The 132,905-nt window shown below is 57.6% G+C and overlaps 3 protein-coding genes across 8 annotated transcripts; 2 read left to right on the top strand and 1 right to left on the bottom strand.

The window, feature by feature from the left end:
* Nucleotides 1-44,308: 44,308 nt before the first annotated feature.
* On the top strand, nucleotides 44,309-92,077 carry PEMT (phosphatidylethanolamine N-methyltransferase). 6 transcript variants are annotated; one of them, XM_079726404.1, is made up of 8 exons: nucleotides 44,309-44,499; nucleotides 52,920-53,027; nucleotides 82,507-82,622; nucleotides 86,629-86,774; nucleotides 87,385-87,444; nucleotides 88,562-88,673; nucleotides 91,442-91,516; nucleotides 91,817-92,077. In XM_079726404.1, exons 1-8 carry the CDS (start codon nucleotides 44,341-44,343, stop codon nucleotides 91,872-91,874), a joined length of 834 nt encoding a protein of 277 aa, XP_079582530.1. In that variant the 5' UTR covers nucleotides 44,309-44,340; the 3' UTR covers nucleotides 91,875-92,077. The 6 variants fall into 6 exon arrangements, with proteins under 6 accessions (XP_079582530.1, XP_079582529.1, XP_079582531.1 ...); XM_079726403.1 differs by lacking the exon at nucleotides 82,507-82,622 and having other exon boundaries at nucleotides 87,257-87,444; XM_079726405.1 differs by lacking the exon at nucleotides 87,385-87,444.
* A 3,334-nt stretch (nucleotides 92,078-95,411) lies between these two features.
* Nucleotides 95,412-96,462, top strand: RASD1 (ras related dexamethasone induced 1; the record flags this gene model as incomplete). The annotated part of the gene is made up of 2 exons (XM_079725342.1): nucleotides 95,412-95,697; nucleotides 95,918-96,462. 2 exons carry the CDS (start codon nucleotides 95,412-95,414, stop codon nucleotides 96,460-96,462), a joined length of 831 nt encoding a protein of 276 aa, XP_079581468.1.
* Nucleotides 96,463-99,610: 3,148 nt separating this feature from the next.
* On the bottom strand, nucleotides 99,611-105,363 carry MED9 (mediator complex subunit 9; the record flags this gene model as incomplete). The annotated part of the gene is made up of 2 exons (XM_079725060.1): nucleotides 99,611-99,900; nucleotides 105,143-105,363. The coding sequence occupies 2 exons, from the start codon at nucleotides 105,361-105,363 to the stop codon at nucleotides 99,684-99,686; spliced, it is 438 nt and encodes a 145-aa protein (XP_079581186.1). The 3' UTR covers nucleotides 99,611-99,683.
* Nucleotides 105,364-132,905: the final 27,542 nt, after the last annotated feature.

Raw genomic sequence — 132,905 nt, 5'->3', positions numbered from 1 at the left:
GCTGCCCCACCCCCAGCAGGGGGACCAGACCACCCCTGGGGCACAGAGGCTCACCTGGGAGGGGCAGGGATGGATGTCAGGGAGGGTGGGAGAGGGAGGTGTCGGGCCTCGGAGAGGTGACATGGACTGCCCACCGGGCGCCTGGCATGTAGTGAGCGACCACCGTTGTTACTGTGGGTGCCAGAGGGTGAGGCCAGATCACAGGCAGCAGCCGGTCCCGCAGGGCCTTGAACGCCAAGCCGGAGCTGGCCGGGCGCTGGAAGGGCGGGCGGGTGGGCAGTGAATCAATTACATGAACCCACACGCAGCCTGAGCCCACCTTGGTCCAGCCCACCCCCCAGCCTCCTCCCCCCACGCACCTTCCGGGTAATGAAGGCCACGCAGGCCAGCAACCGGACAGGAGCAATTAAACCCGCGCTCGAGGCCACGAAGCATTAATGAAGCTCATTAGCAGAAGAACGAGAAGACCCTCCAAGGGCCACGGGACCCCAGGGCTGCCAGGACCTGAGTCCCAAGAGAAGCCCCACCTACGGGGGTCCCGCCTGGGACGGGGTGGGGGGTGGGGACCAGTCCAGGTCCCAAGACTAGGTCTTTGGACAGTGAGGGACGAGGTCCAACGGGGACGGCAGGTGTCTCTCTCCCAAAGAAACACCTGGGGAAACAAGCCTGGAGGTGCGTGTGCCACACAGGGTCCCCAGCAAGGGAGCTGGAACCCAGGTCTCAGCCTGCAGTTGGCTCGTTAATTCAACACAAGAGCAGCAGCCAGCACTGAAGCCAGTTCTAAGCACTTAACAATTCTCTCATTTAATCTCTTCTGTGACTCCAGGAGCTCGTGGGCCCTTACTGTGTGACCCCCACTTGACAGAGAAGGAAACTGAGGCTTGGACAGGGACTTGCTTTACAGGGCGGTCTGACTCTTGAGGCTGGGCTCGTGACCGGGAAGCTGCATCACCACGGGCAACATAGCCAGGACACCAGGGAGGCATGGGGGACTGTGGCTAGGAGGAGGCGTGCCACCCCACCCCACCTGGGTGTCAGGCTGTAGGAGGGCCACCAAGCGTGGTCTTGAGGGAAGCAGACCGCAATAATCCAGGTGAGCTGGAAGCTGGAAGCTGGAATTGGACGTGACATCTCCCAAGGACTGCTGCCTGGCGACTCATTTGCTTTTTTCCTCCCCAAACACTGGTGGGCCTTCAAGGTGGGTCTGGGGGCCAGATGTGGCAGGACGACAACCAGTGTGGCACCTGGTCTAATGCACAGCACAGTGCCCGGCAATTAAAGGCGTCCAGGGGCTTCCCGGGTGGTGCAGTGGTTAGGAATCCGCCTGCCAATGCAGGGGACACGGGTTCGAGCCCTGGTCCGGGAGGATCCCAACATGCCGTGGAGCGACTAAGCCGGTGCGCCACAGCTACTGAGCCCGTGAGCCACAACTGCTGAAGCCCGCACGCTTAGAGCCCGTGCTCCTCAACAAGAGAAGCCACCGCAATGAGAAGCCCACACACCGCAACGAAGAGTAGCCCCTGCTTGCCGCAACTAGAGAAAGCGCGCGCACAGCAACAAAGACCCAACGCAGCCAAAAATAAAAATAATAAATAAAATTTCAAAAATAAAAAAATAAAGGCATCCAGGACACACCCATGGGCAGGTGAATCAATGAACAGACACCTCCCTCTGCTGCAGAGGGGCTGGGCCTGATGCTCTGGCTTCATCTCTTCCCAGCTTCTTTCAGCCCAGGGGCAGCCTCTGTAGAGCAAAAGGAGGTGGGGCCTGAGGGCAGGCTCCCAGGGTCCCCTGGGGCAGTGCCTCTGGCATTCCCAAGTCAAGGCTGTAGCTTACTATGTCTTGAGGGCCCTGGCGGGGAGGGCAAAGAGCACTGGGAGAGGAGACACCGGCTGCCTGAGTTCCAATCAGAGGTGATGGAGCCGTAAGGGAACTTCGAGCCCCTAGGGAGCCCAGAGAAGGTGGGCAGTGGCCTGGGGCCACACAGCAAGGGTCTCGGTCCCCTGCCTCATTCAAGTCCTAGCTGAGCCTTTCAGGGGCCGGCCCAGCCCAGCCTAGGCACAGGACGCCTGCTCTGTTAGAGAAACTCTGCAAGTTTGGCCCATGCCTCTGTCTTGGCTTGTGACAAAAGCGCATCCCCACACGGGAAAGTGTAACGATGCAAACAACTTACTTGATTACTGTCTTTCCTGCTTTGGCCACAGCCCCCCAAGGGAAGGGCTTATGAACAGTCAGATCACGGACGATTTTAGCCCCGGCCCACAGTAGCCCTGCAAACACATCTACCGGCCAGATGAAGTATTGTTACTATAAATGGTGGCGGCGCCAAAGAAAAATGTGGCCGGTGTGGGCTTTCCTGCCTCCCCAAAGCCTTCGGGCACCCCCTGCCCCCAAGCAGTAGGCTCAGGGGCCTGGACGGACCTCAATGCCCTCATGGCTGGGGCTGAAGGCAGGAAAGGGGCTTGCCCCCTCCCGAGCCTGACCCTGAGGCCGGCCCATCCTCTCAGCTGCCGGCTGGCCTGCAAAGGTATCATGGGTCCCGGGGGGCCCGCGGCAGCCTCATTAGGAAAGTAGTGACAGACGCGTTAGCTGCTGAGGTGGGGGAAGCTGAGGGCTGTCACGAGGCTGAGGAAAACCAAATGCCACTGGGCCGCGTCTGGGCCGGGAGCTGCAGCTAGGGAAGGTACAGAGACGACGCCTCGGTGCAGAGTCGCCCCCAGAGCTGGGACTTGCAGCCCAGAGCCGGGTCTCCCCATCATTCCTTGTTGTTCTTGCTGCCTGCCTCCAGGCTGGACTCGACTTGCCGAGCGACCTCCGACGAACCCCTGCCTGCTCTGTGCCTTGGCCTCTGTGCGAGAGAAGCATGGCTGGGAGCCAAGCCCCCACGCACAGAAGAGGAAGCTGAAGCCTGGCAGGAGGTGGGGGGTGCTGCCGGAGCCATGCCCGGAATTAGGGGCTGCCATGGCCACCACAGGCTGTGTGCCCTTGGACCTCGGTTTCCCCATCCGTCAAACGTGGGCCCAGACCACCTTGACCCTGGAGTTCCCTCTGGTCTCTGAGTCACAGGGCAGGGAAGGCCCAGTTCTGCTGGAAGAGGCCCAAGGGCGTCAGCCTCCCTTGAGTCCCCAAGGCCAGTCCTTCCTGGAGCCTGAGGCCCAGCCACACAGGGGTCACAGAACACAGGTGTGCCAGGCATCAATCCCTCCCAGTGCCCAGGGCTGTAAGTGGATGCTCCACAACCCAGCCGGCGGCCACTGCCTCTGCCTTTTTTTTGCGGTACGCAGGCCTCTCACTGCTGTGGCCTCTCCCGCTGCGGAGCACAGGCTCCGGACGTGCAGGCTCAGCGGCCATGGCTCACGGGCCCAGCCGCTCCGCGGCATGTGGGATCTTCCCAGACCGGGGCACGAACCCATGTCCCCTGCACCGGCAGGCGGACTCTCAACCACTGCGTCACCAGGGAAGCCCTGCCTCTGCCTTTCATGTACAGTCCTGCACCACACTGCACGTGCAGACAGAAACAGGACGCACGTACACATGACAGACTCAGCCACACATGGGGCCCCACTCACAAATGCAGACACGCAGAGGAGCACGTGTGTCCCCCCCCATGTCGTGGACACCACCGCACACGTAAGCACCCAAGACACGCTCACAAAACCTGTCCCCTTAACTCGTTTCCCAACCGAGACACACACGAACAGACACAGACACCCCACTGTACACACACACACCACACATACGAGCTCACTCTGAGCAATCTGACACACACAGACTCACACACATGCCTGGATGCAGCAACCACTCGAGAATCATCACCCTCCGTGTACAGAGCCCCCCAAAGACTGACAGACACACGCCACATACACACAGCCCCCAAGCCCAGGAACACACACAGACACACACCCATCTTGCCACTTGGTTAAATTCCACATGGCAGGCGGTGCCCAGCCCAGAAGAGCAGCTCCAGATAAGCAAACCGCTCAGAGCATCAATCTCAGCCCCAACCCGGCCACCTCCTTGCTACAGGTGAAGTGAAGCAGGCCTTACATATTTTATACATGAATACACTTGCTAAAAGAATACAATTTACAGGGCCATTGGTTGCAGGCTCCCAACATCCCTCCCGCATCTTTTCACTTCGGAGAGCACACGGCAGTGACGGCAGGTGGTGGCCAGTGGGGCATGCTGTCTGGTACCCCACCCGCCGCCCCTCTGCCTAGGGTGTTATTCCAGGGAAAGGAGCGTTCTGTGATTTTCCATCCACTAAATCCTGCTGCTGCTCAGGGACAGGGCCCTGTGCTCTCTTGCCTCTTCGGCTTTTCCCCCCAACCCTTGGATGCCTTTTAAATGCCAATCCATTCTTGGCAACTCTGATTTTTCCAAGGTCTGTTTCACACAGGGCTGGGATGTGTTAGAATCGAACTGTTGAGGAATGGGGAAGAGAAGGCCTGGCAGGAGGGACGGATGGGGGCAAGGGCAGCTTGTAGCTCGAGAGGCACCTGGGCAGAGGGAGGCTGTGCCTGGTGCCAGGCCCGCACACCCCCGGGGAGAGGCTAAGGAGCCCAGGGCAGCAGAAACCTGCTCCTAGGAGGTAGAGAGGGAACAGAAGGTGGGCCACAGGACCAACAAGGGATCTTTGAGTCCGAGTGTGCTGGGCAAAGGAGGCCCCGGATGAGGCTGAGGTCTGGGACCTCGGTGTGGTCTTGCAGCTGGAGCCTGGGTCTCAGCGAGGGCCACAAGTCTTCAACATACCTGTTCAGGCTGGGTGGGCCCTGCCCAAGCTGCCGATCAGAGTGAGTGGCTGTGGGGAAGGGCCCCTGGGGTCGGCAGATGCGGAGAGGGTGAACTAAGTCAGGAAGCAGCCCCCCAGCCCGACTCTTGGCTGAAGCTCTCCCAAGACCTGGTTGCAGTTCCCTCCAGACTCAATAAAAAGGAGCAGGTCCCACAACAGGAGGGGAGAAAAGCAGGATGTCACATGGTACATAGGTAAGAAGTGGCGGCATACTTAAACAGAGACCCCGTGAACGGGGTTGGGGGGTGGGGGGCGAAGAAAAGTCAAATGCAGCTGCCTTTGGAGACTGGGAGTTTGGGTGAACTGCTTTTCTTTTAACTTGCCTTATTTTCCAGAAGTCTACAATAAGCCTGTCCTCCTTGTATAGTGATTTTAAAAAAGGTATTAAACCACCAAGTGCCTTACAAAACCAAATATATAGCATGACTCCACATCTTATATTTATTACATTTATCATATGTTGTTTATCACATGCCTAGAGAAAAAATGTTGACTATAGTGTGTCCTGCGGGTAGAATTATAGGGAATTTTTACTTGTCTTACGGTATTTTTAGGTTTTTCTAAAATCAACATGTTTATAACCTGGTGGTTTTATTAACAAAATGCTCAGGCCTCAGAAGTTCTTTTCCACATCAAGTCCCTCCCGCAGCTGCTGAAGCCCATTCTCACCCTCCCGGTGCGCGTGCCCCGGGCGAGGCTCGGGGAAAGGCCAAGGACGACGGCCCCCGCCCAGAGCCCCCCTTCCTTCCAAGGCCCAAGGCTGCACCACGTCCAGCGGCCTGCCCAAGCCAGGTGGGGGCGGGCAGAGCTCAGAGAGTGCCCCGGGAGAGAAGGCAGCCCGGGAGTGACTAGCGGGCCACCGAAGGGGCGCCAAGCAGAAGCGGCGCCTGGCGGGGGAGGGGCAGAGCTAACCCCAGGCCCGCCCCGCAGGGCAGCGCAGGACGCACAGCCGCAGCTCCCCGGCAACCGGCACCGGACGCGGGAGCAGAACCCGGCCGAAGCCAGACCGCCCGGAGGCCCCGCCCCGCGCCCCGGTTCCCGGAAGCCGCGGGGTATGGGGGGCGGGGCCTGGAAGCCCCGCCCCCAGCCCGGGTTCCCGGAAGCCGCGGGTTGGCGAGGTGAGAGGCAGGGACTGGAAGCCCCGCCCCGCGGCCGCGCGGGGCACGCCGGGAGGGGCGCTGCCATGGCGACGCAACGGCCGCCCCGCCCTCCCCGTGTCGCGGTCTCGGCCCCAGCGGGGCTCATCCTCTCGGACGCGCGGAGGCTCTGGCGCGGCCGCGGTGGGGGCGCCGCTGGGAGCGAAGGGAGGCCAGAAAGCGCGGGCGTTTGCCCTCCCGAGGTCAGGGAGGAGAGGACATGGCCCCGGAGGCGATAATGCAGCTGCCTGCGTGTCTGGCCTGCCCGCTCTGGCCATGCCCTCCCCCAGGCGGAGCTGCGCGCTCCTGGACAGGCGGGCCAGCCCCGCTAGGATCCAGGGTTTGGCCCCGAGATGGCGCCTCCACCACAGTGCAGACGTTCCGCGCCAGGGCCTGGGGCCCGAGATGCTGGCCTCTGCCCACCCACACACCAGGCATCTGCTGCTGGACAGTGCAAACTCCTCTGCTCGGCTGCCGTCCAGGCCCCCGCAGTGCCCTCCCAGGAGACCCAGCCAAGCTGGCAGCCTGCCAGGCAGACCCTGACCCCTTCTTGGCCTGCATCCCCATAGGGTGGGGGCTCACACGACAGGCCAGGCCAGTCGGGCCGGATGACTTATCTCCCCAGTCCTGTGTGAGTGGCTCTGCCCGGGTAGGTGGGCAAACAAGCCCAGATTTGTTAAGGAGTGAAGTGGCAGGGCTGGGACTCGGCCAGGCTGACTCCAGACGCCTGTCCACACACAGTGGCACTCCCTGCTCCGTGGCCACCCAGCCTGGGCTGGTCCAGCCACCTATCTGCCCAGAGCACTGGCCTGGCCTGCGGTCCCCTCCTCCCCCTCCCTCTCCCCCTCCCACCAGCCGGCTTCCCTTCTGAGCCGCCAATCTACAACCACACAAAGCCCTGTTTGTTTGCTTTCTCTGCTGCTCCCCCTGGATCCGATGTCTTTCTCTGCTACCTGCCGGCCTGGCTTCCTCTCCAAGCTGCCTTCCCAGCCTGCTGAAGGGAAGGAGGGGCCGACCATACAGCAAGCCCTGCCTCGTGGCCACCCCATCGTTCCTAGAATCCACCTCCTTAGTGCTGGAGGCTGGGGACCAGCCAGGGCGATCTGACTGAAAATGGCTTTGCAGCCCCCTCACTGCCTCTCAGAATGTAGGGTGTCTTCTGGGTGGAGCAAGAGAGATGCCTGCAGCCAGGGGCTGGGACAGGGGGAGGGGAGCCAGAGCGGTCCGGCCAACCTCCCCTCTCCTTTTGTGAGCAAGGCCTGTTTTGTTTGTCAATCAGGAAGGCTGCCCCTGACTTCCCAGCAACCCAAGGGGGCTGCCAGAGATAAGGAGATGAATGGGACCAGGAAGGCCAAATTCGAGGAGGCAGAGGGACGCCCCAGTTTCCTGGTCTTCACCCACCCTCACTCTTTCTGGGGGTCCACAGGCTGCAACTGGGAGCCTGGCTTGGTAGGTGCCCCCTCAGTGCCCACCCTAGGCAGGCACCTGGGCAGACCCCTCAGCATGGCAAGCACCCTCTGCAGTGTCTTGGGAAGCCCTATCGGCCTGAGCTGAAACAAGGCTTTCACAGGCAAAGAAAAATAAACACCCGCATTCCACACCACCTTTTCTACCTGCAGAGTGGGGCTGCCCTCTCTCCCGGTTCAAATAAAGAAACCCAACACCGATACTGCACAGAGATACCACAATCTCGCCTGGTTCCTTCTACCCAGGGCTCTTTTATTGCGCCCTGCCACACTGGGTGGCCCAGGGCAGGTCCTAACCTCCCTGGGCCTCCCTCTTCCCCTTCCTGTCCCCTTCCATGCAGAGTTTAACCCTTACAGCAACTCCAGGATAAAGGTGCGGTTATGCCCGCTTGATAGATGAAAGGAGGCTCCAATTTCCAGAGACTAAAACTGCTCCGGTCAGAATTCAAGCCCACTTCTGACTCTAAAAACTCCCCACCAGGTCACAGTACTATTTCACAGTCAGAGATTATCTGCTGACTGGATGAGTGACCACCATGAGGAAGTGAGCGAGGAGCAGGCAGGGCCTGGCTTTGGCGCCCACGAGATGTGGTTTCCAATCTCAGCTCTGCATTTGGTCGCTGTGTGACCTCATGCAGGTCACTTAACCTCTCTGAGCTTCAGTTTCCTTGATAATCTGTATGAGGCGGTTAATAAGGCTTAGAGAGGACCACCCAGTGCCAAGCACAAAAGCAGGCACTCATTAAATGATGGCTTTGCTCCATGATCCCTCTCAGCAGCCAAAGAGCCAGGCATACACTTATTAGAGGAACCAGGCCTCTCGCACCTCTGCTTTCCCCCATCTGGCCCCGCTGCCGGGCATGCCCCTGGTCACCATCTCTGGCCCTCTGGAACGCTCAAGCTGAGCTCCCCAGGCTCCTGTCCTGTCCAGGAGACCAGGGCCTCTCTGTTTAATCTGCCAGGGAGGGGGCCCCAGGGGTCAATGTCACCCCAAGGGAACAAAGCCAGCTCCGTCCACATCCTGCTGGACTCGACAAGACAGAGTCACTCAGTTAACTCTGATCTGGCAAAACGTCTGTTTTTAGTGCTATTTTGGGCCATGGTGGGGATTTTCTGTGCTCCTCTCAAAGGTACCCTAAACCGAATTCCTTCCCATCTCCCCCATCCCTATCTGTGTTTGAAATGAAAGTATTGTTCTTCCTCTTCTTTTTTTCCTGCTTCTCTTTCCCACCTATCAGATGGATGCAAATGAGGGAAGGGGCAGAGCTGGGACCCCTCGGAGGGCAGCACTCCCCGTCCCCCCAACCAGTCCCCCAGAGCACAGCATGCTAGGAGACGAAGCTGCCTCAAACCAGGCAAAGCAGAGAAGTCCTCGGCCTTCCGGTTCTGGAAGCCCTGAGGCCCGGTCATTGTCTGCTGCTGCCCCAGACACACACCAGGCGTCTGCCCCTCCCACCACACACCTTTGCCTTTCTGCTTCTCTGCCTTTGCTTGGGCTGCACCCGTGCCCCCGGCCTGGAAGCCCTCCCCCAAGGCCTCCCCTGCAAGGAGCGCCTTCTTAGCTGCAACACGATCACAACTGAATCCACATCTATGAATCATGTCTTTCAGGTCTGCTCACCCTCCAGACTGTGGGCTTCAAAACGGCAGGGGCGGCCGCCATGTAGTCACCCGTTTCTCCAGGGCAAGGCTGCTCAAACCCCATCAGCACTGTTGACATTTGGGGCCAGGTAATTTGTTGGTGTGGGGGGGGGGTGTTCCCGGCCTTGACCCACTAGATGCCAGCATCCCCCCCCAGTGAAGACAACCAAAAATGTCTTCAGACAGCGCTTAACGTCCCCTGAGGGATAAAATCACCCACAACTGAGAACCACTGCTCTGAGGCCTGGCACCCCGCCCCCCAAAATGAGTGCATGCACGACTCTCCCTTCCTCCCCCAATAGAACAGGTGATTTTTTATTTTTACCTCTTTTCCTCCTATCATAATCATGTACAAATTTCATTTTCCCTATCAGACCAGAAGCTTCCAGAATACAGGCCCATTTGACCTCAGCTGTGTATCAGTGCTGATCACCAGTTACCATTTTGCTGCAGGAATAACTCTCAAGGCAGCAGAGAGCACCCGACTAAAACCCAGCTCTGCTGCCCCTTCCACACCCTGCCCTGGGTTCCTGTGTGACTTTGCTTCAGCAGCTAAGCTTGTCGGGACCTCAAGAGTCTCTGCATCATTGTAACAATTCTTTGTCCTATTAGCTAGTGGGAGGGTTACAACTTCACACTTCTAAGGAGCTGTAGTGCCCAAGAAGAAATCTTTCAGATGGTTTTTAATTTACATTTTCTGAGAATTATTATTACTAACAGGCAACATCATTAAGCACTGTGCTATGTGCCAAGTACAGCTGAGTGCTTTACAGGCCTCATCTCATTCAATCCTCTTAAAAGGGAAACGATGATGTCGGTACTATTGTTTCTGCTGTCTATAAATGAGGAAAGAGAGGCCCAGGGAGCTGGAGGAACGTGCCTGAAGACATCCAGAGGTGGTCTGCTGGCCTCTGGCAACTGAGGATGTCAATCAGAAAACCTGTTCAGCTTCCACCCTTGATACTGAAATTACTTTTCGAAGTCTGAAGCCCACCTGGTGCAGGCAGAGTTAGACCTTCCCAGGTGGACAGGCCTCACCCACTGGGCCCCTGCTGCAGATACCTGGCCCCAGGGCCGCACGGAAGGTCTGACTGGAGAGGTACCTGGCGCAGTGGCCTGCCTGGGCCGGGGCTTGGGGGCGGGGCTCGGAGGGCTGCCACCCCCTTCCCGGGTGTCATCCCTCTCCGGAAGGCCCTGGCTGGACTGCCTTCCCTCAGTGCCGAGCGGGTGCTGAGATTCTTCAGGGCAGGAATAAAAAAGAATCATCCTCGAGCACCTTCTGTGTACTTCTATGTATTAAAACAGGCTCTGTCTTAAGAATTTTATCTGCATCAACTCACTAATTCTCCCAACAACCCTATGAGGCAAGCGCTGCCATTTCCCCCATTTTACAGATGAGTAAAGCAAATAAGTAACGTGTCTTGAGTTTGCAAGCGGCAGAGCCAGAATGCGAACCCAGGCAGCTCAACTCTGAAAGGTGTTCACGGCCAAAAAGTCTGTGTTTACGGCTGTGTTCCCAGCACCCTGGTGTGCGGGAGATACTCAGTATGTGATTTATGAATGAGTGCACAAAGAAATGAATGAGTTTGTGGTTACACTGCCGCCCAAGTCCACCTACAGCACCGGGGCAAAGCCTCTTTGCAAACCGAAACTCTGGCCGGAAAACGAATTCTCACCTGCCCCACCGGGTGACAGAGACACGCAATTCATCCACCTCAGCCTGGCTGGGGAAGGAACAGGCACCAAACTCCTGGGTTTGGCCAACGTCACCGCAGGGAAGGCTAGGGGAGGAGTGCTAACAGCAACCTCTTCCCCCAAAGTCCTTCAGCAGAAAGAGTACTGGTCCCTGCCGAGTCTACGGGCCAGCAGCCAGTGACTCGGGACCTGTGACTGTGCCCGTTTCAAAGGTGGGGAGACGGAGCCCCTGAAAGGACGGTGGCACCTGGATGTGAACCCGGGCTGGCCTGTGTTTCTGACCCCATGCTTTCCAGATCACAGAGCACACTGAATGCAGCAGTTACCGCCCCCTCTCGGACAGGAGGGGAAATGTGCTGGGGCGGTGGGGGGCGGGGGACGGGGTCGGGGGGTACGGAGACGGCGTGACTTTCCTGAAGCAGCAGCTGGAACTCAAACCCTGTCCTGATTCCAAACCCAGGGCCGCTCCCCTGCTCAGCCGTGCTGCCCAGACTGGACTGAGGCATGTCTCCAGGGAGGGGATGGGAGAGGGGGCCAAATGCGGCGTAGTCTGCGCCAGCTCCCTTGGGACCCCCAGCCTGGGGCCCGTCCTCACCCTGAGGGGCCCCAGCCCCTCCACTGGGCCTCTACACCTCCTGACAGCTCCCCTCCGGGCTTGCGGGACCCCTTCCCCCTGAGGCTGATCACCATGCAGAAACTGGACGCCTGCTGTCCACTGGCCCCGAGCATCTCATCTCCGGGGCCGGCGAGCCCACGGCCAAGGGGAAGAAACGTGGCGGGGAGGGGGTGTCTGCTGGGTGAGCGACGATCGGCTGGTCACAGCAGAGCCCTGGTGCTCCTGGCCCGTCCTTCTGTCCTTCCTGACTAGGCGTCCTTCCCACGTCGCCCTCTCCTCCTCCCCACCCGCCCCACCGGTGTCCCACCACCACACACACTATCCACACAGATTCGAGAACCAGTAGAGCAAAAGCTCTCCTTTGGCAGCCGAGCCCCATCTGCACCTCCAGCTGCTGGCCCCCCCCCTGGTGTCACATTCCAGTCTCGGATCCCGGTGACCCACCCAGGCACGGGGCACGGCTCTGCCTCAATCCCGGGAAACAGGACGAGCCAGTTTCTCCTCAGCCCCCCAGAAGGAGCAGGGGCCCCTCTCTGGCCTTGCCGGTCTCCCCTGAGGGTGATGAATAGAATCCCCTGACTGGCGCCCCAAGAATCCCCAAGATCCCACAGGGGCCCCCGAAACAATGCTGGGCTCCCCCGCCCCACCTCGCCCGGCCCTTCCTGCCGGGAAGACTTCTGAGCGCCCTGCGCCCCCGGCCTCACCCTTGGAGCTGGGGCCGCACAGAGGAGGCGGCCGAGCTCTGGGCCTGGATGCCCTGGCCTCCTGGGGAGGACAGACACCGACAGAATTACCGATAATTCTGTGATAAACGCTGTGCCTCAGCCATAGACAAAGGCAGATGACTCAGTTCCGCCGTGGAGGTCAGAGGAGGAGGGGACAGGACGTCTGTTTGGGTCTCGGGACGCAGGGAGGAAGGTGAAGAGCAGCCCAGGTGGAAGGAACAGCTTGGGCCAACGTTCAGAGGCAGTAACGCCAGGGCTGCATCCTGGGAGGGGGCTCGGCTGTGGCAGGAGGGGACGGGGCTTGAGTGGGACCAGAGCAGGCGAGGACCAGAAAGGCCCGCACGGTGTGGGAGGGACTCCAGAGCAGACCCTGATTCAGAGGGCAGCAGGAGCCCCGGGGGGTCACTGCCGTGGTTGAGAAAGGTCACTAGGCAGTGCGGCCCACGCTGGGAGGGGGCAGGATGGAGGCAGGGAGGCCAGTGGGGAGGCCGCGGCAACAGCTAGCCTTTCCCACCACGTTCTTTCTGAGCCAAGTCCTCCCTCCTGGCCACAGGACACCGGCCATGTCCACTGCAGCTGCCGAAGAATCATTGGTGTGTTCCCTTTGCCAGGAACACCCCCTCATCACCTACCTGTGCTCCAAACACCTGCTCCAAGCCCCCTCTGCCATGAAGCCCCACCTCCACAAAGCCCCAACTCTGGTCAAGTTGGGACATCTTCACCCCTGGATCCTAAAGCTCAGGCTACCTGCTCACCATCCTGGAACTGGTTTCCATGGTCCCCTCTGCCCCTCGCCGCGTGACCAAGGCCTGCCAAAGACACCGACCCACTCCTTCCCTCGTTGTCCCCAGAGCACCTGCCAGTGCTTCCATGCGAGGCCCTGCTTCCTGCCAAGACCTGGCACGAGCTCCCACTTGTCCCCTTGGGTACCATCTGGTTCCCACCCCTGGGCTGTGACCTTGGACGCAGGTGCATTAAGCACAGAACTTTGAAACGGTGGGCCCTTGGAAAATAGCTGGTGGGCCAGTAAGCCCAGGTGCCTCTCCCGAAGGAAAGCTGCCCGGCGTGCAGGGCCCCGCCTGGTCCTGCCTGCGGAGCCACACGTCGCTGGGGGGACATCCATGCCCAGCCACAGGCGCTATTAAAGCAATGAAGTGTAAACGTGTATGGCCATGGGAAGACAGTGGTGATAATAATGGTGACAGTGGCAGCTAACATTTATTGGGACAAGTACTGTTCTCAGCTTCACAGGTTGACGTGGACTAGCTCACTTATGAAAGCTTCACCACAGCCCTGTGAGGCTGGTACTGTTATTACCCCCGTTGCACAGATGGGGACACAGGCACAGAGAGGTGAACTCATTCAGGACGTGGTGGAGCCAGGAGTCACCCAAAGCCTTGCCCTAGAGCAGCCCCCCTGTGACCCCGCCAAGACAACAGGAAGGAAAAGGGAGCTGACCACTAAGTGCCTGAGGGGCGGTCCCGTTTGGGGTAAGAGAAAACTATGTATTTGTGTATACGATACATGTATGCATAAGAGAACAGCAAACCATATTCAAGGTGTTAACTGGGGTTACCTGGGGGGCACTTTTACTCTGTGTACTTCTGGGTTATTTGCATTGTTCACAAATGAGAACAAATCCATATCTTACCTGAGTAATTCAAAAAGAAGAAATTGAGAGAAACTGTCAGGGCCTCAATTAATGTTTGTTGAATGAATAGAAGATAGACTCATTTTCTAGGCCTGTTTTTTCAAACTCTGGGTAGGACCCGTTAGTGGATCGCGAAATCAATTTAGTGGGTCACAGAAAGCAATTAAAAAAAAAAAAAAACAAATAGACTAGGACAGAAAGTATCAGACCAGGGTACATAACAGAGTAAAGAGCTATTTCACCAAACTTTTTTTTCCAGTTACACACAGTGGGCGTGAATGGAATTGTGACCTAAAATGCATTTCTTACTATAGGTCACAGCTGAGGGTTTGGAAGCCACAGTCCAGACTAAAGAGTCTAAGGAGGAATAAGCAGGGTCCCTGCCTGCAGGGGCCTCCTGGTCCACAGGGAGAGAAAGACCGTTGCGGAGCGGGTGACCCCCCCTCTGTTTAGGAAGCTACAGAAGCTTCTGGCTGTTGGGTAAGGTCACACTCAGCCCACTCCACACTCGGCTTCTGGGGCCTGGATCACCCCCTGGACACATTCTCCTTCTTTCCAAGCCTCTTGCCTGTGAGAGCCTTTGCCACAGTTTTGGGGCTGAGCCTTCCCCAAACCAGAATGTCTGTGTCCACTTCTCTGTGTTACCCAGAAGGCCACTTTTCCTAAGGACTCCCTTCTGGACACTCCTGAGGCCCTCACTGTCAAGGGGGAGGGGTGGGAAACTAGAAGATTCCTTTCTAGCTTCCAGATCCTGAGGCCACGTCCCAGGGAAGCCTCTGGAAATGCAGCTGTGTGGTCAGTCGGGAGGGGCCTCCACTGAGTCTGCAGCGAGGGCTGCCCCCACCCAGGGTGCGCCTGACCCCAGGCAGAGCCAGGTCTGAATGGAGGATGCGGTGTGGGGAGAGGCAGAGCCCCCAGCCTGGGGCTCCCACGGCGCTGGCGCCTCCACATCAGAACTCGCCTAACCCACCCCGCCTCCCCTCCCCGGGCAGCAGACAACTAAAAAAAGATAAAATAAAAAGAAGTAATTCCCCTGCTCTGACGTCAGCGCGAGGTCTTAACAGCCCAACAGCGGCATGAAACCGGATTGCAACCAGATGTAATGCCCTTGAATCCTCAACACGCCGCTGCGTTGGAAGACAAATGGAGGGGGGGCCACTCTGGGTGGAGGGAACCGTGAGGGTCCCGCATGGGTCCCGGATCGGAGCCTGCGGAAACCCTGGGAAGCCCGGGGCCCGGGTCGCCATTCAGGCGCGCTGCCTCCCCTCCCCCAGCCCCCCAGTAGCGCATTGTTACTCTCGGCAGCCGTCTCCATTCAGGCCCTGAGCCCCAGCGCCGCGCCCGTCGGGGGCTCCCCGAACCAGGGCACAGCTCGGGCCGCACTCCGGCCCCTGGCGTGGATTTGAGGCCGACCCAGAGCCCAAGAAGGGAAACAGCTCGCTGGGAAAGCGGGCGCCCCAGGAAGCTGGGGCCGCCGCGGCCTCGGGCCTGTCTGGTGTTTCGCTTCCCCTCCGCCCCTCTCCGGCCGCCCCCGGCGACCAAGGCTCCAAATGTCAACCCCGCGTCCTGCAACCCCCCCCCCCCGCTGCGCTCGGCGACACTGCCTTGCGCCTGGTCCCCGCGTCCTCCTCCCGGGTCCCCTGCCTCTCAGGCGCGGAGGTGCGGGGCCAGGAACACGGCCGGTGCGCAGCCGTCCGTCCGGGAACACCGGACTCGCGTGGCCGGAGCCCCCACCGTGACGTCACCCCGAAAGGCCCGCGCGCCCCGGGCCTGCCCGCGTCGGAGCTCCCCGGCCTCCGGGGCCGCTTCCTGCCGGGTCGCGCGGCCTGCGCACAGGCCCGGGCGCCGCCGCCCGCGAGGGGGCACCGCCGCGGGTTCCGCTGAGAGCCCCGCGCGCCACCCCTCCCCACCACAGCCCTCGCCGTCCCTCGAGGCCCTGGCTCCCACGCCGTGGCCCCACCAGGCCCCGAGTCCCCCCGGATAAGTCGGCTCCCCGCCCCCCACCCGGACGCACTCACAAAGCTCGCCTCCGGCGCCGCGCGAACGCCCCCGGTCCCCACCCGCACTCGGCTGACCCCCGGCGCCACCGCGCGGACAGCCCCCGCACCCGCGACCCTCGCTCCTCGCGCCCGCACCCCGCAGCTCCCCGGACGGCCATCCGGTGACCTCGCGCCCCCCGCACACAAAGCACTTCCCCGCGGCCCCCCGCGCCTCCGCCCCGGCGCTCGGTGCTCACCTCAGCGCGCGCTCACTCGGGGGCCCGGGGTCTGGCGCTGCGACTTCGCTGCCCGGAGACCCGGGAGGCCATGGGGGTCGGCGCGCGGCGGCCCGGCCGGCCAGCAGCCAGGCAGGAACGAGGGTGGGCCTCGGCGCCCCCTCCTCGAGCCGGCGCTCGGGCGGCGGGTTGGGCGGCCTGCTCGGCGCGCTCTCGCTCCGGCCGCGCCTCGCTCCGCACCTCGCCTTCCGAGCGCAGCCGCGGGCAGGGGCGGCGCCCGGGGCGCGGGGACCGGGCCCTGGCTGCGCACCGCCGGGCCTGCTGGCGTCGCAGGGCCGCGGGGAAATGCGGTCCCCTCCGCGCAGGAAGAGCCGGCGGCGGGCGGCGCGCGGGGGGAGAAGGCGGCGAGAGCGCGAGGAGAAAAGTTCCCGGCCGCCTGGCTGCGCTCGCTCGCCGCCCGGGAGCCAGGTGGGCCGCGCGCCCCGACAGCACCCCCTGGCGGCCCTCACCCGCCGCGGGCCTGGGGGGAGGGGGCTTGGCGGGGGGACTCGGGGGGGGGCCCTCAAGGACTCGCGGGCCGGGGTCGGGGTCGGGGTCGGGGCCGGAACCTCGGGCGGAGGACGTGGACCGGCACCGGTCTTCAGATGCTCCCAGGCTCTGGCCGGGTCGCTGGGCCAGGCTCCCGCCCTCACCCACCACAGCCCTCCTGTGACCTCCCCTTCACAGTCTGGGTGGGAAACGTTCCGACCTCTAAGCTCAGTAGGCCGCCGAGCATGGATTTCTTCACTTACTGGCACCTCGCTGGACGCAGAATCAGCAGAGACAAGTGGTCCTGTCGTCATGGGGCTGGCACCCTGGTGGGCAGAGACAGACAGCAAACAAATGCTTCCACACGTGAGGAAGATCGTTCCAGGGAGTAATGAGCGCTAGTCATTAGTGAAGTGAAGAACAGGGGCTACTTAGCCGCGTGTGAGCAGGGAACTGACCGTTCCTGGCAGGGGGAGGAGCAAGTGCAAAAGCCCTGAGGCAGGAGAGAGCAGGGGGACAGGCAGAGCCGTAGGGAGGACCCGGGTCTTCAGGGCTACCAGGGCCTGGTGGGGACCTTGGATGCAATTCTAGTGACATCGGCAGAGCTTGGGCAGAGGAATGCTGAATGAATGGGTGAGTGAACCTATTATGAGCTTACAGACTCCCTGACTTCCTGCCCCAAAGCCGCCTCGACTCGCCACAGCTGAGGCAGAAGGCCTCCTGCTCCCACCCAGCCTCTGGGGTCTGTTGGTCCCACGGGCAGGGGAGGGTTGTCAAGGAGTCGGGGTCCCGGGAACTAAAGCCTCCTCACCTGTAGGTAAGGCCAGGTGGTGGGTACGGTGCTCTTACTCTGTGACAGAGGACTGTCCCCCTGTCTACACGTCCTCTCATCTGATCCTGACACCCACGGCCCCCCACCCCCCAGGAGGCAAGCCCACCACTTTTGTTCACGAGGAAACTGAGGCACAGAGCAGTGAAGTCATCGGTCCAGGGTCTCAAGCTAAGGTGACAAGCAAGACCCAAGACCTGCACCCAACTCAGCCACCACCCCCAAGGGCGAGCTTGAGAGCCGGGCAGAAGTGGGATAAGAAGGTGCACAGCGTGGCTTTAAGCACAGGTTCTGGGGGAGACAGACCTCGTCTCTAAGTCTGGCTTCTCTGGGCCCACCTGGGAGGCTTTGGAAAAACCAGTTGACGTGCTGAGTTGCGGTTTCCTCATCTGTAAAATGGGGGTAAGAGTAGCACCTACTTCCCAGGGTTCCTGAGGACTAAAGGAAGTGGGAGTGTGGAGCGTGGAGCCCGGAGCCTAGAGGCCGTGAACACTGTTAGTGCTTTAGGTCACAAGCTAGAGGAGGGGGAACGGGGCTTCCATACATCCAGGGGCTTCTACCCCCTGCTGTGTCCAGCCTCCTGCCCTCCCTGCCCTCCCCTGCTCTGGGAACAACCCAGGGAAGGCCTGGCACCAGGGACCTCAGTGGGCGGTGAGAAGAGGGGGTGTCCCGGGGGGAGGAGGAGATGGTGTGGTCTAGGCACTAACCACTGCCATTCTGAGGGCTCGTGCACCAGATGCTTTCCGTGGGTGTGAGTTTCCTAGGGCTGCTGCGACAAATGACCACACATATAGTGGCTTAAAACAACCCAACTTTATTCTCTACAGTTCTGGAGGGCAGATGTCCGAAATCAGCATCAACAGGAGAGTCCGTTCCCTGCCTTTTCTAGCTTCTGGAGGCCACGTGCATGTCATGGCTCGTGCCCCCTTGGTGACCTCCAGGAACCAGAAAAGGCAGGAAATAATTGCTTCTGTTGTCACAGCTCCTGCTTCCTCCCTTGACCTTCTTGCCTCCTCTTATAAGACCCTTGCGATTCCATTCGGGCCACCTGGATAATCCAGGAGACTCTCCCATCTCAAGACCCTAATTTAAGCACACCTACAAGGACCCTCCACCCCCTGTTTTTTTGCCACATAAGGGAACATTCACAGGATACGGGGATCGGGACCCAGATATCTTTGTGAGCCGTTATTCAGCCTCACACACTCCATGCATCCTCTCAGTGCTCCCTCATCACAACTCATTTTACAGATGAAAGAATTGAGGCTCAGAGAGGTCAGTCCCTCATCCAAGGTCACACAGCAGGTGAGCTTATTCGCCTCTCCCATGCATATTAATTGAGTGCCCACCGTGGGTCAGACACTGGGTTAGGTTCTGGGTTGCCATGTTAGAGCTACCTGTGAAAAACGTGCTGTGAAGCCCAGGCACGAAGTGTCGTGATCTGGTCCTGTTGAGGAATTCAGGGAAGGCTTCCTGGAGGAGGTGACCTGTGAGCTGAGCTCTGGAGGGTGATCCTTAGGCCTCTTCAGAAGGCTGGGTAGCCCAATTTAGGGAGAGGAGCCTTCTGAGCAGGAGAGTGCTCAGTCTGCTGTGGGCACCATCAGGGGTCGGTCAGCAGAGCCAGCCCCCGGGAGATTTCTGCTGAGAAGCTACTTGTCACCTTTCGTGGGATGCGGTGGGAGGTAAGGTGGGAGTGGGCCCGCTGCCCAACACAGACACCCAGTAAAGACAGTCTTGCTACAAAGATGTCGAACTTGCAGCCTCGAGGTGGGGTCCAGGCTGCGGGCTTGTTTTGTTTTGTTTTGTTTTGTTTTTTTGTGCGGTACGCGGGCCTCTCACTGTTGTGGCCTCTCCCGTTGCGGAGCACAGGCTCCAGACGCGCAGGCTCAGTGGCCATGGCTCACGGGCCTAGCTGCTCCGCGGCATGTGGGATCTTCCTGGACCGGGGCACAAACCCATGTCCCCTGCATCGGCAGGCGGACTCTCAACCACTGCGCCACCAGGGAAGCCCTGCGGGCTTGTTTTGACTGGAGAGAAAAGTGTCTAAAGATTTTGGAGTTGAAATACCTTTAAGGAATCTAAATTCTTGCGGCCCTACCACTACCCACACCCACATTTAAATCACCGACTGCCCCCAAAGGCACTGGATTTGAGATATCCTCCCCCCTCCCCAGGGGTCTTAAGACTCAGTTTTGCATCTGTGCCTTGGCCTGGAACTCCCCCTCAGTTTTCTCCTAGGCCAAAAGGAGACAATGACTCCCGGCTGAGGGAGAGAGGTCCCCGGGGCTGGAAGACAGGGAAGGGGGATCCACCTCCGGACAGACTCCCGTACCCTGAGGGACTGGCTTACTGGTGGCTCGCCTCCGTGGGGACGTCCCCAGTTCAGGAGCCCCCCCTTTGTCACACGGAAGACCAAGCACAAGGAGGGGAAGCACCTGGAGTGGGGCATGCGGAGTGGGCTGCAGGTGCGTCTGAGGGCCCAGCTTGAGCTCTGGGCAGCCAGCCTGCCTACCTGAGGAAGCTACATTAGGGAGGGATAAAGTCCTACCTTGTCTCAGCTGTTGTGGATCTCTGTGACAGAAAACCTTTGTCCCAGCTCACATACCTGTCTCTTGGTGGTTGATTTGTCTCTTGATTTCCTGGGGGAACATTCCTTCCCACTCTCTGCCCATGTGGTTCAGCCTGGGCTGACACTACCTCCGGTACACAGAGATGTTCATAGGATTCAGGTTTAACCAATCAAAGTGCCCCATTTCCCTGGCTACAGTGGCTGGTTCAGGGATGGCCACATGACCCAAGGCCGCTGGCAGTTTTGCAGGAAGCACTGAGCTTTGCTGGAACCTCCAGGAGGTGTTAAGCTCATGGCTGTGGGCCTGAGAATAAAGCCAGTATGTAGGAGAGCAGTGTCAAAACACACGTACAGACACCAGCTGGGCACCTGGATCCAGCTACACCTGAAGCTCAATTACACGCAAGCCAATAAGTTTACCTGTTTACCTAAACCAGCCTAAGTTTGTTTTCTGTCGCTTGTCTCAAAGAGAACTAAGGCTGCTTTACCTGGAGAAGAAAAATGAGGGTGAGGAGGGCAGGGGACTGACTTCTTCAAAGATCTGAAGGGCTGCCCTGGCCTTGTGTACTCACATGCAGGTTGTGGGTTTCCAGTGAATGGAAAGACCTGGAGCAGCATTTTGACTCTTTATGAGGCAGAACTTTCCCACAATAAGAACTGTTCAGAGGAGACCATGCACTGCCTCAGGACAGAGGAAGTTCCCTCCTTGGGGCTGTGCAAACAGGCAGGATGTGGTGGAGGGGACTCAGGCTGGCTGCAAGGACAGCGGTCCTGTCATCAGATGGATATGAGCTGGGACCTCAGACCAGCTTTAGTGGACAGCTGGGGATCATCAGTGACACCCAATGTTTAATTGTAAAATATTTAAGATAGTCAAGAAGGTACAAGAAATATTCAGTGATCACCCCTGCATCCACCATTGTCAGCTAGAGAAAACCTCATCGATACAGCTGAGCTCCTGGTCATAGACCCCCTCCAACTTTAAGCTGTTACTACGTGTGCACCATCTTAAGGGTTGTGCAGGTCACAGGTCTTTCTTAAACAGAGGTTTGAATTGCCATACTTTCAGGCTGTACAGATTTTCTTCTTATTACCAGTGGTGAAAATAAAGCACTTAGGTACTAATAAAACATGAATATTTTTCTTCCTTCCTTCCTCCCTTCCTCTCTCCCTCCCTCGCTCCATCCCTTCCTTCTTTCTTTACTTCTTTCTTGTAATAAAAACCTATTACAGAAGCAGTCCCCAAACCATTTCTTACCTAGTTTATATGAAAGCTATTCCGCCCTTCCCCTCCCAGCCCCTACGCCCCACCCCCTCACCCCCCTGCTCTGTGTCTGGGCTCAGTCTCCCCTCTGCACACCGTGGACGATCGCAATTCCAGGGCTGTGAGGATTGAGGCTGAGATGAGGCACATCCAGCCCTAGGCACGTCCCCTGGCGTGTGTGTGGTGAGGGCCAGGTTCTGGCGCTAGTTAGGAGGATGGTTGTCCAGGCCAAGTGCCCCAAGCTCTCTGGCGCCTCCCCTGCTCACCTGCCTAGTCCAGGCTGTCCTGAAATCCTGTTAGTTCTACGCTCTGCGCCCTCCTTGGTTGTGGCCTCTGTAACTTGTCTCCTCGCCCTGTTTCAACACCCCCATCCACCCTCTTCACGGTGGCCCTGTTCTGTTCCGTGGTGTCCCTCCCTGGCCGGCACTCCCCACACACACACCCCAGGGCTGGCCTGGCCCGTGCACATCCTTCCGGCTCTTCCCTGCAGGATGCCTTACAGGTCCCTCAGTTGCTTCAGCTCCTATCTTCTGTGTCTCTGCCTGAGACACCCTTCCCTCTTTGCCCCGTCTGGCAGCTCCCTCTACACCTTTCCAGGCTCAAATGAAGAGTGGGCTCCTAGGACTTCCCTGGTGGCGCAGTGGTTAAGAATCCGCCTGCCAATGCAGGGGACACAGGGATCGATCCCTGGTCCGGGAAGATCCCACATGCCGCAGAGCAACTAAGCCCGTGCGCCACAGCTACTGAGCCTGCGCTCTAGATCCTGTGAGCCACAACTAATGAAGTCCACGTGCCGCAACTACTGAAGCCCACACGCCTAGAGCCCGTGCTCTGCAACAAGAGAAGCCACCGCCATGAGAAGCCCGTGCACACCAGCGAAGAGTAGCCCCCGCTCAACGCAACTAGAGAAAGCCCGTGCGCAGCAACAAAGACCCAACGCAGCCATAAATAAATAAATAAATAAATAAATAAAAATCTTTTAAAAAAAAAAAGCGTGGGCTCCTCCAGGAAGCCCTCTCAGACCTCCCCCGTTCACCTGAGGTCCTCCTGTCACATTCTCAGTGATCACTATTCTTTGCAAGTCTCTCTGGCTCCAGGTCATGAGTTAGTTCCTTGAGGGCAGGAGTGCTGTCCTCTTTAGGGCAGACCAGTTTTTTGCACAGTCATTTTAAAAACAATACTTCTCAGTTTTCTAAGCTCTTTGCACTGTCAACTCAGGTCAGCCTCCCAAGAGCCCAGGGAGGGGGCACTGCATCAGCCCATTTTACAGATGCGGAGGCACCAAGGGGGCATCTCCCGTGGCTGCCATGACCACTGCCGCTGACCTACTGCTTTAAGGCCACAGTCCTGGAGGTCAGGAGTCCAGCTCAGCATCCCTGCAGCTCCAGGCGACAGTGGTGTCTCGCCCTTTTCAGATTCCAGGGACCGCCTGCGCCCCTCGGCTCGTGGCCCCTTCCTTGTGTCTCTGCTTGCATCGTCACCTCTCCTCGCCTGTGTCAGTTCTCCCCTGCTTCTCTCCTGAAAGGACACTTGTGATGACATTTAAGGCCCACCTGCATAAGGCGGGACCATCCCTGCATCTCAGGATCTTTAATCACACCTGCAGAGTCCCTTCTGACACCTGAGGTCACACTCACAGTTTCTGGGGATTGGGGTGTGGATATCTCTGGGGCCATTATTCAGCAGCCACAGAAGTGTCCCCAAGCGGCAGAGGTGAGACACGCCCAGTGGTCTGGCTCCAGTCTCTGTGCTATACGTAGTGCCTCCCATCCTGGAGGTTTGTGGCCTGGCTGACCACGTGGGGCAGAGCACTCGAGGCAGAACGCGACCCCAGCCTGCAGGCAGGAAGAAAATCCACACAGCTCTGTGGCGTGGAGGGAGAGTACAGGTTACGTGGGCCCCATGAGGCATCACTGTCCACGGCGGGCCACAAGGAGGCCGTGGCCAGGGAGCCTCGGTGGAGGGTGGGGCACAGCTGTCCCTCCCACCTCCTCCCACCCCCACAGCAGGGCCTGGACGATGGTCCTTCCAGAGAATGCACCGTTTAGAATGTGCCAGGCAGAGGGCCAGACGGTTTTTCCTCTCTCATTTAGACTCGACAACCATAATCTCTCGTGTACCCATTCTGCAGATGTGCAGATCGAGGCTTATCTACAGTGGCTGGCGTTTCTTGACCACAGCCAAGCCCTGTGCTCCCTGCCTTTACAGGTCCAGTCTCCCAGGGTGCCCATAGTGCCCTATAGGGAGGAATTGTTCCCCGTCTGATTGTACAGAGGGGAAACTGAGCTGAATGATCAGAGAATTGTCACAGACAGGGAGGACAGTGCCTGGCAGAGGGATGAGGCCCAAGCTGGCCTCCAGAGCTGCTTTGGTGTGGAAGCAGAGGGCCCCAAGGTCACGTTTGGGTGGGCTGAGGGGCCCCGAGGCCGCTCCCTCTCAGGCCCACAAAATGGCAATGCTGCAGCCACCAGGCAGCAGGGTGGGAGCTGTGGGGAGGGGACAAGGGGAGTGGGGGCACCAGGGGAGGGAGTGGAGGAGGGGGAGGGGAGGGAGTGGGGAGGTCCAGGAGGGTCACCATAGTAACGGAGCCAGCTCTGCTCTCAGGCCCGGCTGCCCCTGGGGAAGGAGATAAAACGTTTTCTATCGATTTCTGTCTGAAAAGTCATCGGTGATAAGCTCCTCCGGCCAAGATGGGGCTGGAGGCCTGGCTGGTGGGAGCGTGCGTGGTGACTGCACACTCCCGGGCTGCGGAGTCGGATTGGGAGGTGACCAAGCCAGCAGGGGCAGGCTGGGCAGGGAGCCACATCCTGGGCTTCAACCTCCCGCCTCGGTCTCCCCTTCCACTCGATGGAGCAGCTGCACCCGGGCTGCCTGCGTCCCTCCCGGCTGTGATGTGTCAGGGCTGAATGACAGGAGGAGGAGAGGGGCTGGGGCCCGGCGGGCGTGGTGGACCGCGGTGCTGTTCACCTGTACCGTCTCCACGGCTGTCCACCTGCATCTGCGGCTTCCTGTAGTCCACAGCCGGTAGGGTCTGCCTTGTGCCAGGTGTGGGACTGGGCAGGGAGCAATGGTGACGAAAGCAGACACAAATTCATGTCCTCGTGGAGCTGACATTCTGGGGGGTGGGGGGAGACAGACAAACACATAGATAAGTAAATACACAGGCTAGTTGTGAGAAACTGGCTCTGAATTACTTAAGTAGGAAGTCGTGGAGAGCTGGAGAGGGGTGCCTGCCCTGCCACGGGAACAGCAGGTGCAAAGGCCCTGAGGCCGGAGTGAGGGGGACGGGAGGAGGCCTGTGGGCCAGAGATGGTCAGGACGGGCATGGGTGGCCACGGAGAGACCTCTGGCTATGACACTGAGTGAGGGGAACACCTGTCCAGTTGGGCAACCACAGGGACTGGCCAGGGTGTGGGCCATGGGTTGTGAAAGTTCTAATCCCAGATATATTCTGAAGGTAAAATTGACAGGGTCAGAAGGAGAGGAGTCCAGGGCACTTGGGGGCTTTGGCCTGAGCGACTGTCCTCATGCTTGCCTTAGGCAAGGGGCCTGCTCTTTGTGAGGTCCGCAGGCCCAGGTGAGTGAGGGTGGGGTCGTGTGCCTGCACATGCGGCTGTGGGCATGTGCCCTCGGAGTCCAGGGCAGGGGTCTCACCCCTTCCTCCACCCCTCCTGCTTTCCCAGGTAGGGCACCAGCCCCAGCCAAGCAAATCCCTGCCCACCTCCTCTCTGCAGCCCCCAGGGCCTGGGGGCTGGGAGCTGGCAACAGGCAGAGGGAACGGGCCGGGAGGGGCCGCGACAGGCCCTCAAGAAACACTCGTGGGGTGAACGTGGGCACTGTGGATCCAATCCCCTCGGGGGTTGCTGGGGCCCCGAAAGGAGGAATCTGCCCCACGAGCCCTCACACCCCGGGCCCCTCCCTCCGGAAGTCAGGAAGCATCCATGGGTCCGTTCAGCTCTCAGACTTCCTCCACTCCCCTCCTCCTCCCCACTTCCTGCCCAGCCTCCAAGACCAGCTCAAAGCCTGGCTCGGGCAGCCTGAAGAGACACCAAGAGCGAGGGGGCCTGGGTCACCAGAGGGGCCCACTGCTGCCACCTGTTGCCGTGTGTCCTGGGGCGGGTCTACCTTGCGTCCACCTCTCTGGGCCTGGAGCTGCGGCGCCTGTCCCGTGGGCTGGTCCTGCCAGTTTCTAACCTGTCAAGGGGGTTTCAGGAAGGTAGGAGGCGGCCCAGGTGCCCTCCCCATGCTCAATCCCCCAACCGCCAGCCCCGGCCCCATTGCCCCCATGCCCTTCATTCTGGGGGTCCCCCCAGGCAGGGACCGCAGGCCCCTGAGGCCCGTGACGTTGGTACCACACAGGATCCGGGGTCTGTCGCTGTACCTGGCCCCCCTCGGTCATGCACTGGTCACTGCCAGAGCCAGCTTCAGGAGCGGGCACAGCTCAGACCCTGCGTGGCTCTCTGTGGCCCACTGAAAACGGCCCCCAAAGACACCCACGCCCCAACCCCTGGGACCTGGATGTCACTTATATAAACAGCAAAAGGAGTCTTTGAGGGCGTGATTGAGTTGAGGACCTTGAGGTGGGGAGATCGTCCTGGATCATCTACGTGGCCCTAAATGCCACACAAGTGTCCTCTGAGAGAGGCCGAAGGGATGTGATCCGCCGGGGAGGAGGCCATGGGGCCACAGAGGCAGAGACGGGGGCAGGGCTACAGCCACGGGCCTAGGAAGCCACGGAAGCTGGTAGAGGAGGGAGTGTGCCCGACAGCACCTTGATTCGGCCCAGCGATACTAGTTCTGGACTTCCGGCCTCCAGAACCGAGAGAGAATAAATGTCCGTGCTTTAAGCCACCCCGTTTGTGGGGCTCTGTTACAGGGGCCACAGGAAGCGAATCCACTTACATTTTAGGACTTCTCGGCTACCACCCTGAGACCCCTCCCTGCCCACTGCTCACTCAGAGCTGGGAGGTGAGTGTGTAGGGTAGGGGGTGGTCACTCACTCCTGCAGACCCCCAGGGGCAGCTAGAGGGGAGGGAGGTGGCCGGGGCCCAGAGCTGCTGGACCCTGAGCTCAGGCCTGGGCTCCTGGGGATGCCTGACCTCTGCCCAGCTCCTGGGGCTCAGGGTGCAGCTGGGGTCACCCTGGAGAAGGTGGCAGGGCTCCTCCTGGCCTGGGACCAGAGGGCACAGGATGTCATTACCCCCAGCCCTTGCTGGGAGCCCGGCAGGAGGAAGCCCACAGAGCAGGGCTGTGTCCACACCTGCGTGTGTGTGTGTGTGAGTGTGTGCATGCTGGGGTGTGGGGCACAGATGGGCAGCGCTCCCACACCGGTAGGGAGTAGGTGTGTGTACCTGGTACAGACCCAGCTGAAAATGCAGGTGTGCCACAAGCAGCCTGCTTCCTTCCTGTCTTTAGATCAGTTTAAATCCTGTGCTAAGCCCGCCTCCAGCTGGCTGCTGGGAAACTAGATCTCAGCCGTTATTGGAGCTCCTGTCCCCTTCAGTGACGCAAAGGTACTCAGGCCACTCAGAGTCTGGCCATCTTATCTGGCAGGGCTGTGGGTCAGGACAGGTGACGGCCTCTTTCTGGCCGAGAGAGAGACACCAGCAAAACTCCCTTGGAGAGGAAATGCCGGGGCCACCTGCCTGGTGGAGCGGGGGAAGGGCGGGTAACTAGCAGACAGAACAAAACCAAGATGAAAACCCACGTTCGATCGACCGTCTGGAGCCCTGGAGGTGGCTGCTCATAGAGGTGTCAGTAGCCACGTGGGGCTGTCTGAATTTCCACTCATTAAAGGAGATAAAAAAATGTTTTCTGTGGTTTCTCGGTCACACCACCCACAGCTCAGGTTTTTGAAGCCACGTGTGGCTACCTCGGGGGACATCACGGAAAGCAGGTGGTCCAGCATGACACGAGAGCCGTGCTTTTGAGTGGAGAGGCCTGCTCATTTTACAGACGGGAAGACTGGGACCAGACCCAATTCTCAGCCGCTGGAAACTTCGACTCCTCCAGGCTCCATCCCATAGTAACCCCAGGGCGGCCTGGCAGAGTGAGCGTCGGTGCTGTCCTCTGCACCCCTGGGCAGACGAGGGCTTCAGGATAGCACTCCTGCCCCTGCGGGAGGTGGAGCCCCCCGAGCCCGGCATGTTGAGTGGCCCTGTGGCTCCAGCCCTGCCTTGGGCTGGCCACCTCACTTCTCTGTGACTCAGTTTCCCTTCCAGGAGATAGGGACTGTGACAGACTCACAGGGCTGCCATGCGGTTTCTATAGGTTAATATCTGTAAAGTGCTCAAGTCAAGACACAGCCTGGTGTGCAGCAAATGCCATGTCCACTCTCTGACATTTCAGAGACGATGGTGTTCCATGCAGAGGAACAGGCCCTGTGCTGTGTCCGAGTGACCATGGGTGCCGGGCTCCTCTCCCAGAGGCTGGGCTGGGACTCGACTGGACTCAAACCCCTACCTTATCTGTGCTTTAGCATTCACTTGACAAACGTTTACTGAGCTTTCTCTTGGGGGGCGCTAAGCTCATATGATATAAACCTGGAGCTCTGGGGGTCATGCAGGCCAGGGAAAGCTGATGAGAATAAAGTAAACCAGCAGAAAAGGAAACCCAGAGGAAGGCTCCTGATGATGTCTGAGAGCTGGATCCAGCTTTATCTGAAGCTAGTTTCTTTCCAGTTACATTTACCAAATAATTTTTTTGTCCTTTGCAACTCAAGGACTAATGGGAGGCCAGCTCATCCAACCCCTTGCCCCTGAAGCCAGGTCCTTTTCCGTAAAAACTCTGACAGCTTCTGTTTGAATGCCACTCATGAGGGGGATCTCACTACCTTCCAAAGGATGGCCAGACTGCTTGCTGCTGGAGAAACCATGCTGCTGAGATGGAGCCCAGGGCAGTGGTCCAGCTTTCAGCCCTGCTGGCTACCTGCTGGGTGACCCTGAGCAAGAGACTTTCCCTCTCTGAGCCTCAGTTTGCCACCTGTGGAATGGGTTCCCTGGCAGCGCTCATCTGGAGGACACTGAGGACCCAGGGAGAAAACGTGTGTGAAGTGCTGGGCCCACGCCGCACCTGGCACAGACCCTGGGGAGCTGGAGCCTCATCCCCGAGGTGGATGAGGAAGTACAGGTTCCACACACGTCTGATAGGTCAGCTCGCGGCCAGGAAGGGCTGGCACCAGGGGTCTGCGGGGAGCCCAGGAGCATCGCCACAGCCGTGATGCACATGGTTTGAATCCTTCCTGGCCACTGTGCACAGCCTGAGCTGGCGCTGTCCGTTGTCATAGTGATGGAGGCCCGTTGGGGTCCTGGGCTGTCAGTCACCTGGGCCTGTGCTGTGGGACGCGGGCATGAGTGGTTTGTGCGCCCGTGTGTGTGGGTGCGCCAGTGGAACACCTGTGCGCAAAGCTGCACGAATCTATACGTGGTGACATGTGGGCAGCGTGTGTGCATCGTGTGTCTCTGGCCTGAGGCCGGGTGGGTGAGGGGTGGCCCAAGTGTCTGACTGCGGCCCTCGTGGGCACCCCTTCTGAGCCACAGTTTCCTCCTCTGTGGACACAGCAGGTTGTGAAAGGCAATTGCACCTGATATTTCACATAATCTTCACGTGAGTCCAGGGACAGCAAAGTTATTCATTCAACATGTCTTTATGGAGGGCTGACTGTGTGTCAGGCCCTGTGGACACAGCGATCAAAGTCCCTTCCCTTGGGAATCTTCAGCCTGAAGGGAGATGGAGAGCACGCAAGTCAGCCAATAAGGACAGTGTGTGATAGGTGGTCAGGGGGCAGGCCTGTGAGCAGAGGCCAGAGGAAGGAGGGACATGCAAGCAGAGGGAACAGCAAGTGCAAAGGCCCTGAGGTTCAGGTGCTGTGGGGCCGATGTGCTGGAGCAGCGAGGGGCCTGTCAGATCACTGGCAGTGATAGGAGGGAACAGAGGGACCAGGGCTGTCCACAGGGCCGGGCAGGCCGGGGCTTGGATGCCAGGCCTGGGGAAGGGGTTTAGTTAAGGCCGAGGAAGCCTGGACAACTCTTCGCCTTGGAAAGGCCCAGTGAGCCTGGGGACTGGTGTGGAAGACGCATGGGGGTCCCAAGTGGTGGGTGACAAAGCTGTCTGCTGGTGGCAGACAGCTCCCCTCCCGTCTTGCCCGGAGTGACTCTGCTCCGGTCCCTCTGCAAGCTCTGCCCGGCAAAACAAGCCCAGAACCTTCACAACTCGGTAAGAGGACAAACAACACAATCAAGGTGAGCAAAAGACCCGAGTAGACACTTCCCCACAGAAGAGGTACAGAGGGGCGGTGAGCACAGGGGACGATGCCCACCACAGCCACCAGGTCGGCTACAAGGGAAAAACGGGTAACACAAGTTCTGGTGAGGCTCCGGGACACGGGACCAGGGGAGCGCTCACACATGGCTGTGGGAATGTGAAACGCACAGTCTCTTTGGAGAACAGTCTGGCAGTTTCTTATACGGTTAAATATACACTTGCCATACAATCTAGCCTTTCCACTCCTAGGTGTTTACCCAAGAGAAGTGAAAACATATGTCTGCACAGATGCTTGTGGCAGTTTTATTCATAATTGTCCCAAACTGAAAACAACGCAAATGTTCATCAACTGATGAATGAATATGCAAAACGTGACACATCCCTACAGTGAAATATTATTCAGCAATAAAAAGGAATGCACTACGGGATAGGCAGAGCCATCTGTGAATCTCACATGCGGTTCGCTGCACGGAAGGAGCCGGATCGCGAGGCCACAAACTGTGATTCTGTTTACGTGACATTCTGGGAGCATGGAAATGACAGGGGCAGAAAATGGACTGGTGGCTGCCAGGGCCTGGGGGTGGGGGGAAGGTCAACCCAGGGGGCACCCAGGAACGTTCTGGGGGTAAGGTAAGTGTTCCATGTCGTGACAGTGGTGGTGGTTACATGGGTTTACATATTTGTCAAAACTCATAGAAGTGTACACTACAAACCGGTCAGTTTAACTGTATGTCATTACACTGTACTGATCCAGCCGCAAAGCCTGGGGCTCATGACTTCCCACCCTTCCCTAGAGCCACGGAGGGACCTCTCAACCCCGTTCCGTTCGGCCGCCTGGGCCTTAATGGCTGTGAGAGCAGAATCAAACCTTCTCAGTGAATGTTTGATTGATTGACTGCTTTGGAAATGATTCCCTCCCCAAACTGAGGGCCCTTGTTTTCAGCAGCTGAGGAACAGCCGGGCCAGAATGTCAGGGGGTGCGGGGGAGGTGGGTGTGAGTGTGTTGTGTGCATGAGGCAGGGCTCCGTGTGGTCCCCTGTAGAATGTGATGTCTGTGACCGCCACAGGCGCTCTGGATCCCCTCCTGTCACCAGGCAAGGTGGCATGGACGGCCCCGCTCGCTTTGAAGCCAGGGCGGCAGGTGACTTGCTCCGGCCAATGAAATCGTGCTCCGGGAAGCAGCTTCAAGAGATGGATTGCAGTTCTTCCCTTTCCCTTTGCCCAGACCTGCCCACCCTCACCAAAACAGAGCCTCGGCAGCCTGGGTGACGCTGACGTGTGGTGTCTCCCTGCCCGTTGGGTCAGATGTTCAGCGTGAGCGAGAAATCACTTCTTTCTTTTCCGTCCTTTCCGCCCTTCTCATCCTCTTGACAGTGTCTTTCACAGAGCAGAGGTTTTAAATTTTAATGAGGCCCAACTCATCGATTCGTTCTCTGATGGATCGCGACTTGGTGTTGTATCTAAAAAGTCATTGCTCAGCCTTTGTTCTTTTAAGGCTTAAAGGCCGCTGAGATTTCGGGGCTGCTTGCTACGGCAGCATAACCTCATGTGTCCTAACTAATGCAGCAATTAGAATAGAACTGTCGCTTGGCCTGCAGAGTCAGGCTCCAGAGCAGACCATCCAGCTCTGCTACAATCCAGACAGTGGGGAACCGGGGACCCCCCGCCCCCTGCCAAAGCTGGGCCAGGATGCCGCCACCACCACAGCAGCCCCCCAGCATTGGATCCTGGAGCCAACACCCCACCCCCAGGCAGGGAGGAGCCCCTCCCTCCCTCTCCTTCCTGGTCTGGGGATCAGCACATTGAACGGCCAGAGCAGTTTCGAATCCAGAACCTAGCTGCGGGGAATCGGGTACAGGAACTCAGCTTTCTGGCCTCACTGTCCAGGGGGGGCGGAGAAGGAGGTGGGGATGGGTGCTGAGGGCCACTTGGCTGTGGCCCACAGTGGGGGTGGGAAGGGGGCACTGTTGCCAACAGAAGAGGCTAGGGGTGGAAGGTGGGAGGGGAGAGGGGCTGAATGGGCAGGTGGCAAAAGTATGAGGGCGCTTGGGGGGAGGGCAGGGTGAAGCTTGGCCCTGGAGAGGGCAGGAAGGTTGGGGAGGGGTGGGAGGGGGTCCAGAGATGGATTACTGATTGATCCCGGCTGTGGTCCCGGAGAGCATTCCCCCCAAAGTCATGTCCACCTAGCAGTGCTGGTCATGACCCCGCGGTCCACCAGGTGGCGCTACTCCCCTGGCAATGACTCCCGCACCCTTTTAAAAAAATTAATTTATTTGTTTACTTATTTATGGTTGCGTTGGGACTTCGTTGTTGCTGCGCTTGGGCTTTCTCTAGTTGCGGCGAGCAGGGGCTACTCTTTGTTGCGGTGCACGGGCTTCTCATGGCGGTGGCTTCTGTTGTTGCAGAGCACCGGCTCTAGGCATGTGGGCTCAGTAGTTGTGGCTCGTGGGCTCAGTAGTTGTGGCTCGTAGGCTCTAGAGCGCAGGCTCAGTAGCTGTGGCGCATGGGCTTAGTTGCTCCGCGGCATGTGGGATCTTCCCGGACCACGGCTCGAGCCCGGGTCCCTTGAATTGGCAGGTGGATTCTTAACCACTGCACCACCAGGGAAGTCCCTTCCACACTTTCTAAAGGGCCAGAGACACCAGGGCTCCACCTGCAGCCCCGCTCAGGTGACAGCCCTGCAGGGCCACCTCTTCCTTCACACCTGCTCCCGGTCTCCACCCCACCGAAAACCAGTCTTCTGGGAAAATCCATGCTCCCCTCCCCTCACGGCTTGCCTTCCCTACCTGTCTTGTTGATAAAATAGAGGGTCCTGAATCCCTCAATGGCGGGGACTGTGGGCTTCCCGGCCCCAAGTCCACGGCAAGTGCAGGGGACTCGGTGTGGAGCCCCCATTGGGAGGAGACCCTCAGATGAAGAAGAGCTGGAAGCGGGGGAAGCGGAATCAGAGGCAGAGAGAGTACCTGCTCCCGCTGGAACTCACGGACACAAACAACAGAAACGTATTCTCTCCAGCTCTGGGGGCCAGAAGCCTGCAACCAGTACTGCGGGGCCAAGATCCGGGTGTGGGCAGGGCTGCCTGCCCCCAGGCTCCAGGGGAGGGTCCCCTCCAGGAGACCTGCTCCAGCTTCGGCGCCTGACCCCCCCTTGGCCGTGGTATCTGCCCCCCCAGTCTTCAAGGTCAGCATCTCACCCCCCTCTGCCCTGCCTCCCTCCTCTAAGGAAACAGGGGACAGCAGGCAGGGCCCCGCCGACCCAGGACAACTCCCATCTCAAGATCCTCTACTTACTCACACCTGGGAACCTCTATTTTTTATTTTTTATTTATTCTTTTTGCCGTAAAAGGGAACATTCACAGGCTCCGGGGATTAGGACATGGACGTGTCTGGGGCCGTGTTTCAGCTGCAGCAAGTGTCCAGGGTGGAGGTGCTGTCTCAGGTAGGGGATGTTGAAGCAGAGGGCTGAAGGTGGCGGGTGAGGGCATCCAGCAGGTCCCAGCCTGGCCCGTGGTAGTCACCCAGTTGGCCGGTTCACCATTCAATCAATAAAGGAACAGCAGTCTGCCACTCAGTCCTGAGCACGTAAGTGTGGCTGCAGCTCCACACTGAATCTGATGCAGGTCCCAGCAGCAGGGACATGCAGCTGCTTGTATCTTCTGGCAAAGCCGAGCGTCAGAACGGGATCAGCCACAGCTCGGGGCCCCTTCCCACCACTGTGGGCCCCCCAGTGCACCTGCCCATGGAGGCAAGGGCGAGGATGGAGACCAGGCTGCAGGCTGGCTTCTGTCCTCTGAGTGGCACGGCACAGCCTCTTCCCCGTCACTTAGTGCAGACCCCTCCCGGGCCAGGGGCTCAGTGGCTCCCTCAGGGCCTGCAGTCTGGACTCCCCGCAGCCCCGATTCCCTGAGGCTTCACAGAACCCCCTGCTTCACGAGGCCACTTGCTCTCTGGACACTGGTGGGGTGGGCTTGGGGCTGTGGTGGGAGGTGACCGGCCCTGTGGCCGCGGGGCCAGGCCAGACTCTGACCGCTGTCTCCTGGCCCTTTTTCCCCCGAGCCTGGTGCCGAAAGCAGCCAGGACTGGGCCTCAGGGGTTTTGCACTTGAAATGCATTTCCCGCTGGCCTCCAACCCCACCTTGAAGGTCCCGCCCTGGCACCTGGGATCACAGCTGACCCGCCACGGATTTCTGGAGCGTCCACTGGGGGAATGACTCATGGACTTTCCTTCCATCTTCTGGGGACAGAGTCCAGCTCTGCCAAGTGACTGGGATAGCCTCTGCTGGGAGAGGCCGTCTGTACAGGCTGTAGAGGATACACCAAAGTCTTCCTGGGAAAAGGCACCAGGACAGAGCTGCGGGCGGACGTGGGAGGGTCCCACGGATTTATCCCCACAGAGCCTCAGGCCTTCTGAAGACCAGGCATGGAAGCCCTCTTGATCCTAGGAGAAGGGGACTTTCTGGCAACAGCCCCAGAAATAGGACTGGAAGTTGAGGCAGACATCGTTGGCCTCTTTCCTAACACCTATTCCTTTTGTGCTTACAAAACCTCCATTAGTTTTTGATACAGTGTTCTAAGCCAGTCATGATCATTTTGTTACCAAATTTCCCAGTGTCTCATGCTGGCTGTGTGACCCAGTTCTGGCCAATCAGTCCTAAAGTGGAAGTCTGCTGGGGGGCATTTCTGGGAAAGCTTTTGCTCACTTGATGAAAAGAGACAGGTGCAGCTACTGTGGCCCTTGACCTTTCCCCTACCTTTGGCTTGTCTGGAAGCCAAGTGTGATGACTAGAGCCATGGCAGCCATCTTGTGACTATGAGGCCAAAGCATAAGCCTGAGAGGTCAGTTATGTTAGGGATGGTGGAGTCAGGGTCCCTGGTGCTAGCAACTGCCTGCCTCTAGTTGTGTTATGTGGAAAAACGAACCTCCTATCAATTTGTTTAAGCCTCTGTTGGTTGGATTTGGTGTTCTGCAGGTAAATGTGTTCCTAACTGATACAGACATGAAAGGCAGGGTGGGCAGCTGTGAGGGCCATCCCTGCTCAGAGGTCCACAAACAGCTCCTGGGACTGCCCTGTGCTGGGGCCTCTGCTGGTCCTTGGTGACATCCGGTGAATCAGGCCCAGACCTTCCCCTCAGGGGGTCACAGTCCACCAAAAGACACGACAGACAAATTGTGTAACTGATATGAACTGTTGCCAGCTCTCAGGGTGCAGGAAAGACCTTTTCTTTTGAAAATCAGATTGAACCCAACTTTCGTGCCCACGTGCCAGGGTTGGAAAAACTGCACAAGAATGTGATGAGGGAGGTGGGATTGCTCATGGTCAACATGGGGTACCGGGGCGGGGGGGCTTCAGTTGGAAAAGCCCAGGGACCTGGCCTTGCACGCCTGACACCCCCGCGGACCCAGGAACATCCGGGTCCGAGTCTGGGCCTGGTTTACACCCAGCATCTCAGGGGCTCCCTACGCGTGGGCCGGGACCGGAGAGTCAGCTGCTGCACGAGGGTCACACTGAGCTGGGCACACAGGCCAGGCCGGAAGCAAGCAGGGCACTACCTCCTCCCGCTCACTGGCTGGGACACAGCCACTTGCCCATCCATCCCACCCCCCACCCCCCGCCCCGTGCCTTGGATGCACCAGACGCCCACCTGACCCCAGGCCTGCCCTCCCCCAAACCACACCTGGCTGTCCCAGCGTTAGAAGCTTCCTTGACCTCCGCACCATCACATCCTGCGCTGGATGATCTTGGCTGTGGGGCTGGACCCCACGCTGTAGGAGGCTGAGCAGCATCCCCAGCCTCGCCCTACCCGATGTCCACAGCACCTCCCAGCTGTGACAACCACAGTTGTTTCCAGACGGCGCCCAGGGTCCTTGGGGGAGGTGGTTACATGGCAAGATCACCCTTATTGAGAACCCTGGACTTCGGTGGGGGGGTGGGGGACTGGCTGTGTCTCCCTGTGTCTATAGCAGCAGAAAAGGACAGCAAGACGGCGATTCAGTTCCCAGAAAGTCACAGATAACATAATAATTGGATGAGATCAACGTTGTGATGGGGTCTCTGTGGGGCTGGGGGTGTCTTAAAGGTAGGACCAAGGGATTAGCTCCGTACAGGGGGTGGGGGACTCAGCAAATGAGGAGACACTTCACCTAGGTCTGAAGGCTGGGAGAGTTTGCCAAAGGGTGGGGAGCCGGGGGTGGGGGGGGTGGCTTTGGTGGGTTTGCAAGGACGGCAGGTGCATTCTGGGAGTTGGAGGTGATTTGAAGTGGCTGGAGCGGGGGTGGGTACTGGGGAGCTGCCCCCTCTGGGAAGCCCCCTGCTCACTGGGTCTTGTCCCCTCCTCTCTGTCCCCACTGTCTCCCCCAGGCCCACTGTACCGCTGGCCACCCTGTGAGGCTTGCTTCTCCTCAAAGCCCTGTCCTTTGTTCACTGTGTCCCAGTCCCTTGCACACAGTAGGTGCTCAGAAAACTGAATGAATGAACCAACGAACGAAGGGTCTGATTCCTGGAGGGTCTCCTATGCCAGCCTGCGAGGACTGGGTCTCCATCTGGGCAGTAGAACCACTGCAGGGCTCTGAGCAGGGGCCACCTGCTGTCGGTGGAGGATGCTTTGGAAACAGGGGAGGCTGGGAGGCCAGGTACCTTGATAGTCCAGGTGGGAGCTGATGAGGCCTGAGCCTCAGAGGAACAGTTACTCTGAGGACTGACTCCTTGTGGTGGGGAGGGAGGGGGCGAGGGGGAGGGGCACTGGGTCGGGGACCAGGGAGTGGAGAGGGCTTCGCGCAAGGCGCCTGGAAGACATCCCCCCGCCCGCCCCCGCTCCCCCCACGCTGGGGAGGAGTTCAGCATGTGGAAGGAATCTGGAAGAGAAGTCAAATGAGAAATGGAAAATTAGGAGTCATTCGTGTGTAGTGACGGGCAGAAAAAACACATACATAATTCTATTTTTAAGAAGCGGGCAGTAGCTATTTCTGCGTTCATACAAGGTGGCAGCAGCACTGATGCTTAGAGGAAGAGCAGCTCTTGGCTGGAAAAACACTTTAAGAGCCCTTGACTGGGTGAAAGGCCTTGCGTTTGCCTGGAAGCAACCTCCCAGGGGAAGGTGTGCTCTGTCCTCCCTGGAGACGCACAGCAGGGCCTTGTGTCCAGTGATGGGGCTGAAAACCCTGAGAAGCTATGTCCCACCTTCCGTTTGAAAGATTCCTGATGTGTAATTACCCTTTACCTTAGAGCTCGATAATATAAAGGCAAATAACCAATTAAAAATGGGCAAAGGATCCGAACAGACGTGTCGGCAGAGGAGACGTGCAGATGGCCAGTAGCGCACGAAAAGATGCTCGATAGCATTAGACTTCAGGGAAATGCAAATCAAAACCACAGTGAGGTACCACCTCACATCTGTGAGAATGGCCATCATCACAAAACCAAGAAGTAAGTGTGGAAGACATGGAGAAACTGGAAACCTCGTGTGCTGCCGGTGGGAATGTAAAGTGGTTCAGCTGCTGTGGAAAACGGTCTGGAAGTTCCTCCAAAGGCTAAGTATAGAGTTGCCATGTGACTCAGTAATTTCCCTGCTAGATAATAGCCAGGAGAAATTTTAAAAAGTGTCCGTAAAAAAAAACCACCTGTATGTGAATGTCCACAGCAGCCCTGTTCACAGCCCCCAGAAGGTAGAAGCGACCCCGGTGTCTGTCAGCAGGTGGTCAGATGAACTAATGTGGTCCATACACATGGTGGGATGTCATTCAGTCATAAAGAGGACGGAAGTACTGACACCTGCTACAACGTGGGAGAACCTCAGATACATTGCTCTCCGTGAAAGACGCCAGATGTAAAAGGTCACCTATCGCCTGGTTCTGTTTATATGAAACTTCCAGGACAGGCAAATCCATGGAGACAGAGAGTAGATCAGAGGTGGCAGGGGTGGGAGCCAATGGATTCGTGTTTCCACGTGGATGCCGGAAGTGTTCTGGAATGAGTTGGTGATGATGGTCGTACGACATTGTGAATGTGCTAAAAAGCACTGAATTGTACACGTTAGCATGGTTAAAATGATTAATTTTATATCAATACAAAAACTTTTTTAAGTGTATGGGAACTCTCTGTACTTTCTGCTCAATTTTTCAATAAACCTAAAAGTATGCTGAAAATAAGATCTGTTAATTAAAAAAGCAGAATAAAACATGAAGTGGCCATGAGAAGGGTGCAGTCTGTGGCCCTGGGCCCCGCGGTGACACCAGCAGGCCTCTGGGCACTGGGACCCCCTCGTGTACGCAGGGTCGTCAAGGCCGCCCACGCCTCCCGAGCCCCCCCAGCTCACCCCGTCCTCTTCCTGAGCAAAGTCTGAGCTTCGCACGGTCCTCAGAGACCGTCTTCCCGGAGCTGGATAAAGGGCTGCTGCCTTTGACCCTCACGACAAGCTCATCTGTAGAGTGGACAGTTGGGCGGTACAAACGGGATAAAGTGTCTCAAGTGCTTGGCTCAAGGCCAGCTCAGAGGAAGCCCTCAATACATAGTGTTCTCTAGCTGTTCTCAACAGGGGCCCACAAACCCCTCCTTGGAGCCATTTGGAAAGGTTTGTGGGGTGTTTGGGGTTGGGGGTGTATTTCCAGGGTGAGGGCCAGGGATGCCCATGTTTGCCCACAGCACAGAGCGTTGTCCCACTTGCCCTTGTCCAGAAACCTGAGCAGGTTCTGACCCGGGCATTTCCTGTCTGGCCTGCGAGGGGCGGAGGCTATACCAGGAGGAGGCCCAGCATCTCCCACAGATCCAGTGGCTATGCTGGCTGCTGGGACACTGGCTCCTCCACAGGGATTTTCCCCTTAGATGTCGGAGATGTCAGCATACCAGGGACGCATGGACCAGGCAGCAGGGGCTGGGGTGACAGCGTGGACCCTGGCTGCCTCTGAGCTGCCCTCCTGAGTTGGACTATGAAACCCCAGGAGTTTTGTGAATCGATAAGAACAACAGGCCAGGGAGACGGCCGAGCAGGTAACACAGAGGAAAGGAAACAGCTGAACCTGTGCGTCTCTGCGGAGGAGAGGCCCATGCCCAGAGGTCAAGCTCAGGCACTGGGAAGGGCAGCTGGAAGCAGGTTCAGAGGTCGCAGCACTGAGGGGACGCTCTGGCCCCGAGACCACCAGACAAAACCCACTTGAGGGCCAGTCTGCTCAACAGGAAAGTGGGTGAAATTCGGACGTGGCCTCAGTGTTAGCTGTCCTCTGTATCCACCATAAACCTGCTGATTCTCATCATTGTATAGAGGTTTCCCAGGAGAATGTTTTTGTTCCTAGGAGATAGATCCACTGGAGGGTTTAGGGGTGAAGAGTCTGCATGTACTCTCAAATAGTTCATATAAAACTAACTCCAGGGTTTCCCTGGTGGCACAGTGGTTGAGAGTCCGCCTGCTGATGCAGGGGACACGTGTTAGTGCCCTGGTCCGGGAAGATCCCACGTGCCGCGGAGTGGCTGGGCCCGTGAACCATGGCCGCTGAGCCTGCGCGTCCGGAGCCTGTGCTCCACAACGGGGAGAGGCCACAACAGTGAGAGGCCCGCGTACCGCAAGAAAAAAAAAAAAAAAAGCTCCATATAGGGACTTCCCTGGAGGTCCAGTGGTTAAGACTCTGCACTTCCACTGCAGGGGGCACGGGTTCGAGCCCTGATTGGGGAGCTAAGATCCTGCATGCTACACTCGCGGCTTGGCCAAGAAAAAAAATACACCCCCCCCAAATAAAACTCCTTATAAACAGATAAAGCAAATGCTGGAGAATGAAAATGGGTCAATCTAGGTGAAGGGTATAGAGGTGTTTATTGCATAATTCTTCCAAATTTTTTGTGGCTTGGAAAATTTTCAAGGTAAAAAATTTTAATCACTTAAGAGTTACAACGGCCCAATTCATTTAATTAAAAAGTTCAAGAGATTGCTAAGACTGAGGCTCACAGGTCTTTTTGAAAGAAAGCCCAGGAGGTGCACTGTTAAATAGTGCACATGAAACACTATTCTGATCAAAAAGAAAAGCACATGGGAAAACGTCCAACATCACATATAATGGGGAAAAAACAAGTTAAATAAGATATAATTATTCAACTATTAAATTAATGTAAGTATATCTGGAATAATAAGATCCCATGCTGGTGAGGAAACGAGGCACAAACGTGTGGAAAGAGGTTGGACTGACTGTATCCTCTGTGACCCTGTGCGCAAGGCCCTGCCCCGTCCTTAGCGCTAATCACGATCACTTCCAGCTCTGGCTCAGGCTCTGCCCAAGGGGCAGCCTGCACAGTCTTCAGCTTGAAGACCTGCTGACACTCCACTCGCCCTGAGCTTTGGGCCAGGACTGCTGGTTCTTGCACACACGCTCAGCCCCTATTACACCCCGCAGCCCTCAGAGCACCCAGCGCCCCACCCCACCCCCTCTCCTCCGCTCCTGGAACCTGGGATTAAACAGGAAAGGTCCCTCCTCCAAGAGGCTCCTCGAAGCCACTGTCTCCCCCGCCTGACCCACTCCAGCCAGGTAAAGTGCCTGGTGGGTCCAGGGAACTCGAAGCAGCTAGAACTTGTCTCTGGGGTTTAAAAAAAAATGTTTTGGGTAATTCCCAAATGTTGGGGGATGTGGTAGTTGTCTTGCTGTTTTCTAGCTTAATCCACCTGTGTTTGGGAGAATAAACTATGTGATCGCAAGCCTTCGAAATCTATTGAGATTTGCTCTATGTGCCTGCGTGTGGTCGACATTGGCCGGTGCTCTGCATGACCTTGACAAGAATGTATACTCTGCCGCTAATGGGAGGAGGTTTTGTGGGGATCAAACCCTATGGGGGTTTCGCTGACTTTTCTCTCAGTGACCAAGATAAATATTTTAACTCCCACAAGATGTTTCTATTGTTACAAACGGCTAATATTGATTAGCTTTACTCTTTTCAGTGCTCTTCACTCCTTCCAGCATTCCCAGGCTCCCGACCAGCCTGCTGGGGATGAATTCTCTTAACCTTCCTTGTCTGAAAACACCTTTACTTTGTCTCCATTTTTGAGGGATAATTTCACTGGACTGAAATTCAGTTTTGACCGTCATTCACACGTGTATTCATTTGTTGGGTGAGTATTTGATGAGCCCTGACTGGTGCTGAGTGTGTGCAGGTGCAGAAAACGCCCTTGCTCTCCAAGAAGAGAGAGAAGTGTGTGCCTGGCAGAGGGAGAGGGATGTGCAAAGGCCCTGTGGCTGGAGCACAGGGATCAAGAAGGGCTGGGGAGGCGGCTGCACCTGGGCCACTTGGGACCTTGTGGGTGAGGAATCATGCTTTGCCCTCGTCCTTATAGGAGCAGTGAGGCTTCTCAGAAAAGACAAAGCTTTAACTGGCCCGTGAAGGGTGCATGTGGTGAAAAGAAGCTGAGAAGGGGGCAGAAACCTAATGGGGTTGAGCACTGACTGTCTGAACCAGTGCTGGCTCCTGTAGTGGGTCTTGTGCTGGGCTTTGGGTCACCTGCTCCATTCTGGCGGTAAAGGCCAGGCTTGGCTCTGGGCTGGCAGTTTCAAAGCCCGTCACTCATTTGGCTGTGTGACTGTGGTCCCTTCCACGTGAGTCAGCTTGCCATCTCTCCTTCACTGGGTTGTTATGAGGCTCAGAGAAAACTGTGCTGAGCGCTGGGCCTGAAGCTTTGCAAGAGTTCAAACATCTTAGCTCTTGTTTTTATGGTTAGGATTTTCTCGTCTACTGAGAGTCAGAGAGGGTAAGTCGCTTGCCCTAGGCCACACAGCCAGGATCCTTCACCCTCCCCATTCCACTGACAGGGTCCCTGAGGCCCAGAGAGGTGGTTTGCCCAAGGATGCCCCAAATATGGGAGTGGCGGAACTATTCACTCATTCCCTATTTATTGAGTGCCTGCTTTGTGCCAGGCGCGACCCAGATGCCAGGCAGAGAGTGGTGTAGAAACAGATAAAACCCTGCCCTCGGGAAGCTCATATCCTCCTGGGGGTGACTGATGCTACCCAGAATAAATAAGTAAACCAAATACATTTGTTAGGTGGCCACAAGGGCTTTGGAGACATTGGGAAGGGGATGGAGAGTGGGGGGAGGCTGACAAGTCCAGTCGAGTGGAAAGGTGGCACTTGATTTGAGGGAGGGGTTCTTAGGACATCTAGGGGAGCAGCATTCCAGGCAGAAAGCACAGCATGTGCAAAGGTCCTGAGGTGAGAGTGTGCCTGGGGTGCTCCAGGCGCAGCAAAGAGCCTGCAGCGATTGCTGGTGCTTCCTGGGCCTTGGATTCAGGTGAGTCAGCTGCAAAGCTCTCCTCCCAGCAACAGAGGTCGCTGGGGAAGGGGCTCCTCCCAAAGCCCCAGCGGAAAGGAGAGTTTACTCTTTATGAGCGGTGCTGCCCTGCCCCAGCTCCCACCCGCCTCTACTGAGCCTGCCGTGGTCAGGGCGGGGGCAATCAGGCCTGGATGTAGGAGGGGAGCTGGGCATCACGGCCGCGGCCCCTCAGTCCCCTCCTGGTTTTAAAGAACTCCCGATGACCTGGTTTCCGGTGACCTGCGGTGCACGCCACCACCCCAGCCTCCCCCTGCTCCCCACCCCTCAGGGGACGCTGCCCAGCCTGCCTCCTCACCCTCATCCTCCCGGGGACTCGCAGGCCTCCTAGCTAGTACCCGGCTCCCCTGGGCCCCCGTCATGGGCAGTCCTAAACCGCAGCGTGTTCATGCGTGTCAGGAGTACGATCTTAGGCAAGTCTTGACTGTATGGAAAGGAGGGAGACAGGCATCTGTTGAGAACCTACTGTGTGCCGGGCATTTTCTGCACATTGTTACCGCTAGTCCTAACCACAGCCTCACTCGGGAGATACTATCGTACCTATTTTATGAACAGAAAATAGACTCAGAGTAGGGGAAGGTTTAGGTTTTAGCCAAGGCCACTCAATAAGCAAATGTTAATTTTAGTAATAAAAGGTGTTTTTTGGTGATTGCTGGGAGCCAGGCAGTCAGATCCAGGGCCACTGGGGGAGGGAGGACGGCAAAGAAATGGCTGTTAGCTTTGATCCTCTCCCAGCAAAGGTCAAACTCCTGGCCAGAGAGGTCATCTGGAGATGTTTGTCCTGGAGCTGACTGGGAGACACTCATGATAAATGGCTCCCGTATCTGTAGAGCTATCAAGGGGCAAAGAGAGATAACCCTGAGTGTAGAAAGGGGCTGTTTGTTAAAGCTCCAGCAAGAGGGACTTTGGGTCGGTATCTGGAACAAACATCCTGTCCAACAGAGGAGCATGCTGCCTCAGAAGTGACTTCTCTGTTTGCCAGGGATGCCGGAAAAGGCATAGTCCCCCGAGAGAGGTCGGCCTGGGGACTCCCCTGCAAGCTCTCACCTGGGAGTTTTCAAAGGGCCAGGCAAGGCTTCTGCCCCCAGATATCTTCAGCAGGAGGTTTTTGATCTGAACAGTCCCGATCGATCACACTGGAAGCTGAGTTTGGCTTCTGCACGTCTGGGTGTGTTCCTTTCATGGAGCCAGAGTGGTGGGGGCGGGTTAGGGGTGGAGGAGTGGATTCCTCTAGTTGCATCAGCTATGGTGTGACCTCTGACATTTACCTTTCTTTGTTCCCAGATAAACCAAACACACAAAAACTAATTTTCCTGGCTTAATAAAAGGATGGGGGGTGGGGGGGAGGAGAGTGGCCTGGTAGGTGGGGAGAAAACTAGGGCTTGGGTGAAACAGACTGTAGTGGGGGGGAGTGCTCCCTGGGGGCCCTCCCCCTTGGCGGGCTCCCCAGAATTGGCTCTGGTTCCAGAAGGCCCTGCCTGGACACCCTGACGGGGTGGTCAGTGGGCAAACCAGCCCTGCAGCACCTGCTGTGCACCCAGCCCATTCGTGGCCAGTGGTTCTCAAGCACTTCCCACGGGTCAGGTCCTGTGCAGTGGGTTTTACCAGCAGGTATTTCCCTTTTACTTTAGAGAAAACGAAAGTTGCCTGCAACCACAGAGCTAGTGCATGCACCAAGGCCAGCATCCTTCCTGTCTCTTGGTGGGCCTGCCCCATCCTAGGGATGCTGTGGAGGTCAGCACAGGGGTGGGCACACGGTGGCAACTCACAGATGCTCTGGGCTGGTAGGTCCTGAGGGCCAAGGGGGAGAGAAGTGGGCCGGAATCAGGAAGCAGAGGGACTGCCAGGGCTCCCAGGTATGTGACACCTAGCTACCAAAGGGGCTCTCTTGGGACCCAACCAGCTAAAATCCCACCTACTTTTCTAAACCCCTTCCCTCCCGCTGTCTCCCCTCCACCACCACTCCAGCCTTTTCCGGATTACTGAGGACCCCTCTGGTCTCCCGGCACCTGCACAGGTGGTCCCTCTTCCCACCCCCGCAATTTGCATGTCTGCCACCTTCTCCTGCGCACAGGCCTCCCTCGGGCCCTTCCCTGAGCATTCCAGGGCAGTGTCCCCCGTTTTGCCATGCCAGCCCGCATCAAGCTATAACCCTTTATTGTGCTGCTCGGCTCTCATCTCCCAGGGGACAGTGAGGGCAGCCCCGGTGAGTGCTCGAGGGCCAGTGGAGGAGGGGTCGCAACCGGGTCGGGGGGCGGGAGCTGCGGGGTGTGCCCGCCCCCCGCCACAGGCAGCCTTAGGAGGGGCGGGGGGCCGAGCCGGCCAAAGTCCAGGTCCGCGGGGCTGCGCAGCGCGCTACTTAAACCTACAACCCGCCGCAGCCGGCTAAGGACAGGGACACCAGGTCGGTTGGCGGACCGAGTGGGGAGCCGGGGGCCGGGGGCCGGCGGGCGGGGGCCCAGCAGCCGCGTGGCCTACTCGGGCCTGGCAGGCGCCGCAACGGGCGGCCCTGGGACTTGTAGTTCTCGGCTCCGCGAGAGGCCGGTGCGAGCCCGGGAGCGCGGCGCTGCGCGGGGACGGGGACTACATTTCCCAGAAGGCCGGGGAAGCGCGGTCACCGGGAAAGCGCCGCGTCCGGCGGCGCTTCCCGGGCGCGATGGGGCCGGTCCTGGTGGTTGGGGGCTGCCGCGAGGCCCGCGCTTGGTCCCTGCAAGGCGGCCCGCGGCCGATGGGTCCGGGCCGGGCGGGGCCCATGCGCAGCTCAGTGGCGGCGCCCGACTGCTGCGGGGGCCTTGGCAACCTGGACTTCAGGAAGGTACCGACCGCGCCGGCAGCCGGGCCAGGAGGGGGGCGTCGCTAGGGCTGCTGGGTCCGCGGCGGGCGCTGCCACCGCCTACTCCCGGGGGCGGTGCCGCCGTTTACCAGGCAACGGGGGCGGGGCGGGGCCGCGGGTGTGTGTGTGTGTGAGTGCGAGTGCGCGTGTCCGCACCTGTATCCGCGCGTGGGAGCGCGTACACGTGTGCACCTACGGGATCGCTAGGCTCCGGGGAGGAGGCGCCCCGGGGAGGCGGCGCCCCGAGCTGAGGTCGGAGGACAGGCCTCCTCCCGGGTGGACGGGCGGGGAGTTCGCGGCCTGCGGAGCCCAGCGCGGGCCGGGCCGGGATGGGCCAGGCCGGCCCTGGTTCTGAAGACCAGCCGGGCCCCTGGCCCCGGCCCTTAGAGTCTCCTCTGAGACAAGACATTAACCTTTTCGGCGTCAGCCACTCCCCGTGGAGCCCCCGAGAGGTCCCTGCCCGAGGCCGCCTTTTGTGGTCCATTCATTGGTACAGCCGGTACCGATTGAGAGCAGGTGTCCACTGAAGAAAAACGCACAACCTAATGGTTGCGAGTTGTGTTCTATTGGGGGCCTTACTGAGGACTCTAGCCCAGGAAAGAGCCTCTCAGTGGCTCTGAGGGGGAGCCAGGATATATAGGAGTTTTTGCTGGAAAAAAAACCACATCGAACATCAAAAGATTACTGCTAATCACAAAAAAAACAGACATCTTGTACATGATTTTAGCACTTTTCTATTTGTGGGAAGATGCTAGAGTCTGGGCTCCTTGAAATTATTCCTCAGATCTGCATCTTAACTGCCTGGGGCCTGTCTCCTGTTTTTCTCCATCCTGAATCCCCCTCAGGGTGCACTGTGGGGTTGGCAGCAGCAGCCGATGGCTTGATGGGGGGCGACTTCCCTTGTTTACCGGAATGGCAGGCGACATTCTTTGTCGGCTCTCACTGACCTTTCACTCCACTGAGGCTGGAAACTGAAAATTCTCTGCCGGAGATAAAACTGGTCAATGTTTTAGAAACTGGCTTGTGGGGAGGTGGGTTGAGATCCTGAGATAGCCGGTCCCTATCTGAGGAGGTGACCTCTGATCTGAGCCCTGAGCGATATGCCCTGGGGGGTGGGGCCCCAGGTGCTCTGGTCGGGGGCTGGCAGAGCCAAGGCCTTGAGGAGGAGTATTTGTTCAAGAACAAAGAGAAGCCTAGCCAAAGGGGACCCTCCGCATTGCCTGGCTTGGGGTGGATGCTTCATGGATGAGAACTACGGGGGAAGGATGGGGCACCATTAACTGGAGGTGGGGAAGCCTTCGGGGCTTCTGGTGGAAATCAAGGGGGCAGTGGGCCCCGCTGCAGGGTTAGGGTCCTGCCCTCAGGTCTGAGCAAGGCCTGTGTTCTAGACCTAGCAGCGGGGGAGGGGGAGATTTCCTGGGTGTGTGGGGGAAGGTCTTTTCTGCTCTTCTTCCCTTCCCTGTGGGGCTGTGCAGTTGGAGTGATCTGGGAACCTTTCAGGGGACAGGTCAGGGTGACCCTCGTTGGCTAACATTCCGTTTTTTCCACTGCAGCCCTTATTGGTACAGTTAAGCTTCCTGTTGCCAACAACGTTGAACGTTGTGTATTTGTCCTACTTGGCAGCCCTCCTCCCTCCTCAGTGAAAACCTCTGGTTTTGAGAGATGTCATCCTCGGGATGGTTTCTCTGCAGCCGGGCGTCTGAGCTGCATGATGGTAGCGGGTTGGCCCCGCGCCGTCCCTTGGCAGTAATATGTCACGCTGAGAATCTAAACTCCTCTAGTAGCCACAGTTGAAAAAGTAAGAAATCGGTGAATCACTTTTGACAATATATTTGACCCAATATGTAAAATATGTCATTTCATCGCGTGGCACCGCACGTCCTCAGCAGCCACACGTGTGCTGATGCACAACCATGGGCACGGTGCCCTTGACCACTAGCTCCTGGGCCTGCTCCAGCTGGTGTGGAATCTGGGCTTTGTTTTGAGCTTAGAAAGTCCCCCCTTGGGCTGAGGCGCGGACCCGCTGCAGCCTCGTCGACCAAGGCTCTCCCTGCCCTGGACTCAGCCAGGCTCCTCAGCTGGGCAGCTGAGTGAAGCCTGCTGGCTGGTGGGTGATGGAGCCGGACTGAAGGGCTCCAGTGGGGCCTCGGGGTGCTGGCTTCTTTGGGAGCACAGGCTGCCAGGGCACAGTCGGGGGGCCCCTTTCATGCCCGTTTCCAGATGGTTCTTCAGCCCTTGTGAGCGATAGGTGGTGTAGGTGTCAAGAGGGGCCCTTCAGTTACCTGCTCTGTAAAATGGGACCTTTGTCAGCTGTAAAGTGCAGCCCACCTGAGGGTGGGTGCTCTTCAGAAGGCAAGGCCCCTGTGTTCAGGCAGCATCGAGACCATGCTGGGCGACAGGCCCCTTGGGTTGCACAGTCCCTGTTTGTGACTCATCTGTGACCATTTGGGAGGCAAATCCCAGGGGCAGGTAGGAGCTGCCTTCCAGGGAGAGATGTTTGCCTGCTACACAGAGTTGTTTTTCAAACTCTTTTGGCGTTATCACATTAGTTAGAATAAACAGCAGGCCATTTCTCTGGACGACTTACTGTGTGAAGTTGTCAAGGACATAATTTTTGTCTTCAGTGTTTTTGGGTCAGAGTCCAGACCTTGGGCAAGCCACGTAAACGGGCAGAACCTCGGTCTCTTCTGCCTCTGTTGAGATGATCGTGGGGCTTTACTCATCCGTCTATCAGTATGGATGTTCTTTTCTTTTTTTAAAAAAATATTTATGTGTTTTGGCTGCATTGGGTCTTAGTTGTGGCACGCGGGATCTTCGTTGAGGTATGTGGGATCTTTTATTGTGGCACATGGGCTTCTCTCTAGTAGTGGCGTGAGGGCTTCTCTCTCTAATAGTGGTGTGTGGGCTCCAGAGTGCATGGGCTCTGTAGTTTGCGGCATGTGGACTCTCTAGTTGAGGCATGCAAGCTCAGTAATTGTTGCGTGGGCTTTAGTTGCCCCGCAGCATGTGGGATCTTGGCTCCCTGGCCAGGGATCGAACCTGCATCCCCTGCATTGGAAGGCGGATTCTTTACCACTGGACCACCAGGGAAGTCCCTATTTGTGTTCTTTATTTTATTTTAATTTTTATTGTATTGTATTGTATTTATTTATTTATTTTGGCTGCATTGGGTCTTCGTTGCTGCGCGTGGGCTTTCTCTAGTTGCGGCGAGCGGGGGGGGCTACTCTTCGTTGCAGTGCGCGGGCTTCTCATGGTGGTGGCTTCTCTTGTTGCAGAGCATGGGCTCTAGGCGCACGGGCTTCAGTAGTTGTGGCTCGCAGGCTCAGTAGTTGCGGCTCACGGGCTCTAGAGTTCAGGCTCGGTAGTTGTGGCGCACGGGCTTAGTTGCTCCGCGGCATGTGGGATCTTCCCAGACCAGGGCTCGAACCCGTGTCCCCTGCATTGGCAGGCGGATTCTTAAGCACTGCACCACCAGGGAAGCCCCCTACTTGTGGTCTTTAACAAGGATCTTTCTGGTATTGATTTCTAGTTTGATTCTGTTATGGTTCAAGAACATACATACTTTTACTTTTTCTTTCTTTTTCTTTTGTGTGCACTTGAGAGGGATGTGCCTCCTGCTGTTATGGGGGGCTGGTGCTCAGGCCCACCTTGTCCTCACCGATTTTCTGCCTACCTGTTTTGGCTTCATGTGTTAGTCTCAGTTTTTTAGTCTGAAAAATGGGCATGTCTCACAGGGTTGTGGGCAGACTCAGTCACAGAGTAATAAGTGAGCTTCCTGTGTCATCTCACTTAATCCTCCTGATGGTCCCAGGAAGGAGGTGCCACCCCCGTCAAAGTTTGCCCAGGTTCCCACAGGGCATCGGGCCCTGTCTCAGGACAGGCTCTGCCGCCTCTGCAAAGCCCTGGCCCAGGGCTCGGTCAGCTGGCTTCCTGTCACCACTGCCTTGGACACAGAATGCGTCCTTAGGTAAATAGACTTAGGCACCAGCGTAGCAGGGCCTGTCCGGGGCCCCTGAGGGCGAATGTAGAGAGAGGTCTGCGGCTTATGGCCCCCGCAGAGGAGAGGAGGCCCCAGACCCACTCCTAGGAAGGGCCCACCTTGCCCCATGGACGCGGGGCCCCACGGGCCCTCAGAGCCTCGCTGCACATGGCCCAGGACAGGCTCGTTGGAGGAAGAGTGTGAATAAACAGCTTCCTGGAAGGAGTCATGGATTCGGGACACTGGGGCAGCCGCTGGCTGCTGTCTGTATCGTAGGAAAGCAGACCCTTCAGGTGGTCTCCAGGGCAGGCTCGCCCCCCATCCCAGCGTGTGGACCGCACCCCTCGCTGGCTGTTCCTTAGGAAGGGAGCATTCCCCGAGGGCCCCTCCAGAGTGCATCTGTCTGTAGCGCTGCCATCAGGCGCACAGGGAGGGGCCCTACAAGCACCCTCTGCCCCTTGTACCTTGGCACCTGTTTTCCCCTCTCATCCCCCTGGGCGGAGGTGGGTCACAGAGCTTCCTGTGGTCCCTCCCGGAGGGTGAGGGGGAGCCCCCAGCCCAGCCTGGATTATCCGCTGCCCAGAGTCCTTCTTCTGCGCCTGGTGCCTCTGCCATGAGGTTGCGGCCGCCTTAGTATAAAGCTTCTTTGTGGCCGCTCCTTCTTGTGTGTGCGCCAGGCTCGGGGCTTGCGGCAGAAGTTTCCCGGTAAACGTCTCCTGAATCACCGAGAAGGCCCGAGACGGAGGGTCCAGCTGGAGGCCTGCCCCGCTGCCCCCACCCTGCCCCCTTCCCTCGGCAGTGAGCGGTACGTGGGTCCCACCTGTGGTTGATGTAACTTTGATTCCCTGGGCCCCTGCTGTTTGTCTGGATGTCACAATGTGACCCTGGGTGCCGTTGACCCTCGCATGGTGAGCGGCATGGGCACGGTGAGCGGAATGGGCTGTAGCCGCTGAGCCCCTCGCGGGAGCGCTGCCCGGGCAGCTGTAGGTAGCCCATCTCCTCTCTGTTCCAGCGCCGGGACTCCGCGCCCGTGACCTTGGAGCCAGAGGGGCTCCGTTGTTAGGGTTACTGGGAGCAGAAGGCCAGGACTTCGCTGCTTTAATCAGGTTGGGCAGAGGGTGGGTGGGCCGTGGTGGGCCCCTCCCCTTAGTCGAGGTGGCCCACAGGGGTACAGGGTGACGGGGCGGGGGTCTGGGACCCTCCTGCTCTGCTCTTGCCTGACCCGGGAGGGCACCCTTTCCAGCGGGTTTTGGGGGTGACAGCAACCAGGACGGGACCTGCAGGCCTCTGGAGCGGGAAGCCAGGAGGGGGCCCTCTGCTGCCACCTGACTTGTCCGTCATTCTTTCCTGCTCGGCGGGCCCTTCTCGGGGCAACGCAAATGCCCCCTCAAGGTGACCGGATACTTCCTGGATGAGAGGTTGACCGAGGGCCCTGGGACCTGGGCGGGGGCCGAGGTTCCAGGTTTTTTTTAATTTTTATTTTATTTTATTTATTTATTTATTTATTTATTCATTCATTTATTTATGGCTGTGTTGGCTCTTCGTTTCTGTGTGAGGGCTTTCTCTAGTTGCGGCAAGTGGGGGCCACTCCTCATCGCGGTGCACGGGCCTCTCACTATCGCGGCCTCTCGTTGCGGAGCACAGGCTCCAGACGCGCAGGCTCAGTATTTGTGGCTCACGGGGCTAGTTGCTCCGCGGCACGTGGGATCTTCCCAGACCAGGGCTCGAACCCCTGTCCCCTGCATTGGCAGGCAGATTCTCAACCACTGCGCCACCAGGGAAGCCGGAGGTTCCAGTTTTAACTAGTTCAGCCCTAACAGGGAGCCCCGGCCGGATGTCTGCTGCTGGCCACCTCAGCTAGTGTCACTGCTTAACCGCTCTGCCTCAGTTTCCCCTCCGCCACTGCTCTCCTGAAGGCGAGGAAGCAGTCTCTCTCCCGCTCACCTGCACGGCCTCCTTGGGAGTATTCGGGACTTATCCTCACTCCAGCGCCTGAACCCGGAACCTGGAATCTGGAATCCGGAAGCGCTGCCCTGGCCTGGCCTCTGGGAGCCTCTGGCTTGATTCTCTCTGAGCTGGCACGACAGCGGTGCTCGTCTTGCTGGGTGGTGGCCCAAGGTGAGGTGTGAGAACTTATATAGGTGCGCACTGGTCTTGTTGCAGGGGCTTAGCTCGCAGACCCCCAGGGTGGAGCCTCCCAGGTGAATGACGAGGAGTGGAATTCTTAAAAATACCTGGAGCTTTTCCCCCTGGGCCCTTTGGGGAAAGAGGGGGCAGTTCTCAGTTCCCCTGCTGACTTTCTTTCCTGAGGTGTAATTCACGTGCTGAAATCGCACCCAGATGGAGAATTCTCATGTGTCCCCGCCACCCAGGCTCCATCACCCCGGAAGACCCCCGCACCCTCCCAGGCCGTGCCTCGCCTTGCTCCCCAGGCAGCCACTGGGCCGTCTGCCGGCTTCCTCCTGCTCACCGTCCAGGGCCTGGGTGAACAGGAGACCCTGGTCGTCATCTGCACCTGCTCCCCACGTGGGCGGGCCTCACTCTTGACCCTTGACCCTCTCTCCTCTTGGCCCTGCCAGCCCAGGGTCACCCGTGGGGCAGGAGGCACAGCATGAGGGCACGTGGGTTTTGCCTGGGACTGTGGGATTTCCCACCCTTGCAGAGGTGACTGGCCCCCCCCAGCAGCTCCTGGCTCGCTTTGTGAGTGGCGGGGCCTGGAGGATCTGACCCACCAGCAACCTCAGTGAGCTTCTGCGTAAAATACGTAAAATGTCAGGATGGTGACGTTTAGCTCCTAGGGTTGGTGGGACGATTGCAGGAGAGAATTTTACTTCTCTCTGCTGAGTGGAACTAGGCTGCGGCCACCTGTGGGCCCTGGCATTTGCGGGCATTGGCTTCCCCGTGGACACGCTTGCCACTCTGGAGGCAGGAGGATTCTTTGGTTCAGAGGAATGGCATCCTCGGACAGAACTCCTCAAAAGGGAGTCTGGCTGACAATGACACCCTTGTCTGCAGAAATGCCATATCAACTCCCGTGGGAGTTGTTGCTGTCATAAGAGTTAGCAAGTGGTGAGAAGCATGTTTTGTGTGCGGCCCTAAGCTGGATGTGGTGATTCAGTGGGCAGGCCGGGGCTGGGGGCCGTTGGCAGGAAGCGTGGTTTATACACCCGGCTGCCCTCCAGCTCTGCACCCTGGGCACGGCTGGCCCGCCTGGAGTGGATTCCACCCCCGCCACCCACCCAAGCCGAGGCTTGTGACTTACCTTCCAGTTGAGACTTATTGTTATTCTGAATTGCGTGTGGAGAGCTGCCATGAAGTTCTAAAAAGAAAAAGAAAAATACAAAGAGTAATGCAGGAACTCAGTGAACACTGACCACGCAGGACATCAGCAGTGTCTCACGGTTTTTAAAGGGAGAACTCAGCATTGGAGGCATCCAGCTGTTTCCTCCTCTTGTCCCTAGAGGCAGGGTCTTAGTTCTGTCCCCGGGGACATCTGGGCCACGTCTGGGGGCGTTTTCGGTTGTCACAGCTGGGGAGGGCGGCCGGCGTGGAGTGAGTGGGGGCCACAAAGAGTGACTGGCCAGAGGGTCGACAGCGACAGCACGGAGGTGGGGAGACCCGCCCTGGTCACAGGGGGCAATGAATCTGGGGCTCAAAGCTGGCCCTCTCCACATACGGGAGGGGCACTCAGCGCTGTGTGGTGGGTGCAGGGTGCTCTGGGCTTCTGCAGCATCCTTGTCCGTTTGACATGTGTTTGAGAACATGGCAGGTTGACACAGACCTGGTCGGTTTCAGTTCCCTGGTTTAGCTGCTTTGGGGATGGCGCATCTGGTTTACCCGAGCCCCCGGCATGCACACCTGTTCCATGCGCGCTGACAGGAACAGCTGTGCGCGTGTGTGTGAGCTCTCGGGGCAGGTGCCCAGGGTTGGGAGCCCCCATGCTCAGGAGCGCCGGTCCAGTGGCTGGGAAGAGGACACTGCTGCTCTTTTCATCTGCATTTTCCTGGTTCTCGGAGGCTGAGCATCTTCACATGGATGTCGGCCCCGGGGCCTCTGAACACCTCTGTTGGGTCCTGGTCACCCTGGTGATGCAGACACGGGTCCCGGCGGGGTCACTGCCCCGCCAGCGTGCTGGACACTCATCTTCAGAGCCGCTGGTTTCCTCTCTGTGCTTCCGCCGCTGGCCCAGCCACTCTCCAACAGGCACGACACGGCCGGTTGGGTTTCGGCTTTTATCTTCCGTTTTATGAGATTACACTGCAGTAACCTTTGCTGGACTTGGACGTGCCCAAGCCTCCTGACCTGTTCCTGGAGGGTAACTTTGTTTCCAAGTTCTGGGGCTTGTCACTCGCCCCCGTGTCTGTCCAGGTGGGGCGGGGCAGGGCAGGCAGGTCTCCCGCTGACGCCGGCTCTGTCCCTGCAGGCAGACCTCTGCGTTATGACCTGGCTGCTGGGCTACGTGGACCCCTCAGAACCCCACTTTGTGGCTGCAGTCCTCACCATCGCTTTCAATCCACTCTTCTGGAATGTGGTAAGTGCCCCAGGACAGGCTGTGCAGAGGGGCAGATGGACGGACCGGTGGCTCTTCCCTCTGCTCGTCTGTCTCTGGCCAGCGTGGGAGCATCCTCCTGCTTCCCCGTCGAGGTCGGCACCCAGGGAGGACGTGGACCGGGGAAGCCCCTCACGGTGGGGTCCCACGACATCTTGGCCTCAGCGGACAGCGGGTCTCAGCGGGGCTTTGCTCCCCTCCTGCCACACATTCAGGGCAGCCGCCTTCTTAGGACCCCCCGCAGGTGTGCTCCATAAACATCATCACTTTTCCTAATCGAGGCTTCCTGCAGAGTGGTCTGCAGCCCTCGGGCTGAGGGATGCTGGGGGCAGGGAGGAGCTGACAGCAAGTGAAATGGGAGGCAGGTCTGCGCCCAGGTCTTCTGTGGGTGCAGGGCCACGCGGAGGCTGGGGGCCTGGGGGGCTGGCCGGGTGGGAGGTAGGTGGGGAGTGGGCTCTGAGCAGTCCCTCCTGCCAGCCCTTCTCGGAGACATGCCTCCCCTGTCAGGATGTGGGGGAAGCCCTTGGGGTTTCTGGTCTGCTGTCCAGCATCTCTGGTGGGCTGGAAGGGGCGGTAGGCGTGCTCCCCGGGCCGCCCCCCGAGGCGTCCACCGATGCAGAGCCGTGGACGTCCTGTGCTCACCTCGAGGGCGGCCTCCTGAACGAGCCTGGGCTTGGCGTCAGCACACGCCGTTCTGAGCTGTCTTCATCTCAGGTGGCCGCTCGGTCCCCGGGGCGGAACAGACGTGTTTGCATCTGGTTGACGAGTTAGGTGTTTTCTTCATCTGGGGAGAGTGGGGTGGGGGCAGGCTGTTCATCTCAAAGAGGCTGCGGTCAACACGCCGTCCCTCCCGACAGACAGACTGGTCTCCTTTCCAGGATGGACACACGGCCTTTTTCATACGCCCCCCTGGTTTCCTGTGCCGCTGTAACAAATGACCACAGACTGGGTACTTTAGAACAGCAGGAATATATTTTCCCCTGGCTCTGGGGGCCAGAAACCTGAAACCAGTACTGGTCAAGATCCAGGAGTGGGCAGCTCCAGGGGAGGGTCCCCTCCAGGAGACCCAGCTCCAGTCCTCAAGGCCAGCATCTTCCCCCCACCTGCCTCCCTCCTATAAGGAAACAGGTGGGGGACAGCAGTCAGAGCCCCGCCGACCCAGGACAGCTCCCATCTCAAGACCCTGAACACAAGCTAAGCCCCCTCTTTGCTGAGCAGGCAACCTCCACCAGTTCTGAGGTCAGGACGTGGACATCACTTAAGCCTGATTCTCAGCTGCCACACCCTTTACCCTTCATTGTCTGGTGCTGTGGGAGGGGAAGGTGCACTGGGTGGGACGTGGGGAGGGTGGGGGGAGAGCAGAATCACCGTGGGGCGAGGGCGGGCCACCCCAGCTCTGGCTGGGGCCTGTGTCAGGTCAGGGCCACTTAGGCGGGAGGGACCAAAGCTCCCCGGGAGGCCTGAAGATGTTTCCCCACAAAGCAAGCTCCAGTCCCCCGCCCCCCAGAGCTCCTCTGTCCCCTCAGGCCCCCTCCCGCCCTGAGGCCGCGCGGCCTCTCACCTCGCTGTGGGTCTGTATGCTTTAGCTTCCTGCATAACACACCTGTCACCTAGTGAGTGAACTGGTCTCGAGTCCTGTGAGCCAGGTAGAGAGTGTTGGAACTGAGCTGAATTGTAGCACACCCGGCTGCTGTCAGCATTGTTCGGACGTGTGGGGAAGACCCTCCCATGGAAACTGGTGCAGAATGGGGGGGAGGCGAGGGCTGTGGGGAGCTCAGACCTGCCCCAGAGCCTCCAGGTGGAGCCAGGTTTGGGGAGTGGCTGCCCGGGGCTGGGCCACCTCCTGCTCCCTGGGCCGCAGCTCTTGGGGCATCTCTGGACGCGCTGCGCTGCCTGCCCACCTGGCGCCAGCACCCCTGTTGCTGTGCCCGCAGAGGGCCTCCCGCCCTCTCTCGTGGGGTGTCCCTGGCCCCGTCTCTGCCATGACCTCCTCTTCCTCTGCTTGTCATCTGTTCACTCACCCCACAAGTGCTCTTGGGGGGCCCGCCGTTGGGGTGCTGAGTGGCCCGCGGGGGCGGGGGGATGAGCCCGCGAGGTGCACGGATGGGTTAATGTTGGGAAGAATGGGTGCTGCAGAGGGACCAGCTGGGGCGTTTCCTTTGTCACCTGTGTCTCTGTCTGGCCCAGAATCTCCTCAGTGCCAGGACCTCGCGTCCAGGTGCTCGGCCGCGCCTGGGCACGTCCAGACCCCGCAGAGAGCTCGCTCTTTGGCCCTGGCCCACACCTCCCCGACATGCTCCCTTCCCCACCTGCAGGAGAAGGCTGCCCTGTGCCAGGGCCTGGACCAGCCTTCCCTCCTTGCTCGTGGTTGCCCACCCCCCGCCCCCGGTCCCCCTGCTCAGCGTGGCCCCACCAGCCGGCTCCTCTCCACCTTCTGCTCGTGCTCTCACCCCGCAAACACAGGGCCAGGGATTGCCCCGCACCCCGCCTTCTAGGACTAAGTGTGAGCAGGATGGCTGACCCGCTTTATCCCTGGATGTCCCGAGTGCCCAGAGCCCTTTGTCCTGGTTGGTCACCTGGTCTGCAGGGAGATGCACCTCCCCAGAAAGGGGGGCGCTCCCCATGCGCCTTGGGGGGCCCTGGCACAGGGGCGTTCTGCCGGCTGAGTCCTGGCAGCCGTGGGCTCTTGAGGGAGCGGGGGTGGGGGGGGTGGGGGTGGGGGGGCCGCAGGACAGTAGGTGGCGCTGTGGGCAAGGCCAGGGCGAGGGTGTCCCCGCAACCTTGTGTGCGTTTGCTGCGTGGCTTTGGTGTCCGCCTCGGTGTCAGCCACTGTGGGGTGGGCTCGGCTGCCCTGGGGACCCCCACAGGGGCCAGGAAGCTGATGCTGCAGATACTGAAGCAAGGACAGAGGCTGGGGTCCCAGCCCGTGTTCACGCCCGCTCTGGGTCTTGGTTTCTCCATCTGTGAATGGAGGCCCATCGGGCTCTGAAACACCGCAGCCACTCAGCTTACCTTGCCCCCCTGGGGTGACCCCGCGCAGGCCCCTTGGGAGAGGGCGGCCTGCCTTCCTGGAGCTGGCAGCGAGGTAAGACTGGGCATCAGACCTGCAATCGAAACATCGGAGTTGGTTACAAGGAAGCTGGCGTCTGGAGCTTGTCCAGGAGACAGGGCGAGGGGTTGTGCGGCTCCTTGGCTTGGGGGCTGTGAGGGGATGACCCGGAGGCTGGGCTGTTGGAGGAGCTGGGATGCGGTGTGGGTGGGGAAGTGGACGGGCCGGCCGGTCCCCTGCAGGAGGGTCCTGAGTGCTGGCCTGCAACCTGGTTGTGTGCTGGAGCCAGTGGCGAGGGGCGTGTGCCTGCGTGAGTGCGGGAGGGTTGGGCCGGGCGTGGACAGGCTGTGTGACACCCTTGCTCCCATCTGGCTCAGAAGTCCGGCTCCGAGGGCACAGCCCTGGCTCTGTGCTGAGTTTCTAGGCTAGGCGTGTCCTGCATTTGCAGGGATGCTGAGTGGGGCTTCCTGGTAGGGCCTGTGGCCCATCAAGGGCTTTGCTCTGAGGAGAGCCGGCTGGCTGGCCGGGCCTCACTGAGACCTCAGCTCTGGGAGCACAGGGCTCTGGCCAGCCGGCCGCCATCCCTTCCGACCGATGTCGCCCAGGACGCCGTGGAGCGGCACCTCCCCTGTCCGCCCGAGCTGTGCTCAGAGCTGGATTCCTGCAGAGCTGATGGGTGTCTGGCCTTGGCTGTGCAGTGGGGACAGTCAGCCCCTTGTCACCAGGACCTATGCTCGCTCCTCTGGCCGCAACGTCAGCTCGAGCGCAGGATGTCCTGTGGCGTGTGCGTGGGTGTGCTTTTCGGGGAGTAGGTGTGTGTCCTCTAGTGCAGGCGGCCCTGCCCGCCCCTCGGCCCCATCCCTCTGAAGGGGGAGCCGTGCCAGGCAGCAGTGTCGTCTGTGGGCAACGGGCTGCAGCTGGATACTTTAGGTATCCGAGGAGCGTGGCGGTAAAGTGTACGTGGTGGCTGGAACGCGGCCAGCTTGCCTTCTGCCGGGACTGCGCGGAGGCCGAGGGAGTGAGGAGGGAGGCTCTCCCACCCAGAGCCCCGGTGAGACCCTACCTGAGCTGGGCTTCCTCTCCTTCCCGGATCCTGACGCTCCAGGGATGCGGCCTGAGTTTTCTCACGAGTCCTGCTGGGGGCCGTGTGGGTAGAGGACGCGCCTCTCCTGCGATGCTTCACTTGGACACGACCCGGCCTCTGCAGCAGCAGCTTGGGTGGGACAAGGTGGCTGCAGTGGCGGGAGGGCTCCTGGTGGGTCGTCTCTCGGGCCCCTCCTGCACGGAGGGGCGGTTTGATGACCTGGCCTCCCCTTGGTGTTCCCAGCAGATCAACCCTCCTGCTTTGACCTTTCTGTAGACCCCGCAGCCTTCAGGGCCCGTCCACATCTCCGTAGGGTGTCTGCTGTGACCTTCCCCGGAGCTCTGGTGTCTACCCTCTGCCATCAGCAAGCGTGGTCTCCTTGTGGCCCCCGTGCCTTTGCACAGCCTGCTCCCTCCTAGAAGGGCTCCGCCACACCAACCTGCCTCCTGTTTCCCTCCCAGGCCTTCACTGGCCTTCCTTGAGCCGTGGCCCCGAGCAGACATGGCCCGGCTCCCTTCCAGCCTCCCTGACCCGCAGATCTGTGGTCGCTGTTCCTCGCGAGTTTACGTTTCACCTCCTACCTTAGACCGAGGGCTCCTGCCTTGGAGTTAAGGGCAGGCCCAGTGTGATCGCAGGTGAGCCCAGAGTGGCCTGGGGTGCCGTGGGCCAGGCGGTTTCTCCACTTGGTAGAGGGGTGCTAGGTCCTCTCGCTGGCCGCACGGTGCCCACCTGGCTGTGTCTTTGGCTTTACCCCATTCCCTGGTCTTCCTCTGAGGCCAGCTGACATTCCGGGGAAAATGTCCAAGGCTTGGGTTTTTGTCTCATTTTACTGCTGACTTGTTCTGACCTGGGCCTCAGCTGCCTCATCTTAGTTCTGGAGGAGTGGCCTTTGCCCAGCTTTTCTCAAGGGGGGCTGCCAGGCTGTGGGGGGAGGGCAATGGGTGTGAAAGGGTCTGGAAGCACCCGGGCATACTTGGCCCAGAGGAGAAGCGGCCGTGGGAGCCGCCTGGGTGCAGGCACGGCCGTGGGAGCCGCCTGGGTGCAGGCACGTCCCAGGTGCAGACACGTCCCAGGTGCAGGCGCGTCCTGGGTGCAGGCGCGTCCCGGGTGCAGGCGTGTCCAGAAGGGCTCTTGCATCCACCCAAACTCCCAGAGCTGCTGCCTGAGCTGAAGGCCAAGTGCTCTCACTTGACCCAGAGTCTTATGCCCAGAAAAGCTCCATGGCCTAGGGATACATCTTGGAGAGTGTTTTGTAGCTGGTGACCCTTTCCTCACCTCCAGGAATCAGGAATTGGCCTGGGAGAGGCTCTGAGATGCAGGGGCGATGGGTGTGCTTGTCGCTGGCCGACGCCAGGCCACGTAGCGCCTGGAGGTGCCTGGGCTCCCCGTGGTGTCCGGCCGCTGCCCGCTGTGGGGCCCGGGGAGCCCCGTTCCTGCCACCTTTCCTCTGATCCCGCCTCCTGGTCCCCTGCCCTGGCACCCTGAGCCTCAGGAGGGCTAGGATGTGAGGTGGTCAAGTGCCGGCCCAAAGACCCTGGCGATGGATGCCCACGGCGCCTCAGGGAAGGCCCCTGGCCTTGCCGTGTTGCCGGATCTGAGATTCTTGCCGTTCCTCCAAAGAGGCATCAGCCTGGAGTGTGGGCTCCGGGGAGGCAGAGATCACGAGCGTCGGGGGGCTGGAACACAGGGGTCCTGGGCAGAGAGGGACAGAGAACCAGGCCACCTGATGCAGCAGGGAATCAGGAGAGGGCGGGGTGGAGCCTGCACAGCTTCCCCGACGATACTTCACGGATCCGGTGCCTACTGTCTGAGGCTCTGGCCAGCCTCAGAGGGCAGGCCCTGTCCTCGGGTACCAGGCTCTGCAGGGAGCGAGGGTCGCCCCGCCTGTACACACCTCTGCTGCCTTTCGCTCTGTCCAGCCGCCCCTGCTGCAGAGGGTCCCAGGTGGCCCAGGGGCTGGTGGCTGTGCATTGAGGGCCACTGCAGCTCAACATCGGACTGACCCCAACTGGCCACCAGACGGCGCACAAGGGATGCGAGGTCCTCCTGTCTTCCAGGGCTGTGCTCGTGGGCAGAGGGGACCACAGTGAGGATGGTGAGGGCCCCTCAGCCCCATGGCTGGACAGGGTTACCCTTCTTCAGGGTCATTCTGCGGCTTAGGTAGGAAAATAGCCTGGGAAGCATACACTTTCCACAGGTGTGTATACAGGGGCCTGCTCCTGGCACATAACGGGTACCTGTTCTTTGCCTGGCGCCCCACCTGTCCGCCCATAGGGCTCCAGGTGAATAACGGGTGGGAAGGGGGTTCTGTGAATTACAGTAAGAAGAGTCCAGCCCTTGTCCTGCAGGTCACGAGCGAGGTGGCTGGGCGTGGGCAGCCTGCGAGGGTCAGTCAGCTGTTGGGCGTGGTGCCTTGCTCTGTGTCTCCCCACCAGCCCTGGGGAGGGGAGGGGACCAAGGGATTGCACCGCAGTGACGGGGGCAGGACAGCCCTGGGGCTGGGGGCTCTGGGGGTGGGACGCACTTGGTGATGGCCGTCCTGGGAGTGAGAATTACTGTCACCACCCCCCAATGGATTTGACCTGCAGACCCGGGGTGGGGGAGGGTCAACCCCAGGTTTTTCAGAAGCAGCAGCTGAGGACCAGAGAGGTGGCTTGACCTGCCCAGGTCACACAGCTGTAAGAGCAAGAGTTGGGCCTGGAAGCTGGGGCTTCCCCTCCTGTGTATCATGCCCGCCCCCGTCCCACCCCCCGGAGGGCCTCCCTGGTGCAGACACAGCCCTATGTGTCGGCCTGGCCTGGCCCAGATTGGGCAGGACCTGGGGCCCCTGATGGCCGAAGAGGCCCTCACGGCACCTGCTGGGGGTCCAGCCTGCAGCCCCGCCCCCTGCAGCCTGAGGTGCACGAGCATGCCCCGTGCCGGCTTCCTGGCTGGTTTGCACCCCGCCCCACCTGTGTCAGTGTTATGACGGCACATGGACTTTCTGTGGGCAAGGCCGCATGTGGGGCGGCCACGAGGGGCAGCCACCTGGAAGGGGCGGCTGCACGTCCTCGGGCCCGTCCTTGGCCTGCTCGGCCCTAGGAGCCCAGTGCAGCCGTGCCCCCCGCCCGCCCCTGAGTCCTCCCTGCCCGTCTTGCCGGCCTGGGGAGGGGCGTGGGCCTCTGAGCACACCAGCCTGTCCTGCTACTGTTGCCTCCTGGCCAGGACCTGGGCAGGATTTTTCGCTTTTCTGAGCCTTGGTTTTCTCATCTGTAAAACAGGCACAGTCATCAGGGCCTCGAGGTTTGGATAGAACCTCGCTTGGAGCTGGCCGGCAGCTGCCCCCCCTCCTTCCTCTCCGGCCACCTGGTGCCCTCTGTCCGCCTCGCCCTGGCCGTTCCTCGTGGCTGGGCTGCCTGGGCAGTGATGCCGTCTTGCAGTGACAGGGCTGCACTTGCCGTACCTGCCAGGACAGGTACTCGACGTTAGCCATGCCCAGGTGCTGCATCAGCGCCTCTGAGCCCGTGGCAGGTGGCCCGAAAGCAGGGTGGGGAGTATGTAAGTATCGGCCCCATCGACCGTCAGGCTGCCCGCTAAAGGATAGAGGTCAGATCTCATACCTCGGCTGGTGGCGGAGGTGAAGGGAGCCGATCCCCTAATGCTGTCTCCTTGTCCTGACGGCCAAATACCTGCACAAACTGCTTCCCGAGAAACAGACAAGGGGAGAGGAAGGGGTGTGGTTGAAGGCACCGGGGTTGCTTGGCTGGCAGGACCGTGGTCCTCCCGGAGGTGGCCACACGGATGCCATGAGCAGGGGCAGGGCCCTTCCTGGGAGCGCTGTGGGCTTAACGGGTGCAAATTCGGGTCCCTCTGAAACAAACCCTGATGGCGTGGGAAGGCGTTCTGGCGTGGGGGCGGTCCTCAGCCTCCTCAGGAAACAGGAGTTGTCGCAGGGACCTTCACGGGCGAGGAAGGGAAAAGGGCAGGTCGCCCAGATGGCGACCCTGTGGCCAGGTGACAGGTGGAGGACACTGGCCGGGTCTCCCCGTCTGGGGGCAGTTGGAGCCCTGACCCTGGTTCTCTGGCCCAAGTCTGAGTGTGGCCTGCACAGAGGGTCTCAGCACTCGGTCCTGAGGACACGGCGGGGATGGTGGGGACCTCATAGCCTTTCTAACCCCGCCGCCTGCCAGGCGCCTTCAGGCCTGAATTTGTGGAAGCGGTGAGCGGCCGGGGGCGGGGGGGGCGACGGGTGGCTGGAACCCTGCGGGCCGTGGTGCACAGGCAGGCAGCCCTCCAGCAGGCGGGGCTGGAACAGCGTGTTGAGAAGACACTGTTCCCCGACACGGATTTGACACCTTCCCGGGTCAGTGCTGAACCCCACCCCCCCAACAGGGAGCTTGGAAATTCAGCTGTGAGATCCAGTGGCCTAATTTTAGACCTTGGGTGTGCATGTCAAAACAGCAGGGTAATTAAAGAGAGGGGGAGAACGAGGACAGCCCGGCTTCAACCCTTAACTCTGAAGCCAGCACGTTCCCTGGGGGAGCATCACCTGCCACCTGACAGGGCTGCCCGTGGCCTCGGGGGGCGGATAGGAGCAGAGCTTCTCTCTTGGGGGCCCCCCCGCCCCGGGCGGAGCTGAGCGGAGATGCGGGGCAGGCCAGCAGGTGGGCTGAGGCCTCCACGCTGGAGAACAAGTCACGGGGCGGAAGAGGTGCGTTTGTCCAGCACCTTGTGGGAGGAACGTGCTTTGGGCAGTAAACCTGCTGGTGCTCAGGGAAGCTTTCAGCTCACACAGGCCCCCGGCCTGCTCAGGGCTCAGACGGCTCGTTGGCCCCGGGGCCGGGGGGCGGGCCCTGGGTTGTCCAGTGGTTCTGACCCCTCGCCGGCTGTCACATCCCCTGCCCACATCTCCCTCCTGACCTGCCACTTACCTGCTGTTTGGGGCTTGTTAGAATCGTGCGTGAAGTGAGAGCATGTCCCCCTGAGGCGGGAGTCACCGTTCCCCGCGGGGGGGCACCTGGGAAGAGCGGCGTGACCCTCCTCCCCTTGGTCGGCCTCGAAGATGAAGGATTGATCGCTCCAGCCCCCACCCCAACCCCAGGGTCCCTGCCGTCTGCCCCTCCCCCTGGGCGCGGTCACTTGTTTTAGTCTCTCTGCAGTTTAGGATGTTGTTGGCCACGCATGTGCACCGTCCACCGTCTGCGGAAGGCGGATGGTGAGAACGGCTGTCTGACCCCTGCCCCGGGCCCCAGACGTGCCCTGTGTGGAGGCTCGTGTGCCCTGAGATGCCCACCTGCACCCACCGCAGCCCCTGCAGGTCCCTCATCCTTTCGTTCAGGAAAGCAGAGGATGCTGATCTTAGAGCAATGGTGGGAACTGGCCTTTGTTAGGGTTCCTTAAGCACTGGGCCCTGTCCTCACAGCCCCTCTGAGTGGATTTTGGAGGCCATTCACTTTCACACCCAGAGGCCTCTTCACTCTTTCAGCCCCTTGTGGGGATGTCCTGTCATTCACTCACCAGGCCCCACCAGTGGACGAGCAACTGATGTCACACTTTGCCCCATAAACAGCCCTAAAGTAAACGTCCTCATCCTGCTTATCTGCGCACGTCCAGGATCTGCTTCTGGACCCGGAACCTCCGGTCACCGGACCGTGTGGATGTGACTAGTGGAGCTGGCAGGGAGGCCCAGGGCCCCACATCCCGAAGCCGACTGGTTGGTGGCTTGAGCGTGACCCTTGACCCCTGGGTGCTGCAGGAGTCCCTGAGCCGCCCCAGCCGTGCATCCACGAGGCCCCTGGGGCTCCTGCTTCAGCCCGGGCTGAGCAGCAGCTCGGGAGGCTGTGCAGGGTCTTCCGGAGAGAGCGTGCTGTCGTGCTGCGGGCAGGGGCCGTGCTGTTCTGTGTTCTGTCTGCCGCATCCTCGGGAGACACAGAGCCATAAGCCCCCCCTCAGGTCCCCGGAATGTTCCCGCGGTGGTGGGGGAGGGTGGCGATTAGCACAGAACACGGTATTTTGACCCAGGCTGTACTCAGTGAGGAGAGACTGTCCCCAGTCGCAGGGCTCTGCAAGGGGATTGTGTTTCCATCAGGACGCAGCCTCTTTGTGTTTCTCTGCTGCCGGGTGGGGGGGCGGTGAGGACGTCACAGCCTCTGGGAGCTGCGTGGCCGTGACCAGGACGCGCACCTCTCAGCCCTGAGACCTGGCAGAACAGCATGGCTTCTGCCCAGGGAAGGGGTGGGTTGTCTCGGCTGTGGCTCCAGCAAGTGGGCAGTGGGTCTGGGAGGCGGTCGGGTGGCCGGAGGACACAGGGACCACCGCACTGTCTCGGCAGCTTTCGTGGGAACCCGCTAGCTTCCAGAGTAAAAGGCCAAGCTGCTGTCACTGAGGCGGGCTGGGCCCACTGCTGGGTCCAGGAGACTTCTGGACAGACGTCCCAGATCGGGCGTGTGCGCGGCCTGTGGCGCCTCTGCGTCCCGCCTGTTTTCAAGGCCTGCATCCACACATTTGGCCGCTGGCCGCGGGGCTCCGGGCTGCTGGGGGCCACAGGCGAGATGACCCCCAGCCCTCTCCACACTGCTCCGCTCCTCCGCCGTGGGGTGCCCCTCCGCGCGGCCCCTGGCCTCGTACCTGCTCCCTGCCGGTGTGGGCAGCCCCCGAGCCTGGTCTGTGGATGGCGGGTCCTGATCAGCCGGGGTTCCTGCGAGGAGCAGGTGGTGCCGGTGGGCCCTGGCCGCCGGGGGTTCCTTGTTTGACCCCTGTGATCCCGCGGCATCTGGGGTTTCAGATTTCCTCTCTCTCTCTGGCTCCCTTGTTCCGCCGGCTCCTCCCCCCGACGTGTGGTTCGCTTTGTCACCTCGACTGCAGTTTCCCTCCCAGCGCCTCTGGCGCTTTCTGGTGAAGACACCTTACCTGCTAAATACGACGTCCGAGGTGCAGAGGGGAACCCTGGCCCACTCCACCCCCCACCCCCCAGGCCGGCACGTAGACTGGCCGGCCGGCCAGGACTCCACTGGTCTGGTCTGGACAGCACCCCGGGGCGCTGCAGGCCACATGCTCCTGCTGGAGGACCCGTCTCTCTGTGCTCTGTGTGGGTCTCCTTTTCAGCCCTCAGGCCTCGAGTGAGGGTCACCTGCCAGAGAGGCCTCCCCACGGCCCTACCCCAATTTATTCTTCCTCCCAGCACCCGTTCTCTGGCAATCACATCCCCAGCACATCTGCCCTGCACTGGAGGCCCCGAGGGCAGAGGCCACGCTGGCCTGGTCTCCTCGGTACCCATGGGCTGCCAGGGTCGTGGGGGCAGGCCTGCAGCGCGGGGAGACTGGCCTGGCCTCGGCTGCTCTGTAAATACCTCCCTCGGGTGCCCCTGGGTGCTGGATTAATTGTCCTGAGCCTCTGCCCCAGGAGGCTGTGCCTGGCCCCCAGCACCTGGAGCAGGAGGGTGCTGTGAGAAACCACGGCCCCCCAGCCTCAGCGGGCCGCCGGGCTCAGTCCTGAAGGTCATGTAGACTTGTGCAGAGGCCCAGCCGCTGGCCACCTCGTTTCTGTCCTTTAAAAGGAGAGGAGGGCTTCCCTGGTGGCGCAGTGGTTGAGAGTCCGCCTGCCGATGCAGGGGACACGGGTTCGTGCCCCGGTCTGGGAAGATCCCACATGCCGCGGAGCGGCTAGGCCCGTGAGCCATGGCTGCTGGGCCTGCGCGTCCGGAGCCTGTGCTCCGCAGCGGGAGAGACCACAGCAGTGAGAAGCCCACGTAATGCAAAAAAAAAAAAGAAAAAAAGAAAATAAAATAAAAGGAGAGGAAACCAAATGGAGCCCAGTGGACAGGGCCCGGGTCGGCATGCGGCAAAGTGAATGATCCCAGCTCAGCGCCGAGTTCAGCAACTGTGAGGACACAGTGCGTTTGTCGGCACAGAAGCTCAGCAATTATCAGGAACTCACTGGGACTTGGTGGTGGCCTCCAGGTCATAAGCCGTGGGCCACAGGCGGGGTCAGCCCTCCCCTGGATTGGCAGCCCCTCTTCCCCTCTTACTAGCTGAGCCCCTGGAGTGACAAGCATGCCTGTTGATTTCCACCCCGCCTGGTGTGAACGGTGGGGTCGCCCCCTCCCTGGGCTGCACTGGCTTCCCAGCATCTTTGTGCTGGTCCCCTGGCGAGGCGCGGTGGCCGGCGGGTCGTGTGTGGGATGGGCTGCTCCAGGCTGCTGCTCACAGCCCCACAGGCTCACGCCCTTGGCAGACTCAGCAGGAGTCAGAGCCTCCGCTTTTTGCTTGAATCTGTCACACCTGCCACCCCCAGCCTGGCCGCGTGTGCACAGCCCCATCTGCTTCTGCACAGAAAGGCCCGCTGCTCCCGTGAGGCACCCAGGCCATCTGAATGTGCGTCCCGAGGGTTCTGGGCTGCCGGGCTGGGGCAGGACGGCGCCCTGCAGGTTCCTGCCGCACCTTGGCTGCGGGACACGCTCTCCCTGACGCTGTCACTCCCCTCTTTCCCCTGTGAGCTACGGCTTTGCCTGCCCCCGCCCACCGCCCACGCAGAGGCGGCTGTGGATGTGGGCACTCAGCAGGTTGGGGATTTGGCCAGTGTCCGAGCGCAGGAGGCCTGGGAGGCTCGGAGAGGAAGAGGCCCCTCCCCGGGGTTCCCAGGCTGCTTGGTGAGGGGGCACCTCCAGAAAAGACTCCGGGGCTCAGAAGACGGCATGTGGCCCAGGTGATGGAGGGGACAGAGTGGAGACCCCCGAGGATGGGAGGCTCCTGGGCAGAGGGAACTGTTTTTTTAATTTGCAAATGTTAAGTATGTGGAACAGTGGCGAGAATGGGCCTGCTGTCACCCGGATCCCCAGACATCCTGCACAGTTGCTGCCCCTGCGTCGTTGCATCCCCAAAGCTAAGGACGTTTCCTGCCTCAGCACGAACTCATTATCATGAGAGAGAACATCGTGAGCGAACTTTGCAAGGAGAGCAGGGCTTGTTCTGTGTTCTGGAGCGAGCGGGTGAGTCATGGCATCGGCCGCCCGCCCCCGGCCCCGGGGACAGGGGAGGCCGTCAAGGCCCTGTGCTCCGGAGTCTGGACGAGGTGAGGCCTGGACCCAGGATGCAGGACGAGATGGGAGGGGCAGCCAGAGGAGGGTCTTCAGCATGGCCAGCAGCAGGGGAAGAGCGGCAGGCAGCCCCTCCGGGTGGCCGGGACGTGCAGGAAGCTGTGGAGTCCAGGCAGATGGACGTGTGGGGACGCGGGGCCTGTGGCTGCTGGGTGTCCTGGGACGCTGGCACGGAACAGGCCTGCCCCGGGGGTGGCCCGTAGGGCTGGGCTCCATGTCGGTGGTCCCGGGCGGCCCGCCTGACGTGCCCAGGAGAGGTCAGGCTCTGCGGGGTGGGGCCTGGTCGGGGATCCGGCGACGTGCCGCCCAGGGGTAGCTGGGGACACCAGTGGCCCTCAGGACTGGGAGACGCCTGGTGAGGCCAAGGGCCTGGGGCCGTGGTGGCTCTGGAAGGGGCACCAGAGCGTCACCTCCGTCACCAGCACAACCTCCCCTCCCCCCCATGAGCGTTTCTGGCTCCAGCGACAGAAACACTGAAGGTTGGGGGGTCGTGGGGGGCCATAAACTGCCCACATCTCCGCCCGGGCTTCACGTGGCAGAAGCTCCTGGTCCGGTGGGAAAGGGCTCTTTGTCCCCGAGCCATCGTGCCCGGCCCTGCAGGGTGTCAGGGCTGGCGGGGCTGTTGGAGTCCAGCCCGTCTGGAGATCGGTGCCAGCAGATCGGGGTGGGGGGCAGGGGGAACAGCCCGGAGACCCAGGGGCTTACTGGCTAGAGACAGGCTCTGGGTTCAAGGCTGGGCTTTCCCACTTCCCAGCTGTGTGGCTTTGAGTGAGTCACTTAACCTCTCTGTGCCTCTGTTCCCTTGTGTATAAACTGAAGTGCTTTCCTCGTGGGTGGCAGCGAGGACTGAGGAGGTCCCCGGGCGGGCGCTGCACACAGTAGGTGCTGTGCTCTGATCCCATCCAGCCGTCGTGAGAGGTGCTGACTTCTCCTGGGAAGGCCGTTCCCGAGGTTCATCAAAGCAGGAGCTCCATCTGCGAGCTCTCTCCTCCAAGGCGCAAAGCCTGTTGTTACAAGGACTTAACGGCCACCAGGGTCCCCAGAGAGTCACGTGCCCCGTCAAGCTCAGAGGTCAAGGAAGGCAGGAGCTTGGTTTTGCCGTCTGCCTGCAGCTGTACTCTGAGCCCCGGACGGCCCGAGGGGTGTGTATGTGATGCCTTCCGTGGCTGCTTCTAGGACAGCACCTTCCAGGGGTCATCTCGCGGGTGGGGAGACAGGAAAGAGGCTTACACACCAGCACGCCCCAGGAGTCGAGTGTGCAGCAGGGTCGTGGGTGTGCACAGAGGAGCCCGGAGCCAACTTTGGGGGAGCTGCGTCGGGAGCGAGCGGCTGCAGGGTCCCCACCGTGTCCTGGAGCAGCACAGCCGCCTCGCCATCCCAGGGCGTCTGGTTAAAGCGCCGACTCTGACTCGGCGGGTCTGGGGCAGGTCCTGAGAGCCTGCATTTCTAACAGGCTCCCAAGCTGCCGGTCTGCGGACCACTCTGGGTTTGAGGAACGGGTTTAGAGGCAGCGAGGAGGCCAGCCTGTGAGGGAAGGCAGCTGGAGAGGAGCAGCACCGCGTCCCCAAGCCCTCCTGGCGTCAGGTCCCCCCAGACGGGGCAGCATCCCCAAGGGACGGCATCGTGGCCCCGGTGGCCTCAGGCCCTAGTGACTGCACGGCAGCGAGGGCCCCCAGGCCCGGCTCAGCCCCGCTCACACCTGGATGCCACACAGGCTCAGCAGTGGGTGCTGTCCTGGTGGAAAGGTTCAGACCACGCTCGCGACTTTCTTCCACGAAAGACAGTCCTACCAAAGCGCAATGCCCTGCCCTGCCAGGTCGTGTCCCTGCTGTGGCCCAGCTCGCTCCGGGAGGCTGGTGGTGGCCAAGAGATGGGCCCCTCCCAGCTCCGGACGCCTGACCAGGAGGTGAGCTGGGGTCTGGGCCACAGTGAGGTGAGCACCCTTGGTGGCCTGAGCTGGTGATCTCCATCCCGAGCCGGGGGCCCGCGGGCCGTGTCATGCCAGTCCATGCCGACGGGGCCTCTTTTTCTGGATTAACTGTGAGGGAGCACAATTAGGCAAAGCACTTTCCTCAGCACAGTTCCTGCCTCGGAGGATAAGAGGATTAGCTGCACCCTCGGGCTCTGGCACCAATATTGTGACATCGGCTGGCGGAGCTTCACTAGCCCTCCGGCACATTCTCCGAGGCAGTGCTGGGCGCCGGGCCCATGCCCATCCTCTCTGGGCAGAGGGCTCACGAGGAGAGCCCCCCGGGCAAGTCCCGGCCCTGCCTTTGTGCATCGCGGCAGGTTACCTTCCCTCTCTGAACTGCAGTTTTCACCTGGAAAGTGGTTGTAGAAATATTGATCTTCCTTCTCGCGCGCCACGCAGCCCAGGTCTGGGGCTGACCTTTCAAGCCCAGCGAGTGGGTGGCCTCCTGACAGATGCCACCACTGTCTGCTCTCTGGACCTGGGGACCAGGCGCCACACCCCACTGCTGCCGCCCCCTGGGGGCCCCAGGGCCAAGAGGGGGCAGACGTCTCGTCTTCACCCACCCGGCTCAGCTGGTGACGGGGAGGCTACAGGGGGGCTCCGCACTGCTCCCTGCTTCCCAGATGAAAGCAGTCTGGGACAGAGGGGCTCAGGCCCGCCCTCCTGCAGAGCACCCCCCCAGACCTCCCGCCCTCCCTGCCCAGGACTCCTCCCCCTTCCTTCCTGTGTCTCGTGACTCCTCCCCGCTTCCTTCCTGTGTCTCGTGACCCCTCCCCGCTTCCTTCCTGTGTCTCGTGACCCCTCCCCCTTCCTTCCTGTGTCTCTGTCCGGGCTCAGGAAGGGATCTCTGTGCCCCAGGCCTTGGCTCCTCGCTCCCTCTGTCGGCTCCACGTCCTGCCCCCACTTGGGCCTCGGGCTGTGCACTGTGGGAGGTGCCCCCCGAGGGTCCCCTGCCATTGCCCGGTCAGTCTTCCCAGCCCACCCTCCTGGGGTCGCACAGCACGGGGTGGGTGGGCACAAGTGCCCAGACCGCTGAAGGCTCGCTTCCCTCAGCCCAGCAGACACGAGTGCACACAATCCTGGGACCAGCTCTGCTGACACCAGCAGAGCCCGTGACTCAGGGCCCCCAGCTGGGGTGCGTGAGCCAGCCATGGTCCATCCACGCACAGCTCCCTGGACTGTCTGGTGGCCACACACGCTGGAGAAGGCTGGACGGGGCAGAAACCAGGTCAGGGGCCGTGGGGCGGGGGCTCGGGGGCGCGGGGAGCTTTCCAGGGCGACGGGAAGTGTCCTCTGTCTCAAAGAATTTTACTTTTACCTCTAAAGCTGACCGAAAATAGTCTCCCCTTCTAAAATAAACTACTCTTAGCTCAGAAAAAAAAAGAAAAAAAGCCGTCTGGCCGTAGGTGCGGATGCTGTGCCGACACTGGCGTTGGCATTGGTCTTGGTGGCGTGTCCCGCCCGCCCGCCTCTGTTGCCAGAGGGGGCCCAGCTGCCTATCGAACCCGCGTATCTAGACGGCTCCCCAGCTGAGCGCCAGCATGGCCCAATTTCCTTTCCGAGGCTGAAGTCCATGTAAATATTGACCAAATAAGGCAGACCAGGTTTTGTACTGTATTTGGTTAGTAGTTGAAGAGCCACTCACTCCACGACTGTTTTCCCAGTGGCTTCCTACAGGTGGGCCTTGTTTCATTTAAAATTTTAAAAAGACCCTAAAGAGCTGTGCGTAACTCAAACATTGTAAGCGTAGGGGGAAAACCAGCACATTTAGACGAATCCCCGAGCGAGCGGATCTTTCAATAAAGAATCACCTCTCCCTGCCCCGTTGGTGTATTTATTACGTAAAACTGAAAAACAGGTATTTGGTCTGCTTAAGCAAGGACTGTGTCGCTGTGTCCACGGGTGCCCCCTGCCCCAGCCTGGGGCTCTCGGGCCACGTGGCCGCCGCATGGCCTATTGAGGGGGTGATGGGCTTTCTTGGGGGGGGCTGGGCGGCTTCCCTGCTTCCTCCAGATGTGCATGGGTGGGGTCCCTCCGGCGTCCTCCTGCACGGCCCCCTCGCAGGCATAGGGAAAGCAGCTCAGACAGGATGGGCTGCCCGGGGGTGGGGCGGGTGGGGAGCTGTCCTCACAGGCGAGCCGTCCCCCCCTGAGGGATTTGCTGGCTGAGAGCTCCCAGGCCCCTTTCCCGGACTCCCTGTGGTGGCAGGTTGGACCCCAAGACGAGGTCCCACCCGAGTCACAGCTGTGACCATCTTCCAAGTCAACAAAGGCACCCACAGCCGCCCAGAGGCCAGGTGGCGGCGGGGACCCTCGCCAGCCCCGCCACGTCCTGAGTAGTGCCTGGCCCGAGGCCCCGCTGCAGAGCCAAGATCTGGACCAGCCGTCTGTCCCCCACTTGCCCGGTCCAGGGCTGGCCTGTCTGAGGCCAGCGGGCTCCACAGGGGCAGAGCCTCCGGGTCCCTTTCCTTCCCCCAGAGGCAAACATCAGGGACGGGGGAGGTGGCCACGAGGCAGAGTGTGATTAATCGACATCACAACAGTGATTCTTTGGGGGGCCGGTGCAGGGGGGCAGTTGTGTCCTGCCCTGGTGAGGTGACCTTGGTCACCCTGGGCAGAAGGGGCCTGAGGACCTGCCCGGACGGGATCTACCCTCGGGGGTGTCAGCAGGGGCGAGGAGACGCAGGGGACCCAGGGCCCAGGAGCAGGAGGGGGTCTTGTGACTTGGTCTCCTGGGTGAAGGGAGGCCGAGGAGGTGGCAGGGGATGCCACAGGCCGCGCCGGAGGGCTGAGGGGGCCTGGCGGGCATTTGTGCAGGTGGAGGGCAGCTGGTGTGGGCGCTGGGGGCTGCCCCCCGCCCCCCGGGGAGAGCGACAACTGCCCAGCCTTCCAGCCGTCAGCCAGAACCCGACCATTCATCACATCTCTGCGTCTACGAATTGTGCTTTTCGCAGTGTATCTAAGAAATCACTGCGTAACTCGAGGTCATACAGATTTTCTAGTTTGTTTTCCTCTAAAAATTTTGTAGCTTCAGGTTTTATGTTTAGATTTATAACCCACTTGTGTTAATTTTTGTACGTGACTCGAGGTCATACAGATTTTCTAGTTTGTTTTCCTCTAAAAATTTTGTAGCTTCAGGTTTTATGTTTAGATTTATAACCCATTTGTGTTAATTTTTGTACGTGGTCTGAGTTCTGGGTTCTGCGCACGACACCCAGTGCCATTGTCCCCTGCCCCCTGAATTAATGACCTTTATACTTTGTCACAGATCGGTCGACCTTACACACGTGGGTCTATTTCTGGACTCTGTTCTGTTCCGATGGTCTGTTTGTCCACTTTGGCACCAGCACCCCAGTCCTGGTCACAGTGGCTTTATGATACGGTTCAAAATCTGTCGACTTGGCCTCCCTTTGTCCTTTTTCAGTTGCTTTGCCTATTCTCAGTCCTTTGCATTTTCATGAGAATTTTAGATTCAGGTTGTCGATTTGCAGCAAAAAGCCTGTTGGGATTTTGATTGGGTTTGCGTTGAATCTGTACACCAATCAAGGAGAATTGATATCTTCATAATACTGAGTTTCTGGACCCACGGGCATTCTGTATCTCTCCGTTTATTGAGGTCTTTTCTTAAATTCTTGGCGAAGCTTCACAGGTTTCGGGGTGCCAGTCCGGCATTATTTGTCGATTTCATCAGAGTTTATGTAGGTGACCATGTGTCACATTTTACTTGACATGATGCCTTCTTTCTAGTCTAAGGGAGCATCCGGGGTGATGTCAGCTGTAGGGTTTTCACAGATGCCTTTTGTTAGGATGAGGGCGTTTCCCGCTACTCCTCATGTGCTGAGTTTCTGTCCGGAGTGTATGTTGGATTCTTGTCAAATGTTCGTGTCTTTTAAGGTGATCGTAGTGTTTTTTCTTACTTACTTTGTTTATGTGGTGAATTACATTGACTGGTTTTCAAACGTTAAACCAACTTTTTGTTCCGGTATAAATCTCACTCGGTAATGATGTATTATCCTTTTAGTATGTTGTTGGATTCCGTTTGCTAATTTGCTAACATTTTGTCTAGAATTTTTGCATTTTGTTCAGGAGGGGTATTTTTCTCTAGTTTTCTTGCAATGTTTTAGTATCAGCTAATGCTGGCCTCATCGAATGAATTGGAGAGTGTTCCTTCCTCTTCAGTTTTTGGGAAGAGTTTGTACATAATTGGTATTATTCCTTCCTTAAATGTTTGGTAGCATTCACCAGTGAAGCCGTCTGGACCTGGAACTTTTTCTCGTGAAGGTTTGTTTTTTGTTTTTTGGTTTTTTTTTTGCGATACGCGGGCCTCTCACTGTTGTGGCCTCTCCCGTTGCGGAGCACAGGCTCCGGACGCGCAGGCTCAGCGGCCATGGCTCACGGGCCCAGCCGCTCCGCAGCATGTGGGATCTTCCCGGACCGGGGCACGAACCCGTGTCCCCTGCATCGGCAGGCGGACTCTCAACCACTGCGCCACCAGGGAAGCCCCTCTCGTGAAGATTTTTGACTATATGTTAAAATATGTTGATGGGTATAGTGCGTGCTGGTCAGACTCCCTGCTTCTTTTGCTGAGTGAGCTTTGATCAAGTTCATTGGTATAAGTTGTTCACGTATTCCTTTTTTTGCCTTTGTGTCTTTTTTCCTTGATCTCTATTCAGATCAGTCTGAATAGAGGTTTTATTCATCTTTTCAGAGAACCATCTCATGGTTTCATTGATTTTTTTTTAGTGTTTTTCTATTTTCTATCATTGATTCCCACTTCAAACTTTCTTCTACTTACATGGGTTTCATTTTCTCTTCTTTCTCTAGTTTCTTGTGGGAGCTGAGACCAGTGATTGGAGACCTTCCTTCTTTCTCTCCTGTGGGTGTTCAGTGCCATAAACCCTCCCAAGCAGCAGCATCCCACAGGCGCTGGTATGTTGTGCTTTCATTTTTGTTCAAGTCAAAATCCTTCTAGTTTCCCTTTCCATTTCTTCTTTTTCCCGTGAGTTGTTTTTTTTAGAAATGCGTTACTTAATCTCTAGATGTTTGGGGATTTTTTTCAGCTATCTTGCTGTTATTAATTTCTAATTAACTCCATTGTGGTCAGAGAACACACTTTGTGCGATGTATAATTCTTTTGAACTTACTGGGACTAGTTTTATTTCCCGGCATGTGGTCTGTCTTGGTAAATGTCCTGTGCGCACTTGAAACTAATTTCTACCGTTTTTTTTTTTTTAATTAATTTTTTTTTGGCTGCATTGGGTCTTCATTGCTGCACGCGGGCTTTCTCTAGTTGCGGCGAACAGGGGCTACTCTTTGTTGTGGTGCACGGGCTTCTCACTGCGGTGGCTTCTCTTGCTGCAGAACACGGGCTCTAGGCATGTGGGCTTCAGTAGTTGCAGCATGTGGGCTCAGTAGTTGTGGCTTGCGGGCTCTAGAGCGCAGCCTCAGTGGTTGTGGCGCACGGGCTTAGTTGTTCCCTGGCATGTGGGATCTTCCCAGACCAGGGTTCGAACCCGTGTCCCCTGCATTGGCAGGCGGATTCTTAACCACTGCGCCACCAGGGAAGTCCCTCTCCTGTTGTTAAGTGAAGTCTTCTATAAACGTCAGTAGACCAAGCTGGTTGATAGTATTCAAATCTATATCCTTACTTGTTTTATCAGTATTGAGAGAGGGGTATTAAAATAACTATTTCTATTGTGCAGATTTATCAGTTTTACTTCATGGACCACAAGCTCAGGCACTGGGTGCATGGATGTTTCGGGTTGTTATGTCCTCTTGGATAATTATGAAACGATCTTCTTTATCCCAGTAATAATGTTTGCTCTGAAATCTACTTTGTGTGAAATCAATGTAACCACTCACTCTCCTTTTGACCAGTGTTAGCAGGATGTCTCTTGTGCCAGCCTGTTACTTTGATCTGGTTTGTATCTTTATAAGCAAAGTGTATTTTGTGGAGCCAGCATGCAGTTGGATCTTGCTTTTTTATCTAATCCGACAATCTCTGCTTTTTCTTTTTTTTTTTTTCTTCTGTCTGAACCCCATGGCATGTGGAACTTCCCCGACCAGGGATCAACCCCACGCCCCCTGAAGTCTTAACCACTGGACCGCCAGGGAAGTCCTGACAATCTCTGCCTTTAAATTGAGATGTTTGGCCATTAGCATTTAATGTTATTGATGGGGTTAGGTTTAAATCAGCGTCCTTCATTCCTTCCTGTCTGGTGTCTGGAAAGCCCTTGTATATTTGTCTGTTTTTGGTTGTTTCGGGTGAGAGGCTAAGCTCCATCCATCTTAGCTGGAAGTAAGAAAGGACAGTAGTAATAACTTAATACCATTCAGTACTCAGCCCATGTTCAGTTTTCCCCAATTGTCTCGAAAGTATCTTGTTCCAGTTGGTGTGTTTGAATCCGGATCCAAATAAGGTCTACATGTTGCATTCAGTCGATGTGATTCCCGAGCCCTTTTTACCCAGACCAGTATCCCACCCCTTCTTTCCATGTCATTTACTTATGGAAGAAACTGAATCATTTGTCCAGTAGGATTTTCTGAGTTTGGGCGATTATATCTTTGTGATGCTTTTCAACGTGTTCCTCTGTATTTCCTGAACCTGATTCTTATAAAGAACACTTCGTAAACGTGCTGCGTGTTCGGCTGAAGCATGTGAAATTGCCAATATTTGACAGTTTGCCCTGCCAAGTGCCGTGTCCTGCCGTTCCACGTCATGCTACCTGTCCCAGCCTGTCAGGAAGCGCCACTTTGCATGACACTGAGATTGACCAGTGGATTCAGGAGGTCAGCCTGACCCTCACGGCCAGGTTCTCCGCCCTGTCCCTGATGATAGAGTTTCCTGGGTCCTCATTTAGGAGTTGCAGATGGTGATGCTTCAACTCCGTCATGCCACGTCGGGACCCTTTCGGGTTGTCTGGGGTGGGCAGTAGGATTTGGGGACCGTCTCCTAGGCAGTCAAGTCCAGGTGTGAATTCACTGCTGGGGGAAGACGGCGTGCAGCTCAGCATTGATGTATTTGCTGGACAAGCTGGTGGAAGGTGTCCAGTGCGCAGGTGTGATGGCTGAGCGAGCTCATGGACAGTGGTGAAGGGGCAGCTCAGCTGGGGGAAGCTGTTGGACGCTACCCTGTGCGACAGGGCACAGCTTGGGACTCCCTCTCGCGGAGCCCCCCAGCTCCCAGCCTTCCCAGTCCCTCCAGGCCAGGCCGTTGCCCACTTTTAGATGGAACCAGCTGGGCAGGCCCCACCGAGCCCCGCTGCAGGGAAGCCCCTCACCCAGCAGGCTGGGTGGGAGGCCGCTGAGCTGTCGTGCGTTCCCGCGTCCACCCGCGCATGGAGATCAGCGCTCGCAGGGGCCCCCTCTGTTGGCTGCATCGCGTGCGGATGTGACACTGAGCACAGACAGAGGTGGGATGTCATCTGACTGTGGGGCCAGGCGCAGGGAGCGGGAGGTCCTGGCTGTGCTGGCTGGTCCAGGGCAGCTCGTGGCGCGCATCGCAGGCAGGAAGAAGGCGGCGAGGAGGCTGGAGCACCTGTGTGCCTGGCGGGAGGGGACCGCCACCCGAGCAGGTGGTTCGTGCTTCTGGGCTGTGGGCCCCTTTGAAAAACACAAGGAAACTCTGGCTCCTTCTTAGCAAAAGCTACAAATGCAAAAGCACTCGGCCTTTGCTTCCGTTTGGGGATGTTTACTGAGCCCCGGAACACGGCCAGGCCCCCAGGTGGAGAGCCCGGACTAGACGGTGGCCGGCCTCCCTTCTGCCGGATTCAGGGCCACGGGGGCTGCGGGGGGAGGTTCCGGCAGACGGGGCCTGGTGCCCGCGTGGTGCCAGCTCTGCCGGTCCTCACCGCCCGGGACGCGGGCACAGCAGGCTCTCCTCACCTGTGGGCGGCCCCCCACCAACGCTGCCCCCGCTCGTTCCCCCGGAAGGAGGCAGACAGCGCCGCAGTCTCCTCCAGACACGCGTCAACTCCCGGACTCTCAAAGCAGCGCCACGAGGTGCGACATCGCTGCTTGGCTCCCTCTTCCGGGTCAGGAAACTGAGGCAGAGAGAGGGGCTGCGATGCCCCCGGGTCGCACGGCTGGTCGGCAGAGGAGCTCGTGGGCGAACCTGGGACCGGCGCCCCAGCCCACCTGCCGTCCTCCAGGCGCTGGGTCCCCGCCCAGCAGTCAGTCCTTTAAGGAGCGTGAGGGCCGCCGCCTCACTTCACACGGGGCCTCACTTTGAGGACACGTGGGGCGTCTGAGAGGCTGGGGGTGGTCCAGAGCAGCCCCCGCCACACTGTAGAGGTGCTCGGTGCACAGGTCCTCCTGCTGCCCTGGCTTTTGTCCTGCGGACCCATCTGGGCTTTGAGTTATCACTGTTAAATTACATGTACCAATCAAAGCAAGCACTTTTACTTCCTGTATTTTTTCCCCATTTTCCTTTCAAGAGAACACTCTAGCACAACATCAGGCCTGTAGTAGGTCCCCCAGTAAGAGCTGGACGTATGGATAGATGGGCGCTTGGTGGGTGGGTGGATGGACTGAGAGGAAGGACTTCTCGTGCTTCCAGCGCTGGAGACTTTCTCTGCTCTGTGGACCACGGGCCCTGAAAAGACGCCCCAGAGTCCATCTCTGTCCTTGTGGCCTCACCCCCATGCCCCATCGTTTCCGTGGCTGTCACCCACACTCACTGTGTCCCCAGTGAGATGCTCGGACAGTGCGGGATGCTTGGCGGGTCCTGGTTCTAACAGGTGCCACTGGGCTGTCAGCCTCCCTATGTGAGGGTGTCCCAGGGGACACACTGTGACCTGGCCCTGGGCGAGCATGCGGTCCCTGTGACTTCTGTGGTCGGAACCAATGGTGTTTCAGGCAGAGGACACGGCCCATGGGCACACAGTCTGTGACAACTGGCCAGGGTCCAGGCCTGCTGAGCCTGTGGCGACCCCCCTGGCTCACACACAGGAGTTCCAGGTCCTAAGTCAGTGATGTTACCCGTCAACACTCTGATCCCTGGGCCTCAAACCCAGCAGGCCTCCTCTGAGTGTTGGGACACAGCGCCCTGCGAAGCTGGTGGCTCCTAGCTCAAACACCTCGCGTGTCTTGGGAACGTGTTTTTTCTCCTTCCCTGTGGACACTGGTGAGACGGCTTTGCAGTTAATGGGGCTGCCCATCCGGCGGGCATGTGGGTGTTGTCTCCCTGCCGCCCCCCACCCCCTGCATGAGCCTGCAGGAGCCCGACCCCACATGGGACACCTGCTCCCACCCCGGGCGTGGCTGCGGCCGGGGTTGCCGTGCAGGGTGGAAGCCCCCATGGGGTTGCCGTGCAGGGTGGAAGCCCCCATAGCCTCAGTGTCCAGATTTTTCACCTCAAATTGGATGCATGGGTTTTTGTTTTTTAATTAATTAATTAATTTTTGTCTGCATTGGGTCTTCGTTGCTGTGTGCAGGCTTATTGCAGTGGCCTCTCTTGTTGCAGAGCACGGGCTCTAGGCGTGCGGGCTCAGTAGTTGTGGCGCGCGGGCTTCGTTGCTCCGCGGCATGTGGGATCTTCCCGGACCAGGGCCCGAACCCGTGTCCCCTGCACTGGCAGGCGGATTCTTAACCACTGCGCCACCAGGGAAGCCCCAGATGCCTGGGTTTTAATGTGGAAATTCTAAATGGTGTTGAATTGTTGGGTCAAATATTTTTTATTTTTTATTTTTATTTAATTATTTATTTATTATTGGAGTATAGTTGCTTCACAATATTGTGTTAATTTATACTGTACAGCAAAGTGAATCAGCTACACGTATACATATATCCCCCTTTTTTGGATTTCCTTCCCATTTAGGTCACCACAGAGCACTGAGTTCCCCATGCTATGCAGCAGGTTCTCACCAGTTATCTATTTTATACATAGCATCAATAGTGTACATACGTCAATCCCAGTCTCCCAATTCATCCCACCCTTCCTCCCCCACCTCCCCCACTTGGTGTCCATACGTTTGTTCTCTACATTTGTGTCTCTGTTTCTGCCCTGCAAATAAGATCATCTGTACCAGTTTCTTCAGATTCCACATATATGAGTTAATATACGATATTTTTCTCTTCCTGACTTACGTCACTCTGTATGACAGTCTCTAGGTCCATCTACACGTCTACAAATGACCCAATTGCGTTCTTTTTCATGGCTGAGTAATATTCCATTGTATATATGTACCACATCTTCTTTATCCGTTCCTCTGTTGATGGACATATATTTTTAAATGCTGTGGGTTTGACCAAAACACCTCTGGGCTACGCCTTACACCCTCTGAGCCCCAGGACATGGGCCCCAGGCTGCCGGGGGGAACAGAGCCACCTCTTTTACAGGCAGACCCAGCACCATCTGTGTGGCCGAGTGGGACCCGGAGGTGACCAAGATGCAGAGGCTGCTCTCGGAATCAGGGCCCCTGGGGGAGGGGCCCTCTCCACCCGGACGAGGCGCTGGTGCTGGCGTGTGGCCATCCATCGCCCTCTGGGTCTTCCCCCACACTGGGAGGTGGATAAGGAGTCACTGGCCCGTTTGTCGCATTTCCCTGCTGACTCGGTTGAGGGAATGTACAGCTGGTGGCTTGCGGTCAGGGACAAATTCCCCCGGTTTCCATCCATCCCAGTCCTTTTCCTGCCCCAGCAGCCTCCTTCCTGGCCCAGATTCTGTGGGAGAGGTTTGCAAAAAAAAAAAAAAAAAAGAATCAACATTTTGGAGAAGAGGCCTACCTGTTACAGAGGTGAGCTGGTGACCCTGCCTGGGGTGTGGGCAAGGTGGCCCAAGGTGGCAAACGCAGAACCAGCCCAGTTCACTTGGATTTCAGGGAAACAACAAATGGGAGCAACATCTGGGGCAACTTGTACTAAATTATTTGTTCTTTATATGAAATCCAGGTTTACCTGGGGGCCTGTGTTTCTCTGGCAGCCCTAGGGAGAGGGAACGTGAGTGTGGGATAGGGCCAGGGCATCTCCATTTTGGGGTCCTGGGAACCTAGAAGCCACGCCAAGTCAGGAGGGTGATGGCAGAGCGTCTGGTCATCCCGCTTCCTGCCAGTCACTTGGCCCACGGGGCGCCGACCCGCATCATCTCACAGCCCAGCCCATGGTGGCCAGTCCCGTGGTCAGCTCCACTGCCTGCTTCCGGGCCCCTAATCCGATGAAGTGTGCAGCTGGGCCCCAAGGAAGGCCAGGCGGGACATTAACCTCGGACCCAGCAAGGCTCTTGGCTGCTGCTTTATTGATTGCCTTGAAATAACAACCCGTCTAAGGCCAACCGGGAGGCAGACAGCTGTTGGTGAATCGGATTCGCTCTTTCCCCTCCTCCCTCTCCCACCTTTTGTCTCTGGGTTGCTCAGAAAGTGCAGTTATGACCCCGCCGTTTCCCAGGTGAAGGAGCAGGTGTTGGGGGGCCATCTGGGAGGCCAAGGCTGGCAGAGTGGTCCCCAAAGGGCCTTTGGTGGAAAGACGCTCCACCGTCTGCAGAGCAGCGGGGGACCCAGCCCGGAGTCCGGAGGCCCCAGCGCCCGGTTCGCTTGGCTGGAGCTCGGCCCCCTCCGCTGCCCAGGGCTCTGGGCTGGGGTGCAGCCGGTCACGGCCCCCTTGGATACAGGGGAGAGGCCCCTCCTTCAGGGGCCGGACCCGGCGTGTTGTGAGCAGAACAGTCTGCCCGGGTAGGTGACGTGGGTGGCCGTTCTTATCTGTCCCTAGAACTCAGATTCTACAGGGACTGGATGTTTAAGAATCAGCTCTATTGAGCTAGAGTGTGTATACAATAAAGTAAACACATTCTAATGTAGTTTGAGTCTTGACAAATGTATACGCCTGTGTGTCACCACCGCCCTGATCAAGACCCTAACCCTTCCTTCCCCAGACGTCCTCTCCCGCCCCTTCCTAGTCAGAGCCCCAGCCCAGCCACCGCGGCTCTGACTCGTCACCGTGATGGGCTCTGCCCTCCAGGCTTTTGCGAGATGGAGACTCCTCTTGCTCAGCATGAAGCCAATGACAGCCATCCTCTGGATGGACCACACTTCGTCCACGTGCCCCGTTCGGTGGGTGGCCAGTTCGGGGTGGGGGGAGAGCGCAGAACATGCCTGCACCGACAAACGCGGCGGCTCTGGGTCTGGCCCGCGGGGCTTGTGCTCCCACACCGGGCCTGCAGGAGGGGTGAGGATGTGGTACTACGTGGTTTCCCACCGATTTCAGTGTCCTTTTGAAAGCGTTAGCTTGTCAGCTGGGAGGAAAAATCAATGGCCTTTAAAGCTGCATCTTGAAATCCCATACCAGGAACAAGGTTTTGTGACAAAGACAGCATGTTTGAAGGACAACTGGGCCCCTTCAGATAGAAGGGGCACTGGGCCCAGAGTCTCGGGGTCGCTCGGGTGCTCCTCTTTGTGGCTGAGTGACCCCCCCACCCCAGTCACTTCTGAGGGGCCCCGTCTTCCCGACGTGTAAACAGACCTCATCCCACCCACCCCAGGCTTCTTTTTTTTTCTTAACATCTTTATTGGAGTATAATTGCTTTACAACAGTGTGTTAGTTTCTTTCTTTTTTAAAAAAATAAATTATTTATTTATGTTTGGCTGCGCTGGGTCTCCGCTGCTGCGCGCGGACTTTCTCTAGTTGTGGCGGGCGGGGGCTGCTCTTCGTTGCAGTGCGCGGGCTTCTCATCGCGTTGGCTTCTCTTGTCGCGGAGCATGGGCTCTAGGCCCGCGGGCTTCGGTAGTTGTGGCTCGCGGGCTCTAGAGCGCAGGCTCAGTAGTTGTGGTGCACGGGCTTAGTTGCCCTGTGGCATGTGGGATCTTCCCGGACCAGGGCTCGAACCCGTGTCCCCTGGATTGGCAGGTGGATTCTCAACCACTGCGCCACCAGGGAAGTCCCGGTGTGTTAGTTTCTGCTGTATAACAAAGTGAATCAGCTGTTCAGTTTTTCACCATTGAGAACGATGTTGGCTGTGGGTTGGTCATATATGGCCTTTATTATGTTGAGGTATGTTCCCTCTATGCCTACTTTTTGCAGGGTTTTTATCATAAATGGGTGTTGAATTCTGTCGAAAGCTTTCTCTGCATCTATTGAGATGATCATATGATTTTTCTTCTTCAATTTGTTAATATGGTGTATCACGTTGATTGATTTGTGTATATTGAAGAATCCTTGCATCCCTGGGATAAACCACACTTGATCATGGTGTATGATCCTTTTAATGTGCTGTTGGATTCTGTCTGCTAGTATTTTGTTGAGGATTTTTGCATCCATGTTCATCAGTGCTATCGGCCTAGGCTTGTTTTGAGTGTTAAGTGAGCGCAGGTAAAGCACTTAAGTCATCAGGTGCTGAATCGACGGTTGTGATTTTTATTGCTGGCGTTGACATCCCACGCTTCTTGGGACGTCAGCACCCTTCCCAGCTCACTCTGCCTGGACGTCCCGTCCACCCTTGTGGCTTGAGTCTCGGGTCCATGTGTGAAAGCAGGCTGCTTCCTCTGGCCAAGGACACTTGCGTCCACTTTCCCGACGGACAGTCACCCTGCAAGGACCTCCCTTCACCCCTCGGTGGGTCCCCTTTGGTCCAGCTGCTTTGGAGGGGACTGTCCCCCAGGGGCCCCAGAAGAAAACGTGTGCAGGTTCCTGTCCCGAAGGCCGACCACCCAGACGCCCTCCCGACTTTGAGCAAGTTGGCCCGGCTGGCTTTCGTGCCACAGGGACAGGCAGGCAGCCAGTGGAGACGGCAGAGGCGGGAGGGAGCTGAGGGGCCGCCCTCAACTTGGCTCCGCTGTCGGCTGCCGAAGGTCGAGATTTCAGGCGTGATGAGCTTGAGAAAATGAAGGCTTCTGTAGCTAAAAGTTAAAAGCTGGAAAGTCTGTTTTTGGCGGCGCACTGGGGGGTAGGGCTGAGGGCCCAGGACCCAGTGGGAGTGCCCTGCGGATGGTGGCGCTGGGCCATGTCCACAGGCTCCCTGCCCTCCGCGGTCCCCTGTGTCATGCAGTGGGCGACCCGAGTGCGTGCCGGGCCGTGGGCAGAGGAAGCCAGGGCAGCAGCGGGCCGCGCGGGCTCAGGACCGCCCCCACCCCCATGTTTGTCGTGTTTGCTGGGAGAGGCTGCTTCTGGGAGCACCTTGTGGTCCGTCCGTACAGGACTCGCAGGGTGGATGCCTCACAGGGCTGGGCTGAGACCCCCCAGCTGCCAGCCGCATCCCCCCATCCCCGCTCCTCCTGACCCCTCCACCTCACTCCCGCCCTACTCCGTGATCCTCTGTGCAGGCCTCACGCGCAGGCTGCTTCTCTCCGCTGCGTAGGTCGCGAGATGGGAACACAAGACCCGAAAGCTGAGCAGGGCCTTCGGGTCCCCCCACCTGGCCTGCTGCGCCCTGGGCGGCGCCATCCTGCTTCTCAACGTGCTGCGCTCCCACTGGTAAGGCCCCCGCCCCCCCCACCCTGGGCGCCTGCGGGAGGGGCAGCCCGACCGCATGGAACCCCGTCCCCTCCATGAGAGTCCCAGCCGCCCGGGAAGGTCCATGCGGGGGTCAGGCAGCACCCGGGACGTGGAAGGAGAACGGGGAGCCGCGAGCTGCTGGGGTGCGGGGGGTGCAAATGGATGACTGGACCAGGGAGCGAATGGATGGACTGTTGGCTTTCACTGTGCAGGGGCCGCTCTGAGCTGGGCTAACCTCGCCCACCCGGCTCTGCTGGCTGAGAGGTGCCCGCACGGAGGGCAGCGAGCAGTGACCTCGGGGGATGGGGGGGAGGGGGGAGAGCAGCCCGGCCGGCTCTGTGTCGGCTCCTACAACCCTCCCTCAACCCTCCCTCGGGGTTGGCTGCTGGTGCGTTTGTGCTGCACTCTGGCCTTCCTCCCCCAGTTACTCTCTGGAAACTCAGCCTGGGGCAGGGAGGAGACCCAAACGGCCCCACCTGGGCTGCAGGCTAGCCCAGGTGCTACCCTTCGGCTTGATTTTTTTTTTTTTCCTGTTTTCTTCCCTAACGAGCCTTTGCAGACACTCTGGCCCTTCTGAGTGAATGAATGAATGAGTGAGTGAATGCGTGAGTGCCTGAGTGGGCACATTCCATCCCCGATGGCCGCTTTCTTCCTGGCTATCACCGCGGAGGCATTTAAAGCTCCCGAAACATCAGTCTCTTCAGGATACAGGACCTGCTGCCTTTTTCCCTAAGATAATGTGTTGTTTCCAGTTCAAGACTTCTGCATTCTTGGCTTCCTGAGTCCAAGATGTAAAGAGAAAACCCCAATCGGTCTCTCCTCAGCCTGGTACCTGCTGGCCCAGAACGCTGGGCCAGCCCCAGCTGCTGTTTCTGTGGGGTGGAGGCTGACAGTCCATCCCACCCTGCAGGTGGGCTGCGCCCAGGTGGGCAGCCAGGCGGGGGCCGGGGCAGCAGAGGGGCGGAGGGTGAGGCGACGGAGAGCCCGGCCGACCCAAGGGCTGAAGGGGGCCCCCTGGGGCCCCGACCCAAGCCCCCCCTTTGCCAGCGCTCGGCAGAGGCAGGCGGCTTTAGACAAGCCCCTCTCCCTGTCCGTCCTGCTTCTGTACCCTGAGGGCCAAGCCCTGAGGGCCAACGGGCTTTTCCTGCCCCTCCTGTTTCTTCTTGTGTCCTAGGCCCTTAGGAGGCCTGGGAGGAAGTGACCCCAGGTCCAGAGCCCTCTCCCACCGTCCAGGCCCCTGTGTCAGTGCCGGCCAGGCCTGGTGTCTGGCTGAGCTGGCCACCCAGGGAATTTGGGGGGAGAAAGAGGACACCCCCCGCCCCCCCGCAGGCCTATTTCCTCTTCTCCCCTCGGGTCCTCCTCCTGTTTGCCCCCTGCTGAAAGGTCTGGGTGGTCTGGCTGGGGTTCTGTGGAGGGGCTTTGTGGGAGTCCCGCCCCCTTCCCTAGCACCCTTCACCTGTCGCTTTATGTGGTTCCTGCAGGTGCGTTCTGTGTGTGTGTGTGTGTGTTAAAACACACATTACTAAAATTGACTGTTTCAGCCATCTTAAGGTATAGTTTTGTGACGCTCAAGACCTCACCATGTGAATGGGTGTCGGTCAGTCACGGGCTGAGGCGCAGCGGGCAGGAGCCGGGCTGTGCTGGGGGGAGCAAGCCTCCCCGCACACCTGTGTGCTCGTTGCCTGAGGGCAGGTCCCTGCATGTGGACCAGCGCATCGGCGGGGTGTCAGCACGGGTGGCTCTGTCCCTGTGGCCATCTGGGTGCCAGCCGTTGGTGCATCAGAGTCCAGCTGTAGCTGCTCAAGGACACAGCAGGACAGGCCTGATGGCCGAGTGGCCGCACGAAGGAGCAGTGAACGGGGCAGACAGACGGGGACAGCTCACTGCAGAGCAGGCAGGGCAGCTGGTGCAGGGGAAGCACATAGAGATCGGGTGGGGCCTCCCCCAGGCTCATGGGCGGGGGACAGGACTCAGCTCCTGTGGCTGCAGGACCGAGGCCCTCATCCTAGAGTCTGTGCCCTCCCCACAGCGGGGCGGGCGCCTTCTTCCAGGCCAGTGGGAGAGTCTCTCTGACCTCCAGAGCCTCTTTGAAAGGGCCCCAGGGTAACCTTTTCGGAGAAATGCCCTGACCTCGCACCACCAGGTGCTGGCGCCCCTGGTGTTCACAGGGCAGCCCGCCCTCCGGCGGGGGGCATGTTGTGGGATTCTGCAGAGCAGGGTGAGCCTGGGTATCAGCCTGGGCTCCTCCCCTTTCTTTTCCCCAACCGGGCGGATTTATTTGTAAGACCAACAGACCCTCTCTTGGCTGTGATGGGTTTGGGGAACACTTTGGAAAGGTGATGTGTTGATCAAATGTACAGAATCAGTACAGCATCGGAGCCCTAAATTCCACATGATTTTTCACAGGTGGAAAATGTTACCCAGGTGAACATTTTTTTGTTTTTGTGGTTATATGCTTACTTTAATGTGTATTAGAAAAAACAAGTGAGCCTGTCAGATGCTACTCTCGTGGACAGTTTTGCCCAAGACGTTGTTGAGGCCATGTCCCCGAGCGGCTGGGGTTCCCAGGGCTTATCGGCTGCGGATAGAAATGGGCGCCGAGCGGGACACCCCTCCCCACCTCCACCCATGTTTCGGGGTTTCTGGGGAGCAGAATGCAGACAGCTTTGTCATATTGGTGACCAAAAGCTCAGTCCAGGTTTTACAAGCAGAACTAGAGACAAATGGATGAGCCTCTCCACTCGCACCCCCTGCGCAGAAAACCCCCAAACTGCGTCTCCTACGTAGGATTGCAGCTCTGGCCCCGCCCAGCGTGCCTGTCCTGCTTCATCTCATGGTGTCACCCTTAGCTCACTCCCCTGTCCCTCCAGCTGTCCCTGAGCTCTGTGGGCAGAGCCCAGTGGGTCACATACCTCCCAGTGTCACCATCACAGGGGTGAAAACTGAGCCTGGGGCACCCAGGTCTGTCTGAACCCAGTGCCACTCTTCTGCCCGAGCCCACGGCTCTTCCATCGGGTCGCCATGCGGTGCCCCCCACTAGAACTTGGGGCCGTGGGCGCACCAGGCCGCAGGTGGCCTAGCAATGGCCAGAGGGGGCCCGGCATGCCTCGCTGCCCTAGGTTTGGGGGTCACGGGTCAGCCTGGGTGGGGGCTGAGCAGCAGCAGGTCATCCGCGTGGAGGCCTGAGTGCCTCCCCACCCCCACTCACGCTCACGCACACTCGCTCTGCTGCGTGGTCCCTAGCGCTCTGGTGGCCAAGGAGCCAGGGGCCTGCAGGTGGGCTCTGCCGGGCCAGGGCCCACCTGCTGCCCACGCCTGGCCCCTCCCACTCCACCGCCTGCAGACAGGAGAGGGGGAGGGGGTGGAGGCTGCCGGTCTCTCGGAGCTGGGGGAGGGGGGGCACGGCTCGGGCCACCTAGCACAACACAGCGTGTGCGCGGCCCTGAGCCAATCCCAGCGGCTCAGCCTGGAGCTGCAGGGTGACCCTGAGCCCAGGCAGCAGGAGGGGTGGGTGGAGAGCAGGGGGTGTGGGCAGCGTGACCGGTGGCCAGGTGTGCCCTGACACATGTGCCACTGTTTGACAGGTCACCATGCAGGCCTCTGCCCACGGTGTCCTGTTTGCTGTTCAAACAGATGCCTCTCCCTCCCTCCCTCCCTGCCCCCCTTCTTCCTTTGCAGGGAGGGGGCGCGAGGGGAGGGGGCTGCTTTTCCTCCGGCTGCTGAACATGTACTGTGACCCCTCCTGCCTGGCGTGGGCTGGGGCCAGGGAGATGCTCGGGGCAGGAGGCGCCGCCGTTCTCCCCGGGCCGAATGTAGTTCGGGCGGCCCCCCTGCAGCCCACTTCACTCGCTTTCGGCACCCGCCTTGCCCTGAGTTCGACACCCCTGGCCCGGCTACTCTGGGGGTCCCAGGGGGCGGGGGCGGGAAGGGCAGGGTGGCCCCTCTGCAGAGCAGTGACCTGTCTCTCCCGTCCCCTGCCCCGCAGCTTCACGCAGGCCATGCTGAGCCAGCCCAGGATACAGAGCCTGGACAACCCCTTGGCCTACCGCGTGGGCCTGGCACTCCTGGGAGTGGGCGGCGTGTTTGTCCTTTCCAGTTTCCTGGCTCTGGGCTTCACCGGGACCTTCCTAGGTAAGACCCCTAGGGCGGGGGGCCGGGGCCCTGCTATCACCAGCTCCAGGCCGCCTTTGCTTCTCCAGGCCTTGGTCTGCCCTGCTTGGCTTGGGAGGCCAGGCTCTCAAACCCCATCCAGCTGCTTGGCCACCAGGAAGGGCGGGATTTCTGTTCGCTGTGTGTGGGCTGCGAGCGAGCCGGAGCTGGTGACAGATGGGGGGCGCTGCGCCTTCTGCTTTCCCCACTGCCTGCGGCTCCGGTGCTTTGGGGCTGGGAGCCCAGTGCTGGCCTGGCTGGATGTCCTCCTGACGTCAACTCCCAGCAGCTTGGAAGCTCGGGAAGGGGAGCAGCCCGGAGGCGGGGTGGGGGCTGTAGGGGCCAGGGCAGCCCCGGGACTGGGGGAAGGAGAGAGCGCCCTCCGGGCACACAGGGCACAGGGAGGTGACCCGGCTCTGACGGCCTGGGTCAGGGGCTCCTGGGTCCTCCTCTCCTCGCCCCAGCCAGCTGTGGAGTCTTGGCCTCCATTCCCTGCAGTGCCTGGGGCGGCCTGGGGCTCTGCGGGCTGCAGCAGGGGTCCCACAGAAGACCCTCGGAAGGCAAATGAGAGTTGTCGTCCTCTGGGGACCAGCACTCGGGCGAGGACCGGGCAGCAGCTGGAGGGAGCCCGGTGCTAGAAGAGGGTGTGCAGGTGCAGGCGGAACCCGGGAGGGGTGGGGCGCAGGGCCATGGGCGGGAGGGCAGGGTGGCTGGTGTGCAAGGGCCAGTGGGGCCAGAGTGGAAGGCCAGCCGGGGTCCACGTCACACGTGTCCCGAGAGCCATGCAGGGGACTGAGGTGTCACTCTCGGGGAGGAGGGGGCCACAGGCATGGTCTCCCAGCAACGAGGAGGCGACCGGTGGGGCCGAGACGGGCTGGGGGGCAGGGAGGAGGTGGGGACCACGGTGTGGGCCTCGTGGAGGGGGAGGGAAGGGTGGTGCTGTCGCCTCAGGTTAGGAGAGCAGGGGTGAGCAGCCCCACAGCAGAGGGCGGCGGGCGGGGGCAGCGGAGGGTCTGGAGGAGGGAGGGGGAAGGGCCCAGATACCAGCCGCCGCCGCCGCCGCCCCCGAGAAATGGTCTGGAAACTCAAGGGGCCCACGGGCTCCGGGATGTAGGGCACGGCAGCCGCTTCCCTCCGTGAGTCACCCCAAAGCTGTTCTCTGTGCCACCGGGAAAAAAGGTTCCCATGGCTCCCCAGCCCCGAGCCCTCTGTCCCCAGACAGTGATGACGCCACTGCCACTCCTCCTGCCCTATTTGTGCCTGGAGCTCAAGGGACGTCGGGGAGAGGGGGCCTTAGTGAGCAGTGCTGTGCCCTGGGGGCGATGCCCTGGCCGGGCTACGCTGGACACTGCCTATGTCTCATGCCTCTAGGGGAGGCTTCTCGGGGCGGCCACACACTCCCCTGTGAGCGGCTCCGGGCCGGCTGGTGGGGCCCGGGGTGGGGGAGGTGGGGGGCAGCCAGGCGAGGGGAGGAGGGCAGAGATGGAGGCAGAGACAGTAAATAGCAGGCAGGCCTGCCTTGGAAGGTGTGGGGGGAAGGGTCTACAGGAGGGGATGTGGGCTGAGGGAGATGGCAGAGGAGGAGAGGTGTGCAGGGAGCGGGGAATAGGCACCCCAGGCAGGGGGAACAGCGTGTGCAAAGGCAGAGAGGCAGGAGCAGGTGGGCATGGGGACTCAGTCAGTGCCTCAGCCCCTGGGGACCCCAGGCCCCTCCGCCTGGGATGGGGTGGCCAGGGTGTGACCCCCCGTCCCGTCCACCCTGTGCACAGGCGACTACTTCGGGATCCTGAAGGAGGCCAGAGTGACCACGTTCCCGTTCAGCATCCTGGACAACCCCATGTACTGGGGCAGCACAGCCAACTACCTGGGCTGGGCCATCATGTAAGTCCCGGGCTCCCTCTGTGCCACCTGGGCGATGGGTCAGCTCTTGTGCCACCGTGGAGTCCAGGGCACTGGTCAGGGTCCCCTTCCTAGAACGGGGGTTGGCAAACTCCCTATTACAAGAGTGGGAGGCCCCCGGGCTGCAGGCAGTTGAAGGAATGGCTGTGGCTAGGGGCTCCACTGCCTTGTTCATGGACACCGAAATTAGAATTTCACGTAATTTTCACGAGTCACAAAATATTCTTTTGATTTTTTAAAACAATTAAAATTGTAAAAGCTGTTCTTGGCCCGTGGCCTGCAGGCTGCTGACTTGGTGCTGGAACGTTTGGGCTGGGAGGCTCCCTGTCCACGGCCAGGCTGCAGGGATCTGCGCCCTGTGGATGAGGCCCCGTGCCGAGCGCCGTCTGCGTCGCCGGCTGTGGGTACCGGCAAGCGACCCGCTGTCAAGAAGGCTGGCACAGGGCATCACGCCGCTTGCCCCCCAGAGCAGCTCCCGTTTGTCCATTTTCTGGATGAGGACTTCTTCCATAGAAAGTTTTTTTTGTAGAAAGTGTTCTGTTTTTATTGAACGCTTGAGAACCACTTACCTAGAAGGTTACCAGTGCTCCCAGAGACCAGAAGGGCGACAGGACCCAAAGGAATGAATCTCAGTGATGGAAGGTCTGGAGTGAGACGTCCCTTCCCAGCCCCACCTTCGGGGGGGTGGCCCTGGATCCAATCACTGGGCTTTGAGTGACGAGGAGCTAGAGGGGAATTTGTGGGTCTTCGGGACACCCCCCAACCCCAGCCCCATTTCAGACCAGGCAGCCCCTGCCCACCTGCCTTCAGCCTGGCCCCTTTCACCTGGACTCAGGCAGTGGGATCCAGTGGGGCAGGCTTCACATCCCTGACTTACCCACTCCCCAGAGCATCTCCCACATGAGACTGGCAGGGTGAACCCCATGCAGGTCCCCCTGCAGCCTGCCCTGCTAGCACACCCAGTGTTCCCTCCCACTTGGGTCTTTTCAGACCCAACTGGAGATGTCCCCTCCTCCAGGAAGTCCTCCCTGACCCCCCCCCACACACGTCCTTCCTCTGTGCTCCCTGACCACACCCCCCCCACACACGTGTCCTTCCTCTGTGCTCAGACAGGGCCTCCAAGGGCAGAGCCACACAGTGGGTCCTCTCTGTGCCCCAGCAGTGCCTGGCACCCTCGCCGCCTCCTCAGGGCTGTCAGGCCAGGCTCTCAGGAACATGTGAGGGACCCTAGGGGGGCCAGGCTCCCACAGGCCCCTCAGGAGGACATCAGCCACGCGGTGATGAGGAGGGGGCCTTGGCTGTGCTGGGGATGGAGCCCTCTGTCTGAGAGCTCATTAGAGACAAGCCATTACCCAGGGCGCCAGACGCTGACCCAGCAGAGCTGCCCCAGGCCTTCCGCAGCCCATCTGTCCCCAACCTGCGGCCCCACGGATGCGCCTTCCCGGTACCCAAGCAACCAGGTGTGTGGGAGCCCCAGAAGGCCCAGAGCAGCGGGATTCTGGGGGCACCAGGAACCGGGCCTTCTCTCTCTGGGCCTGTCAGCCCGAGTGAGATGCCCCCTCCCCAGTATGCACAGCCGGGTCCCTGGGACCAACCCCACCACTGCCCCATGCTCGGGGCCAGGCCAGGGCTCTGGCATGTGGGTCACTGTGGACCTCAGTTTCCTCATCTGCAGTGTGGGATCATCATCTCCACACAGGTTGTTAGGTGCGACAGGTCTTGGAAGGTGGGAAACTTCAAGCAGAGAGAATGGAGAAGGGCCCGTGTCGGGGTTGACCAGGTGCCGGCTGCCCCCACCCTCGCCTCCGTAGAGCCTAGTTAACTCGGCTTCCCAGGCAGGGGCCGTCAGCCTTAGGGATATGGTGGCCACAGAGCCCTGGCCCTGAGGTCCCCTGGGGGGGTCCAGCCTGCCCCTCCCCAGCTCCTGGGCTGCCTGGCTGTGCGGGGGAAGCCCTGCCCACTCCAGGAAACAGCACCAGGGCCAGTGAGCAGAGCCTCAGGAGGGCAGATCTCATTTTAGCCCCAAAGCATCTGTGGCCTTGGCATCTCCACGTGGCAGTGCCGAGGTCCAAGTGGCCCAGTCCGCCTCTCAAGCTTGATTTGAATGGAGCCCATAGAATGGGAGTTGGCGGTTTCACAGGGGACACTTAAACTTCACTGTTGCTGGAGCCCCCAGATGGACAGTGTGAGGTCCCAGCAGGAGGGGAGTGGGCAGGGCAGAGGGTGCCCAAAGGGTATTCGTATGTCTTCGAGCCCCTGTGCCTCGGGGCCCCTGGCCTGGGGCTCACGTTCCCCTCTGGCTCCTGGGCTCCTCCACCAGCCAGCTCCCCTCCCTCTCTCCTCCCCGACTGTCTATGCAGGGGCTCAGCCCCGCAGCAGTCACCAGGAGAGAGCCCGTGAAGGGGCCCAAGGGACGCTCCGCCTGGCTTTGGCAGCCCTGGACCCATTTCTAGAAAACAGCCTGAGAACATCGCCTCTGGTGGGCAGGGAGAGCGTTTTTTGCCCCCGGACAGCCTCCTGTGCAGAAGAGGACACGCTGACCACTCAAGTGATTTGGGGAGGCCAGCCATTCCGTCCTCCCCATATCACTGTTCTGAGCTCCTCCTGGCTGGGGCTGGAGGCCTGTGGACAGGGAGCCGGGCCTGGACGGGCAGTGGCGAGCTAGTCCCCGGGTCAGGGCCCGGACCGTGGAACCCCGGTCTGAGAGAAGGCTGGACCCGGGCCTGCCCCTGACCCGCGTTTCCCCACAGGCACGCCAGCCCCGCCGGCCTGCTGCTGACCACGGTGGTGGCGCTCACCTACATGGTCGCCATCCTGTACGAGGAGTGAGTAGGCGCCGTCTCGGGCCGGGGCCGGGGCTGCCGTGTACCGTCCGCGTGACCTGCACCAGCCCTGCCTCTCCCTCCAAGGCCTTTCCTGGGGCCTGGGCAGCTGGCCACGCCGTCACCGTCAGGGTGGCAGACGAGCAGCTTAGAGCGGGCACAGGGCGGCCCGGTGCCGGGCAGGTGGTGCTGGACCCTCCTGCTCCCACACGGACCCCTCACCCCGTCCATGCCGGGTGTGGGGCCTGGGTGGCAGCGTCAACCTCGACGCCAGCTGAGCAAGCCTCTCTCCCACCCCCACAGGCCCTTCACTGCTGAGATCTACCGGCAGAAAGCCTCCCAGGCCCACAAGAGGAGCTGACGGCCCGTGGCCACTCCGTGAGGGTCCCCACCTCGGGCTTGCCCCGAGCACATGCCCCTTGAGGGGAGGGGGAGAGCAGTGCCCGGCCTGGGCCGTCCAGTGCCTTGGAAATGTGGCTTGAGGGCCTGGAAGGCGCCGTGCGGCCCCAGAGCCCCCTGCCCTGCCACCCACCACGTCCTGACCAATAAAAGCGCCTGACCCCAGCACCCCCTTGGTCTCTGTCTGTCCAGGCCGGGGAGGGGCAGGCTGGGGTCTGGGAGGGGGTCTGTGAGCCAGGAGGGGCGCCGCCATCCACGCCGAATGGGGGGGACTGCCCAAGCCTTTGGGCCTCCTGTGCCACCAGCCTCACCCCACTTCTGCCCTTTGTGGGGGGCCGGCAGGGCCGGCCCTGCCTCGGCTTCCTGGGTGGGAAGCACTGGGCCCTCCCCCACCCCCCTGCCGAACCCGGTGTCTCTGGTTACCGACATTTGTCTCCTAATCCCTCGTGGACCTCGCGTGGCCACAAGTAGCAGCTGTGGGGCCATCCAGGGCCAGTTGCCAGGCCTGACCACAGAGCCACAGGGACAGGGCAGGACCCGCATTTGGGCCCAGCCTCCCCTGCACAGCCCCCAGCCCTCCAAGGGCACAGAACTCGCTTTTCCTCCCTTCAGGATGGCAGACGGGTGTGCTCTATCTGTACGCCTGGCCCTGAGCCTTGCGTTCTCACCTGTGAAGTGGCTGCCATAGCTATGCCTGCCCTGGGCACCAGAGCTGCTGGGCCCCCACCCCGCCATGGAGTGCCTCAAGGGTGCCCTTTGGTGTCTGGGTTCCAGAGGTCTCCGGGCTCGAGGGGCCACAGGAAGCACAGAGGCTGATCTTACCCAACGCCTCTGCTCGCATACCTCCAGGGACAGGAAGCTCACCCCTCCACGGGCACCGCTGCACACACATCCTCTCTAGCCTTCAAGGACGTGCTGGCCCCCGTGGGCTAAGCCCTCCCTCTGTCAGGGCAAGACCAAGCACCTCCGGGCCTCTGACCCGCGGGTCACGCCGCCGTGAGGGGTGGGCCCGGAGTGGGGAGGGTCGGCTGTGATGGGAGCAGCCCGCAGCTGAGGAGGGAACTGCCGAGGAAGCGAGGTCAGAGGGGAAACCCAGCTCCGTTTAGCCCCGTCCTCTTCGTCAGGTGTGGCTGTGGGCTGGGGTGACACAGGACCCTCTCTGGGCGAGGAGTTGCTGGGGGTGGGCTCGGGCAGCAGGCTGGCGCTCAGCACAAGCATCCATCCACACGCCCCCTGATGGGGCCTGCCCGGCACTCCTCAAACACGGCTTTCAAGAACCTTCTAAACCACTCTGTGCCAGCAGACCAGGCTGTGGTGGACACTTCCTGCCTTGGGGTCCAGCTGTCCGACCCCAGCCCACCCCCAACGTTTGGCCAAATGGTTTAAGAGGTTCCCATTCCACTCTGAGCTGGAAAATTGCTTCATTGCAAGGAAATGATACAGGCAGGCGCTCAAGCATAGGAAGACAGATCACTGGTAACATCGTAAACCTGGACAACCTAGAGCTAATGCAATGGTGGGTGGGGGAGGGGCACACTTTGGGGAAAGAACGACAGGTGTGCTCAGGGCCTAATGAACTTGGCTGACCTGGGAGAACAAGTCTTAGAACCTGGCATCTGTGGGTGGGGATGGGCCCAGGTGCCAGGAATTGAAGGTTGAGAACCCAGGCTGGGCTCAGTACCCGCCACTGTCACCAGCTGGGAGGGGCCGGACCGGGAGTGGGAGGAGGGAGGCTCTGACTCTAGGCTGGGTCCTGGCCCACTGACAACCCCAGGGAGAGCTGTGTTCAAACCCTGGACCCTGCGGTTACTAGCTGTGGGCCCTGGGCAAGTCACTTCCCTTGCCTCAGTTTCTCCATCTGTAAAATGGAGGGAGTAATAGTTCCCACCCCTCACGGGTGCCACGAGGAAGGACCTAAGAACAGTGCTTGGCGTGGAATACATGGAATAAACACTCTCCTGGCCCCCCGCAGAGGGTGTGAGATTCTGCTGGAATCCTGGTCACAGAGGGCTGGCCAAGAAGCCCATGAGGCCCTGTGTAAACAGCTAGGGGTGCGGGCTGGCACCCCAGCATTGCCCACAGCTCCGACCTGCATGAATGGGTGGGTGGCAACAGCTAAAGGCCCTGGCTTTCTCCCAAATCAGAGAGCCTCGCCTGTCACCGCGGGGAGCGATGGCTTTTCCATGAGCTCCAGGCCAGAGCTGGCCAGCTCCAGCAGCCTCTTCCCCAGCCTTTCGGCAGCAGCCCACTCCTGGTTACTGATCTACCTGCTGCCCCCCCCCCCCCCCCGGTTTGTCCTGCGGCCTCGTGGGTCATTTACTATTGTTGTTATTACCAGGTCCTGCCCCTACACTGTTCGCAAGTTCTCAGCCAGAGCCAGACCACCATCTTCCAAAAGAGGAACCCGAGGTCCAGAGAAGGCCAGAGACTGCTGTGATGCCCACACAGCATTCAGGCTCACTCTGGCTTCGAGACCAGCTTCCCCAACTATAAAAATGGGAATGTTGGCCCACGGGACTCCAAAGGCACAAAATGCTATGGGGAAGGGAGGGGACATTGGCCTCAGACTGACTGAGGAAGGGCAAACCTCTGGTCCTTCCAGTCTCCGACAGGAAGATGACGGGACAGCCTCTGGCTGAAAACCCCTGCCAGGATCCAGTGGATCTCTGATTGGGAGAAAGGAGCTGAGCCTGCAGTAGAACGCGGGGTCGGGACGCTCTGGCTGCGCTGACTGCAGCCCTGAGCGTGGCTCACGGCTCCCCGTTCTGGCGGCGGGGCCTCTGCTGCACTCTGGCGGCCGGAGCGCGCGGCGCCCACCTCGCGCTGGCACGGCCGCCGGGAGCAAAACCCGCCCGGGGCGCGAAGGGGCTTACGCTGGGCCAGTTCGCAGAGCTTGTGAGAAGATGCGCAGAGCCCAGACGCGGTGCCTAGCACCAGGCAAGCACATGCCATCACGCTGCCCAGTGTCGTTATTCTCTGGGGAAACTGCGTCCCAAAGAAAGTGAGCGTGTGCGCGTGTGAGGCTGCGGTGGCAGGGGAGTGGGGGGTTCCTTGCCCCAGGTCAGAGGCACAGCCGGGACTGCGTCCCCGACGCCCTTACGGCCGCTGAGCCCCGCGCAGCGGAGAAGCGCAGGGTCCGCGCGCCCGTAGCCGCAGGCAGACCCTGCACCGTTTCCTTCCCGAGCCCTGCGGGCGGGAACGGGCAGAGGCCCGCGGAGGTGGAGGGAGCGCGCAGCGGAGCCCGCGGGCGTGCGCACCGTGACGCGCAGAGGCTGGGCGGGCGCGGGGCGGGGCGGCCACGCGGGCTGCATATAAGGGCAGTCGCTGGGCGCTGAGAGGCAGAGGTTTCGTCCGGGAGCTAGAGCCCAGGCGCAGGCGCAGCCCGAGCCCGAGCCGCGCCGCCCGGCCGCTCTGCCTTCCCCGCCGCTCTGCCCCGTTCCCCCAGCCACAGTCGGCTCGTCTCGCGGCCCCGCGCCCGCCCCCGCGGTCCCTCTGCTCAATGAAATTGGCCGCGATGATCAAGAAGATGTGCCAGAGCGACTCGGAACTCAGTATTCCGGCCAAGAACTGCTACCGCATGGTGGTCCTCGGCTCGTCCAAGGTGGGCAAGACGGCCATCGTGTCGCGCTTCCTCACGGGCCGCTTCGAGGACGCCTACACGCCCACCATCGAGGACTTCCACCGCAAGTTCTACTGCATCCGCGGCGAGATCTACCAGCTCGACATCCTCGACACGTCCGGCAACCACCCCTTCCCCGCCATGCGGCGCCTCTCCATCCTCACTGGTGAGCCGGGGCGGCCGGGCAGCGGGCGGGGGAGGGAGCGCGCCGCCACAGTGCCGGGGACCCCTCGTTCCCGGGCGCCCGGGTTGGAGGCGCGGTCCGCGGAGAGTTCGGCGCTACCCGCGCGGCGGCCGGAGCCCCGGCGTCGGGAGGCCCCTAAGTCAGCCCGCTTAAGTTGTCCCCTGGCGGCTGCCCTCACTCTCTCCTTTTCTCCTCCCCGTAGGAGACGTGTTCATCCTGGTGTTCAGCCTGGACAACCGCGACTCCTTCGAGGAGGTGCAGAGGCTCAAGCGGCAGATCCTCGACACCAAGTCTTGCCTCAAGAACAAAACGAAGGAGAACGTGGACGTGCCCCTGGTCATCTGTGGCAACAAAGGGGACCGGGACTTCTACCGCGAGGTGGAACAGCGCGAGATCGAGCAGCTGGTGGGCGCCGACCCCCAGCGCTGCGCCTACTTCGAGATCTCGGCCAAGAGGAACAGCCGCCTGGACCAGATGTTCCACGCGCTCTTCGCCATGGCCAACCTGCCGCGCGAGATGAGCCCGGACCTGCACCGCCGGGTATCGGCGCAGCACTGCGAGGCGCTACACAAGAAGGCGCTGCGGGGCAAGAGGCTGCGGCGAGCGGGCGGCGACCAGGACGACGCCTTCGGCATCTTGGCGCCCTGGGCGCGCAGGCCGAGCGTGCACAGCGATCTCATGTACATCCGCGAGAAGGCCAGCGGCGGCGGCCAGACCAAGGACAAGGAACGCTGCGTTATCAGCTAGGAACTCCCGCCCCGCGCGGACGCAGAACCTCAGGAGGCCCTCTTGTCCAAGAGTCAAGTGTCCGGGCCGTGCGTCCCGAGCCGCGTGCGCGCGCGCGCGCGGACGGGAGTCTTCCTTCCCAGCGCTCCAGCCTATTCACTGGGGAGACTCAAAGAAACCGAGAAGGGACCATTATCTGCTCCGGAAGGAAAGAGAGCTAGCTGAGCCCGGGCTCCCCCAACGTCCGATCCCCCGTTGGCGCCCGCTAGCCCCACGCGCCCAGCAGAGGTTGAATTTGCCTTGTTTCTCACAAAGACCTAAGAATGGGGGTGGAAATGGGAGTTAATCAGCCACCACCAGGCTTTCAGAAATGGGTCCTGCCGGCTGGAGGGCCAGGACAAACGGGGCATTATCTGTGATTGGGGGTTGCCATGACAGCTGGCCTGAAACTGAGGGCGGGGTCTGATTGTAGGGAGTGACTTGTTTACATGTGTGTGCAACTGCACAAAGCAAAACATAAAACTTGCACTTTATAGTAGTTCTGGTGTCACCATTTGACATGAACAAAAATCTTACCTAGGTGTTTGTACTGTGTGTGTCTTTTAAGTTAGTCTTGTTACTGGTTTTTTAATATAAAATAAAATAACTTAAAATGGAAAACCATGCTTCCTCTGCTTTTAGAAATAGGTGGAAGGGGGAAGGGGGAGAAGGGAGAGGCAGGTTTCTACTTCTGTGGAATTAGAATCCCCTTCCCCAGAGCTGGAAAATAATCCTGGCTTTCTGAAAATAGCTTCCGCCCTCCTGGGAGAAAAGGCTCCAAAAAAGCTACAGATGACTGGATGCCTTTCCATTTGGGGAGCCATTCCTTAGAATGCCAGGACAAAAATAAAGGACTTCAGGGTCCTTCCTAGAGATACATCTTTCCAGCTGTTTACCTGCCTAGTTTCCCCACTGGCCCAGCCCCAAGGGCCTCGGGGACTGGCCAGCGCCATCCTATACTCAGCACAGGCCCAGGACAACAAAGCGTCACCAAACCTGGAACCCGCAGATGGTTCAAGGGGTCCCTCGGGCCCTCTTCTGTGCAGGACCCTCATCCTGAGTCGGCTTCAGGCTCTGCCACATAGCCACCTGGATCCAGTCACAATCAGCAGCCCCGGCCCCTCCGGCTCCAGGAAGCGCTCGCCACCCACGTGGGGTCCAGCACCCCCTCTCAGCAGTTGAGGGCACCCGGTCCCAACTCGGGACCCACCTCTCTCTGCCACTTGTAATTGTGCACTCCTGGGGCAAGTGACGCCTGCCAAGCCCCAGATTCTCCGCCCGTGAAATAGAGAGAGCAGACGCCTCTGCTTGGGGTTGCTGTGAGGGCCACGGGCGACGTCTTACATGGTGCCCGCCAACAGGCATCCAAGTGAGGCATCAATGCTGTCCCAGGGAGGGCTTTCAACCGTTCTGGGGGACTGCCCCCCACCAGGACCCAACCCACCTCTGAGAGGAGGAATGGCAGCCCCGGGGGCTGACTGCAGGCAGGATGACCCCCGGGCCAGCTGCACCCTGGGGATGGATGCCACTCCCGGCAGGGTCAGCCCATGTTCACTGTGGTCTAGCTGATGTGGCCGTGTGTGCTGGGGGCTGGCGCGGGGGCACAGAGTGGAGGTGCCCACGGTTCCTTCTGTCTCCTCCAAGCAAAGCAGAGGTTTTCCTCTCAACTATCCAAAGGGGATGTCCTACTGTGAATTTCTCAGTACAAACCCAAAACGTCCCTACAGCAGAGCACAAGTTCTTTTAATCACACGCTTGAAAAGTGTCACAAGTCACAACTCTGGAGCACAGGAGAGGCCCATGAGGACCCCGTGTCCACCATAGCCCTCTGGGAGAGCCCGGCCGCCTGGTATTTATTTCTGAGCTTCGTGTCCCATAGTATCTGGTTGGAGCCTTAAAACCGGCCCACACACTACTCTGAAACATCAAGAAAACTGATTCAGTTGATAACAGCCCCATGGTAGAGCTGGTCTAACAGGTGACACCCACTTAAATTCAGAGCCTGCGCCTCTGGCCAAGGCCGCTGAAACCTGACACCCCCCTGCACACCTGACAGGTGGCCATCGGCAGACACGGACAGAACCCCTGCTAAAAACATCTTCAACCTACATTCCTGGCAACTGGCAGGCAGCTGTTAAGCCCCTGACTCGGTCAGCACAGGTTATGAGCCCGTTTCTGGATCTAAATGATATTCAGCCACCTGTCCTGCATCCTTCAGAGGCGAAGGAAAGAGATGCTCTTATCTCAGTCTGGTCACACTAACACAACGTCTGTCTAGGTGAAACAAAGGTGTTTATAAGCATCTATGAACCAGGCCTTGGCCGCATGACTGCCAGGTGCAGTTCTCCCCACCGCGAGGGGCCATCAGAACCGTGGCTCTGAGCGGAAAGCACATCATGACCGCCTGTTTGCACGCAGTGAGCAGGACAGAGGGGAAGTCATGGCTAAACCAGGAACAGGACTCTGAGAAGCTGGAAGAGGGGTCTGTTCACCTGGAGACCACGGCCGGTGAGACCACGTGGTCTGAAGCGGTCTGGCCATTCTTGGGCATGAAATGGCTGAACGAGCTACCTGAAGGTGACAAGGGACAGAGGATCAAGAGTCTCTGCCACCCACCCACACGTGGGAGGCAGAAACCTGGAGGCGGGGCTGCCAGCAGGGCCCTCGGTGGGCAGCCCACGGACAGTGACACCCACCCCGCAAACACAGAAGGAAACAACTATTCCAAAGCAAAAAGCCACCCTCAAGTCTTTAGGCACAGTGCCGTTCTCCCAAGGCCTTTTTCTATCCTAAACCCTCACCATGTGAGTGCAGGCCTAACTGTCCAGTGGACTCCACGCACCCTGCTGCTCACTCAACACTGGCTACCTGGATACCCAACACCTGGGCCGGGAGCGGAGGGGAGGGGCGGAGGGCAGCCACCTCCCTTCCTGCTTTGCCCCGGGATCTGCCAGCCCAGCCTGAAGGCCGGGCCGCGGCCCCGCCCCTCCGGCCTCAGGAGCCCTTCTCCTTCCGGCAGCAGGAACACAGTCATTATGCATCTGGACCGTGGGGACAGTACACAGGGACGCCCGGGGAAGCCAGCACGCACACCGGCTCCGCAGTCAGGGCCACGTTCAGCTAAGCAGGCAGTACCAGAGACCCCCTCCACAGGGCTGGAAGACAGGGGGCCCGTGCCCGCCTCGTCCCGGAGGCCAGCTTGTCTACTCCTTGGGGATCTCGAACATGCACAGGCTCTTGTACTTCTGCAGGAGCTCGTTCTTGGTCCGGACCTGCTCGCGGAGGCGGTGCAGCTGCTGCTGCTGCCGCTCGGGGCTCAGGTGGATGCCAGGCATGGCGCTGACCACCTTGCGCATCTCCTGGAACTTGGTCCTGAGGGCGTTCAGGTCCTGGTGGACATCAGGGCTGTCCTTGTCCATGCTGCGGAGGCAGAGGGCAGGTGTTAGCACCATTAGCCCAGACAGCTCCATCCTCGCATCCCCGCGTCAGAACACCTGTCGCCTGCGTCCCCCACTGGGCTGGGCTGGGCTGTGCGCCCGGGGGACGGGGCGGGTTCTTGCCTGTGCAGCCATAGTGCAGGCAGCACCCCACCCCCCAGCAGGCGCGCGCCGGACACTGAGCCCTCCTGCAGAGCTGCTTCCCCAGCCTGGGCCGTGGGTGCTGCACACACTGAGGCAACATTTGCTGAAAGAGTAGACGCCTGGCAAATAAGTTCCTAAGTGTCTGCTGAATCAATGAAAAACTCTTACCAATGTCATGTAACAAACAGCAAGTAACACTTGCTGAAATACCACATTTCTAATTTGAAACATTCCAGGCCAATCAGGAGACTATCAACGAGCAAAAGATAATTTTAGCTGATGTTCAGATGCTTGAACCTGTTAACATACATCCTAATTTCCATAGAGCTATTCATAAATTTTAAACTAGTTACAAGCTACTGGAAAATTTTCAGCAGGTACGTGTCCTCTCCCACCACACTCGTATAAATTCCTCGCCTTCCGGTCACGCTCATTTTAAAGGCAGGCTCCTACCTTCACCTCACAGCTATTATTAGCTGCCGAGAGATCCATGCTCCCTGTCATGACTAAATTAAAAGCAAACAACAAGAACAAAAACCTTCACCTATGATCTAAGAAACGGCCTGTCAGTTGCTCCTATAAATCTTTTAAAAGTTAGTAGATGGATGGATGAGCTTTTGAAAACAAGGCAGTTGAGACTAAAATCTAAAAGCTGATTCACAGGCTGTTTTCAAAGTCACCCACTGAGTAGCGTGAGAGGGGAAAACTGTCAATGATCGTTTATTTATTTTAATAAACGTTCATCCTTGATGGGAAATTTCAACCCAGATGGTGCTAGTTCATGTTTATTATTAATCATTTCTCTGCTTACGCAGACAGAATATCCATCTTTCCTGGTGATCCGCCGGTTACAGCTCATTCCTGACAAATGAGACGCACCAGGCCTGCTCACTATTTATCAATAGCTTGAACTTGGAAGCAAGATTTGGAGAATCAATAGTTTATTCTAGGGAACGAATGGCCAACCAAATATTTCCTCTTGCATTTGAGGCCCTCAATTTACACACACCATCAGTGGTACACCTTACCCCAGCGTCGAGGGAGCACCTTATATTCTAATTCTTTTATATCTCAGCTCAGATCTACAACCCTGGACAGACACCACCTGGGCTTCTGAAATCATTCCACTTGTGTGGCATATGTGCTAACACATCGTTACGAATTTAAGTCCCAAGGGAGTTTTGAAATTAAAATATAGTTTTAAGAAAACTGATTCACATCACACAAGTCTCAAAGGACAAGGTAAAAACAAACAAAAATATATAAAATAAAAATTAGGTGGGCTTCCCTGGTGGCACAGTGGTTGAGAGTCCGCCTGCCAATGCAGGGAACACGGGTTCGTGCCCCGGTGCGGAAGATCCCACATGCCGCGGAGCGGCTGGGCCTGTGAGCCATGGCCATGGAGCCTGCGCGTCCGGAGCCTGTGCTCCGCAATGGGAGAGGCCACAATAGTTAGAGGCCCGTGTACCGCAAAAAAAAAAAAAAAGGTAAATAACAAGGTCCTACTGTGTAATACAGAGAACTATATTCAATATCCTATGATAAACCATAATGGAAAAGAATATTAAAAAAATGTACATATATGTGTAACTGAATCACTTTGCAATACAGCAGAAATCAACACAACATTGTAAATCAACTAGACTTCAATAAAAAAAAACTGCAAAAAAAAAAAAAAAAAAGGGAGGGGAGGAAATTAGGAGCCATGTGTAAAGCCCACCCGGAGGGAAGCTGAGCTGGGGGGCGGCTGCGCAAGCTTCTCAGGCTGCCCGAGGGGGAGGCAGCGGGACCCTGACTCCAGCCGAGAGAAGAGATGGCCTGGGCACCAGAGAGCAAGCATGAGTTCCAGGGGGCCCGCCCCTGTGGCCAGTTCTGGTCGGCACCTGACTCAGAAGGAAACAAAGGAGACCAGGCTGGGTGGAGAAGCACAAAATCCACAAACCAGGGCAAGGCGAGGGCGCTCAGGACACTGCCGCATGGCTCGAGTGACAGGCCACTTCCTGATGGTCCTCTGGGCAGGCCCGGGTGATGCGCGGCGGTGGCCCGGTGGGAGACACACACTCGGGCACACCGCACAGTTCTAGCGGGTGAGCCTAAGAACGATGCTTCACTTGCAGGTGCAAACAGGCGTCAGCTGGGCAGGTGTGTCCACTGGTGACTCAGAAGCAGAAGGAACCACCAGGTCACTGAAGTCACGTCCTCCCAAACTCGAGAGGCATTTCTTTGATCTCTTGGTGGCATCCGACTCGGGAAAGAAATGGGAAACTATTTCTTCCTCCTCAAAACCTCTGACCCCCTCGGCCTCACGTCCCCACACCCCCAATGTCCTCCTCGCCGACAGGCCTGGGACCAGTCTTCTTCCCACACTAATGTCAGTGGCTGGCATCTTCCTAAAATAGTAGGGCCTTTAAATTACACCAGTTACAGGGCTTGAGGGAAAAAAATGTTTAATGACAGACAGCCAAGGCTTACAAAAGGGAAGTCCCTCTAATCCCTTGTCCCAGGTAAGCTCTGTTAACACGTGGTGCACATTGTTTAATATCGCTTCAAGATAGTCAGTAGCGCACAAACACACACATACTTTTCAGTTTGTTTTGACAAAATTGTGGCCACACTACACACATGGTTCTGATTCTTGCTTTCTTCATGTAAAATGCACCTTGGATGTCTGTCCATGTTAAGATGTACACGATCATACGGCTAGATTACTTGGCTGTTGATGGGTATGTGCATGTTTGCAACTGATCGCCTGCAATCCGAATGGCGATGACATCCCACACCTATACCCCTGTGTGCCGTGTGCCCCACTGTCCCCCGCCAGCACTGCCACTCCACCTGCCACCCCCCTCAGGGCACCCCCGGCACCTCCTCCCACTATTCCTGTGGACCCAGTCCTTTCCCCGTCCTAAAACCCTCTGTCCCATCTACCTTTACAAAACCCAGGCCTGAGCTCAAAAACTTCATATGGCTCCTCGGCTCCCAGGCAAGTTCACACTGTGTGTTTGTGTGCTTGTGTGTGTGTACGCACAACCTCAGGACCACTCGCAAACAGCCTCTGACCTCCCGGGCTCCGTGCTCTCTGCCCAAGAGAGAATTCCTCCAAACAGCCTACCAACAATCCCTATCTGGGCGCTTGGCCTTTTCACTCGGATTCGGCAAAGAAGACAGGGAAGGGCAGAGCTGCTGCAGGCGAGTCGTGGGGTCACCTCCTGGCCATCAGGACCCAAGGCCAGCCGCAGCCCAACCCGCCATCTTTCACAGGAGGATGCTCTTGAGAACGCCTCAAAACAACCTATGACTTAAGTATTACTAGTCCCAGTTCACAAAAAAAAAAAAGAGGCTCAGAGCAGCTGTTTCACCAAGGTCAGTACATCATAAAGCTATCATTTGAACCCACCATTTGAAGTTCATTATTATTATTACTCACATATTAGAGATAAAAAAATTAAGGCCTAGAAAGGCTACGTATTTACTAAGATTACAAGGCAAGCAAGCGTCAGCATGCAGATCCGAATTCAAGGCTATCTGACTTCAAAGCCCATGTTCTCTCTCGTGTACGTAACTTCTCGATCTTTAAGTCCAGCCCAACCCAACTGCTCTATCAGCGTGCAAGAATATACACCATGTATTTTCATTTTTCCATATTTTCCCTAAAACCAGAATAAGTATATTTGGGTTGATCTGGATAACGTTTTTATAATCAAGCACTGCCCTGGGATTGCAGGGTCTGCATTTGCGTTTGTGTTTGCTATGTCACTGCAGCCTAGAAGTGCTACTTGATGATCCCAGGCTCATGAGGACAGAACAGTCTGCCTTACCCGATAAACAGTATGTTTGCACCAAGTGAAGCCAGATGAAGTCAAGGTCTACTGTGAGAACAAATGCTTTGCAGCTATTTTAAAAGCGGTGGAGGGACTTCCCTGGTGGCGCAGTGGTTAATAATCCGCCTGCCAATGCAGGGAACACAGGTTCAATCCCTGGTCCAGGAAGATCCCACATGCCGCGGAGCAACTAGGCCCATGCGCCACAACTACTGAAGCCTGCGTGCCTAGAAGCCCGTGCTCTGCAACAAGAGAAGCCACCGCAATAAGAAGCCCACGCATCGCAACGAAGACTGGCCCCGGCTCACGGCAACTAGAGAAAGCCCGCGTGCAGCAACGAAGACCCAACCCAACCAAAAAAAAAAAAAAAAGAAAAAGAAAAACCCAGCTGGGCCAGTAACAATATTTTCATGTTGTGAGTAGCAATTCCATTTCAGCAAAACATCCAGGAGCACAATTGATGTTCACTTGAATGTTACTGTAAAAGTAACTTTGTTGTAATTTACTTTGTTTTGGTTTTTAATGGCTGAATAAAAATTTTAAGCGCAGGGGTTTACACTTTGTTATCATAAATAACGGTAAAAAAATAATTTGGGCAAATGTGGGGATAGGGAAGATTTTGGTTGTGTGTGTGTGTGCGTGTGTGTGTGTGTTTCTTCTAAGGGTCAGTTTCAAAAGTTAGGTAACCCGAAGACTGGCCAAAAGGAGACAATCACCCCGTGACACCATGTTAGGGCACCGTAAGCGCTGGCAGGCGGCCAGTACCCGTTTCCTGTAATGTTCCCATCATCACCCCTATAATCTCTTTGCATTATGGGTTATTCTCTCTCACGACGTTTTCCCTTCTAACTGGTTATCAACGTGGGGGTGAAAAGTCTGCCCTTTCACCTGTACACCCCACAGCACTTAGCAGTGTGCCACACATGGAATATGATACACATCTGTTGGATCTGTTAGGAAAGACGCCGAAGTGAGTACTATACCCCTAATTACAGGTGAGAAAACAGGCTCAGAGAAGCCTGACTGGCTTCAGGCCACCAGGCTGCACACGAGTGGTCTGACCGTAGCGGGGCCTGCCAGCACGGGGCCTGGCAACTCCCAGGGCCAGAGTCTGCTGAACTCTTGGAACGACTGGGGGTGGTCTCGGCGAGGCCGCTCCCCTCCGGGTCGGCCTCCTCCTTTGTACCGCGGGGCGCCCCCGGAGCTCGGAAACGTGACTGGCAGCGGGGGACTTGCGGGCAGCCCCCGCCCGGACCTTACCATTTGATGATGTTGTGAACCAGGGGGAGGAAGGAGCAGTTCTCCTCCGCCTTCACGCCGGCCGGGGACGGAGGCCTCGGCGGCGGTTGCGGCTGCGGCGCGGAGACCGGCGGCGGCGGCTGCGGAGGCGGCAGCGGCTTCGTCTCGGGCAGCGGCGGCTCTGCGGGTGGCTGCAGCGCATCCTCGGCCTGCCGGCCGACAGACACCCCCACGGAAGCCATGGCGCCCGGGACCCACGCAGCCGGTTAACGGGGCCGACGGCCGAGCGCGCCGGAAGTGTCTCGGACTCTGCACGTCACCACTGTGCGCCGCGGGGGCGGGACCTGGAGGGAGGCTGTGAGATCGCACGCCAGGGCGCGGGGCGGGGCCAGGGCGTGGGCGGGGCCAGGGCGGTCGTTACTAGGCAACAGGCGGCTGGCGGGTCCAGAGTGGCCTGGATTTGGCTGTGCCTGAGACAGCTAAATTTTTCCATAGTCAGAAATAGGAGGTGTACTTCAGGAATAACATCTTATTTCTATTCACGTTACAAAGAGGGTCCAAAAGCAACCAGTACAGGAAGACTTGAGATAAATAAGGCCTCGCGAAGAGGGGACAGCACCTGCTGGGCACCTGCAGGTGTCAGGCCCTGGGCCCACGAGCGTGGAGAATCCGAGGGAAAGGGCCCAGGGTTCCCACCCGTGCAGAAGCCTCCAGGGGAGAGGCCCTGAGCCCGCCCTAAGGACGCAGAAACAAAGAAATTGCGAGGGCCTAATAACTGAACACTTAATTATTATCATAATTATATTATCACTTATCATCTTCTGGATGACACACGCTGTGCTAACTATGGGGGAGGGGTTGGGAGGCTGTCTCAACTTCAACACGAGCGGGGATTGCCGAAGGGTATTAGTGCCAGGAATAAACATCGTATCTGAGGGGGAAGTCAACGTCAGGTATTCTCCGTACCTGTGGGCCAACGCCTTAAGCCCCTGGGTCTCAGTGTGCTCACCTCTAGAATCTTCTTTAGTTCAGGGTCATGGCGGAGCCTGAACTACTTTCCAACTTCAGACACACGGCTGATCTCCAAAGGTGTCCTTTGCATGCGCTCTCACTCCCTGCTATCTTAGGCCAAAGTGGGGACTTCTCCTGGGTTTGTGGTTATGGTCCTCAAAACGAGTCCTCCCGAGCCATGATGTGGGACTGTGTGATACGCTTCTGGGCAATGGGGACATGCATCCTAAGCTTGGCTAGGAAAGCCCTGCCCTTCCTCAGCGGCTTTGGAGAGGCAAGGGGTCCACAGTCATTGGCAAGAGCACTTAAGAGCAAGGTGGCTGGTCTCAAGGAAAGCCTCAGTAGTGATATTTTCAGATGCATCTGGAGGGGTCTGTGGGGGCAGGTCCTAGGGGAGGGAGAGTGTAGAAGGAAGTGGGGAGGTCGGAGGGTGTGCTGAGGGGCGCTTTGGTAGCGGGCCTCAGCACAGCTTTCTTGTAAGAACTGCCCGGGGCACCCCACAGGGCGAGCACGGGGAGGGGGTGGCCTGCTAACCATGGGCCTCTCCCCCAGGGGAAATGTTCAGGGGTCCTGGTGGAGAACAAGGAGGAAGGTCCTGCTGGGACAGGACTAGATGGGCTTGAAGAGACTATACCCCCTTGGAGTCATCTGGGGAGATAATGACGGTATGATAATAGTAATTACCACAACTACTGTGGATCAAAAGTAGGTACAAGGAACAGAGCGCAGTCATCTCATTTAATCCACAAGAAAGCTCTAGAAGGTGGATGTTAGAATCTCCATTTTATAGATGGTGGATTCTGGCCCCAGGGTCACACAGCTGCCTGATACAAAGCCCATGGTCTTAACCAACACAGAGGACACCTCAGGTCCCTACCAGTTCTGTGACTGTATGATTCAAAATGTTAAAGTGAGGTTTTTATTCAGAATCAGAAAAGGAATCCAAAGTTCATCCACAATCTCCCCATTGAAATCACATGTCATCTCTCCCTCCCAGTGTGTTTATAACTTCATTACAAGCCCCGACTTTATTGCTGGCAGAATAATGAGGACATATCTTTAAAAAAAAAAAAATGGGCTTCCCTGGTGGCGCAGTGGTGGGAGTCCGCCTGCCGATGCAGGGAACATGGGTTCGTGCCCCGGTCTGGGAGGATCCCACATGCCGCGGAGAGGCTGGGTCCGTGAGCCATGGCCGCTGAGCCTGCGTGTCCGGAGCCTGTGCTCCGCAATGGGAGAGGCCACAACAGTGAGAGGCCCGTGTACCGCAAAAAAACAAAAACAAAAACAAAAAAAACCCCCCAAACACTTCAGATATAAATAGATATGGCTAAAGAAAATAAATTGAAAATGTAGGAAGCAGGAACGAGTAGGGTGCATTGACAGTTTGCCCTAAAAATAGTTAATACAATTAGCGGTAAAGAGTAAAGCTGACTTCATAACATTGGCAAGAAAAATGTTGGATGTCAGAAAAATACTGCCTGTGCTGGTTTCAATAAGGCTGAAATTACCACAGATGTGTGTCTGCTCAGAACTTCTCTGTTAAAAGTTAAAAAAAAAAAAAAAGAAAAAATAGAAGCCCCACTGATACATAAGGACTGTGTGGTGTTGATGTCCCTGAGTAAAGCTCTCTGCTCGTTGAGCTCTTGGCTCTCCCTGCTTCTCATGGGCCCCTGCGGGCCAGCTGGTGGCCAGGCCAGGCCCCACTCAGCCTGTTTGAAGCTGTGTGACTCTGGACTCTGCACAACCTCCTTCATGCAGGCATACAACCTCCCAGGAAGACCGAACAGGTTATGACACATAAATCACCTTGAAAAGTCCCCAGGAACAGTGACCATCACTTCTTACTTTTCAGACTTAGGGATTTCTCCTTCACCAATTGACAAAACCCGGACTTAGGGCACTTAAGAGGAATGAGCTGGATCAATGCCCTCCAACAGAAACAGAAGCAAAGCCACTTGGGTCGTTTTCAGTTTTCTAGTAGCCACACACACAAAAATCAAAAGAAACAGGTGGAATTCATTTCAGTAACATATTTTACTTAACTCATGTTTCCAAAATATTACCGTTTCCACACATAATCAATACTAAAAATGATTAAAGAGGTACTTAACTGGTTTTTATACTGTCTTTGAAATCTACTCTGTATTTTACATGCATAGCACATCTCAGCTGGAATTGCCACGTTTCAATTGCTCAGGAGCCAAACGTGGCCAGCGCCCGGATCTGGGTGCTGCAGGCAGGGAGATGGACACATATCAACCTGGACAGATCGCAATCCAAAGGAAACAGAGTATATTGCTACTTATATAAATATTTGCAACATGAAAAATAACACTATGTATCGTCCGTAGATATAAGACATACATGTAAAAGTGTTTTAAAAGGAACTGAAGGGTGCACCTCATACTCACGGAAAAGCGGAACGTGATATAACCGGGACTGCAGCTTTCTGTGTGGTGTTGTATTTCTTTTATAGATTATAAGGAAAACTGTGAACGATTGCCAAGTGTGGGAGGGATATCTTAGAACCCAGGCTTTGCTCTTTCTGGCTGTGTGATCTCGGATAAGCCATTTATCCTTCCCGTGCCTCAGTTTCCTTATCTGCAAAATGGAATCATAACAGCACCTAACAGGACTGCTATAAGGGTTATAGGAGTTACCACGTGGAGAGGGCTTCAAACAGTGCCTGACACTAGGAAGCAACCATTGAAGCTTTAGCTACTACTGCTACTGTTCTATTACATTTCTCAAAAGAAAAAAACCTCACGATTACTCCTTCTGAAACAAACTGTTACTACAAGAACACACTTAAGAACCAGGCTGCATCCAAGCCTTGAACTTTCTGATTCTCTAAGTGGCTCTACGCCACAAATAGCTATGAATGTTCTCATGATACATTTCTGCTACCTGAAGTCCAAAAATAGTCATTTCTCTGTCAGACAAACATTGTGGGGATTGTTAGACTGATCATGTCGTTGAGTGATCAGGGCTTTTTCTTCAAAGTTATATTCTTACATCTGATTCATCCTTTTCTTTCATTAACTGGAGCCTCAGGCGGGTAGGAAAAGCTACATGATACTTTGACTTTTGTGAGTTTAAAAAAAAATAGGCAGCAAACATGGTTCAGGCCAGCACAGTGCGACATGTACCAGGAATCAGCTCGTCCGAGCCACGATTCACGGCTCAGACCTCAGGACGAAAGCTTTTCCTCTGATCCTCCCTGAGGATGGCCTTTCTCCTCTCGGAACTGGATTTGATTTTCTTTCTTTCTTTCTTTTTTTTAAAGTCTTTATTGAATTTGTTACAATATTGCTTCTGTTTTATGTTTTGGTTTTTGGGCTGCGAGGCATGTGGGATCTTAGCTCCCTGTCCAGGGATGGAACCAGCACCCCCTGCACTGGAAGGTGAAATCTTAACCACTGGACCGCCAAGGAAGTCCCTGATTTTCTTCTTTTTATTCCTTTCAACCTTCCTCTCTTACTCTAAGATACTCCAGAATGCCCAATTTCTCCTCTCACTTATGTTAGTGTTTCGTTTCTCAGAAGCACTCCTTTGGGGGCATTTCAGCACACGAATTTGACTAAGTTTCTTTCAGACTCAGAATTTTCTCCATAAAACCTTTCCTTTAGTCCTTATTCCTTCTTCTTGTTATCTTTGACCAGACCTCCATCTGCTTTGGATATAATAAATATGAGAGGCAATCCATTCCAGAAACCCGTTTTTGTCTAAAATGGTTTGTTACTGTCCCGATGCCTTACACCGTCTGACCTCTTTATCCAGTCATTTTCACTCAAATGATTTGTGAGCCAAGTTTTTTTCTGTCTCCTCAACAGCCTCAGTCTTAACCTGTCCTGTTAACCCTTTTCATCACTTTCATTCCTCCCTTTTTCTGGAATTAACCTTGTTTCCCTTATTGGATTTATTGTAAGCCTTTTGACTCTCGATTGCTAATTCCAGTTGCAAAATTATAGTTAAAAATTATTATGCACCTGGCGTGCTGGAGAGGACCGGGCATCTGCTGCCTGTGGGCGGCGTGTGGCTGGTCCTTCTGCCCTGGTCCCATGGCTGGGTTTTCCAACCTCTTAGTATGGGAGGAGTTAGCCTGTAACCGCAGACATTCAGAATGTCCCCAAACTGTAGAGGCCAACAGGTCCCAAGCTGAATCCTGGAAGCAGCATCGAGAGGGACCAGCAGCATCTGTCCCACTGTCCATCCTCTCCTCACCACGTCTTTGGAAATGTGGTCTGGTGAGCACTGAACATTTCCTGCTGATCTTCGGCTCAGCCACACAGTGTGACCCTAAGAGCCATCAGAAGATCCCCCTGCCCGTCCAAATGTCGTGTTCTGGCCCCTGCTCTGTGCCAGGACCTGCCAGACCTGCCAGGGGAGAAGGAAGGCGCTGGGCCCGGCCACAGAGGAAAGGACTGGGGGTCCCAGCTTGTCCCCGAGATGCCCTCGTCTTCCAGATGAGAAAGCAGGGGCCTGGGGAGGCTGAAGGAGTCACCTGTTGGTCGAGGAACTGGGGTTGACATGTGATGCTGACATGAGGAAGAAATCAGGAAGCGGAAGGGACAGATAGTTCAGTGATAACGGGGTTTCCAGCCTATGCATGCTTCCTCCCCAGCATGTTTACTGGATATAAATCCGCAGGAAGTGTTGTCGCAAGAATTCAGGGCTGATGGTGAGGAGAGGGCTGAGTGCAGCCCCAGAGCAGAAGGGGAGGGGGTGTCATGCCTCTGGGAGCATCGCTGGTTTGTGTGAGTCATGATTTTTCAGGTGGCCTTAGTGACAGTTGACAAGGGGGTGGCTTCTGTCACGGCCTGACCAAGGGCTGCTGCGGCTGCAGGGAGAGAAGACAGCATGGAAGACCGTCCCCAACCAGGGGGACCCAGGAGCTCCCTGTCCATTTTTGAAAAGTCCTTGGCAGCCAGGCTTACAGAAAAGCCAGCTGCAGACTAAGGGCTCCCGGGGACAGCACTGCCCTCCAGCCCCGCCCCGGACTGCCAGCTGGTTTCCTGGGTGAGAGCTGGGTTTTCTTGTAGTGAGAATCAGCGGGGAAGGAACAAAGGTGCAAAGTTAACCTGAAGCAGTGACAGGAGCCCCTCGTCATGTGACCTCGGGCTGCAGGGGGGCCCCTGAGGGGCTTGAGGAAGAGGCTCCAACCCCACATCTGCCAAGTACCAGCTCCGTGACCTCGGACGAGTGATTCCACCACCTGTACTCGGGCATTTCAGTAGGACCCACCCTCGCCCACCTGGGCATCCGGGGGTAAGAGACCATCCCGTCCAGGGTCAGGCACAGCACCCAGGGCTCCGGGCCCCAGGGAACGGAGTTAAAGGACGATTCCTGCCCATCCCTGCAGGTGGTTTCCTGTTCTTTCTTCTTCTGTCTGCAGTGACACATCTTGGGAGCCGCCCATACACAGTGCCCAGTTAGCCAGCAGCGCAGGAAAAGCAAGTCAGACATCAGAGCAAAGAGAATCGTGCTACGGCGTCTTCCCTCCTGTGCATTCGGCGTTTCAGCTCTTGTTTTGGTGTCCCGTGCAGCCAGGCTCACAATCTCGTCATCATGTGATGCTGCTCTGGGGACGGGAGTTTAGGGGTTAGTCAGCACTGATGGAGCCCGGCCCCAGGCACACGAGGAGCGAGGATTGTGAGGACGGGGGTTTGACTCTGGAAGCCAGTCGTCTTGCGGGGGTGGGGGGAGTGAGAACATTACCCGAGGGACAAGGCTGGCGTTGGCCGAGAATTGATTTCCCCAGAGGAGATACTTGCTGACCCCCCTGTACACGCGTTTCACAGGCAGATCCACTGCATCTGGTCTGAATGACGTGGGCCCTGCTGGGGGTGGGTGGGAGGGGGTGGGAGGATAAGCTCTCTTCAAACGGCCTTGGCAGGAAGATGGGAGAGAAGTGGCGAGGCTGACCTCCACGCGCCCAGCTCCTGGAGATCTTGGTGGAGGGGTAGGGGTGGGGGTGGGCGGGTGAGCAGGTGGGGGAGGGAGACTGAAACAATCTATTGTGCAATGTGGACATTTCTTGCAAGACAATTTTTGGGCTCAAACGTCATCCATTGCCTACATGTGCTCTCCTGACCTCCACTCCAGCCCTGGGGGTGAAGGGACTGAGCTGAATGAGTCCCCATCCTCTCATTCCCCTTGGCCGGTGACTGGTCTAGAGGCAGCCGTGAGATTGTGCAGCCATTGATATATCAGCAGAAGTCTGTTGGTGGAGCTTCCAGGAAAACTTGCATTCTTCTGTGAAAAAGGGATAAATAAATGTGGCCGGGGCTGCTAGTTCCTCCCTTCTTTCTTCTTGGGATGTGGGTGTAATGCCTGGAGATGCATAGCCATGTTGACGTCATGAGGCTACAACATGCAAAAGTGGCAGATACCGAGCTCCGGTCTCTGACAGCATCATTGCACAGCTGCACAGGCCAACCTCCGGGCTTATTAGGTGGGAAAAAGAGGCCATCTCTTACTAGCCCCTAATTCCATCCTAAATAACAATTTCCTTAAGGATTTTTTTAAATTCTAAAAATAATATTATTTTAAAGTCTATTAACAAAAAAATATTCAGTGAAGGAGTTTTGGGAAAGTGAAAAAAAAAAAAACCACAGAAGAAAATAAAAGCTTTCTTCAAACACCTAGACATCCATGATTAACATTTTGTTGTCTGTCTTCTCCTACATTTTAAATGTATAGGTGTTTTTAAAACAAATTTGGGATCATGTTTTTTTTTTAAGGATTTATTTATTTATTTATTTATTTTTGGCTGCATCAGGTCTTAGTTGGGACATGTGGGAGGCATGCAGGATCTTTTGTTGTGGCGCGCAGGCTTCTCTCTAGTTGTGGTGTGTGGGTTTTCTCTTCTCTAGTTGTGGCACGCAGGCTGGGCGGGTGGGCTCTGGAGTTGTGGTGTGTGGGCTCCAGGGTGCGTGGGCTCTGTAGTTTGTGGCATGCAGGCACTCTAGTTGAGGCGCATGGGCTTAGTAGTTGTGGCACGTGGACTTCAGTTGCCCCACAGCACGTGGGATCTCAGTTCCCTGACCAGGAATCGAACCCGCATCCCCTGTATTGCAAGGCGGACTCTTTACCACTGGACCACCAGGGAAGTCCTGATCACGTTGTTTTGTAAACTGTTTTTTTCCTCTTAACAAGTTGCTGTGAATGGCTTCCCATATAAGCTAATATTCACTTACAACATGGTTTTCAATAAAAGGATGCATGCAAAAAACAAAACAAACAAACAAACAAAACCACCCTAAACTAAACCAAAGAGAAAAAACAGCAAATTCCTGCAAAAGGCCAATAATAGCCAAGATTCTTTGAGGGACCAGGCACCCTGAGAAGCCTGCAGGATTTTGGGAATCCCAGTGATGGCAGGGAACCTTTGGGGACCATTTTTACTGAAATGAAGCAATTTTCACTTCCTCTGGGATTCCTGTTTTTTAAGCTGTCTTGGAATCTCATTTCAGCCTCTTAAACACTTTAAAAAGGAAAATGGTTTATTATTGGTTCCCTGTCACCTCTTTCTGCCAAAGGGCCAAGACACTAGATCTTAAAAGTGACATATAGCTGTACACACACCCACGGGTACAGCATGTAGCGTTACCTTAAAAAGTCACTGGAGAGTGATGCAGGCCCCCCTCTGCCCCCTGCCTGGCTACAACTACACCTGTGATGTCTTCACCTCGATAGGCACCCACGCAAAGCCCCAGCTTTCAAGCAGCAACACACGGCCTCCCTCCGTGGGCTCAGCGAGACCTGGAAGGGCTTTGAAGGGCATCGTGTCACGCCTTCGTCCGATTTACAAAACAGAAATGTAAACTCAGCTCTACCAGGTGAGTTTATAATCTAAACACACACCCACACGAGAAAGAGAAGATTAGAAATTACGCTCAAGAGCAGGGTTTTTTTTCTTTCTGGAATTAGAAAACAAGTCATTGGGATTCCCGAATAGGCAACCAAGAGGTCAGTTACCAGGGTAACCAGATAAAACTCTTAAGTTTTGAAATGTGAGAATGTTGTCCAGCAGGCAGAGTTCTTTTGAGCAGGGAGCAGACTGGCACGTCGTTCAACGTGCTGTGATGAGCAGTTCCTGGGTGTCCAGGTGCTGGGACGCAGCAGGAAACACAGCAAAGTCCCTGTGCTGCTGGAGCTCGGATGCCAGGCCACAGCCACAGTCTACTTGGCTCCCACGATTAAAATCTATATGACATTTTTTTTTTTTTTTTTTTTTTTTGCGGTACGCGGGCCTCTCACTGTCGTGGCCTCTCCCGTTGTGGAGCACAGGCTCTGGACGTGCAGGCCCAGCGGCCATGGCTCACGGGCCCAGCCACTCTGCGGCACGTGGGATCCTCCCGGACCGGGGCACAAACCCGTGTCCCCTGCATGGGCAGGCGGAATCTCAACCACTACGCCACCAGGGAAGCCCTATATGACGTATTTTTAACTTTGAAGTATCACATACATCCAGAAAGGTTCATGAGACATGCAGTATACAGCCTGGCCAATGTACATAAAGGAGACACACCCATGCACCCAGCACCTCGACCGAGAGACAGGGCTTGAACAGCATCTCGGAAGCCGCTCTGTCACGATCTCCCTGGGAGTGAGCACTCCTGACTTCTGACGCCATCATAGATTCGTTTCATCTGCTTTTGAACTTTCAATAAGTGAAATCCTAAAGCAGGTACTTTTCCCCTGGCTTCTTTGTTCAGCATTATGTTTGTGAGATGAACCCACATGGGGCGAGTAGGTGTAATTGTCATTGATGTAAAGTGAACTGTTATGTGAATACCCCTCTGTTTGTCCATCCACGGTGGCCGAGCAGTTAGGAGGTTCCAGGTCTGGGACTGTTACGGGATTCGGTGTCCAGCTGCCCCCTGGGAGCGCAGGCGCTGGGCCACAGCTATGCCTGTGCTCGGCTCAGCAGGTGCTGCCAGGTAGCTTCCCAGTGGCTTATTCCGGCTTCCCCTCACATCAGCAGCTCCGCATCCTCTCCAGCATGTGACACTGCCTGTGCTTTTCACCTTAGCCACCTTGGAGGTGTGTCTCTGTATTGTCTTCCACAGCCTTTTACAAGACAGGCTGGGGATAGGTAACAGGAGAAAGGTGTCATGGCAGGTTGTGATGTCCAAAAATGGCGGTCACCGTCTCCCCGGGGACCCCCTGAGAAATGGTGGGCAATCACTGTGCTAGCTATTGTCTTGTTCTTGACTCAGTGAGAATATGCTGCATGTTTTACTGTTAAGTGGGAGATTTGCTGTAGGTTTTTGGTAAAAACTGCAAGTTAAGGAAATTTCCATCTATTTTAAGTGACTAAGTTCTTAGTAATTTTCCTAATAAACTTCTTTCATTGATAAGTGTAACTTCAGTTTAATAGACAATCTTTTGACTAGAAATGACCCAGATTCCATCGCTGGTGACTGGATCAAGAAAGACCAGTTTGCCCACGCAACCGAATTCTCCCTGAGACTGGAATTCTCAAATTCTTGCTGAGTTTGAGGAGCAGCTGGAAAGCCCAGCAGGGAAACCCTGCCGGGGGCATCGCCTCTGCTCACTCCCCGTGTAAAACCATATCACGTAACTCTCTGACCATCAGCATCTTCATTTGTAAATGATGGAGCTGGACCAGGGTTCTGGCCATAAGATCCTTGGCTGTGAGTCTCTGAGGCTATAAAGGGGACAATAAACTGGAAGGTAATACGTATTCAAACACCAAATAGTTACTCAGTGGTGGGATTGTGGGTGCTGTTCATTTTGAAAAGTTCTTAGTGTGATTATATGGCCTTTTTCATAAAGGAGAGAGTGTGCCATGGGCCGTATGTTTTCACCACAAAAGGTACACATAACACTCTGTTCTGCTGGAAAAGAAAGAACCAGGAAAACTGGATTTAACAGTCAGTCTGGAGGATTACTGAGGGGTGAATATCCATGGCTGACCTTCTGAGGCCCAGCTGTGGGCTCTGTTTTTCCCTGTTTTGGGGACTTAAGCAAACTGTCCTTTGACAGGAAAACAGAAGCCCCGTGAACTGGGCTGTTGCAGAACTGTACCAAACTGACTGGAGAAGTCAGTTTCTGTCTGATTTACCGAAGCCTTTTTGACCCTGGTGCAGCCGCCAGCAACCAGCAGTCAGCAAATGGCAGTCTGCTGCGCGGCATGCAGGATCTTAGTTCCCTGACCAGGGATCGAACCCGCGCCCCCTGCAGTGGAAGCTCGGAGCCCTAACCACTGGACCACCAGGGAAATCCCCCTGTCTGGGTTTCTTATGAGCCACGGTACACGGGATAGACTATGGGGCAGCAGAAAGTTATTCTGAAAACTTGGTCAAGAAACATTTGTTCCAATCCTCTAGCTGCCTGTCATGGCAAGGTCTTGGCCAAATGCTCACAGATCCTGAAGCTGGACAGACCGGGTTCAAATCCCAGGGGCACCACTTACCAGCTGTGTGACCTGGGTACATACATGACCTCTATTTCTTCCTGAGTAAACCTGGAATAACAAACATATTTAGCTCAGAGGGCTTGTATAGGTTAACTGAACTAATCCATGAAAAGAGCACAGTAAATGTTCGATAAGTTTAGCAGTGGTGATGGTGATGAAGAGGAGGACGATGGTGGTGATTATGATGGTGACAATGATAGTGATGGTGGTGGCAATGATGGTGGTGATGGGGATGATGGTGACGATGATGGAGGTGGGGGGTGTTATCACAATCATGGTGACAATTAAAACGATGATGGTGATGGTGGTGATGGTGATGATGTTGGTGATGGTGATGATGATTATGACGGTGATGATGGTGGTGATGGTGATGGTGGTGATGGTGGTGATGGTGATGGTGATGTTGGTGATGGTGGTGGTGATGATGATGGTGATGGTGATGGTGATGATGGTAATGATGATGAAGTGATGATGGTAATGACGACGATCACGATGATGATGGTGATGGTTGTGGTGACTGTTTTGTGTTGCTCTCAGACTATTGATAGTGATGCTATTGGCTGGGAATGCCAGGAGCGCTCACCTTGTCCTGTACTACTTGTCGCAAGCCCCCAGAAGCATTTCCCCTTTTGGAATCAGTGTTGTGGCTGGACCAGCCCCTGTGGTTCTTTGTACAATGGCAAGATATACCTCAGCAATAACCATCAGGGAACTTTGAAAAAGCAAGGTTTATTACTCACAAGTCCTGGAAGGTACCCAGTGAGGTCAGAGAGAGAGAGAGGGCACAGACCTGAGGTTCTACCGTTATTGGGGTTGAGGGTGGGGTACCTAGGGCTTTTCAGCTTTACTCTTTGTTGACAAATTGAAAACATAAGAGTGAGAATTAGGGTGTTGGGAAGGAAAAGTGGGGTCACTCAAGCAGCCAGTTATCTGGGTCACCTAGGGCTTTCTAAAAGGAGAATTTCCTGGGTGGGGCGGCCTGGCCCTTTATCTGCTTGTGTAGCTGGTAACTGTGTCACACAGCTGGCAATATGTTTATTCGAGATGGATGTCTCTGAAATGAAAGCCTCGGCAATCAAAAGCTTATTGTCAGGCACTTACTTTAGAGCGAGGGTGGCGGTTAGTATGAACACCTTTTGGCCTATTTTTACATCAGTCTCTAAGGCCCGTTCCAGGAGGTCTTCTATGAAATCTTTTGTCATCCAGAGAATCAACCCAAAGATATCAGCTGCAGGACCACATGTCAGCAGGGTCCTGGGGTCCCCTCTTGCAGCCTGAGTTTAGCTTTTGTAGCTCACGTAGGCTGCAGAGCAAGCATCCCAGGCCTGCTTTCTACGATTGCTTGCAGCCCTGAAGATGTTGAACTGAGCTGTGATATCTCAGTCGGGCATAACCACCTGTACTTCAGGGCTAGAGATGTACAGAACAGTGACCAGCGGGCCCCTGCCTCTCTCCAAAGAGTGGATCTCCTCCATACCTTCGTGGACAAAGCGCCACCTCCCTGGGCACCTGGTGTGTTAACAGGTCGACTCCCAGAAGGCCCAGATGCTGTCTGCTTCAGAGTCAGTGCTCTTTACAAGCCTGCGATCACACAGCAGACCTTGCGGTGTCCTCCCTCTTCTCCGGCGAGGCCTGTCTTCTAGAGCCATCTGGGTGATGACACTGGCCTGCGGCTCTACCCTCTGGTCCTCTCAGGGATGCTGCAAAGCTCGGGGTGGCTTTATTACTCTGTCTGTGGCTGAAGCCGAGAGCCAGAGGCCTGAGCAGCAGTGGCCACAGCCCTGTGATGGCCCTCACCGCCCCTCAGTCCTTTTTTTCCACTTCCGGCCACGTTGGAACCCTCTCTGGTTTCCAATGCCCCGGCCTTGCTCCTCCCGAGAGCCGGCCCTGTGGAAAGGGTACGGGCAGCCGAGGACTCTAGGCGGGGAGAGCTGTCCTGGCTGAGTCGGGGCACAGCTGCCGGTCGAGACCCTCCAGTTCTCAGAAGCAGAGTCCTTCCCAGCCCTTCTGACATCCTCGCTCGGTTACGGAGAAATTGGTGTTGCTGTCATTTAAAAAGTCCTTCTCTGCCTGCTCCTCAAGGAAGGTCCTGCCACCAGGGTTAGGCCCAAGGTGATTCCGTGAGAGACAGTGTCAGTTTCTGCTTTTGGAGGAAGTTAAAAAAAAAAGGCAAAGCATCCCAGTTCCTGTTTGGACCCTCTTCAGACCGAGCCCGTCTGCCTGCTGGGGATGAGCAGAAAATTGTAAAACAAAGTGCAGTTGGCACCCCTCTCTGCACTAAGTTTTCCTTCTTCTCTAAATTCAAACTTTTTTTTCTAATAAAGGAACTTTGGGAAAAAATGTCTCAGTGTAAATAGATTTTAATAAGCACTTGTTGGACTCCGCCTGGCAGGTTTTCCCATTTGCTGTTCAGAGCTTCCTTGAGACAAAACACCCAAGTCTTCCTGACCCAGGTGACACCCAAGAGCCAGTTTCATGCGGGGCTGTGATGAGAATTACATTGGTGAGAATGAGATGATAGAGAAAATCTCCAGGAAAATGTCAAGAGTGCTTTAAGCCTCCTGAAATGAAGGCCCAGTCCCAGCAGCCGAGCCGCCCTCCAAGCTGGAGCCGGCAGAGTGCAGTGTCGGGCTGGAGAGGCAGCGCCGACCCTCCCCGAGGCCTGGGCCTTGGGCTTGGAGGCCCTGCTAGGAGAGGGGCCACCGCAAAAGGCGTAGGAGTAGGCGTGACTGAGGTAGAAAGCAGGGCCGAGCTGTGCCCCCAGGCGGCAGGGGAGGTGGAGGAGGTGGCTGAATGGGGACGGCCGCCTGTGCCCACCTCCCGGAGCCCCTCCCGCGTTTCCAGTCCCGATGGCTGCAGCCGGAACCCCGCACGTCGGAGCCTCTGTCGGGCTGCTGCAAACCGGCCGCTCCTCCGGCTGGTCTTTGAGACTCCCAAGCCTCACACAGCTCCTGCCCCAGGTGCCTGGGCGTCCAGGTGCTCCAGGTGTGTTCCAGGTGCCTGGGTCCTCCAGGTGCTCCAGGTGTGTTCCAGGTGCCTGGGCCTCCAGGTGTTCCAGGTGTGTTCCAGGTGCCTGGGCCTCCAGGTGCTCCAGGGGCTCCTCCACAACACCTGCTCCAGGTACTTAGACGATGCTGAACTCATCAGTCAATGTGTTAGCCAATCGCTTTCTCACTTGCTCCCCAAACCAAACTCCCCAGCAGTCACCCAGTCAGCATATGATTATCTGCATGAAGTATCCGGCACTGCTGTAGACGTGAGGAGGCCCCTGTGAACGAAGACGGGGTCCCGGCTCCTGGAGCCGATGCTCCTTGTGTGGGGAAACAACAATCAAAAAAGTGCACAGGGGCTGAGAGGCTGGAGAACTCAGTGCGCGGCCCCGGACAAGGACCGAAGGACCCACTTCCCCATGGGGAGGGGAGGGCCGGAGGGGCTCTGAGGGTGGCAGGGACTCTCAGGGCGTGAGTGTGGGACACGCAGAGACCCCTTGGTGCCGGGCCACTTTCCGCTCACAGGGGACCCCGCAAACACCTCGCCTTCAGCCCTCCCACAATAGCCCTGGGAGGAGGCGGCCCGACAAAGGAGAGTCAGGAACTGACCTGAATCCACATGACTAATAAATAAAATGAGCCCTCACAGCCTTCCTTCTATCTGTGGAGAAAAAAAGAGGACAATTCCTTCTAAAGATTTGCTTCACTCTGAAAAGTCCCGTGAAATGAGTGTTTTTCTGTAATTGGGGCAGTCACAATGGAACAGCCGGCACTGACACCATCTGCTCCCAGCTCGCGTTTGAATAAGGCCCATTCGTGTGCCCCCCATGTGGAGATTCAGGGGAAATTGGGTTTCTGTGCACCACTTGGCAGGGGAAGGCGGCCGGCCCTCGGCTCTGCAGGCTGACCCAGTTAGCGTCCCAGGGCCAGGTGCAGACCCCACGCGGGAGCTTGGGGTGCCCTACGTGCGGGAAGGAGGGTCGCCGGGGTTCCTGGAACCTGCACCTGCAAGGGACCCCCAAAGTAGAAAGGGGACGGGCTGAAACACCCCACCCACCGTGGGGAGGCAGCCCCAGCCACAGCCTTTGTGCCCAGGGTTTTGGGCTGGGACAGTGACTCTACCTGTCCAGTCGCCGCTCCCCGCCCCGAGCTGTGGCTGGAGGGTTCCCCGGGCCCAGTCAACAGCACTGACTACCTCGAAAGCCCAAGGCTGGGCCCCGGTCAGGAAGCCCAATGCTACAAGGCCCTACGTGGAGGCAGGGGTGGCCGAGAAGCAGAGTCTGAGATAAAGCTGGGCAGGGCCGCCACACTTGACTAGGAAGCCCGGTGCTGAGTGAATAGCAGCCACATTCTGAATCCCTAGGCAGACCGACCTTGTACATGTATGATCTAATGTAATCTTCATGAAAGCTACATTCAGTGACAGATCTGCTACTTGCCACGCATTGTTCTGGGTGCAAGGGACACAGCAGGCAGCAAGAAGATGTTCCGGAAGGCTTGGTCTTCGTGCAATTTCTGAAAGGGGAGGAGAAAGACAAGGTGTAAACAAAACATAGAGTCAGATGGTGAAAGTATCCGCTTTGATTTCCAGCTGCACCCTCTGGGGCAGAGACTGCCTATTAGTCCCCAGGATCTATGTTCTTCCATAGCAGCAGAACCCCAGGCTTTACCTGTGTGCATGGTAACTCAGAACAGAGACTTCATTTCCCCTGGCCTCTCTTTTTGCTGGTGAAGCAATTAACTGAGAGGTGGCCAATGGGATGTAAGCTGAAGTCACATATAAAAATTTCGGAGGCATCTTTAAAGGCACAGGGCATGACCCTCCTCCCTTTCCTCCTTTTTGTGTCCTGGAATGTGGACATAATGGTTGGTGCTCCAGCAGCTATCTTGGATCATGAGGGAAAAATAAACCATTTTGTTTAGTCTATGGTTCTTTGGGGCTTTATTCCTGTTATTCACGGCTGAACTTAATCTTAACTAATTTAGTCCCTCTAACTAACTGTGTAACTTTGGGCAACTGGCTCAAACCTTCTTTTCCTTGGCTATAAAATGGGACACATTGTAATACCTACTTCGTAGGGCTACATATGCCAGTGGCTTTCAAACTTGAGTGTGCATCAGAATTACCTGGAGGTTATTAAAGCCCAGAGCGCTGAGCCCCACCTGCAGAGCTTCTGATTCAGTAGAAATTCAGAAATGTGCGTTTGTACAAATCCTCAGATGCTGCCGCTGCTGCTGGGCAGATGCTACCCTTGTAACTGCAGCCCTGTGTAAGCGCCCCTGCCCAACGCTGTGCAGCCCCCCGGAAGGACACGAGGGAGGTCCAGACTGCACCCCCAGGTGCAGCATCCCGTGACCTTTCACCTCTGTGCCTCTCCTGGGCCCCTGACCCCCGATTTCTTGAGGAGTGAACCTAATTCAGATGCCGTGTGCAGAGGGCTGCGGAGGGCCCAGGGCCTAGCCCCAGAGGGGCCTCTGGGCACGAGGCGGCCTCTGCCCACTCCACCTGCAGGGAAGTGGCCTCCACTCCCATTAGTCGCAGGGCGGCTCAGGCAGCGAGCACCACCTTCCAGGCCCCCCTTCTGCCACATGTGTCGCTCTACCGTCTGCAATGGCCAGTGAGGGACCAGCCCTGGCCTGGGGCTCCTGGATGGTGAGCAGGACAGGCGTGTGCTTTGGACACATGCACCTGTGCTCGGAAAGGGGCCCGTGCACATGAGTGGTGGGGCTGAGGCTGGGGCCCCCCTTCTCCATTGGCCATGGCAGAGACTGCCTCTCGTGTGAGAGGGGTCCGGGCGCCAGCTGACACCACGAACCCCCCTCCCCGCCAGCCGCTCCAGCGTCATGAGCGGGTGTTCACTGCTAAAGGCTGCACTGAGAGGGCATGGGGACAATGCATGTCCCCGACCTAGTGGCTAAGAGTGCAGGCTCTGCAGCTCCTCAGCTGTGTGACCTTGGGTGAGGGGTCAAACCTCTCTGAGCCTCAGGCTCCTGCTCTGTAAAATGGGGGTTCTTATAGTCCCTAGACCCTGCAACGATCCAGGTGCTTGTTGTAGGCAACATAAAATTAATTAGCTCTGCTAATTGAAGCAGAAAAGGCATTTCCTAAGAGGATATTGACAAAGGGGGCTTCCGTGGAGCCCCCAGGAGATGACTGTACTCCACAAGGCAGGTGGTCACCAGATGCCCCCAGAGATTCTGATGAACTGATCGGGGGAGAGGCCCAGACACTGCCATTGTTATTTTCAAGCTCCCCAAATGTTTCCAAGTTGAGCTGGGGTTGAAAAGTACTGCCCTGAATCTTTATATATGAATTCTGAAAACTTTTTAAAGGGAAATGATGAAATGATCTAATAGCCCCAGAGCCTTCAGAGTTTCTGTCCGTCCAGACCCAGGGTTGGCACACCCTGCTTTAAATTAACCGAAGTACAGTGCTCGAGGCTTAGCAGACTCAGCCAAAGGGCTTATTAAAGAACGTCTGCTTTTAAGGGGTACTTAAGCAGTTAAAATATGACTCAGTTCGCTGTATCATAACTGCTTTAAATAATTTCCGAACAAGGTGGAGTCAGGGACGAACGAGACGGTGTGTTTGGATACCGGAGGAGTTGCCCTGCTGGTTCGGACAGTCTGGTAACCCGCCGGCCACGCAGGACCAGTGCCTGCCGTCTGGACTGTACTTGGGCTTCACGGAGCATTAAAAAGAAATAAGGAAATGAGGAGGAACATAACTAATTCTGGGAACAAAGCTGAGATTGCTGGAACTGGGGACTGGCAAGGTTATTGCTTCTTCTTGCGTCACTTTTTGGCCGTTCTTTCCTCCCCAGTCTGGGAAGGCACCCACGTGGCCATAGCTTCCTGTGGCTGCCATAATAAATGGCCACAAACTGGGGGCTCCCAAGGACACAGATTTGCTCCCTGTCTGAAATCAAGGTGTCGCAGGACCGCGCGTTCCCTCTGAAAGCTCCTGGTAGCTGTGGCCGCATCACTCGGCCTGTGTGTTTGTCGCCTCTTCTGTCTCTTATCAGGGCACTGCCATTGGATTTAGGACCCACACGGGTAATCCATGGTGATCTCATCTCGAGATCCTTCATTTCATCTGCAAAGACCCTGTTTCCAAATAAAGTCACCTTCACAGGCTCTGGGGTGGGACATATCTCGGTGGACCCACTGACACCTTTGTTCAAAGTGCATTTCTACATTGAGCCCGGACTGGTTCAGCATTCTGAATCCAAAAGTATGCTTTGACCTAGCTCTGGATTCCAGATTTGGGTAAAAACATCAGCTTCTGAAGGGCCCTTCAGAGTTGGCCTCCGCTGAGCTGGGGCCCTGATTCTCAAACCCTACTTCTGCTTCTCCAAGGTTAAAATGCAAGGATGGGGGGCAGGGGGTCATCTAAAGCCATTTAAAATGCAGATTCCAACTAGTAGGTCTGGAGTGGGGCTGACTGGCTGCATTTCTAACGAGCTCCCAGGTGATGCTGGCCCGGAGAAGCAAGCCTCTGGTGAGTGTGAGAAACACCAGGTCCCTCCCTCGCCCAGTCTCCACCCAGGACGGTGGTGCAGGCAGCCTCTGACACCTGAGAAACTGGTCCAGCAGCCCCCAGCCCCAGGCTCAGGAGCAAGGCCAGAGCTGAGCCCCGGCCTGCTCCTTCCCAGAGGCACCTCGGGATCCTGGAGGCCAAGGGGCTCTCCCGCCGCAGTTAGGAATTCCAGTAGAGCCCATGACCCGTCAGGAGAAGTCTGCACTCTTCTCGCCACCCCCACCCCCTCTCTCTTCTGCCCTCTGATGAGCTCACAGTCTGGTACTGAGACCAGCCCCCGGCTCCGCCTGCTGCCCCCTCGCCCACCCGCGGGGCAGCCCAGGTGAGGGCACACAAGGTGCCCTTCCCTCCCACCAGCCTGGGGTGCAGCAGGGTGTCTAGCACAGGGACAGCAAGGCCGATGGGGGAAGAGGTGGCTGGATATTTGAAGGGCCTCCCAGAAAACCTTGTCATTCTGCCGCTGGGTAAGCGGAGTGCCCTCGGCCGTGTGGCCAATGCACGTTGTCCTTGCCAGCAGGTGGCACAGGGGACAGCGGTGGAGGGAACCCAGGAAGGAGGCTCCTGTGCCCGTCCACCTGCCTGGGGCCGAGGAGGAGCCGGGAGAAGGGTGAGCTGAACGCAGCTGGGTGATGCTGCCGCCAGCCCCTCGTTCATTCAGCAAAGGGCATCACCCCAGACAGCAGCAGGCACGTCCCTCCTGGACTGGACAGGCCCTGAGTCACCTCAGAACTGTGCACTGCGTGTCCTTGAGCTTTGAGGTCACTCGTGCAGCCATGAGAGGGAAGCTTAATTAAAGGAGGCTTGCACGCCCTTGAACTTGACTCCCACTGTGTCCGGCCATCTATTCCCTCAAACTGACATGAAAGGGAAGGGCTGGGCGTTGATATTATCTGCAAACAGCTACAAATTCCTTTAGGAGAAAGTCACACTCCATGGAGGAGACGCTTCCGTGTGGTTCGCAGCCCCTGCGTTGACCTTCCTCACCACTCTGTTTACAGTCGGCCCGGAAGTGCCTGGTGTTTGGCTGATGTCAACAGTGACCTTCCAGGAATGTTTGCAGACCAGGCATCTTTGGATGGCTTACCCAGGCCCTTTCCTGCTCCCCAGCACCCTGCTTCCCCCAACAAGGAAGCGGCTATTTTAGGCGGGAGAAACGAGATGGCAGGATTTTCCCCAAAGGCAGCAGTGCCTGACTCAGGGCTCGGCAGCTCCCCAGACAATGGCCCTGTGTGTCCGGCCCATCCTTCGGTGACTTACAGGCAAAGGGAAGCGGGGGCAGAGGGGACGGTGATTGGTGATATGTGATCCCGATATTAGGCCAGGACTGGCCCAGTGGGTGCCAGTCACGGAGAGGAGAACAAGTCCGCAGAAGGAATTACTTCTGGAAGTGATGAGCTCCCCATCAGATAAGGTGTGCTAGCAGAGACGGAATGAGGGTGTGGGGATGGAAGTGGACTGCTACTGTTTTCAAATGAGTCTCCCTGAAGCTCTGTTTTCTCTGGGAAAGTGCGTTTCCCCACCCACTGGGCCCTGGGGGCTGCCCTGCTCGTGGCCAGATTCTGGAGGACACAGCTGGAGCCCTGAGCCAGCGGCCATGAGAGCCTGTGTGAGCTGGGGTTTCTGTCTTGCAGGGTCCTGGCTGGTATGCTGAACAACTACTAAATAGTATGGCATCTCTTTCAAAGATTGGGGTTCAGCAATTGGGAGAGAAGGGAGATAGAGCACTTTGGAGAGTTTCCCGGCAGCATTCATGGTGGACAGGAATGTCTGGACCATAGGGGGAAGAAAAGGACACCCAGGATCGGGAACGTGCCCGCACACGGCCCTCAGCAGGCCCTGGGCTCCTCGGTGGTGGCAGGTATTTGGGAGGGTGAGGGGGACTCACTTGGAAAAGCAGCTTGGGCAGGTGACCACAAGTCTTGGAAAGCCAGGCGGGGGGGACCAGGCAGGAGGTGGGGGGGTCTGAGCCATCGTCGGGGAGCCTGCTTGGGTTCCACTTCCTGCCGACAGCGGGCCTTCCTCGAGTCCCAGCTCGCTTGCTAGGAGTGGCGATGCTTCAGCCGGAAGGGCCGCTGGGAGGACTCGGTCGCGTTGAGGATCTGCTCGTCCCCAGCAGATTTCATATCTGTTCTGCGGTCGCCATAGTTGCCAAACTTGCCCTTGATAACACGAAGGCATCCTTTCTGTCCAAACCTCGCCTCCTTCCCCATCTTGCTCGGGAGGCAAAACCAACGGTGAACATGGTTTTTGGGTTTTTTTTGGCTGCATTGGGTCTTCATTGTTGCTGCGCGCGGGCTTTCTCTAGTTGCAGCGAGTGGGGGCTACTCTGCGGCGTGCGGGCTTCTCACTGCAGTGGTTTCTCTTGTTGGGGAGCATGGGCTCTAGGTGTGCAGGCTTCAGTAGTTGTGGCACGTGGGCTTCAGTAGTTGTGGCACGCGAGCTCTAGAGCGCAGGCTCAGTAGTTGTGGTGCACAGGCTGAGTTGTTCTGCAGCATGTGGGATCTTCCTGGACCAGGGCTTGAACCTGTGTCCCCTGCATTGGCAGGCGGATTCCCAACCACTGTGCCACCAGGAAAGTCCCTGAACGTGGCTTTTAAATCAGCAAACTCAGTGTGGAGACCGTAGGAGCACCCTGTGTTCTCAGCGTGATTCCACTTGTGAATGTTCAGTTTTGTAACAATCACTAAGAGAGTCACTGAGAAGTGCTTTGAAAATGATCCGAGGAAACTTTCCAAGTGACTCTGTCCCTGGAAGTCGGAGGCCATGCCTGCCTGCATCAGTTACCTACAGCTGTGTAACAAACACCCCCAGACTTCATGCCTTGAAAGAACAATGGACTTTTATCATCTCCCACAGTGTCTGTGAGTCAGCAAGTCAGGAGGCTTAGCTGGTGGTTCTGCTTGGTCTCACGAGGTTGCCGTCAGGGTGTCGGCCGGGGCTGCCTCCTCTGGGGCTCGGCTGGCGGGGGTGGGGGTGGGGGTGCCTCCACGGTGCTCCTCATGTGGCTGTGGGCAGGGCCTGCATGTCCCACCACCCAGCTGCCTCCCCAGAGAACAATCCAAGGAGAGCAAGGCAGAAGCCATGACGTCTTCGGGGTCCAGCTTTGGGGTCGTTTCTACCATGTCTTATTGGTTCCAACGGGCAGGCTGGAGGGTTCCGTGCGCTGTCTCGGGGGCACTTAGTCCTCACTCACATGGTTTGATTCAAGAACAGTGAGGAACTTTTCCACCTTGGATTGCCAGGAAGCAGGCAGACCCTTCGGAGAGCTCCAGAGCAGCCCTGCTGAGCACAGTGGGGGAAGGGCGTGCCTGCAGTGCACACACACTCTCCCCTGCCGAGTCTCGAGGGTGCAGACCGTGTGCCTGCTGCAATCACATCTGTCCCACATGGGGCCTGTGGGCTTGCCAGCCACGCCATCCTCTGGCTGCTGGGGCGAGCATGGGACTCAGGTCTGGCCAGCTGTGGAGCCCATTCCCCTGCCCAGAGTTATTGGTCCAAGGAGAGGGCAGGTGACCGAGCAAGGCCATGGGAATCCCTCCGTGAAGTCCGGTACGTGGAATCCGCCATCATAAGCGAGGCTTACAGTGTAGCTCGAAGCTACCAGAGAATGAAGAGGAAAAGGAGAGGAGACTGGAGCACCTGGATCCAGCTGTGACTGAAGCTGGTGAGATGCATCTCTGTTCCTTTCACTGGGCTTGCTTGTTCACTTTTGCGTATGTTCATGTGAGGTGGAATTCCATCATCACAACTAGAAGATAGTGGGTTTTGCAGCAAAAGCAGGCAAATGCAGCAGATTTCACGTCTTTATTACAGCCTTTCAGGGACCAAGGATCCCCACAGTACCCTCTGCAGCCCCCAAAGAACCCCTCCTCCGCCACCCAAGGAAAGAAGCCGACAAAAATGAGAAGGAGTGAACAGACCACAGTTTGCCTCCTGGTTTGCAACCAAATGCTCCACATCAAGCTGGTCCCACCCGGGACGGATCTCAAGTCCCAGCTGCCCTCAGAGGCTGTGTTTCCTGTTTTCACGGCCAGCTTCTGCATGGGCATTACAAGTCAACATCTAAAAATGGCTTCTTAAATGAACCAAAACGCTTGAAGCTTGTTCTTTTAATAACAGCCAGTGTTGAGTGAGTCTTAACTACAGGCCGGGCGCTGGGCCAAATGTTTTACCGGCAGTATCCCATTCAGTCACCAGGCCGGGAGAGGTAGTGTCTATCATCATCCTCGTGTTCCAGGTGACAAGACCGAGGCCCCAGAGTGGGTCACTTTCCCAAAGTGGCCCCTGTGTCCCACCGTCGTCATGTTTCACCCGGTTCTTTGGCCCTGAAACATCCACGCACACCCTGTTTTCTCTCTCGCTGCCCTGGTGGTCTGGCCCTGGCCCAGGCCCAGGGCTCGAAACCAAAACATGATGTTCTCTCCCTGCTATTAGCTTCCACCACCCTCATGGGCCCAGGTGCCTGGGCTTTTTCCTGAGAAAGCCCAGGGTGGAGTTTTCAGGGAGCCAAGTGCCGGGCACCTAGCTGGGCATTTCATGGGCACCTGTGCACGTCTAATTGTGTTTTCTGTGTCAGAAGCATGGGCTGTGCTCACCAGAAGCTCGTTAGAAGCCCGGCCAAAGGGTTGTTTGTGATTTCAGGGCTGGGGAGGAAAGTGCAGGACAAAGGTTCTGGTGCCAGTCTCCTGCCGAGCAGTGAATCAAGTGACCAGGTCAGCACATGCCCCGCCCTGTTTTTGTGTTTGTTTTCCCCAAGCTTCTGTTTATTTTGCTCCTCTAGACAGAAGCCAAAGAGACTATATAGCTACCAAAAATCTGTGGGGAGCAGATTTTCCTGGTCCTTCCAGAAGCAGAGCAAGCCGGGCTAGTCCCTTTTCGCGGGGGATTGTGCTGAAAGCAAAGAATCCCTCACCTCTCACACCCGGTCAGCGATGCCAGCCAACAAGCCAGCAGCCTTGCGTCAGACACGTGCCGTGAGCTACTTGTCCATTCCCACCAAATTCCCATCAGGGCTGCCTGGGCATTAGAAGGAACCCTAGTGCCTTGCTTGCAATTAGGGCATCATGCCAGCAGGAGGACCAAGGCACTTTGGACAAGACTGAAAGACCCAAGCTTCTTCCTTGAGCCCAATTAAATGTCAGCAAGATTAATCTTCTTTTCTAATTGTGTTTTTGTGTTGTATCAAACACTCCACATAAAGCAGCACCAAAACAATGTGGCATTTAGAAATACCTGGCTAATTTCAAAAACTTGATTTAATTTTTAATTGTGGTAAAACTTACATAAAACTTAACATCTGAACCATTTCTGAGTGAACAGTTCAGTGGAATTAAATGCATTCACATTGTAATGCAACAATCACTACCATCATGGACAGAAAACTTTCATCTTCCCAAACTGAAACTGTCCCCATTAAACTCCAGCGCCCCCCCACCCCTGCCCCCCCCACCCTTCTACTTTCTGTTTCTATGAATGTGACGACTCCAGGGACCTCACTTAAGTGGAATCACACAGTATTTGTCCTTCTGCATTTCACTGAGCATAATGTCCTTTAGATTCATCCATGTTGTGGCCTGTGTGAGAATTTCCTTCCCTTCAACATACATTTATGAAAAAAACTTTCAACAGAGTGGATACAGAGGGAATGTACCTCAACATAATAAAGGCCATATATGACAAGCCCACAGCTAACGTCATATTCAATGGTGAAAAGCTGAAAGCTTTTCCTTTAAGATCAGGAACAAGACAAGGATGTCCACTCTCTCCACTTTTATACAACATAGTGTTGGAAGTTCTACCTAGAGTAATTAGGCAAGAAAATGAAATAAAAACCATCCAAATCAGAAAGGAAGAAGTAAAACTGTCACTCTTTGCAGATGACAAGATATAGTATATAGAAAATCCTAAAGATGCCACAAAAAACTAGTAGAACTCATCAATGAATTCGGTAAAGTTGCAGGATTCAAAATCAATATACAAAAATCTGCATTTCTATATACCAATAATGAACTAAGAGAAAGAGAAATGAAGAAAACAATCTCATCAGCAATTGCATCAAAAGAATAAAATATCTAGGAATAAATTTAACCAAGGAGGTGAGAGACCTGTACGCTGAAACTATAAGACCACCCCTTCTCAGGATGCGTTCTCTTCTCCCCTAGAAGGCCAAGAGGTAGTCCTGTGGGGCTCAGAGGAAAGCAGGAACAGATCCACGTTAATAAAGGAATTCCTTTTGGAATCACTTTGGTGGTCAACTGTTCATCTTTCTGTGAAGCTCTCAGCTAAGCCCGGCCCTTTTAAACAGTTAGAGTAGAGAAGGTGGCTAGTTTTCACATGCCTTTATTTTCCTACATATATGCAGTTTTCTCTGTCTAAACTGTGAGCTCCCTGGAGGCCCCTTTTCTTACAGAGCAAGTACGGGGGAGGGGATTTATGCCTGCCTTCCATTACTGCTTGAGAGTCCACAGGGCCAGGAGGCAGGCTGAGGACGGACGTGCTCCCCGCAGACAGCACCCCGAGTTCCCATGTGCTGGGCCTCCCGGGAGCTGTGTCCATCAGCCCACCTTGCTTTGCCGGTTCACGGGGAGCGTGAAAGTCTCAGTGCAGCCCAAGGTTTACTCCGGGCCGTCTCTCCCTCTGCACCTCTGGCCCATGCGCCTGCGCCCATGGCCAGGACAGATGTGTCCGGTGGTAGAACCAGCTTAAGTGGCTGAGGCACAGCCCTCACCGCCTCCTCATAATTCCTGGCTTTTCACAGGCAGATAAACGCCAGCTGAGTCGGAGCCGGTGCTTGGAGGTGATGAGCGGGGGCTTGGAGAGGAAATGAGATAGTCCTCCCATGGGGATGCTCCTGGGACAGACCCCTGGATGTGCTTTTCCATGTGTCCTTACAGCAAGCCTGGGAAATGTAGACAGTCGGCTGCTCTGTCCTTTTGGAGGCCTCGGAAGCTCCGGGCCTCACTTAGGCAGCTGATTCCTCCTGATCGCCTAACCCAGGTGTTGCCCCTTGTCACCGGCAGGGCCGCATAAACCCAAAGTGGGAGAGAGGAAAACAACCCATTCGGGGCCTGTTGTGTGAGAAGCCACCTGGTCGACAAGGCGGGGTGGGAAGGAGAGAAAAGACGGCTTGGGCCTGGTCCCCCAGGACCTTGGAGTGCCAGTGGTGGGAAACACGGCCAGGACCTCGAGTGCCCCGCGTGTACCACCGAGTGCGAAGGGTGACTGAGGAGGAGAGGTTGTCCCTCACGGGGAATGAAGGAAGGCTTCTTGGAGGAGGGGCCATTGTGACAGGTCTGGAAGGTGGGAGGAAGTTTTCAGGGCATTCCAGACGGAAAGAGGAGCTTAAACCAGAACAAGTGCTGGTGCCTCCCTAAGAAAGGACAGTGGAGGGACTGCCCTGGTGGTCCAGTGGTTAAGACTCCGGACTTCCACTGCAGGGGGCACAGGTTCCATCCCTGGTCAGGGAACTAAGATCCCACATGCTGCACGTGCAGTGCGGCCAAAACCAAAATTAAATTAAATTTAAAAAAAAAAAGAAAGAAAGGACAGTGGGAGAGAAATCAGGGGAAACAACTTCTTGGGAACACGAGGGGTGAAGAAACACATTCATCAGGGAGAAGCGAACGGAGACCAGACGGAGCACCTTCTTATACCCACCACCTTGGCCCAAGCAAGAGATCTGACGACACCGTGGTTCCTCGAAGATTCAGAACGACAGGGCTGCTCAGCCACCGTCGGGGGTGTGAGTCGTGCACACAGCTCGGCGTCGCCCCGCTGGGTGGGCTGTTCACACTCTCCAGGACCCAGCAGTGCCGCCCCTCCGCCTGCAGCGTGTTCACTAGTGGACAGAGAGGTCGCACCCGGATCCTGTTCTTCTCTCTCCAGACACATCCCAGGCGACTCCCACTGGCAGAAATTGTACTGTGGGCCCAACCATAAATCAGTCATTTGGGGGTGAGCGTTGGGGTAGAACATGCTAACGGCTTAAGCCCTGCAGGGCTCCCTCCTGAGGCCCCAGCAAACTGAGCTGGGCTGAGACGGGCATGCCCTTCCCAGACCTCCCTGGGGCCACACACTCTGAGCCCCTTCCCAAGGCAGCCCCTGGCTGTGTGACCCATTGGGGAGGGAAGAGTGACGCCGGGCTCCCTGGCCTCGGGCAGGGCAGGACAGACGGGGGAGGCGTGATCCCCTGTTGCTGCAGGGCTTCCCCTAAAACCCCACCCTGGTCTCTCACTCCCCGGCAGGTTTCTCCCGAGGGCCTTGAATCTTTGACTCAGCATCTGTGTCTGTGGGAGTCTGACCTAAAACAGGTGCGATTTTATCAAAAGAGAAGCGAACAGAGGCTGAGCTACGAACACGACGGACAGCACTAAGCGTGGTGGAGAGAGATAGGTTTTATAAACGTGGACGAATTGCCAGACTCTCTGAGCCTCAGTTTCTTCATTTAGAACAAAAGATGCAACCAGGCAGTTTACAGTAGAAACAGCTACAAATGGTCAGGAAACCCGGGGACACATGCACAGCATCACGAATAATCAAAAAAACCAATGAACTCTATGAGCTTCTCCTGCAGCACAAGAAGCCAAAGAAACATGCATAAATAGGAACACTCAGCATTGTTTGTGAGCAACAACTTGCAAAGCACCTAATGTCCTTCAACTGGGGGTTGGCTAACAATGATGCGCTTTCCCGAGGTGGGTACCTGACAGCCACTGGGAAGAACGTGGTCCAGCTCCGGGTCCTGGCGAGGAAACTCGCCCCCGGTGGGTGACTAAGTGAAAAAAGCAAAGTGCAAGG

Source organism: Hyperoodon ampullatus (genome assembly GCF_949752795.1).
Source record: "Hyperoodon ampullatus genome assembly, chromosome: 19".
NCBI classification, from domain to species: domain Eukaryota; kingdom Metazoa; phylum Chordata; class Mammalia; order Artiodactyla; family Ziphiidae; genus Hyperoodon; species Hyperoodon ampullatus.
The sequence above is the reverse complement of the archived record's forward strand: the minus strand, read 5'-3'. Positions and strand labels throughout refer to the sequence as shown.

What these genes read in the sequence shown, in the direction of transcription:
- PEMT (XM_079726403.1), top strand. Translation starts at nt 44,341, where the DNA reads ATGGGGCCGGTCCTGGTGGTTGGGGGCTGCCGCGAGGCCCGCGCTTGG. An exon ending in GCAACCTGGACTTCAGGAAG is followed by an intron (nt 44,500 to 52,919) that starts GTACCGACCGCG and finishes CTGTCCCTGCAG; the next exon opens with GCAGACCTCTGCGTTATGAC. An exon ending in TACCTGGGCTGGGCCATCAT is followed by an intron (nt 88,674 to 91,441) that starts GTAAGTCCCGGG and finishes GTTTCCCCACAG; the next exon opens with GCACGCCAGCCCCGCCGGCC.